The sequence below is a fragment of the Lontra canadensis genome, unplaced genomic scaffold (genome assembly GCF_010015895.1).
Source record: "Lontra canadensis isolate GAN:19392208 unplaced genomic scaffold, GSC_riverotter_1.0 scaffold186, whole genome shotgun sequence".
Taxonomy (NCBI): domain Eukaryota; kingdom Metazoa; phylum Chordata; class Mammalia; order Carnivora; family Mustelidae; genus Lontra; species Lontra canadensis.
The window spans coordinates 772,114-916,292 of NW_022631180.1; the positions used below are offsets into that span (position 1 = coordinate 772,114).

A 144,179-nucleotide genomic window follows, 5' to 3' on the forward strand; every position below is an offset into this window, starting at 1 on the left:
CGACTCAGGGACAGTGTGACAAAGAGAGCTCTGTGCCATATGTGACGCGTCGCGGCAAAGTCCCTGGACCCTGGGCCTGCCTCTTAGGCTCTCTGGCCCCAGGGCTGTGACTGGAGAAGAGAAGTCCTGTGTTGGGGAGTCCCCATTTTCCCAGGTTTCACTTCTCGCTCTCACACCTGTGTCAGGTCCTCCTGCCTGGATACTCATGACGCAGCCCTAGCTCGCCCTCCCCTTGGGTGTCAGGTTTCTGGAGTGACCAATCAGCGGCACTTCAGTTCCCGGTTATAAAGTCTCCGCATCCGCCACCTAACCCAGCTGCGACTCAGCCGTTTGACCAGACCCCGGAAATGCACGTCGTGATGCCCCAAACCGTCCTTCTGCTGCTGTCAGGGGTCCTGGCCGTGACCGAGACCTGGGCGGGTGAGTGCGGGGCGGGAGGAAAGGGCCTCTGCGGAGCGGGAGCGAGGGGACCGCCGGGAGGGGACGCGGGACCCCCGGGGAAGGCGCCTCTCCTCCGCCCCCGCCCCAGACCCCAGCCGCCCCGGCCCCACCCCAGCCTGTGCTCCCCCGTTCCTCCACGCCTGTGCCCTGCTTTTTCCCACTCGGTGCCCCCTTCCCCTGCCCTCCCTGCCGCCTCCACCTGGTCCTCAACCCCGCGCCGGGAGGAGGGTCGGGCGGGGTCTCAGCCCCTCCGCACCCGCAGGCTCCCACTCCCTGAGGTATTTCTACACCTTCGTGTCGCGACCCCGACGCTTCATCGCCCTCGGCTACGTGGACGACACGCAGTTCGTGCGGTTTGACAGCCGCGCTGGGAGTGGGAGGATGGAGCCAAGGGCACCGTGGGTGGAGCAGGAGGGGCCGGAGTATTGGGACGAGGAGACCCGAATCGCCAAGCACAATGCATGGTATTACCGAGTGAGCCTGAACAACCTGCGGGACCACTACAACCAGAGCGATGCCGGTGAGTGACAGGGCCCGGGTCCAGGTCACGAACCCCATCCCCACCGACCGGCCAGGATCTCCCCGAGTGTCCTGATGAGAGCATCACCCGAGTTTGAGGAAACTCCCGTCCCCAGATCCCCAAACTGGGAGGAACCCGAGGGAACTTTTGGGGGGTTTTACTTTCCATTTGGACTCAACCCCCTGCCTGTCCGGCGGGACCAGAGTCTCACACCATCCAGCGCATGTACGGCTGTGACGTGGGGTCCTACGGGCGCCTCCTCCGCGGGTACAGTCAGTTCGCCTACGACGGCGCGGATTACATCGCCCTGAACGAGGACCTGCGCTCCTGGACCGCGGCGGACACGGCGGCGCAGATCTCCCGGCGCAAGTCGGAGGTCGAAGGTTACACTGAGCATGACCGGAACTACCAGGAGGTCACGTGCGTGGAGTGGCCCCGCAGGTACCTGGAGAACGGGAAGGAGATGCTGCTCCACGCAGGTACGAGGGCCGCGGGGCCTCCCTGATCTCCCCTCCCCGGGGCTGGCTTCCCACCAGGAAGGGAAAATGGACTCAAGCCAGAACACCGCCCTCGCACAGGTGGGGAGAGGGAGGTCCGCCTGGGTGTCCAGGTTCCTACTAGAGAGTGACTCAGCCAGAGGGCCGCTTTTCTCTAAGGACAACTGAGGAATCCAGTCTCTCCCGGGAGGCAGGTGGGGACCATCCCTGCAATAACCCATCACTGGTTGGTTCCCTTTGACCCTGGCAGCCACCTTGGGAACCATGATTTTCCCTCTCAAGGGCTTTTTTTTAAAGCCCTTTGTAGGTCTGAATCCTGGTTTTCTGATTCAGTCACCCTCCACCTCAGTCAGGACCATTTAGTGTGCTCTCCCCCTAAGACCTGCAACCTCCTATCCTGGGTTTTCCTACCGAAGAACTTCCCAGGATTAGAAGATCCCAAAGGCTGGGTTGGTAACTGGGTTTTATTCTTCCATCAGAACCAATGCCCAGTCCCCCTCAGAATGGTCACATGAATTCCCTTTCAGTGGCCTATAAAGGTAAACCCAAGTGTGGATTTTCTGATTCTCTTCCTCAGAACCTCCCGACACACGTGTGACACACCACCCTATCTCTAACCGTGATGTCACCCTGAGGTGCTGGGCTCTGGGCTTCTACCCTGCGGAGATCACCCTGACCTGGCAGCGGGATGGGGAAGACCTGACTCAGGACACAGAGCTTGTGGAGACCAGACCTGCAGGAGATGGAACCTTCCAGAAGTGGGCGGCTGTGGTGGTGCCTTCTGGAGAGGAGCAGACATACACATGCCATGTGCAGCATGAGGGACTGCCCAAACCCATCACCGAGAGATGGGGTAAGGAGGGTTTGGGGTTGAGCCTCTTCTCAGGGAAAGCAAAAGGCCTTCTGGAGAAGTTCAGCAGGGTCAGGACACTTACCAGAGCTCTGGACCCCTCTCTTTCCCTCCATTTCCAGAGCCACCTCCTCCTACCAACCCCATCACATGGATCAGTGGTGGTCTGATTCTCCTGGTCATTGCAGTGATTGCAGTGATTGGAGTTGGAGCTGTGATCTGCTGGAAGATGTGCTCAGGTAGGGAATGGAGTGAGGGGATCTCGGATTTCTTGTCCCTCGGTGTGGGGGGGTTCCTAGGTAGGAGACTGTCCTGCCTTGTTACTGGGAAGTACCATCCTCACACATGGACTTGCCCACTCTGGAGCTGATCACTATACTCAGTGTGTAGCAAACACTTTGTAAAATGAAGGACACATTTTTATCTTGTTAATTCTGGTGATGGAGACCTGATGCCCAGCAGTCACAGGACAGAAAGGAAGGTCTCTGTGACCCCAGACCCAGTGACCCCACATGTTGTTCTTCATGTTTAATGATCATGTCCTGGGTGTTCAGCCAGAATTCTGCAAACTTCATTTAGAACCAGGGCCAGAAGCTTCCTCTAGGATCTCATGGCCTGGGCCTGTTCCAGGCCTCTGACATGATTATTTTCTTTCCACAGGAAGAAGAAGACTAGGCTACTCTCATGCTGCAGGTAAATATGGAGGGGGTGATGCCTGAGACCCTGGGATAGCGTAGACAGGACCCCATGGGGAGCCCACTCACCCCATAGCTCCTCCTTCAGTCTCTTGACCTATGGTTTCTGACTATATCCTGTTTGTTCTCTCCTAGGCGATGAAAGTGCCCAGGGCTCTAATGTGTCTCTCACGGCTCCTAAAGGTGAGACCCTGGAGACCCTGAAGTGGGTGATAAGACAGGGAGAAATACTGTTCTGATCCTTAGGACATTTTTCAAATCTGGAAAATCTCAGCTTGGTTTCTCAGTTTCACGACCTTAATAGACAGGAAATGATGCCCAGAGCTTATTCATGCAAGGAGCCTGAGAAACACTGCCTCTCTGAAAATATGGGAAACTAAGTTCATATCCCCAGAAAAGGGTGAAACATATTAAAATCTTCTCTATTTTCAAGTACAAGAGTATTCTAAGGAAATTTGCCTTTGAGACAGCAGAAAGTGAGCAAACAATTATTGCAAAAAAATTGCAATCACAGACTAACCCTTTTGTGATTTGTAGTCAAAATTTTATTTTTTTTTTTTACCATTTTGGGGCAAAATAACTTCAAGTCATTAGTTTAGTTTATAACTGTCCTGGATTGGTGATGATCCAAAAATTGTAAGAAAGAAACAAATTCAGGACAGCCGACTGGCTCAGTTGGTAGAGCAGGTGACTCTTGAATATGAGGTCCTGAGTTCAAGCCCCATGTTGGACATATAGCTTACTAAAAATAAACAAAAAAAAATGAGTAAGTTTTTTAAAAAGAAATCCTTTAAAAGAGAAAGAAGCAGGAGCACCTGGGGGCCTCAGTCATTTAAGTGTCCAACTCTTGGATTTGACTCAGGTCATGATCTCATGGGTCCTGAGATGGAGCCCATTGTAGGGCTCTGCTCAGCAGGAAGTTAGCTTGAGATTCTCTCCCATTGTCCCTCTTTCCCTCTCTCTCTCTCAAATAAATAAATAAATCTTTAAAAAAGGGAAAGAAACAAATTCTCTACAGAAATCTGTATTTAACCTGTGTATCAAAAATTTACACAAATAATTACAGAAAGAAAAAGATAAAAATTAAATGGAAAAAATACGTGAGTGAATCATTTTAGAAAGAATAGGTAGTATAAAGAAGCTCATAAAATTCAGTATTGGAATCATAAGACATAAACTATAACATAACCAGGATATCACATAAATATAGAAATATATATTATTGAATATACATTTTGGATGTGATATAAAGAAAAAAATCACAAAATTGAAAATGTAGAAAAATGGTGAAAGCAAAAGCATCTCTTAAAAAAAAAACTACAAAGGGATGACTGGGTGTCTTAGTCAGTTAAGTGTCTGCCTTTGGCTCATTTCATGGTCCCAGAGTCTGGGATCCTCTTCTAGTAGGAAGAGGCAGACTATCCACCATAGGCAGAAAATGAGGGAGGAGTTAGGTCAGAAAGTCCTAAATGCTATGAGAAAATGCAGAAGGTAGGTGATCCAGAGTTGTGGTGTGGGGACAGGAAAGATGGCTTTTGTTTTTTAAAATATATATGGGAACGTAATACATGAACAAAGAAACTTTTAAAATTTAAAAAAAAATTTTTAAACTTTTATGCTTTTATTTAAAGTATAATTTTATATAGACTGTTATATTAATATCAGGTAAACAATATAGTGATTTAGCAATGCTATACATTTCTCAGTGCTCACTATAACAAGTGTCCTCTTAATCCCCTTCATACCTTTCACCCCTCTCCCCAGCCACCTCCCCTCAACCACCAGTTCTCTGTATTTAAGAGTCTGTTCTTTTGGATGTCTCTTTTTCTTTTGTTCATCTGTTTCGCTTCTTAAGTTTCAGATATGAATGAAATCGTATGATATTTGTCTTTCTCTGACTTATTTTAATTAGCATAACACTGTCCAGCTCCATTTGTGTTATTGCAAATGGCCAAATTTCGTTCTTTTTGATGGCTGAATAATATTCCACTGTGTATATATGCCACCACATCTTCTTTATGCATTCAACTATTGGTGGACACTTGGGTTGCTTTTTTATTGTTGTAAATAATGCTGCAGTAAACATAGGGGTGCAGGTATCTTTTCAAGTTAGTGTTTTCATTTTCTTTGAGTAAATACCCAATAATAGGATTACTAGGTCGTATGATAATTTTAGTTTTAACTCCTTGAGGAACCTCCACACTGTTTTCCATAGCGCCTGCACCAATTTACATTCCCACCAACTGTGCATGAGAGTTCCTTTTCTCCATATCACCTCCACACTTGTTATTTCTTGCATTGTTGGTTTTAGCCATTCTGACAGGTGTAAGTAATAGCTCATTGTGGTTTTGATTTGTATTTCCCTGATGATGAGTGATATTGAGCATCTTTTCATGTGTCTGTTGACTGTCTTTATTTTTTAGAACAATATCTTCTATCAAAAGATGGCTGTTTTCACTTGGGGGCTCACTGTAGGTGTCCTTGAAAAGGTGAGCTTTGAGAAAAGATTTGATGGACCCAGGAATTATCCATGAGATTGTCTGGGACAAGATTTTCCAGACAGGGGATATTCCAGTGTGAATGCATGAGGGCAGGTGTGTCTGGGTGTTCTGGGAAGAGAAGGGAGGCCAGTATGGCTGGAGTAGAGAGTAACCAAGATGAGATACAGGCATGGCCAGACACTGTAAGTTTAGAGGATGTCAAGCTTTGCTTGAGTGTGCTTTGCTCTGATGGGAATTACAATACGGTTTGAGCAAAAGAGGGACATGGTACAACTTGTCCTTTGAAAGGATCACTTTGTCTGCAGTGTTAGGAACAGAATGGGAGGAAGGGGGCAGCTGAGGCACTGGGGAGAGCAGTAGGAAACTGGTACAATGTTCCAGGCTGGAGATATCTGTTCTTTCCACTGGGGTGTGAGCAGTGGAAAGAGTGGGAGGTTATGGGATTCTGGATACAATCTGTAGATGGGCTTTTCAGCACAATCTTGGGTATGAGAAAGAGGAGTCAAGGAGGACCCCCCAAATTCTGGACTATGCAAGTGGAAAGATGGAGCTGCTGTCAGCAGAGATGAGGAAGACTCTGGAAGGAGCATTTTTGAGGAGGGGGCGTTACAAGCATTCCATGAAGATATGAAGAGCTGAGATATCTGTTAGAAATGTCAGTGAAGGAGTTGGCTTGGCCATCAGAGAAATGTGGATGAGGGTGGAATTTAGGAGAAAGGTCTGAGCTGGAGAAATAGATTTTGGAGTGACACCATGTAAATGATGTTTAGTCTTTAGCATAGATGAAGTCACCAAGGGGGCAAGGGCCGTAGAAGAGAAAGGGACAAGGACCAAACCCTGGACCCCCCCGGTGCTAAGAGATCTGATCAGACCATACACTCAGAGCAGTCTGCACAGTCCTGGCTCCACGCATAGACCAGGGAGTCCCAAACCTCCCTGTTCAGAGAATTCCCAGACATCCTATTAAGGCTCACAAAGTGTGGAGTAGAGTATGAGATTCTGTATTTTCCAAAGGTGTGGCTGCTGCTAGTCTTCCCGTCGCACTTTTAGCAGCAGGAATGTAGATTGGGATTCCCTGTGGTTGCGCCTCAACCTTGCTCGTAGGGCTTGTTAAATAGGTGATTCCCTAACCTTGTGCCAAATACTCAGTCTATGGGTCTGGGGAGAGGCCCGTGTGTTCTGAGAATCCCCGCGAGCGAGTCTGGTGCTCAGCCGGATCTGGAGCTGCTGAGGTTGGAGAGGAGAGAAGGCAGGGTGGGGTTTTAAATCACATTTAAATGGGGGTTTTTCCCTGCCTTGGAGAGAAAAGGGAGGATTTTTTTTTGTCAATATGACATGTGATGTGAGATACATGTCATTTTCTTACCTTGAGGTGTATATAGTCAGGTGGGAGGAGTGGAAGTGGTTCTTAGTTTAGTGTAAGAAACATCTCTGAATGCTTACTCCCTGGAACTATTCCCCTAATCAACTTTTTGGAGCAAACAATGGAATCTAACTTTTTTCTGTTTTGATATTATGTTGGGGATGGCCACAGAATAGGCTTGAGGCTACAGAGGCAGGAATGGGATATACCGTCCTACTGTAGGTTGAAGCCACACAGGAACTGCTACAACCAGAGTGAGGCCAATCCAGTGAGGCTGGCTAGACCGCAGGTCACAAGTCTCCCCATTTCCCACCGGCCGGCCGGGTCTCCCTGGCTCTGGTTTGGAGCTTCATCTGGAGGCCTCAGAACCCATCGGGAGTCTCCACCCAGGGAATTCGCTCTGTTGTACCTTTGGAAACTGGCTGTGACCAGTCACCACCCAGCAGTGTGGAGCGGAGGGGAGTGGGGAGGCTGTGTGGTTGGGGCTGCCTCTGGGGCAAGGCCAGGGTCTCACTTTCCGGTTGACCTACAGTTGAACTGTGGGGTCGCAAGGGCCTCTCCTTGGTGGACACAGGCAGTTGGTCGATGACAGCGCAGATTATCTCTCCCTGAAGAAGACCTGTGCTCTTGGACTGTGGTGGACACAGTGGCTCAGATCACCGGGCAGGTGCAACAGAGCGTGAGAGGAACTACGTGGAGGGCAGGTGCGTGGAGTGGCCCCGCAGGTGCCTGGAGAACCAGAAGGAGACACTGCAGTGCACAGTTAGGAGACACCTGAGCACTTCCCAGATCTCTGCACAGCCTGGGGCTGCGCTCCCATAAGGAGGGGGGGGGAATGGAATAGATTCCCGAATACCTGCTGCCTCTCCCAGGGCTCAGGAGACAGGGGATTAATTCAATCTTGGCTCTTCAGATCCTCTACAGGAAGAGTGACTGGTCTAGGGGACCAGCCCTTCTCTCAGAAACTATTAAGGGATCCAGTCTGCCAGGGATGGAAGGGGGGAACCATCCATGCAATAACCAACTAGCAGTACCTTCTGATTCACTGTCAGTGGCTTTGAGAACTGTGAGGGACTTTCTCACTCAGTCCTTGAGAGGAAGGAGCATATGTGAGAAGGGGCACCACAGACTTTCGGTTTAAGAGATGTTTAAGCTGAGGGGTGCCTGGGTGACTTATTAAGCCTGGATCTCTTGATTTCAACTCAGGTCATGATCTCAGGTTTGTGAGATTGAGCCCCTCATCCAACACCTCACTGAGCATGGAGTGTGCTTAAGATTCTCTGTCCCTTGGGTCTCCTGGGACAGAGACCATTTGGTCTGGTCCATTCAGGTCTGCCTGGCTCAGGTCATGATCCCGGGGTCCTGGGATCCAGCCCCACCTCAGGCTCCTTGCTCAGTGGGGAGCCTGCTTGTGCTCTCTCTCCCTCTGTCAAATAAATAAATAAAATCTTTAAAAAGAAAAGATTCTCTCTCCCTCTCCCTCTCTGCTCCTCCCCGCAGCTTGCACACACACATGCTCTTTATCTCAAAAAAGAAAAAAAGAGAGAGACATGCTTAATCTGAGATGTCATTTAGAAATGTGGTTGAGGGGTGCCTGGGTGGCTCAGATGGTTAAGCATCTGCCTTCCGCTCAGGTCATGATCCTAGGGTCCTGGGATCGAGTCCCACATCAGACTCCCTGCCCACATCAGACTCCCTGCTTTTCCCTCTGCCTCTGCCTCTCTCTCTCTCTGTCTCTCATGAATAAATAAATAAAAATCTTAAAAAAAAAAAAAAGAAATGCAGTTGAGGTTGTCAGGTTGACAGTTGTGTTACCCACAACTGGGTTCACCTCCTGTTGGGTTCAAAGCAAAAACTCAATGAAGCCAAAGAATAGGAAAATGAAGGGTTCTACCGACAAGTAAAGGAAAACACCAGGGTATTTCCCAAAACACTGTCTCCCTGAACAGCAAACTGGGGAAGTTTTCAGTTGAGGGTGCTAATGTCATGACTCCTCTGATGCAGGACACCTGAGCCTTGGTCGGAACTGTTGTCTCTGCTGCTCCTGACACCTGGGTGACACTCATGCCACTCAAGCCGAAATGTCTCTGCACAGATTTAGCACCAGATTTGGGAGCCCATGGCTGCCACATCCCATCAGTCCTGCCTCCAAGCAAGTGAAGATATTAAAAATACTTTTGCCAGAGGAGAAATGAAAAATATTGAGTTCTAAAAATATCTGTTGAAAATGAGACACTTGTGATTGCATCATGTAGTCTGCCTTCCAGTTCCTGGGGTAAGGATTATGATTCCTTTGTTTTACCCCTCCTGGAGGACAAACAGCCGTGCTACATAGTGTTCAGTTTAAACTCTCAGAATGCCCAAGGATATGAGTGGATATTCACTGCCTGGTCTCCAGAACATTCTCGTGATCATCAAAATATGTTGTATGTAGGAACTAGTGCAACTCTGAAAAAGGAGTTTGGAGGGGGCCACGTTACAGATGAAGTGTTTGGAACAGTAAAGGAAGATGCATCATTACACAGATATAAAAAACACAATCTTCTGTCACAATCTTCTCCTGCCCCATTGACTGCAGCTGAGGAAGAATCACGACAGATTAAAATTAATGAGGCACAAACTGACATGGGTGTGGACACGAAGCATCAAACACTACAAGGAGTAACATTTCCTATTTCTTGAGAAGCTTTTCAAGCTTTGGAAACATTAAGTAACAGCTCAACTATGTGCAATTGGAAATAGATATGAAAGATGAAATTATAATTTTGGTCAACACAACAAAGACAGAACTGAAAGACTTGCCAAGGAGGAGTCCCAAGGATTCAGCACGCTACCATTTCTTCCTGTGGGAAGATTCTCATGAAGGAGACGATTTGAAGTCTGTAGTTTTTATTTATTCAATGCTGGGATACACATGCAGTAAAGAGAATGGAAGCTGTATTCTAGCTGCGAGAGCTCTCTGCTTGAAACTGTTGAAAGACAACTACAAATGGATGTAATTAGAAAAATTGAGATAGGGTGCTTGGGTGGCTCAGTCCAGAGAGCATTTGAGTCTTGATTTCAGCTCAGGTCATGATCTCAGGGTCCTGAGATTGAGCCCTGCATCAGGCTCCCCACTCAGCATGGAGTGTGCTGGAGAATCTGTCTCCCACTCACTCTGCCTTATCCATGCTTGTGCTCACTCTTTAAATAAATAAATAAAGTCTTAAAAAGAAAAAGGAAAGAAATTCAAACAAGGTGGCAGTTGGATAGTGCAGGGGAGGAGAAATATCTGGGTTGGAGAAATAGATTTGGGAAGTGACAGCATATACATATGATTAGAGCCTTCAGCAGAGATTAGGTCACCAAGAGGGTGAGAACCATAGAAGAGAAATGAATAGGACCAATCCCCGGACTGCTCAGGGCTAAGCAGGCTGACCAGAGCACACACCCAGAGTGCACTGCACAGTCTGGCTCTGCATCTAGAAGGCACAGAGACCGGGGATACCTGCCTTCATTGTGCATGGGAATTTCCTGGACTATGAAGATCTAGACAGGGATAGAGCATGAGATGCTAGGTTGATAACAGGGTTGATGCTGCTGCTGCTGGTTTTCAGATCCCATACTGGTAGTGAGCACAGGAAGCAGGATCCCTACATGGCCCGGCATCAGCCTCTCCTGTAGGGCTTATCACATCAGTGATTCCTGGGCCCATGCCCAACATTCTAAGGTGGTGGATCTGTGGAGAGACCTGAGTATTTGGTAAGAAAGTCACAAGTCATCCCGTGGTTCCACAGATAGGGAAGCGCTGAAGTCCTTGAGGAGAGCACTCGTTGTGGGAAGACGTCTTACAGACACATTTATTGTTTTTTTTTTTGGAGGAAGAAAAATGCAAGGTAAGCTGGGAGATACATATTTTCTCCTCTGTGGGGCACAGCCAGGTGGTAGATGAAGTCATCATCAGCTGAACATAAAGAAAAAGTCTGATTGCTAAAAAGAAGTCCTTAAAGTTCCCACCACACACACACACACACACACACACACACACACACACACACACACACGTAAATGACACGATGCAGGTCTTAGCTGTTATAGTGGTAATCAGTTTGCAGTATATAAATATATCAAATCAAAAGGTTGTGCCCTTAACTTTATAAAATGTTATTTCAACTATATCTCAATAAAACTGGAAAACAATTCTGAATCCATGTTCTTCAAAAGTATTCCTTCATGGATTTATCACTCCTTGTTTTCAACAACAGAATCCAAGTTGTTTTAATTGAAACTATATATATTTATATGGAAATATATATGTACATATGTATAGTCAAGGAGAATCATATATATAAATTTTAATATATAATACAAAATATAAATTACATATAATAAAATAAATAATATATTTTAAGATTAAAGTAATATTAAATATTAAATATAAATTATATTTTTATATTATGAACATATATATTTATAGGGAAACATATACATATATAATGTTAGAGAGTATTGGGCCTCATTTTATAACAGGTAGATAGTTAACAAATCATTCTGAACATTTGTGGAATCCACTGGATATCCGAGAAAGAATTACTACAAGTCTACACATAGAAAAATTATCACTTTTTGAGGCAATACATGGGAAGGTAAACCACTGGGGGAGCGAGCCTCCATCAGCTGGCTAATGGAAAGTGATATATCAGTAGATCGAAAATCAGAACTTTCAGAAAAGTCTGCTCTGATGAGGGACATCCCTGCTTGAAAGGTACTCAGGGAGCAAAGATGGGTGGAATCCCAGGTGGGACAATGTGGCCTCAGGATCTCAGGGACACAGAAAGAATGGGGGTGCCTGAGTGGAGCAGAGTTCCCAGATATTGAACTGGGAAGCCCACTGCACTCAGCAAGCCCAGGAATGTTGTCATAAAACACCCACCTGGGCACAGTCAGGTGATCGCTGTCTGAGCAGGGGTCCAGCAAGCAGCAGGACCAATGAGACCAGCCTCCCTTCCCTGGGAGGAGCAGCGCCGGTGTGCTCTATAAGGATCTGTAAAGTTTGGAGGCACAAAACAAGGTCATATGCCTGATGTAGAAATGACTAGTCACAGGCTGGGTGAACACAGAGTTCCGATGGAAACCAGGGAGATAAGAATGACAGACTGCTTTTCTGTGAGAACTCACTGAAGAGTAGGGGACAGGAAATTTCAGCTCCAGATCTAGGCATTGCAGGGCCTCCACTTATACCCCCACATCGGCTCCAGAACTGCTTATACTGAGCCCTGGCCCCCTGGCAAAGGGGGGATGCAATTTTGTCTGGGGAAAGACACCTGAGAATCAGTGCAATAGACCCCTCCCCTAGAACACCAGCAGGAACTTCTGGTGAATACCGGGTTTATTGATCATACAGAACTGCAAAACTCCAGCTCTTGGGGAAAGAAATCTATACCATCTGTGGTTTTTTCCCTTATTCTTTAGTCCTTCAGTTTTATATTTTATTTCCCTTTCAGCTATTTTCTTACCAATTGTATTTTTAAGTCTTTTTAAAATTTTCATTTTTACATTTATGTTTATATATTTTTTCATTTTTTGGCTTTCTTTCATTGCATTCAACTTATTTTTGTATATACATGTAACTTTTTCTTTCTTTCCTATTTTGGGATCTAGTTTTTTTCTAACAAACAGATGAATGTACACCCAGGATCTAGTTTATTCTGTTCTGTTCAACTTCTTGTTTGATTTTATTCTCACTTTTTCCCCCCTTGTGGTTTCTGTTCTTTTCTGATTTGTTTAATGTATATTTTTCTGGTGGTGTTGTTGGTATTTTTGTATTTTCTCTATCTTTCATCTATTCTTTTCTAGAATAATGAGAAGATGGATGAACTCACTTCAAAAAAGAGAACAAGAGGCAGTGTTCACTGCCAGAGATTTAATCAATATGGATATAAGTAAGGTGTCTGAACTAGAATTCAAAACAATAACTATAAAAACAATAGCTGGGTTTGAAAAGTCATAGAAGACACTAGAGAATCTCTACCAGAGAAATAAAAGAACTACAATTGAATCAGGGCAAAATAAAAAAGGCTATCAATGAGACACAATAATAATAATAATAATGGAAAGTGATATATCAGTAGATCGAGACACATAATAATATTGTTGTCAATGAGACAACAATAAAAATGCAGTCTCTAACTGCTAGAATAAATGAGGCAGAAGAGAGAGAGTCAGTGATATAGAAGACAAGTGATGGAGAATAAGAAAGCTGAGAAAAAGAGAGATAAACAACTAGTGGATCACTAGGGTAGGATTTGAGAAATCATGTAACATGATTTCTCATGTTACATACCATAAGAATACCATAAAGTGAAAAAATATTAGAATAATGGGGATCCCAGAGGAAGAGGAAAGAGAAAGGGGTAGAAGGTTTATTTGAACAAATTATAGCTGAGAATATGCCTAATCTGGGGAAGGAAATAGGCTTTCAAGTCCAGGAGGCATGGAGAACCCCCTGAAAATCCGTAAAAATAGGTCAACAGCCTGACATATAATAGTGAAGCTTGCAAATTTCAGAGATAAAGGAAAATCCTGAAAGCAGCTCAGAACATGAGGTCCTTAAACTAAATAGGTAGAAACACAAGGTTGGCAGCTGACCTGTCCACAGGCACCTGGCACCCAGAAAGGACTGACATGATATATTACACATGCGAAATGGGACAGATATGCAGCTAACAGTGCTTTATCAAGCCAGGCTGTCATTCAGAATAAGAGAGATAAAGAGCTTCCAGGACAAAGAGAAAATAAAAGAATTTGTGATAGCCAAACCAGCCATGGAAGAAATATTAAAGGAGATCCTTTGAGTGAAGAGATAGCCCAAAAGTAAAAAAGACAAAGAAGGAACAGAGACAATATACAGAAACTGAATTTAAAAGTAATACAATGGTATTCATAAATATCAATAATAACTCTGAATATAAATGGGTTAAATGCCCCAATCAAAAGACACAGGGAATCAGATTGGGTCAACAGTAAGACCCATTTATATGCTGTCTACAAGAGAGTCATTTTAGACCCAAAGACACCACAGATTGAAAGTGAGGGGCGTAGAATCATTTATCATGCTAATGAATATCATGAGAAAGCTGGGGTAGCAATTCTTCTATCAGACAAATTAGACCTTAAGCCAAAGACTGTAATAAGAGACAAGGAAGGATACTATACCATAATAAAGGGGTCTATTCAACAAAACCCCTAACAATTATAAATATTTATACCCCTAATGTAGAAGGAGACAATTATGTAAAGCAATTAATAACCAAAGTAAAGAAACAAATTGATAATAATACAGTCATAGCAGGGGACTTTAACATCTCCCTCACACTAAGGGACAGATCATCTAAGCAGAAAGTCAACAAGACAACAATGACTTTCCTTGACACATGGCACCAGAAGGACTAAACAGTTATATTCAGAACATTTCATCCCAAAGCAGCAGAATACACATTCTTTTCAGATGTCCATGATATGTTATCCAGAATAGATATAAATTAGGTCTTAACCAGTAGCAAAAGATTGAGATTATTCCCTGCATATCTTCAGACCACACTGCTTTAAGCCTGGAACTGAATCACAAAAGATAATCTGGAAGGAACACAAATACATGGAGGTGAAAGAGCATCCTACTAAGAATGAATGGGACAACGAGGAAAGTTAAAAGAATTTTAAAATTTCGTGGAAACAAATGAAAATGGAAACAGTTTAAAACTTTTGTGATAAAGCGAAGGCAATCCTAAGAGGAAATATATGTCAATACAAACCTTTCTCAAGAAACAAGAAAGGTGGCAGCACCAACTTGCATTCCCACCAACAGTGTAAGAGGGCTCCCCTTTCTCCACATCCTCTCCAACACTTGTTTACTGTCTTGTTAATTTTGGTCATTCCAACTGGTATAAGGTGGTATCTCAACGTGTGGAGATTCCTTAAGAAATTAAAAATATAGCTACCCTATGACCCTGCAATTGCACTACTGTGTATTTACCCTAAAGATACAGATGTAGAGAAAAGAAGGGCCATCTGTACCCCAATGTTCATAGCAGCAATGGGCACAATTGTCAAACTGTGGAAAGAGCCAAGATGCCCTTCTACAGACAAATGGATAAAGAAGATATGGTCCATATATACAATGGAATATTATGCCTCCATCAGAATGAATGAATACTGAACTTTTGTGTCAACATGGACGGGATTAGGGGAGATTATGCGGAGTGAAATAAGTCAAGAAGAGAGAGTCAATTATCATATGGTTTCACTTACTTATGGAGCATAAGGAATAACATGGAGGACATGGGGAGATGGAGAGAAGTGAGTTGGGGGAAATCGGAGGGGGAGAGGACCCATGAGAGACTGTGGACTCTGAGAAACAAACTGAGGGTTTTGGAGGGGAGGAGGTGGGGGGTTAGGTGAGCCTGGTGGTGGGTATTGAGGAGGGCACGTGTTGCATGGAGTACTGGGTGTGGTGCATAAACCATGAATCTTGGAACACTGAAAAAATGAAATAAAATTAAACAAAAGAAAACAAAAAAAGCAAAATCACACACACACACAAATTTAAAAAGAAACAAGAATGGTCTCAAATACACAACCTCACATTAAACCTAAAGGAGCTGGAAAAAGAAGAGCAAATAAAGCCTAATTCCAGTAGGGGAAGAGAAATAATAAAGATTAGAGCAGACAACAATGACATAGAAACCAAAAGAATAGTAGAACAGATCAATGAAACTAGGAGCTGGTTCTTTGAAAGAATTAATAATAGTCAAGAAGCCCTTACCCAGACTTATCAAGAAGAATAGGAAATGGACCCAAATAAATAAAACCATGAATAAAAGAGGAGAGATCACAACCAACACCAAGGAAATACAAACAATTATAAGAACATATTATGAACAACTATATGCCAGCAAGTTGGACAATCTGGAAGAAATGGATGCATTCCTAGAAATATGCAAACTACCAAAACTGAAACAAGAAGAAATTGAATACCTGAACAGACCAGACCTATAGCCAGGAAATAAATTGAAGCAGTAATCAACAATCTCCTGACAAACAAGAGATGGCCTCCCAGGGCAATTCTACAAAACATTAAAAGGAGAATTAATACAGATTCTTCTGAAACTGTTCCAAAAAATAGAAATGGGAGGAAAACTTCCAAACTCATTCTATGAGGCCAGCATTATCTTGATCCCAAAACCAGATAAAGACCTCACCAAAAAGGAGAATTACTGACCAATGTCCCTGAAGAACATGGATGCCAAAATTCTCACCAAACCAATAGGGTCCACTGGAACATTAAAAGGATTATTCACCAAAACCAAGTGGGATTTATTCCTAGGCTGCAAGGACAGTTCAACATCTGCAAACCAATCAATGTGATACACCACATTAATAAAAGAAAGGATGGGAGCCATATAATCCTCACAATAGATGCAGAAAAAGCATGTGACAAAGTATAGCATCCTTTGTTGATTAAAATTCTCTGCACTGTAGGGATAGAGGGAACATACCTCAATATGATAAAAGCCATCCATGAAAAGCCCACAGTGAATGCCATTCTCAATAGGAAAAACTGAGAACTTTTCCCCTAAGGTCAGCAACATGACAGGGATGTTCCCTCTCATAACTGTAGTAATAGAAGCCCTAACCTCAACAATCAGACAACAAAAAGATATAAAAAAAAATCCAAATCAGCAACGACAAAGTCAAATTCTCACTCTTCACAGATGACATGGTACTCTATGTTGAAAACCCAAAGTACTCCACCCCAACATTGCTAGAACTGATACAGGAATTCAGTAAGGTGGCGAGATATAAAATCAATGCACAGAAATCAGTTACATTTCTATACACTAACAATGAGACAGAAGAAAGAGAAATTAAGGAACCAATACCATTTACAATTGTCTCCCAAACCATAAGATACCTAGGAATAAACCTAACCAAAGAGGTAATGTATCTGTACTCTGAAAACTAGAACACTCATTATTGAAATTGAGGAGGACCCAAAGAAATGGAAAAAAGTTCCATGCTCAAGGATTGGAAAAACAAATATTGTTAAAATGTTTATGCTACCTAGAGCAATCTACACATTCAATGCAATTCCTATCAAAATACCATCCACTTTTTTCACAGAAATTGAACAAATAATCCTAAAATTTGTATGGAACCAGAAAAGACTCCAAATAGCCAAAGGAATGTTAGAAAGAAAACCAAAGCTGGTGAGGTCTCAATTCCAGACTGCAAGCTCTATGTCAAAGCTGTCATCATCAAGGCAGTGTGGTACTGGCACAAAAACAGACACATAGATCAGTGGAACAGAATAGAGAGCCCAGAAATGGACCTTCAACTCTATGGTCAACGGACAGCCACATGCAGAAGAATGAAACTGGACCATTTCCATACAGCACACACAAAAATACTCAAAGTGCATGGAAATCATCAATGTGAGACAAGACCCATCCAAGTCCTAGAGGAGAACACAGTGAGCAACCCCTTTGACCTAGGCCAGAGCAACTTCTTGCTAAACACATCTTCAAAGGCAAGGGAAACAAAAGCAAACATGAATTATTGGGTCTTCATCAAGATAAAAATACTTTTGCACAGCAAAGAAAACAGTTGACAAAACCAAGAGACAATGGACAGAATGGGAGAAGATATTTGCAAACATCTTATCAGATAAAGGACTAGTATCCAAGTATATGAAGAACTCATCTAACTCAACACCCTAAACTCAAATAATCCAGTTATGACATGGGCAGAAGACATGGACAGACATTTCTCCAAAGAAGACAAAGAAATGGCCAACAGACACATGAACAAATATTCAACATCACTTGGCATCAGGGAAATACAAAACAAAACCACAATGAGATACCACCTCATACTGGTTAGAATGGTTAAAATGAACAACTCAGGAGTCAATAGATGTTGGTGAGGATGCAAAGAAAGGAGAACCCTGTTACACTGTTGGTGGAAATGTAAACTGGTGCAGCTACTCTAGAAAACAGTAATGAAGTTCCTCAAAAAGTTAAAAAGAGATCTATCCTATGGCCCAGCAATTGCACTATAAGGTATTTATCCAAAGTATACAAACATAGTAATTTGAGGGGGCGGGGTCCAGTGTTTATAGCAGTACTCTCCATGGTAGCTAAAATATGGAAAAAGCCCTGTTGTCCACCAACAGATGAATGAATAAGGAAAAGTGGGATATACACAGGAATATTACTCAGCCACAAAAAAGAATGAAATATTGCCATTTGCAGCAACATGGGTGCAACACAAGGGTGTCATGCTAAGTGAAATAAGTTAATCAGTGAAAAGTGAGGTCTCTTCTAGATGCACTCAGGGCTAAAGTCAGAGCTGGGTTTTCAGAGGCAGGAAATGCAGCTCAGGAAAAGAGATTCTGCTGAGTGAAGAGGAGGCCAGACCAGGACCAGTGGAGACTCTCCCTGGGTTATTCAGAGTAGCCATTCTCAAAGTGTGGTCTATGGAACAGCTGACGTCACTGAGGCCCTTGCACAGAATCTATGAGGTTAACACTATTTTTATAACATTACGTAGACATTATTTGCCTTTTCACCATGTTGATATTCACACTGAGGTAAAACTTAGCAAGAATGGAGGTGATGGGTGCAAACAGCAATAGTTGTTATTCTTCACCACACTTACTCCCATAGAAAACAAAAACACTGTTTCTGCCATCTTTCAGTGCCATGATAGTGGTTGCATGAATGTTCTGCAGATGCTCTCAAGAACATTAACAGTGGCTAAGAAAGAGGAAAAAGTCAGGTCTTATTAGGGTATGCTCCAAAGTCATCATCCTGTTTCTAACTGTGATGAGGAAGCTTGGTTACATTGGTGAATCTGAAGTCACTGATGAACACAGAGCTGGGAATACTGCTGTGAACCTCAGGGGCAGTTTAAAGACCTGTGGAGTGATCAGCCCCAGATTTGATGTACAAATCAAGAATCTACCAAAATAGTAGAAGAATCTGCTCCCATCTCTCCATTTTGGTTTCATTGTCCTGACAACCTCAGCTGGCACCATGGACCATGAAGAAGCAAGATGAAAACACACACCAGGGAAAATCCAGAGATTCTTTTTCTACAGATGTAATACACCTGTAGTATTATGTGCAAATAAAATGTCTCAAAAACAGCAAAACAAAACTAGTATCATATTAAAGCTTCCTGGTTAAGGCATTAAAAATTATTATCTTATAATTATTCTTAAATCCCAATTTTAAACATATCTTACATGATGACATGGGATGTACAGCACTTCTGCTACTTCCCAAGGAAAATAATTTATGTGAAATTAACTGACCTCTTCCTTCCTCCTCCTACTCCTCTTCCTCCTCCCCCTCCTTCTCCTCCTCCTACTCCTCCTGTTCTTCTTCTTCTTCTTCTTCTTCTTCTTCTTCTTCTTCTTCTTCTCCTCCTCCTCCTCTTCCTTCTTCTTTTTTTTAACAGAATACCATTTAAAAAAAAAAGGTTTTTATTTATTTATTTATTTGACAGAGAAAGAGATAGTGAAATATGGAACACAAGCAGGGGGAGTGGGATAGGGAGAAGCAGGCTTCCCGCTAAGCAGGGAGCCTGATGCAAGGCTCTATCCCAGGACCCTGGGATCATGACCTGAGCTGAAGGCAGATGCTTAATGACTGAGCCATCCAGGTGTCCCATACAGAATACCATTTTTACCTGAAAGAATTAATGACACAGAAACTTGGAATATTTAAAGACTTTTATTTATTTTCTTGACAGACAGAGATCACAAGTACGTAGAGAGGCAGGCAGAGAGAGAGGAGGAAGCAGGCTCCCTGCTGAGCAGAGATCCCGATGTGGGGCTCGATCCCAGGACCCTGAGATCATGACCTGAGCCGAAGGCAGAGGCTTAACCCACTGAGCCACCCAGGCGCACGAAACTTGGAATATTTAGACTGGGTGATTTGATAGACAGTTTCTGGAAAATGAACAGGAACCTATCCTTTCATGAAAATAAACTCACATGAAAATTGAGAGCACTTGTTGCCTTGATCAAAAGTAAGCTCTCAAGAGAAAAATCAGAATTTTGGAAAACACCAATAAACTTGATAGCTTCTCATGACAAACCTTTTTGTTGGGATCTGTGGTAATATTAAAACAAATATGACTTTTTGATAATTCTATTGCAGTCTAATCAACACTGGAACACCTATATAACTTCCAGAAACACAGTACTTAAAAAAAAAAAGTCATGCAATAGTACAAGATCCATTCCATGTGCAGGATGGGCCAAGGATATTAATGTAACAGAGAAGAACATAGTCAATGATACTGTTTCAATTTCCACTTTGCCAATAACCTTAGAGAAAGTACAACCTGTGTATTTGTAATATAGTGTCTAACTAAGATGATTATGATATCTAAGATGATATCTAAGATTATGATAACTAAGATGATATCTATAATTATCTGAGAAAGTTATGAAACATGCCATTCTCCCCTATCTGTGCAAGGCTGTAAATTCTTATCTTTGTAAATGGCAAGATTTTATTTTTTGATGGCTGCTTAATATTCCATTATATATACACCACATATTCTTTACCCATTCATCTGTTGATGGACTTCTGGACTCTTTCAATAGTTTGACTATTGAGGACATTGCTACCATAAACATTGGGGTGCGGTGCCCCTTCGGATTACTACATTTGCATTTTTGGGGTAAATACATGGTAGTGCAATTACTCGGTCATAGAGGAGCTCTATTTTCAACTTTTGAGGATCCTTCATACTGTTTTACAGAGTGGCTGCACCAGCTTGCATTCCCAGCAACAGTGTAGGAGAGTTCCCCTTTCTACACACCCTGCCAACATCTGTCATTTCCTGACATGTTAATTTTAGCCATTGTGACTGGTGTGAGGTGGTACCTTATTAAGGTTTTGATTTGTATCTCCCTGATGCTGAGTAATGTTGAGAACTTTTTAATGTGTCTGTTGGCCATTTTGATGTCTTTTTTGGAGAAATGACTGCTCATGTTTTCTTCCCATTTCATGATTGGATTATTTGTTCCTTGGGTGTTGGGTTTATAAGTTCCTTATAAGTTTTGGATACTAGCCCTTTATCTGATATGTCATTTGCAAATATCTTCTCCCATTCTGTCTGTTGTCTTTTGGCTTTGTTGACTGTTTCCTTTGTTGGGCAAAAGAGTTTTCTCTTGACGAAGTCCCAATAGTTCATTTTTGCCCTTGCTACCCTTGCCTTGGTAATGTTTCTAGGAAGAAGTTGCTGCGGCTGAGGTCGAAGAGGTTGCTTCCTGTGCTTTGTGGATTTCTGTCTCACATTGAAGACTTCCATGCATTTTGAGTATTTTTGTGTGTGGTGTAAGGAAATGATCCAGTTTCATTCTTCTGCATGTGGCTGTCCAGTTTTCCCAACACCATTTGTTGAAGAGACTGTCTTTTCTTCACTGGACATTCTTTCCTGCTTTGTTGAAGATTAGTTGACCATAGAGTTGATGGTCCATTTCTGGGCTCTCTATTCTGTTCCACTGATCTTTGTGTCTGTTTTTGTGCCAGTACCACACTGCCTTGATGATGACAGCTTTGACATAGAGCTTGCAGTCCGGAATTGAGACCTCACCAGCTTTGGTTTTCTTTTTAACATTCCTTTGGCTATTTGGAGTCTTTTCTGGTTCCATACAAATTTTAGGATTATTTGTTCCATTTCTGTGAAAAAAGTGGATGGTATTTTGATAGGAATTGCACTGAATGTGTAGATTGCTCTAGGTAGCATAGACATTTTAACAATATTTGTTTTTCCAATCCTTGAGCATGGAACTTTTTTCCATTCTTTGGGTCTTCCTCAATTTCATTAATTAGTGTTCTATACTTTTCAGAGTATACAGCCTTTACCTCTTTGGCTGTGTTTATTCCTAGGTATCTCATGGTTTTCATTGTAATTGTAAATGGGATCAACCCCTTAATTTCTCTTTCTTCTGTCTCGTTATTGGTGTATAGAAATGTAACTGATTTCTGTGCATTGATTTTCTATCCTTTACTGAATTATCCTTTATGAATTATCCTTTACTGATTTACTGAATTCCTGTATGAGTTCTAGCAGTTTTGGGGCAGAGTCTTTTGGGTTTTCCACATAGAGTATCATGTCATCTGCAAAGAGCAAGAGTTTGACTTCTTTGCCATTTTGGATGACTTTTATTTCTTTTTGTTGTCTGGTGGCTGTGTTGAACAGCAGTGGTGATTTGGACATCCCTGCCATGTTCCTGACCTTAGGGGAAAAAGCTCTCAGTTTTTCCCCATTAAGAATGATATTCACTGTGGGTTTTTCATAGATGTCTTTAATGATATTGTGAATTGATTATGGTATTGAGGTATGTACCCTTTATCCCTACACTGTGAATTGTTTTAACCAACAAAGGATGCTGTATTTTGTCACATGGTTTTTCTGCATCTATTGACAGGATCATATGGTTCTTGTCCTTTCTTTTATTAATGTAGTGTATCACACTGATTGCTTTTCAGATGTTGAACCCCTCTTGCATCACAGGAGTAAATCCTAATTGGTTGTGAATAATCCATGTACTGTACAGTTGGATTCTATTGGCTAGCATTTTGGTAAGAATTCTTGAATCCATGTTCATCAGGGATATTGGTCTATAATTCTCCTTTTGTTGGGGTCTTTGGAGATCAAGGTGATATTGGTCTCATAAAATGAGTTTGGAAGTTTTTCTTCCATTTCTAATTTTTGGAACAGTTTCAGAAGAATAGGTATTAATTCTTTCAATGTTTGGTAGAATTCTCCTGGGAAGCCACCTTACCCTGGGCTCTTGTTTATTGAGAGGTGTTTTATTACTGCTTCAATTTCTTTGCTGGTGATGGTCTGTTCAGTTTTTCTTTTCTAGTTGAGTTTTGGCAGTTTATATGTCTCTAGGAATGCATCCATTTCTTCTAGAGAGTCTAATTTTTTGACATGTATTTGATTATAATATGTTCATATAACTCTTTGTATTTCTTCAGTATTGGTTGTGATCTCTCCTCTTTAATTCATGATTTTATTAATTTGGGTCCTTTCACTTTTTTAAATAGATCTGGCTGGGGGTTATCAATCTGATTAATTCTTTCAAAGAACCAGCTCCAAGTTTTGTTGATCTATTCTACTGGTTTCTATTTCATTGATTTCTCCTCTGGTCTTTATTATTTCTCTTCTCCTGCTGGGTTTAAGCTTTATTTGCTGTTATTCCAGCTCCTCCTAGGTGTAGGGTTGGGTTGTGTATTTGAGATCTTTCTTGTTTCTTGAGAAAAGATTGCATTACTGTATATTTCCCTCTTAGGACTGCCTTTGCTGCATCCCAAAGATTTTGAACATTTGTATTTTCATTTTCACTTGTTTCCATGAATTTTTAAAATTCTTCTTTAATTATATGGTTGACTGATTCATTCTTTAGCAGGATGCTCTTTAGCCTGTATGTATTTGAGTTCTTTCCAAATTTCCTCTTGTGATTGGGTTAAAGTATCAAAGCATTGTGGTCTGAAAATATGCAGGGAATGATCCCAATCTTTTGGTAACAGGTGAGACCTCATTTGTGACCCAGGACATGATCTATTCTGGAGAATGTTCCATGTGCACTAGAGAAGGATGTGTATTCTGTTGCTCTGTCTTGGAATGTTCTGAATACATCTTTGAAGTCCATCTGCTCCAGTTCATCATTTAAAGCCCTTAATTTCTTATTGATCTTTTGCTTAGATGATCTGTCCATTTCAGTGAAGGGGTGTTAAATCCCCTATTATAGTTGTATTACTGCCAATGTGTTTCTTTGATTTTGTTATTAATTGGTTTATATAATTGGTTGCTCCTATGTTAAGGGCACAGATATTTACAACTGTTAGATTTTCTTGTTGGATAGACCCTTTAAGTATGATATAGTGTCAGGGTGCCTGGGTGGCTCAGTGGGTTGGGCCTCTGCCTTCGGCTTGGGTCATGATCTCAGGGTCCTGGGATCAAGTCCCACAATGGGCTCTCTGCTCAGCGGGGAGCCTGCTGCCCCATCTCTCTGTGCCTGTTTCTCTGCCTACTTGTGATCTCTGTCTGTCAAATAAATAAATAAAATCTTTTTAAAAAAAAATATGATACAGTGTCATTTCTCATCTCTTTTTACAGGTTTTGGTTTAAATCTAATTTTTATGACATAAGGATTGCCACCCCAGCTTTATTTTGATGTCCATTAACATGGTAAATGGTTTTCCATCCCCTCACTTAAAATCTGAAGGTGTCTTTGGGTCTAAAATGAGTCTCTTGCAGACAACATATCAATGGGTCTTGCTTTTTTTAATTCAGTCTGATACCCTGTGTCTTTTGATTAGGGCATTTACATTCAAGGTAACTACTGAAAGATATGAATTTAGTGCCATTGCATTGCCTGTAAGGTGACTTACTGTATATTGTCTCTGTTCCTTTCTGGTCTGTGTTAGTTTTGGGCTCTCTCTTTGCTTGGAGGACCGTTTCAATATTTCTTGTAGTGCTGGTTTGGTGATTGCAAATTCTTTTATTTATTTATTTTTCTTTTCTTTTTCTCCTATTTCCTTTTCTTTTCTTTCTTTTTTGATTTACTTTTTTACAATGTTATGTTAGTCACCATATGGTACATCATTATTTTTCAATGTAGTGTTTCATGATTCACTGTTTGCATATTACACCCAGTGCTTCATGCAATATGTGTACCCTTCACCAGCCCAAGTCATCCTCCCATGCTTCTCCCCTCTAAAACCCTCAGTTTGTTTCCTGGAGTCCATAGTCTCATGGTTCATCTCCCCCTCTGATTTCCCCTTTTGTTTTTCCCTTCCTTCTCTTAATGTCCTCCATGTTATTCCTCACGTTTCACAAGTAAGTGAAGCCATATGAAAATTTACTTTCTCTGCTTGACTTATTTCACTTAGCATAATCTTCTCCAGTCCCATCCACGTTGATGATGCAAAAGTTGTGTATTCATCCTTTCTGATGGCTGAGTAATATTCCATTGTGTATATGAACCACATCTTCTTCATCCATTCATCTGTTGAAGGGTATCTCAGCTCTTTCCACAGTTTAGCTATTGTGGACATTGCTTCTATGATCACTGGGGGGGGGGGGCATATGGCCCTTCTTTTCACTATATCTGTATCTTTGGGGGTAAATACCCAGTAGTGCAGTTGCTGGGTCATAGGGTAGCTCTATTTTTTTTTAAGATTTTATTTATTTATTTGACAGACAGTGATCACAAATAGGCAGAGAGGCAGGCAGAGGGGGAGGGGAAAGCAGACTCCCCACTGAGCAGAGAGCCTGATGCGGGGCTCCATCCCAGGACCCTGAGATCATGACCCAAGCTGAAGGCAGAGGCCTAACCCACTGAGCCACCCAGGTGCCCCTCTATTTTTTTTTTTAAAGGAATTTTTTTTCTTCTTTATTTGACAGAAAGAGAGATCCCAAGTAGGCAGAGAGGCAGGCAGAGAGAGGTGGGAAGCAGGCTCCCTGCTGAGCAGAGAGCCCAATGCGGGGCTTGATCCCAGGACCCTGAGATCATGACCTGAGCTGAAGGCAGAAGCTTTAACCCACTATGCCACCCAGGTACCCCTGGGTAGCTCTATTTTTTTTTTTTAAGATTTTATTTATTTATCTGACAGACAGAGATCACAAGTAGGCAGAGAGGCAGGCAGAGAGAGAGGAAGGGAAGCAAGCTCCCTCCTGAGCAGAGAGAGAGCCTGATGCGGGGCTCAGTCCCAGGACCCTGGGATCATGACCTGAGCCGAAGGCAGAGGCTTTACCACTTAGCCACCCAGGTGCCCTGTTAGCTCTATTTTTTTTTTTAATTTTGTTTATTTATTTGACAGACAGAGATCACAAGTAGGCAGAGAGAGGGCGGGGGAAACAGGCTCCCTGCTGAGCAGAGATACGGGGCTCTATCCCAGGACTCTGGGATCATGACCTGAGCCGAAGGCAGAAGCTTAACCCGCTGAGCCACCCAGGTGCCCCTGGTAGCTCGATTTTTAATGCAAATTCTTTTAGTTTCTGTTTGTCCTGGAAGCTTTTTATCTTTCCTTCTCTTTTCAATGACAGCCTACCTGGATATAGTATTCTTGGCTGCATATTTTTCTCATTTAGTACCCTTAATGTATCATGCCAGTCCTTTCTGGCCTTCCAGGTCTCTGTGGATTGGTCTGCTGCCAATAATGTTTCTATAGTTGTAGGTTACAGACCTCTTGTCCTGAGGTGCTCTCAGGGTTTTCTCTTTGTCTCTGAGATTTATAAGTTTTCCTATTAGATGTTGGGGTGTTGACCTATTTTTATTGATTTTGAGGGGTTCTCTGTGCCTTCTGGATTTTGATTTCTGTTTCCTTCCCCAAATTATGGAATTTCTCTGCTATAATTTGCTCCAATATACCTTCTGCCCACCCCTCTCCTTCTTCTTCTGGGGTCCCAATTATTTCTAATATTGTTTCACTCAATGGTATCACTTATCTCTCAAATTCTCTCCTTCATGATCCAATAGTTGTTTATCTCTCTTTTTCTCAGTTTCTTTATTTGGTCTTCTATATCACTAATTCTCTCTTTGGCCTCATTCATCCTAGCAGTTAGAGCCTCCATTTTTTATTACACCTCATTAATACCCTATTTGATTTTGACTTGGTTAGATTTTATTTCTCCAGAAAGAGATTCTCTAGTGTCTTCTATGCTTTTTTCAAGGCCAGCTGGTATCTTTATAATCATTGTTCTGAACTCTAATTTTGACGTCTTACTAATTTCCATGTTAATTACGTGCCTGGCAGTCACTACTGCCTCTTATTTTTTTTTTCTTTTTTTCCTGAGGTGAGTTTTTTCACCTTGTCATTTTGTCCAAAAAGAATGGATGAATGAAAGAACAAAATGCTAAAAGGATAGCAAAAACACCAGAGAAATATACAGTAAACAAATCAGAAGAGACCTGAAAATGGGAGGGGTAGGAGGGGGAAAAAAAAAAGAATGTGATCAGGCTCATGAATAGAACAGACCCATACACTAGATTTTGTGTATTTTGGTCTGTTAAAAGAAACTGCCTCCCAACATTTTAAAGAAAGAAAAACACATATGTACAAAGGTAAGTTTAAATACAATGAAGAGATAGAATATGAATGTAGAAATAAATATTAAGTTTTTAAAAGGAATTGGTAAAGGAGTTGGTTGAAAAAAGAAAGAAGAACAATTTAAAAAGAGAGAGAGAGAGAGAGAGAGAATGTGACAGGTGGGGGAATAGAACAGAGCCATACACTAGATTTAGAGTATATTTTGGTCTGTTAGAAGAAACTGTATCCCAAAATTATAAAGAAAGAAAAACTTTGTTTAGGTTAAATATAATGAAGGGATGTAGTATGACTGTAAAAAAGGAAATTAAAAAAGATTTTAAAAAGAAACTGATAAGAAGTTGGTTGAAAGGGGAAAGAAGAAAAATGGAAAAAATGAAAAAGAAAAAAATAAAGAAAATTTTAAAAATTAACTTTGAGAGGATAAAGAACCATGGGAAGAAAGCCATGAATTCTATGTGCTGTATTGCCCTATTGCTGGAGTTTGCAGTACTCATTAATCAGTAAACTTGGTCTTGGTTGAATGTTCTTGCTGATCTTCTGAGGGAGGGACCTGTTGCACTCAATCTCAAATGTCTTTATCTGAGGCTGAATTGCACCACCCTTGCTAGGGGGGCATGGCTAAGTAATTGGTTCCAGTTTGCTCGATGTGGCTTTTGTTCCTAGAAGACATTCTGTGCAGCTTTGGAGGATGAAAATCAAAAGGGCAGCCTCCTAATCTCTGGCCCCAGATGAGCCAAAATCTTGGGGCCCCACTCCTTAAGTGGATGCTCAGAGAAAAGTAGTCAATCACTCCTGCCTCCCTGGTCTCTGTCTGCGAACTGTCTGTATAAACTGGGGACAGTTTGTACCTGAAGGCACCAAACTGAGGCATAACTGACTTTGATTTTGGGAGCCGCCAGCTTCATTTGATTTGTGACCACCAGCTTCACATCCCAAACAGAAATCTAATGCTGTCTGTAACAGAAATCATATTGGTCATTTTATTTTACATGTGTCTAATGCATCTGACTCAAGGTCCACAAAGCATGAAGCACAGTACCATCCAAAGCAACACACTGTGTGGAAGTAAGTGTCCTATAGCCACTCTGTCCAGTATGGTGGCCACAAGATGTGTGTGGTTCCTGAGATACAGGTGGCACTTGAAATGGGGCTGGTGTGCTGAGCAGTTGCATTTCTTATTGTTTTAAATGAATAGGGATTTAAGTAGTATAAGTGGCTCAAAACTACTATTCAGACAGTACATATCTAGAATGTTTTCAGTGTTCAGGATCCTCCTCAAAGAAGATGCTGTGTGACTCATATTAAATTTATCTTCAAATGGAAGACATGGATTGTCTATGTAGGTCTGAGAAATATCCTTAAAATGAAACATGAAACTTTAATTACCATGCATTATAACAACTCAAGTATACAGACATGAACCAAAACATGATGTATCACATCTAGGTCATAAGCATGCAGAAATGCCCATCCCTGGACTCATTGTTGTCTCTATTACTTTGGATGTCTTGGTGTTGGTTATATTTACCTGGTAAACATAAGGAGGCTCATAAGTCTTCACTGAGCCCAGGTTAGAGGGTATATTGACTAAAACATGTACCTTGTAGGCTTTGTACATACTTGTAAACATCATAAAGAAGAAGATGGACATCTCGGAGTCCATTACTTTATATCTTTTATCTCTTGCTCCTCCCCATACTTTTGCCCAAGTTCAGACAATTCTCTGTGTTTCCCTTCACCCTTGAAACCCTCTGCTCCTCATTTCTACTAAGTTGAAAATATACATGAAATGTTTACAACTGTGGGATGAAGAAATTCTCTAAGCATGGCCCGGTGATGAAAACCCATAAAGAACAAGAAATTTCAGCATGTGATCCACACACTCATAAAGATACAAACACATGTCCATGATCAAAGTAAAAACAAATTTCACAGACAAAAGGGTAGCATGGTTCAATGTTCTTTAGTCCAAAATAGCCAGGAGCACCTGAGAGCTTTCAATTTGGATCTATTACCTGTTGCAGTGAGAGAGAACGCACCCCTATGGCGGCCATGGGCCATCTTAATATGAAGGTATTGGAACCTATAGCGATCTGGGATTTGGATGGGAGTTTTGGAGAGGATCCATGGGACCTGGGGCCTACTCCCAACTGCGTGTTGCCGGGATGTGTGGATGATTCTATGGTTGAGCATCTCAGTGAGTCCCCTCTCCAGGCAGGCCAGACCAGAGTGAGGAGAGAGCAGTCATGGTGAAGAAGCAGTTGATTCCTCACGTTGGCTGACACAGGGAGATGCGTGTTATTCTGTGGGTTGTTCAGTGCCTTGTTTTGTCTGTAATGACACAGAGTGATGTCGTGGTTTCAGAGTGTTCTTGTCTGATGTTGATGTTCTGTGAGGTGACTAACTCACATCCCACAGGAGAAGAATATGGTCAAGGGGTGAATATTTGCCAGCTTCTGACCACACTGAGTCCAGCTGTCAGTGTCAGACCACCTCCCGATGTTGGGGGAAACTGTCTTTTTCCCTCTTAAATTTTGTATTTTAAAATAACTGCACCCCATTCAAAATATAATCATAGAATTGGTGTTCCATATTTTTAGGGCAAATACCCAAGAGTGGAATTGTTGGATTACATGGGGATTCACTATGTTGTACACCTTAAGGGAGGGTGACATTGTGTATCAAATGCACTCAAATAATAAAAACAGAAAAAGAAAGAAAAAAATAATTTTAAATGCTAGAAAACAATTTGGAAAGGAGGAAATGAAATGTCAAATTTGTATAAACAAATTTGTAAACAAATTTATGAAAACAAGTTGTATTTGTGATAAATAAACATAAACAAATATAGGAGAATGTAGAAAAAGTAATGGGAATAAAACCTAGGATCTATGAACTTTGCAAAGATGAAAGTAAGGGATGAGAGTGTCCATCAGAGGGTAAGGAAAACACACCATCAGAAAAGTTGATGGGAGTGAACACTGGGAAACAATTTTTTAAGGGGCTTTGAAAACTGCCTCTACAAATGAAATGTGCTTATGTTGTGACACAGACATTTTCTTTGAGGAGTTTATTCTGAGGAGATAATCACATATATTATCAAAAGTATATTTTCAAAGATGTTTCTTGACTCGTGGTTTATAGAATAAAGAAGGGAAATTATGTAAGCTCTGTAAACAGTATGATGTTTGTAAGTATAAATAATAGAACACTAACATGTCTCAAGGATTATCACTATGAGATTTACACAGAGGGTCACAGTTCATCATGAAGGTAAACCCAGGAGGCATCCCATAAGGGATCCCTTTGTACATAGAGGGAAAGGGAGAAGGTTTGTTCTCAGAGGACTTGTTGTCTTGTCTGTCATTGTTCCCTGACTATCAGGAGGTGGTTGTGACTGTGCACTACAAGCAAGTGAGCTGTTATAATGTTCCAGAATGTTCTGAGATGGGAGGTTGCTGGGCTCAGAGCCTAGGAGGACATTAAGGAGCAATGTGACTCAGCTGCTCAAATCACACATCTTGAGGCCTCCAGGGACTCAGGATCAGCTGGCCTCTGGAGCTACAACAGAGAGCAAGGGTGACACGCTGGTGACAGGACACTAGCACTGCTATATGGGAGATGGGCATGGGACAGAAATGACAGAGGGAAACGTAAATCACTCTTGAGATGAGTGCTTGTGGAGAAAGGTCATGATATCACAGAAGCAGAAACCAGGAGACCTAGCAGGTCCCCTTATAGGTCCCCCAATAATGGGTCTGTGATCAAAGGAGAGAGATTGATACAAAGCGAAGGTCAAGCAAAACTTTATTTCACGCCAAGCATTGAGAATCAAACCGACCAGTTGGGGCCGTCTATTACAAAGAGGCGACCCCTCCCAGCCTCACAGACTAACTTTTATAGAGCAAAGGCCATGTGGTTGAGAGAAAACTGCACAGTCATGCTAGGTCACACATGGGTGGCCAATTGAATATCAATTTACCCTAGTAGATATTTGAACTAGCCTACACCTTGGTCAGAATTGGTGCCCAAAAGGTGGGGCCCACTCTCCTTGGTAGCTGATTGGATGTCTCCACCTGACCTGACCCGCCCTTGTATCTGGGCTTTGCTACCTGGGACTGGTTTCCTGGACTTGCTTTTAAATAAGTTCCTCTGGGAGGGGCAGGGTCAATCTAAGTTTACTGCATAAACAACAAAATGGCTCCCTCTGGCTAAGTAGGCCCTTACATCCCCTATCACTAGGATCAGTCACATCTACAGGATACAACAGGCCTATGGTTGTGAAGCAAAAACACAACTACACACAGTGTTGTACAATCATGGAACAGGAAAGATCTCTGGGGAAATTAACAATATGATGATAGAGATGAATAATTGAGTGGATACAGTAGATAATTATAGTTGTCCATCCCTGAAGTCATGCAATCAGGACGGTGATGGCAGCAGGAGAGAGAATTTGTTTCTTCCACTTGTTTGTTTCAGCCACATGGTGGGTGAGATGATGGGTCTGGAAGAGTTCTGCAGAGGCCATACAGATGGGGCAGGAGTTGGAGGAATCATGAGATCAAGTATTAGATTTATGGGATGATTTTGTTTTGGTTTATTTAGTTTTGCTTCTAGTTGTTGAATGGCAGTCATTCCTGTATGTTTGTAGGAGGAATGGCTGAACCAGGAGAGAAAGGGAAGTGTATGATACAGGTGAGTGAGGGGTCATGTGTGCCCACATGGAGGGGCAGCCTGAGACAGGAGGGCCCCTCCCCCATCATTGCTTAGAAGCTGAGGACACAGTTGTAGAGGTGAGGGGAGCAAATGGGGGAAGTGTGCAGTTCTCACCTGAGTCCTTTCCTGGGTGAATTAAAAATGAGCTTATCATCTCAGAGAGGGGAGCAAGGAGTGAGTGGAGGAGCCTGAGAAAGGAGAAGGAAGTGAGAGGCAGCCTTCTCAGGAGGATGACAGGGAGCTGAGTGGGGAAATGGCATCTGGAGAGAGCAGAGCTGAGGCCCCTGAGCTCTGTGTTCATCACCTTAGAGAGAGAGAGACTTCTAGCAGCAGGAGGATAGATAAGAGACTAGAAGCAAATGCAACAAAATAGCTCAGGGATGAGAATTACATCTTTTTACTTTGTCTTTTATTTTATGTTATTATTTTTAACATCTTTTACTTTGTCTTTTATTGTTTTCTCATTTTATAATTTTTCTGCAGTGAGCAGACATGACATCATATATATTATACATTATATATAAACATCACAATCAGAATGTAAACACTTTATTTATGCTTGAAAAGGGCAGGGGATGCTGGGAAAGTCAGCAGCTCAGGGCACAGAGCTGGAAGGGCTGGGCCTGCCTGTCTGTGCTCTGGGCAGGGAACACACAGAGCCTTTGCTCCATGTCTCAGGACCCTGCTCCCTGGGGGGCCAAGCAGAGTCTTTCCCTTCTTTTAAGCTGTGCTCATTGTTTCATTTATTACTAACCTGTCAATTTTAATGGTTTTAAGACATGGGTTTTCTATGTTACATGACATTTAAAGGTATTTTAGTGTGAGAATTCCTCCATACAATCTATGCTACCTGCTTCAGAAATTGAAATATAAAGGCAAAATAGTTCAGTGAAAAGATGATTGGTCGTAAAGTAGACGATCAGAACCTGAGTCATCATTCATGGTCTGAGGATGATCTATCAGGTATAGGGATATTAAAGCAATTTATTTTATTTTTATTTTTTTTAAAGGTTTTATTTATTTATTTGACAGAGAGAGATCACAAGTAGACAGAGAGGCAGGCAGAGAGAGAGAGAGAGAGAGAGAGGGAAGCAGGCCCCCTGCTGAGCAGAGAGCCCAATGCGGGACTCGATCCCAAGACCCTGAGATCATGACCTGAGCCGAAGGCAGCGGCTTAACCCACTGAGCCACTCAGGCACCCCAAAGCAATTTATTTTTGAAAACGTTATACATGCACTTATAAAATAATTCAATAGATACTCAAAAATGTTTAAAAATACTTGAATGGTAATAACCCCTCATACCCTAGTCACCCAAGTTCTCTACCCAAAATCCATCATAGTCAGTCATTTCTCGTGTCTTGAAAAATACACGTGTCCCCTAATGTCTACTGTTATATCAGGAAACAAGCTCTGACCACAGACTGGTAGAAAATATTTGCAAATCACATAAGTGATAAAAGACTTCTTTTAGAATAGTCATAAAATCCTTAAAAAGGAACAATAAGAAATTTTAAAAATGAGCAAAACTCTGAGCAGACACCTCACCAAGAAGTTATACTCACGGGTAATAAGCACATGAAAAGATATTCAGCAGCAGGTGTCATCAGGGAAATGCAAGTGACAACAGTGATCTGCCATCACACACTGTTAGATGGTGGGAATCCAAACATTGATAGTGTCACCTGCTGACCAGGACGGAGAGCCACAGAAAGCCTCAGTCACTAATGGCAGGAAGACAAAATAGCACAGCTGCTGTGGGAGACAGTCAGCAGGTTCTTATAAAGTCAGACGCAGACTAAGCACACAAGTTGCTGATCCCCCTGTAAGGTACTTACCCAAGTCATTTGAGAACTCATGCTTGCACGACAACCTGCATGCAAATTGTCCCAGTGGAACAGCCCTCACCTGTGAGCTGCACATCCTGACTTCCTTCCAAAGACTACTTTATGGAAAGGGCCAAAGCCAAAGAAGGAACTTCACAGGAAGCATCTGGGTTAGACAACCATAGCCAGTGGGTGAAGGTGAACTTCATCCGTGATGAGTGAGCGATCACGATATATTCTGGCTATGTTGTGTGGAGAATGGCCTGCCCAGGTGTGGTCATCCTAAACCTCACAGCCTCAGCCAGCCTGATTCACAATGAGAAACAGTCTACAAAGTACCCATACCATCTCCTCAAACATGTCAGGGTCATGAAAAACAGGGACAGTCTGAGACATGGTCACAGCCAGAGGATCCTGAAGGAGCTATGATGGGACTCAATGAGGCAACTTGAATGGGATCTTGGGAGAGAAAACAAAACTGTGAAAGCAAATCCTGTGTGGAGATCAGTAGTAATGTGTGAATATTGTGTTATCAGCTTGAAAAAATGCATGACAGTGAGATTGGGGTTAATGAGAGGACAAGTAAGTGTGAGGTGCACAGGGACTCTGTACTAACTTTGTCACTACTCTGTAAATCCCCAACTATTCTAAGATGAAAGAGTGTCTTTTGTAAAATAGTCCTCAGAGAGGGAATAGATCCAGGAGGAAAACAGGATCTACTTTTCATTTTTCCTGAGCTTGTCATCTAGGGACTGGAGAGAGGTTGTGGGGAGGACAGGTGGAAACTCAGACATGGGGCAGGGCTTCAGGGCTCTCCTCTCCTCGGATCCCAGCCCTGCCCCCGCACCTGGCCCCAGAACTGCTCAGAAGGCCCCTTCCTCTCCTCATTATGCCCAACCTGCAGGTCCTCCATTTGGGCCTGACTCAGCTCAGCCCTGTGCTCCCTGGTGGTTCAGGACCTGGGTGCAGCAGCGCCCCCTTGAGGCCGCAGGGTTGAAGGCAGGAAACTGGAGCACCCTTTGGGCATCTCCCCATGGACCTCCCCAGGGTCTCCTTTGGCTCCCAGCAGGGCACAGGGCTGTACACACAGGAGAAGCCCCCATCCAGTGTCAGGTCCCCCGTCTGAATTGTCTCCCCAAATACACACTGACACAGGTGCTTTCTCCCCGTTGAATGACCATGGACTCTGGCCTGAGGGAGAAACCAATCTTTAGGCCATAACAACCGCTTCCCAGGTCTGCAGTGGACCCCACACACATACTGGGTGCTCTCAGTCTCATCCTGGGACCTTGATCCCAGAGTCCCTGTCCCTTCTTCCTACTGCTGCTTCAGGGCTAACAGGCCTCCTCCAGGGAACCAAATCTGGAGTCTCAGTCGCTAAGAGCAGGAGAAGGAGGGGAGGAGGCAGGGGATGAGCTCCCTGGATGATGGCCTGGAACCTGGGGATGCTCCTGGAGGAGTGAGCACAGGGAGGAAGTAGTAACATTAGGGGGTGAGGGCCAACAAGAGTGCAGGAGGGGGAACCAGAGATGAGAAGGTCAGGGGAAGGGGTCATCATAGGGGACTTTTGTGCAGGAAGGATGGGTTCTGTCTGGAAGAGCACAGGGGCTTCTGGATGGGGCTCTGGGGGCATCAAGGAACTGAGAGGAGGTGGAGCCAGGCCTGTGTACCATGAAGGGCCAGCCCTGGTTTCTGATTCTGTAGTTTCCAGATTCCCACTCCCTATACTACTGTTTCAAAGCCGCCTTCTGTCCACTCCTCTTTCCCGGTCTCTGCCACCTGGAAACATTCTCTACTTCTGAAGACAGTGGAAGCCCTGCTCCAGGAAGAGCAGCCCCAGAGCCTTGGACAGGGAGGGGCCCAGCAGCTGGAACCAAGGCGATGCAATCCTGGAGCTTGGAGGCAGCAGGTGGGATGGAGGCTCGACATGGCCATTATATAAGGAGATCAGCCAGGACTCAGGGCCCAGGCTTCTATCTCACATTTCCCCCAGGAGCCAGATGTGTCTCCTGTCCTCTACCCAGGGCTGCAGGACTCAGGCGTCTGAACACCATGCCCAAGATGGCCAAGTGGGGAGGCTCTGGTGCAGGGTCAGACCCCACCTTTTGCAGCCTGGAGGGTGGCCCCCCCTCCCCTGCCTGGAGCACCCAGGACCCTGGCGTGCTGCCTCTTCTACTCCTTGCTGCCCCTTAGACACAGGGACCTGCTGTCTGCCTCCCTCAGGCCTGGCTTCCTGACCCTGCAAACTAGGAAATGACAATTTCTGCTCTTGTTGCATCTACAGATCCCACATTCTCATTTCTGTACGTGGTCATTCGGGTGAAGAGAATTCTGATGTCCCTCGTGATTACTTCTCTAAGTCATGATGACCCATGTGTTTGACATGTGTTACTAATTTCCAAATATTTGAGGATTTTCCAGAGATCTTCATGTTACAGATTTTTAATTGTGGTCACGGAGTATAGTCTATAATCTCACTGCCTTTACATTTATGAGACTGATTTTAGGGCTAGTCTGTGGTCCGTTTTGGCTCATGGTATTGTTAAAGTCCTCTAATCCTTATTTGTTCTATTAATGTGAAAGGAGGGTTGATCTCTAAGTATAATAGTTAATTTGTTATTTAGTTAATTTGTTATTTAATAGTTTATTGTTAATTTGTCTATTTCTTTACAGTTCTGCCCCTTTATGTGTCACCTATGCTAGAACTCCGTAATTAGGTTCTTCTCATTCAGTAATTTTGTCTTGCTGTGATCAGCATCAAGATCACATCTGTTACCCTCACAGAAAGTCCTTCTTTGTCTCTAGTGATGCTCCTGGTGTGAAAGCCTATTTTGCTTCAGAAAAATGCAACATTCCAGATTTCTTATACTTCTTATTCCCATGGGGTACTATTTAACCCTACAACTTTGGTCTATTTTTGTTTTTATATTTCAAGTTTTTATACTCTACATAGCATATGGTCTATCTTGATATTTATGCAGTCTGGTAATCTCCACCTTTTGATTGGAAATTTAGTTGGTTTACAGTTTATATGATTCCTGACATGGTGGGATTTGTTTCTATCATTTTACCATTTTGCTATTTGTTTCTGAATTGTCCCTTTTTTTCCACTCTTTTGCCTCCTTTCATACGTTCTTGGCTAGAAGCTTGTGTTCCCTCTCTCGCTGTCTCCCTCTCTGTCAAACAAATAAACTCTTAAAAAAAAAAAAATTAGTTCAGGGCAGGAGAGGTGTCAGTGAATTCTTTTAGTTTATATTTATCTATATTATATTTATTTTAAAATTTATCTTCTCATTTATATTTACCTGGTTTATATTTATCTTTACTTTGATATTTTCCCTAATTTTGTCTTGTTTCTATGGTGTTCATATGAAAAATATTCCCAACCATAGTTGTAGAGTTAGATGAATGTCAACCACTGATTAGACAGACTCATGGAACTAGTCCCATGAGGAGTATAAGGAGCGACTTTCTGGTCCTAGATTTTCCTGCTGACCCTTTGCATTGGGTCCTCTCCCCCTGGCCCCAGCACTTGTGACATGCTCATTCTGTTAGACTGATCACGAGGGGGCTCTCTTCATCTCCGCTATGCATCCTATTCTCAAATCTCTTTTCCTCCTGATGTTGATAGAGCCGCTCAGCTTCTTCATGTGACAGTTTGCCTGGCACCGCTTTTCCATCACGTCACGGTGCACCTGTGTCTCCTTATTGAAAGTGCACGTGGTGTACAGAGCACCTGGTCAGCGTATTTCTTGGCCTCTCTGCGCAGGCGCTGACGCATCTCTCTGGACACCGAACTGTGTTTGCTGTGACGTCACGTCTTCATCCACTTCTCCCCAGGAGAACTGTAGGGCTCTTCAGGCCTCTTTTCCTTTCATACTGTCTCTGCCCCTTTCCTGGAAAAAGTCCAGCAGTCCTGCTGATCTGTTTCTCCTAAAGCCTGACCTCAAAGTCCTTCCGACTGCACCCCTGCCCGGGCTCCAGAGCACCTGCCTCGTGCACTGTGCGTGTGCTGCCAGCACCCCGTGTCCGGGCTCCGGTGTCCGTGAGAGTTTCTGTTGCAGAGTAATCAAGTGTAACATGATTCAGCAGCTCCAAGTGACATCATCATGGCAATAAATTTCTGAGGCTCCGACGTGTGAGGACAGGGGAGCTGGGCAGCTCCAGCCGAGGCTGCTCATTAGGTCGCAGCCAGGATGGGACTAGAATCCGGGTGACGCGGAGATGTGACACGGGCTGGAGGGTCTGCGCTCCCACTCCCACGTGTGGCTGTGGCAGGAGCGTCAGTCCCTCGCTGGCTTTCGGGGTGGGGGAGCCTCAGCTCCTCCCTGCGTGGGGCTGTCCACAGTGAGGGTCTTTCTCACATGGCCCCCGGCTTCTCCCAAACCCATGATCTGAGGGAGGGAGAGAGAAGAGGAGAGAGCAGAGCACCTTCGAGACTTAATCTCTGATGTCACACAGCCTCACGTCCCCGTTACTCTGTCCATGAGAAGGGAGTCATTGAGTCCAGTCCACACACAAGAGGAGGAGAATTGGTTCTATCGTTTCATGGGAGGAGAGTCAGTGAATCCGTGAACTTTTTCAAACCACCACGCCCTGTGCGGAAGGTGTCGTGAACTCTTGTTGAAGATTGTCTTCCCCTTGATTCTCCTTGTGGGGACACAGATGAGCCTTACTCTGCTGTGCTCTTGCTGCTCTTCTGGGGTGAGTGACTCGGATCTGTATGCTCAAGGGTTTTGCACCAAATTGGAGGAATTTTGTCGGAAGATTTCTTCAAATTTTATCTGCTCTTTTTTTCTCCTTCTCATTTTTGGACTCTATTTGCCTTTTTTATTCTCCTGTGGATTCCTGAAGTTTTAGCTGTTTCCAATCTACTTTTTCTGTGATTTTTGGATTGGGCAGTTTCTATGGATTTATATTCAACCTCATTGATTCTTTATTCTGCTTTCCTAGCCTTCAGTGGAGTTTGCGCACTGAACTTTTATTACACTTAATTTCTTTTCAGTTCTAGAATTTCTATTCAGTTTTCTTTGTACATTCCACTTCTTCATTATGATTTCCTTTCTGTTCACCATTTAATGACAAGATTTTCTCACATTCATTCAGTCCATATTTATTCAGCCCTTTAAGCATATTTCCTGAAGCTGCGTGAGAGGCTTCAGTGCTGATTCCAACCTCTGGGCACGCTGGGAATAAGTTTCTGTTGACTTTCTCATTTGAGTCACACATTTGGTTTTTTTTGTATGTTTGACAATATGTTCCTTAAAAGTGGACTTGAGTTTTGTATTTTAGCGAATCTGGAATCTATTTTATTTTTTTGAATTTTGCTTGTATCCTAGAAGTGTGTCACCTGCGTGGACCCTACTATGATCTGACCCCCTGCAGAGCTGACAGCTATTGTCTGTGCCGGTCTCAGCTGCTTGAGTGAGCTGTCCTCCATCTGGGTGACTTGTGTGGTTTGTACTCAGACTTTGGCGCTCATCTTCTCTGTGCTTGCCTTGTTCCTGGGATTTCCCCTAAACTTCCAAATACCCTGTCTGCCACAATGTGGTCAGAACCTTTGATATGTTCATCCAGTATGATTTTATTTTTTTGAGTAAGCTCTACATGATCATGAGGCTCGAACTGATGACCCCAGAACAAGAGTTGCATGTTCTGCCAAATAAGCGAGGTGCCTCTTGGCCAGGACAAGTGTATCTTTAAAGCTAGACCTCCCTCTGTTTCTTTTTTGTTTGTTTGTTTGTTTTTTGTTTTGTTTTGTTTTGTTTTCCGGCAGCGTCTCCTGATTGTCCCCCAGGCCTGCAGAGTGTAGTGATCATGCGGGGATTTTGACTCAGCTTGTGTTCAGATTTCACATCTCAACCCTCTGCTGCTGCCTCACTTTCCACTTTAAGCCTTTAAATATCTAGCTCCTTGGCACTGTGACGGCTGTCATCTGCCCCCTTCAGCCATGGGGGCTGCAATTATGCTGGGGGACGGGGGAACATGCACAGGGAGGAAGGCTACAAACTTGCAGTTCATGCCCATCCTAGTGGTAGTTATTTAAGAATAAAGTTCTCTCATGTTTCTCATTTACTTCATTTACTTTTCAGTGACTTCAAATATTTATTTATTTATTTATTTATTTAGTTTTTAAGTAGGCATCATGCCCAGCGAGGACCCCAATGTGGGCTTTGAACTCACGACTCTAGATCAAGAAATGGACTGAGGTCAAGAGTCCGATATTTAGCTGACTGAGCCGCCCAGGCATTCCTCAAATATTTATTTTTTTTAATTTTTTTTTCTAGTTTTCATAATTGTTTTCTGGGGAAGAACTGAGTCAAGCCCTTCCTCCTGCCATTACCAGAAGTCTCACCTGAGAGAGGATTTGGGGTGAAGAGGTCACAGCCCATGATATGATCTTGTGAGACCAGTGAGGGTTCAGGCACTTGGGATTCTGTATTCAGGTTTCTCCAACTGAAATACATGGTGGCCTGGGATCTGGGCTCACAACTGACCTGACAGGACCCACAATGACAAAGAAGGACGCGCCACCCCACTCCTATCTGACTGCTTCTTTACTGTGGAAACAACACGTACCACACATGAGAATTTTCTTACATTATCTGCACCAAGTCCTCAGAGAAGTTAAATGTCATTATTACACTTTTTATTTATCAGTTTTCATACATAAGATTAGAGTTTGCTATGTATATTCACTTAATGTAAAATGTGAAAAGAAACCAGCTCAAATTGTAATAGGAGACTTTTAAAAAGTATTTAAATTTTGGGTATACTTGACACATAATGTTCCATTAGTCTTAGGCTTACAAAGTAATGATGTAACAAGTTGGCACGTCACACTCTATTCCTCACAAGTGTGGCTCCCATCTGCCTGATGCAGCCCTATGACAGTATCATCCACTGTCTTCCTCGTGCTGTGCCTTTTATTCTCATCACATCTTCATTCTGGAAATGGAAGCCTGTGTCCCCACTGCCGCTTCCCCATGTCCCTGGCCCCCACCCCTTCCCTTCTGGCGATGGTCTCAGATGATCATTTACTGGATGAGTAATACCTGTGAACAAGAGAATCCTGTGAATAGAAAATACACTGTGTAAATATTCAAAGTGACTTATTTGAGTTAACACTTTACTATATCATCCTGAAATCACAGACTATAGAGATTTCTGCAGGACCAAGTGAGAACATCCAGAAATCTCTCTAGAACTTTGTCTGAGGCCGGGAACTTCTGTCCCACCATGTAACGGTTTCCCAGCTTCTCAGAGCCCCAGTGACGACACCTGGTGTAGTGAACTCCTCACATCAACAAAACCCTCATTTTTACACATCTTAAATTGAGCCTCCAAGCAAGTGATTAGAACACATTTTTGTGACATACTTGAAACGACACGGGTAAGGATTTATTGCCAGACTGATAACTTTTCCCCACACAAGTCTCATTCTGGTAGACACAGGGTGGCAACCAGCAGAAGCAGTGACAGAGCCTGTGGGGACATGCGTGGCTCCTGGTCTGGTCACAGCCTCGGTCACCACGTATGATGCTCGGCTTCAAGGCTCAGAGGACAGCGCGAGCTTCCGATGACTCTGTTTCCATGTTTGCCGCTGTTATCACCCGGCAGTACTATTATAGAAAGTTCTACTGTTCCCAGGACGTTCCTGTGTGCAGCTCATTTATAATGTTCTTCAAACAGTTCATTTAAAAAAAAAAGATTTTATTTATTTGACAGAGAGAGAACCCAAGCAGGAGGAGCAGCAGGCAGAGGCAGAGGGAGAAGCAGACTCCCTGCTGAGCACAGAGCCTGAAGCGATGTGATGTGGGGATCCATCCCTGGACCCTGGGATCGTGACCTGAGCCAAAAGCAGACGCTTAAGGAACTGGGCCACCCAGGTGTCCCTCAACTGTTCTTTTTGACGATGGCCGTTGATTTCCGTTGCATCCTGAGCGCGGACAGCATGTGCTCACATGTTCAGCTCTCACACAGCTTTGGGGCGTGATCTGCATGTCATCTTTACACGGCTGGCAAGAGCAAGACACCAATGAGTTTCGACAAAGTGGCAGGGATTTTTTTTTTTGAATTTATTTTGACAGAGAGAGATCACAAGTAGGCAGAGAGGCAGGCAAAGAGAGAGAAGGGGATGCAGGCTTCCCGCTGAGCAGAGAGCCTGATGTGGGGCTCGATCCCAGCACCCTGAGACCATGACCTGAGCTGAAGGCAAAGGCTTTAACCCACTGAGCCACCCAGGTGTCCTGGGATTTTTTTTTTTTTAATTGTAAAAATACCAAATAGTGTCTCCTTTGCAGGCAATCATACACAATCTCTGCATTCTATGGGACCACCGTGAGTGTGGGATTGGAATATGACTGTCACAGGGGGCAGGGGACAGGGAGGGATGTTGTGTCGTTGTCTCCCACTGTGTTATGTTGTGTGCCTTGTCCCTCCTGTCATACAACACACGTTTGTACACACACACACACATACACACACACACACACACACACAACACACACACAGATATATATGCATTCCCCACATGTGTACTAGGTTCTCAGTCAGTGAAGCTGGAGCCTCCTCCAAACCGCAGCCCCCTTCTTCCCTCAGGACAGTGCTCTCTGCAGTATTCCCCCTCAGAGGGGTCAGGAGCCGCTCCAGGAGGTCCTGCATTTCCTGCCTTGGGCTCCACAGACAGGCCAACTTCCTCTGCCATGACCTGAGGAGAGGGAGACAGAGTCTGGAGTCCAGTGGTGCATGCAGGAGCCAAGTTCTTCAGAAGACAAGACCAAGATCTTCACGAGGCAGATGAAGAGTAACCCCCAAACCTGAGGAATGTGCAGCGATCCTACCGCCAAACCCCGGGGCTCAGTCTGGACAAAAAGCAGAAACGACAGGGGAACCTGGGTGGCTCAGTGGGTTAAGCCTCTGCCTCTCTGTCAAATAAATAAAATCTTTTTTTTTTTTAAATGAAGCCTCTGCCAGAGTCCAGCTCTCTGCTCAGCGGGGAGCCTACTTCCCCGCCCCACCCCCCCGCATACCTTTCTGCCTACTTGTGATCTCTGTCAAGTAAATACAATCTTAAAAAAAAAAAAAAAAGGCAATCTTTAAAAAAAAGAAATCTTAAATAGTCAGCAGCTCTGGGCCTGGGAGAAAGCAGAGGGAGCCATGCACACCCCTCACCCCAGGGGCATGAGACCCTCTTGTCAGGTGTTCCCCCCTCCCCCATATCAGGCTGGGGCAGGCAGGTGCGCACAAGCTGTCAAATGAGAGTGAAGGCGCGGACAGTCTGCTAAGGGGGTCCGGTTATTTGTGTCATTAAGTGGTTAACTAACCAGAATCAGTAGGTCATGGATTAGGTTTAGGTTTCTGTAGGGGAGGAACCAGAAGGTATAAGCTAGTGTTTGTCCTCACAGAACTTACAGTGAGGATGCGGGAGGCACCCACACTTTGGAGAGCACGTGACTGAGCATGTGAGGCAGACTGAGAGCTACTGAAGACAGACGCCTCTTTAGATGTCACATGAGAAGCAGAGACACAGTTTACAGGGATCATAGGCCAGAACCCCAGTGGTCGGGGGAAGTTTCCTGAATGAGCTGGAACTCTGTGTAGACCCTGATGTGTGTGTATGATCTGCGTTGATAGGGGGTGAGGTTCCAAGCAGTCAGTAGTCAGGCTGGGCAAGATGTGGATGACATTGGACACAGGGAGGTCAGGACATAGGTGTAGTTAATCATTTCTAGTTAAGATCTTGAGGGTTTAACACATGAAACAGTTGGTGGAGGACCTTATCTGTGGGATCCAGGCATAAACCTGTGAGAGACACAATTAGGGCTCAGACTTTCCAGTACAAAATAGTGAATTCCACAGTTTGCCAGATGGTTCTGTTTCAGGCCCCAACAGAGTCTTGCCTTCTCAGGGCTCACAGCATCAGAGGAGAGAGACGATATGCAGTGAGGTTTGATATAGTGTGTAAGGATGGGACCAGGATCTTTCCAGAACTTTTTTAGGATCTGGGAACAAAACCTAGGAAGAGGTGCTTCTATGACTCCCATTACTCAGGCCATTACAGAGGTGTTAAGAGCTGTGCAGGAGAAGGAAGACCAAGTACATCCTTCTTACTGTGTCACAATAGCACAGCTTAGACAGGTCATGTTCCCTATGGAGAAGCTGGTGGGGGTAGGGCACAGGGACAAATGCTGAGGGGCTCCAGAGGCGTGCTCTGCCCTGACTGACACTGCCTGGTCCTGGAGAGAAGGTGGGCAGGCCCCCCACCCTGCAGGTCACCATGGCTGGGAGCTCCAGGAGGACAACAGGACCCTGGGGGCAGTGACAGGATGACTAGGACAATGACAGACTGAGTTTGGACATAGAGCCTCTGCCATCCATGGTAGTCTCATCGTTGCCGCTACTCCAGCAGAGACGGGAGGCCAGTGGGCCCTTCATGGAGGGACCAGATGGACTTGAGAAGCTGCATTTCCTGTCACTGCAGAGACACTTGGGGTTTGGGACAAGAACATCAGCCGCACTGGTAAGGACTCCCCACAGCCCAGTCCTGCAGCTTTTCCAGCCCAGCCTGGGGTCACCCTCTCTCCAGAGCTACTCACACACAGGGGTGGAGGACATCTAGTGTGGGATGGGGGACCATGCGCTGAGGACAGTGGCCCATCCTGAGTCCCCTGGGTAGTGCCATGACACACACTCTTCTTAGGCCCATGCTGGGGAACATTCTCTCGGAAGAGCATAGGATTAGCTCTGAGGCTCATGGAGGTTTCTCCCTCTTCAGTCTCTTTCCCACCAGAGACACAGTAGCTGTGAGGACCTATCAATACTGAGCTAGAGATACAGAGTTAGAGGCTTCATAAACAAGTGGAGAGTCTCTGAAAAGGCTCTTCTCTTGAGGGAAAATGTCAGAAGCGGTTCCCACCCCCTTCTTTTGGGCCCAGGCCTGGCTAGTGCTGGTTCCTTGTGCCCCTGATAGGGAACACTCCCTGCCTCGCCCTGGCAGGCAGCCAGACCCTCAACAAGTATCACATCTTGGTCTGTGGAGTCGATGCTTTTCTAGAGGCCTTGCCTTAGCGCTCCCTCTTTGCTCTTCCACAGAGCCTCCCAGAACACACGTGACCCATCCCCACTCCCCTGACTGTAGGGTCACCCTGAGGGGCTGTGCACCCTGGGCTCCTACCCTGCAGAGATTACCCTGATCTGGCTGTGGGCTGGAGAGCACCAGACCTGGGACAAAGAGCTTGTGGAGAAAAGGCAGAAGAGGATGGAACCATCCAGAAGTGGGTGGCCATTGTGCTGCCTTCTGGAGATGAAGAGAGATACATGTGCTGTGTGCAACATGAGGGGCTGCCTAAGTCCCATGAGGGAGGTGAGATGAGCAGTGGAGCCCAATATTTGGGACCCAGGAGCCTTCTAGAGACTCTTAGCAGAGTCAGGGCACAGGGTCACCCCTCACTTTTCCTTTTCTCCTCAGATCTATTTGCCCAGCCCACCCATGCTCCTCAAGGTGCATTTGCTTGTTACATTTCTTTGACACTCTGGTCTTTGGGGTTGTTTAAGCAGGAATCTATTTTATTATTATTATTTTAAATTTTATTTATTTATATGAAAGAGACAGAGAGAGCAGGAGTAAGGGAGGGGGCAGATGGAGAGGGAGAAGCAGTCTCCCCGCCCCCGACCCCTCCCCCATTCCGGGCTTGATCTCAGGAGCCTGGGACCATGACCTAAGCCGAAGGCAGATGCTTGACTGAGGCACCCAGACACCCCTTAGCAGGAGTTTAGATTGTTGGAACTATAGTTGCTAGAGTTGTGCTCTAGAACAATAAGAACTCAGGTGGGGAGGAGATGATCTAGTTTCCTCATTTTGATCTATACCTGTCTCACACCAAGAGTTCAACTGAAGCTCCAGATCCTGTTAATTCTGAAGGAGACTTCCTGCTGTGCACCAGAGCCTGGGGAGGCACAGGGAGACCGCTGGCTGGTGGGAGACTAGGCTAAGAGAAGGTGAGAAGCTGGAGACCAGCTGGACCCCCAGAGCCTCAACGCCACCTGGGGCAATGCACGCAGCTGCCTCTGGAGTCCAGGATCTCGATCTAAGGTCACATCTCCTGCTCCTGTAGGTGGGTTCCAGAAGCAGGCATGCAGGAGATCCAGAGGGTGCCAGAGTTCCTAGGGAGGGGGGTCTCTTTCTGGTGGAACAGAAATTCTCAGGGCCTCCTCCTTCATAATCCTCCATTTTTTTAATGATGAAGTGGGATGAACTCAGACCCCAATTGAATTGGCAAATATGAAGGGAGTGTGTTATGTGGTTGTATGTCTGTCTGGAGGAGTTCACAGTCCTTTAGAAATGTGTATAGGTATTTGTGTGTGGAGATTTGTACATATGTGTGTGAGTGCATACAATTGTGTATAGGTGTTTGTTGTATATGTGTGCCTCTGGGTGCGTGTGTGTGTGCGCGCACTGGCATGTGCTGCTCTGAGAATTTGTCACCCTTGCATACAGCCTGGCCAGTTCATGGTTGCCCCACCCCCACCCCATGGGTTATAGCACAGAACAGCTCTCCGTCTGTGGCAGGTGAGAAAGTGAGAGGGGCTCGGGGGTGATGAGTGAGGGGGCGAACTGGTATATGTAAGGACCTATTTAGAAACTGTCCCTGCTCCCCTTCCCCCAGGGGATTTACTTGGAGACAAGTCCCAGAAACCAGCTTCAGGTAACAAAGTCCAGATACAAAGGTGGGTCAGGCCAGGTGGAGACATCCGATGAGTGGGGGGATGCATACTGTCTCCCTGGTTACCAAGGAGTATGGGCCCCGCCCTTTGGGAGCCTTTTGGGCGCCAATCCCAATCAAAGTGTAATAGGCTGGTTCAAATGTCTACTAGTGTAAATTGTAACTCAGTTGGTCACCTAGCATCACTGTGGAGTTCCCTGTGTGTGTTACGATCTCATTAGCCACCTGTGCGTGGCCAGGCCGGACCGCATGGCCTTTGCCCTTAAAAGCTAGTCTGTGAAACAGAGAAGGGTTGCCTTCTCTTGTAAGAGGTGCAGCCCCGAACGTTTGGTTAGATTCTTGATGCTTGGCGCGAAATAAAGCTTTGCTTGACCTTCGCTTTGTATCAGTCTCGCTCCTTTAATCACGGACCCATTATTGGGGCATAACATATGGGGGCCTGTCCGGGATTAAACGACGAGAACTGAGCCAGCATCAGAATTTCTGGGAAAAGCCTCTAGGTAAGATCTCACAGATTTTACTGTGTGGGATCCGCCAATCTCCAGGTGCTCTGTGAGATCAGTGGGTCTTGATGAAGTTCTAGAATCTAGGTGAGGTTCGGTGGGCTGAGGTCCGGAGCCGATGACCAAGAAAGAATTCTTGAGACATCTTTGGTGCGAATTGGTGGTTTATTGAAGCATGGGGACAGGACCCGTGGGCAGGAAGAGCTGCTGCCCCGGGTTGTGAGGGATGGCAGGTTTGTACCTTGCGGTTGGGGGAAGAGGAGGGGAAGGGAGGTTTCAATGGAACTTTCATATGCTAAAGAGGGCCTACAAGGTGCCAGGATATCGGGAGGCCTACCGGAGGCCTTGCCCTTGCAGCTTTAGGCCAGCCATTAACATCAAGATAGTTGGGAGATTTTTGGTGGGATGTCATAATCCTGCTATCAATCGTCTTTGTTAGTGAGATTTAGGTTTAGAAGGGATTTAACCGTATTTACATTTCCTTCTACCTCAGCCTCCTTCAGTTTTGTTTATGGTGGGGAGGGAGAACTTGGGGCTTGAGGAACTGAGTTATTTGCCTCTGGCTATTGATTTGTAAACTAAGGGAGACTCCTGTCTTGCAGGATTGTGATCTCTGCAAGTTAATTTTTTGTTTATCGTTTATGGCAGTCAGGGGTGCCTGAGGAATGCTACACACTTTACCGAGGGGGAGCTGGTGGAGAGGGGGGTGCAAGGTGCCATCTTTTGCTTTGTCCTCAGCCAGCCTCCTGCTCCCTCATCAGTCTGTCTGGGTGGAGCTCCGGGTATAGCCCACTGGGGTGCAGCCGGATGGGGCCATGCTCCCCAGGGCTGGGGAGGATGCGGGGACACCCCTTCCCTCCACTGGTAGATCGCCAGGGGGTTCGAGTCCACCTAGAGAGTCAGGGGGTTCGAGTCCCCCTAGGCGGTCACCTAGGCAGCCAGGGGGTTCGAGTGCCCCCAGGTGGTCACCGGGGGTTCGAGTGCCCCTAGGCGGCCTGGGGGTTCGAGTCCCCCTGGACGGCCAGAAGATCAAAAGTCCCCACCGGTGGCAGGTTCTGGGTAAGAACTGCTGGGCCTGTGGTTGTCTTTGTCTTGTCTTTTTGTTGTCTGCTGTGCTGTTTGTTGTGTTTGAAGGAATAGGGCAAACATAGAGTAAGGGAACTCTGACTCTTAATGGCTATAACTGGAGCCAAGTGGGGTTAGTCTAACTCGAGACGGAGACTTTAAGGGATATTCCCAAGCAGCTGCCCAAACAAACTTTGTTTCGGGGACATTCCTTGCCCTCTCTGGCCTGATAGAGACTGCCTAGCCCCTCCCCCTTGCTGGCGGGAAAGCATGGTGTGTGCTCCTCTCTTGGAGCTGATGAGCCCTAGAACTGGGAACCCTTTCTCTACCTTCTGGTGGCACCGTGTTCTGTTCTTCGCTGTCGGGAAACAAGAAGAGCGCCCCCTGGACCTAACACCCCCCACTCCGGATCTTCCCACCTGGGTCTCAGGTAAACATTTGAAGCAGAGTGGGCCCCGGTGGAACGTAAATCAGTATTTGAGCTAAGTTAACTTTGTTGGGTTGATTAGGATAAACATGTCTTTTGAGTTAACAGTAGTAAATGTGAAACTTCAGAGTTTTTACTTAAGGTCAAAAAAAATCTTAAAATTGTTAAAAATGTTAAAAACTGTTGAAATCTGTTAGCAAAGAGATGACTAGAACTGATGGCTAATTGTCTCAAAGTTTTAATGGGTAATTGTTAAGGTAGCTTTCAAAGTCTTTGCTAACCTGAAACTTCAACCAAATGGGATAAAATGCTAGAGCGCTGGTTGCTGGAACTAGGTTTTTGCTTTTGAAATCTGTTGGTAAACATGCTGTGTGCTTAACTGATAGATAAATTTGCCATCTAAAGAATTCTGTTGTAACAGTTCATAATTGGTTTATATTTAATCTTCAGTAGAGGTTAAGGTATTTCTAAGAGTACAAAATTCTGCTAAATGTAATTAAGACTGATGGAAATAAGGGAAACTGTTGGGCTGGCAGAAAGGGCTACTTAAGATGGCGAAAGTTCCCACCACAAGACCTGAGCTCAGACAGGAGAACAAAGGCCCAAGCAGGAATCTGAGAGCCCCGCTCCAGGCTCCAGTGGACCAATGGGACCCCGACGAGCAGGCGAAATATTCGAATAAGGGAAACTTGCCAAAAGACCCCTGAACTCCCCTCGAGACCCCTTAAAAGCCCCCTTCTCCCTGCCTTGGGCGTGACTTCCCCCATTCTGCTTTCCAGAGTTGCGGAACCTTGCCGAGAGTACCCTCCTCCCGTCTCAGTTTTCCTGGCTCCCCTTCTCCTGAGCCCTGAAACTGCGCCGGAGATGCCTTTAATAAATCTTGCCTTGCACCCACTTCGCTTGGTGTTGTGTTTATCTCGCCAGAAAAACTTAACATTTGGTGCCGAAACCCGGGAAGGAGATTGAGCCCCCATGCCAGTGGGGAGGCTCTCTCCTTTCCCTAGCCGGACCTGGACCCGCCTTTCCAAATGCCACTTCCGAAGCCATGGTGAGTTTCCCCCGATTCCGCGCCTCCCTCGGGAAAGCCCTGCCCTAATAGCCACGTCAGGATGGACCCCACCGGTCACCAGGTGACCTCCGTTACTCTGAGAGGCTGGGAGACATCCTAACCCCTATGGCAGTCGACAGTTTTTCCTGCAACCCAGTGGTGGACGAGGAGACGCTTTCCTCCAGCCCTCGGGTTGCCCGGGAACAAATCATGGGGACCTCCCAATCCAAATTCGACTCTAAAACACCCTTGGGATGCCTGCTGGCCAAACTTAAAACCCTGGAACTGGACCAGGACCTGCGAAGGCGACATCTCATACATTATTGTACCGTCGCTTGGCCATAATACCGATTAGACAACCAGTCCCAGTGGCCTCCGGAAGGCACATTTGACTATCAGATTCTCATGGACTTAGGCAATCTCTGCAAACGCCAAGGCAAATGGGTCGAGGTCCCTTATGTCCAAGCTTTCTGGACTCTGCGCTCTTGTCCCTCCCTCTGCTCTCACTGCTCCACTTCACAGGTCCTCTTGGCCTGCTCCCCTCCCCCTACCCTGCCACCCACTGCTCCCAAGGACCCAGACCTCTCCTCCCTGTCTCCACTCTCTGAGCCTCCAGAGAGCTTCACCCACCCACTGACAAGAGGGCCCCCAGCTCCTCCTCCTCCTCCTTACTGCGATCCCCTTCCCCAAGGTCCCTCTCTCCCTATGCCCCCTAACCCCCTTGCTCCAGCCACCCCCCTTTTGGTCCTTCGACCCCTTCCACCCCGACCCCCACCTCATCCCCTCAACCCCCAAAACCTGAGTTTGCTCCTGATGCGCCCCCCCGCCCCGAACCTGCCCTCACGTCCCCTCCAGCCTCCCCTCCTATCTCCACCCGCACTAGGGCTCAGAAACCCTCCCCTGATTTAGTCTGCCCCCTAAGGGAGGTTGCTGGAGTTGAGGGAGTTGTTCGAGTCCCTGCGCCCTTCTCTCTACAAGACCTTTCCCAAACTGAGAAACATTTGGGCTCCTTTTCGGTCAATCCTGATAACTATATCAAAGAATTCCAATATCTGGCCCAAGCCTATGACCTCACCTGGCATGATTTACATGTGGTCCAGACCACCACCCTCACCACAGAGGAGAGGGAACGCATCCAGGCCGGGAGCACGCAGATCAGATCCATCTCACTGATGTTGCCATGCCAGTTGGAGCCCAGGCGGTCCCAGCTGTAGAACCAGGTTGGGATTATCAGGATGGCCAAGATGGCCACCAGCGCCACGACCGCATGGTCCAATGTCTCATAGCCGGCATGCGGGCAGCCTCCAATAAGGCCGTTAATTACGACAAGATTAGGGAGACTGTCCAGGCCCCTGACGAAAACCCTGCCATGTTTCTTAACCGATTGACCGAGGCTTTAACCCAGTACACTCGCTTGGACCCCGCCGCTCCTGCAGAGGCCACGGTACTGGCTACTCATTTTATCTCTCAATCGGCGCCGGATATACGGAGAAAGTTAAAAAAGGCTGAGGAGGGCCCTCAGACCCCCATTTCTGACTTGGTGAAAATGGCATTTAAGGTCTTTAATTCCCGTGAGGAGGCAGCTGAGCTTAAACGACAAGCCAGACTCCAGCAAAAGGTTCAGTTGCAGACTCAAGCCTTGGTAGCAGCCCTGTGGCTGGCTGGCTCCGGGAGCCAGCAGAGAGGGGCAACCAATTGCACCCCCCCGGGGGCCTGTTTCAAATGCGGGGCCGAGGGACATTGGGCTCACCAGTGCCCCAATCCAAAGCCGCCAACTCAGCCTTGCCCTCAATGCCATTTGATGGGCCACTGGAAATCCGACTGCCCTAACCTCGGGGTATCTTCGGCGCCTCAACGTGGGGGACCCCCCTGTAAGGGCCTACTTAGCCAGAGTGAGCCATTTTGTTGTTTATGCAGTAAACTTAGATTGAACCTGCCCCTTCCCCCAAGAGGAAAGTGCTTAGAAACAGAATTGGTGAAATACGGCCAAATAGCCCCCGATAACGGAGTCCAGATTCAAGGACGTATCCGGCCAGATGGCAATGTCCAATCAAGGGAAAGCGCACGTATTACCTCCCTACCCACCAAGGACGTGTTCGGCCAGATGGAGACGTCCAATCAAGTAAAAGCGCAGGTATTACCCGCCAGGGAGCGTGAGCCCCCCATTTTGGGCGCCAGACAAAGGCGCCAATTCTAGCCAAGGTCATAGGCTGAATTAGATGACTATCATGGGGTAGAATGTAATTCAATTGGCCACCTGTGTGTGGCGAGGCTCAACCACATGGCCTTTACTCTATAAAAGTTAGTCTGTGAGACTGGGAGTCGTCGCCTCTTTGCAAGAGACGGCCCTGGCTGGTCAGTTTGATTCTCGATGCTTGGCGCAAAATAAAGCTTTGTTTGACCTTCGCTTTGTATCAGTCTCGTCCTTTAGTCTACGGACCCTTTCACCCCTGAGACAGTAAGTCTGGCCTTTCAACTGCTTGGAGGACGACTGATCAGCCACCCCTCTCACCCAGGCCGAGCCCAGGGTTACGTTCCAGGTAGCAGGTAAGTCCATCTCCTTTCTGCTGGACACGGGGGCTACCTACTCTGTTCTGCCTTCCTATTTGGGACTTACTCGAACCTTACCAATTACTGTTATGGGGATCGATGGGACCTCCTCCAATCCTAGGGTGACCCTTCCCCTTACCTGTAGCCTGGATGGGTTCCCCTTCTCCTACTCATTCCTAGAGATTCCTTCGGTCCCTCTACTGGGAGGGACATTCTCCAGAAACTGAGGGCAACTATCTGCCTCTCCCCTTCCTCCCCTCCCTCCACCTCAACCCGTCTCATCCTACACCTCTCCACTCCCTCGACCCCCGCTCCAGATGACCTACCTATTGTAGATCCTCAGGTGTGGGACACCTCGGAGCCCATCATCGTTACCCACCTTACCCCGGTTAAAGTACAGCTTAAGGATAACTCCAGGTTTCCCTCTCGAGCTCAGTTTCCTATTTCCTTTGCCCACAGCAGGGGCCTGAAACCTATCATAGAACGGCTTAAACATCAGGGACTCCTGATCCCCATCAGTTCCCCCTGTAACACCCCTATCCTCCCAGTACGCAAGCCCTCAGGGGCTTATCAACTGGTACAAGACCTTAGGCTTATCAACGAGGCCGTGGTCCCCCTCCACCCAGTCGTTCCTAACCCTACACCCTATTGTCTCGCGTTCCCCCAAACACCTTTCACTTTACAGTACTGGACCTAAAGGACGCCTTTTTCACCATCCCCTTGCACCCTGATTCCTATTTTCTTTTTGCCTTCACCTGGGAGGATCCCGACACGCACGCTTCTGGAAAACTGACTTGGACTGTCCTACCCCAGGGGTTCAGGGACAGCCCCCACATTTTCGGCCAGGCCTTGACTACAGACTTACAGCAGTGCATCCTTAAAGCCAGTACTCTACTACAATATGTGGATGACCTCCTCCTCTGTAGCCCCTCCCTCTCGGTCTCCCAAGATGACACCTCCGCCCTACTTAACTTCCTGGGGGCCAAGGGATATCGAGTCACCCCCCTCTAAGGCCCAATTGTGTGCCCCTTCGGTTACCTATCTGGGCATACTTCTGACTCTAACTTCTAAGTCTCTTACAGGGGACCGCATACGACTCCTCCAAGAACTCCAACCTCCCCAAACGGCGGATGAAATACTCTCTTTTCTTGGATTGGTTGGGTTCTTCAGACATTAGATTCCATATTTCTCTATCCTGGCCCGTCCTCTGTACCAGGCGGCTAAAGAGACCCCCCAGGGTCCCCTAACTGATCCCACTTCGATCCGCCACTCATTCTCTAAACTAAGGGACCGCCTTACCACCGGGCCAGTCTTAGCCCTACCCGATCTCTCTGAACCATTCCATCTCTACACTGATGAGCGCTCCGGCTCCGCCACCGACCTCCTAACACAACTGGTAGGGCCTACGCATAAGGCTATAGCCTACCTGTCCAAGCAACTGGATGTCACCGCCCAGGGATGGCAGCCCTGCCTCAGGGCCCTAGCAGCAGCCGCTTCTCTTACAAAGGAGGCCCTCAAACTTACCTTAGGGCAGCCCATCATGGTCTACTCTCCCCACCGACTCATGGACCTCCTTAGCCACCGATCTCTGGCCCATCTGACTCCTTCTTGTCTCCAGCTATTCCATCTGCTATTCCTAGAAAACCCGCATATCTCTCTCTCTACCTCCCCCCACTTAAACCCCGCAACTTTACTGCCTATACCCTCACCCACCCTGGAACCCGTTCATTCCTGCCTACAACTTATAGAGGACCTCACTCCTCTCCATCCTGGTCTCTCTGATCAACCACTATCCAACCCTGACCGCGTACTCTTCGTGGACGGCAGTTCCCTCCTGGCCTCAGATGGCAAAGACACGCTGCTTACACTGTGGTCACCATGGATGTGGTATTATAGACGGCTCCCCTCCCAATTGGAACCACCTCCCAGAAGGCTGAACTCGTAGCTCTCACCAGGGCATTACACTTGTCGAAGGGACAACGAGTCACTATTTACACGGACTCAAAATATGCCTACCTCGTAACTCACACACACTCTACTCTTTGGCAAGAATGGGGTTCCTAACAACCAAGGGCACCCCTATAGCTAATGGACCCCTCATCACCAAGTTGCTTGAGGCCCTTAGTCTGCCCTCTGAGGTAGCAGTTGTTCACTGTCGAGGCCACCAAACGGCCAAGGATCTGGTCTCCCTAGGTAACAACAGGGCAGACTCAGTGGCCAGACAAACGGCCCTAAATACCCCTGCGTCTCCTATCCTCTTTCTTAACACCCCTCACCAGCCTTCCTACTCTACAAAGGAAACACAAGCCCTCCAGGCACAGGGAGGAAAGATTGGAGATAAGGGGTGGATCTACATTCAGGACAGGATTGCCCTGCCAGGCAATCTAGTGCACACCTTAATTACTGACATCCACCGATCCCTCCATATTGGCCCAAAGGCTCTTCACCAATTTCTTCAGCCATTGTTCTATCTTCCTTCCTTATCTAAGGTAATCAAAGTTGTCCACAGGGCTTGTAAAACCTGTTCCGCCGTGAATCCACAAGGAGGAATCCGCAGACCAGGGCCCAACCATCAGCTCCGAGGTCATCAGCCGGGGGAAGATTGGCAACTGGACTTCACTCACATGCCTCGCCATAAAACCTTTCGCTACCTATTAACCCTGGTTGACACATTCACAGGCTGGATCGAGGCATACCCCACGGCCCGGAAAACAGCGGACATGGTGGCTATAATACTCATCGAGCACATCATTCCGAGGTTCGGATTGCCCCGGACCCTCCAGTCAGACAACGGATCCGCCTTCATCTCCAGTGTAACCCAACAGGTAGCTGAGAGCCTCAACATAACCTGGAAACTTCACATCCCATACCACCCACAGTCATCGGGTAAGGTAGAAAAGGCCAACGGGCTGCTCAAAGCCCAACTCACCAAACTTACCATAGAGACCCGCCTTTCCAGGCCCACACTTCTGCCCCTGGCTCTCACCAGACTCCGGGATATGCCCCGCAGGCCTTCGGGCTTAAGCCCATTCGAATAACTATACAGCCAGCCCTTTCTTATAAATCATAGCCTTCCGGCCATTTCCCCGCCTCTTTTATCCTATCTACCTTACCTCACTCTCCTCCGAGCTCTCTTAAGAGCCAACGCCCACGCCGGCTGACACTGTCATCCCAGCCCCAAGCGACCATGCTTCCGGAGGGGGTATATGAGATCTATCTCCTGGGGACCAGGTCCTCCTCAAAAGCTTGCGGCCAGGCTCCTTACAAACTCGGTGGACCGGGCCTCATACGGTCGTCCTTACCACCCCAACTGCTGCGAAACTGTTGGGGCACTCTGCATGGGTACATAACAATCTCAAATGGGCACCCACAGATACTGATTGGACTTCCCAGATGGCAGGCCCCACCAAACTCCGCTTGGTTAGGGCCTCTTCTCATATTCCTTCTAATCCAGACAAACCAGGCGGAACCATGTGAGTCTAGTTGCATGAGGGGTTCAGGTACCTCTCGCTATTTTTCAGCCTTTACTTACATGCCTGAAACCTGCTACCGGGGAAAGAAACCAACAACCTGTACGTATGACCAGAAAACCTATTGGGTCTCTGACCTCGTGACTGCCAAATGTGGTATTGCCCCCTGCAACATCTACCTCAGGTCTCGAAAAGTTTGCTGGACCTATCTGGGTCATGTCGGTGTCTCTGACAGGGTGTGTGTGTGTGTGTGTGTCCAGGACCAGGCTAGCTGCGAATGCATTAAAACAGCGGTCACGGACCTGACTAAACGACTCCAAACCCCCAGTGACCCGGTCTATAAGGGCATCAATCTTGGTAGCATATAAAAATTCCCTACCACCGAACAACTGACAGTGGCCCTCCTGAACTCTAGTTACAACCTATGGCGAAATGTGTTGAAGAACGGTGACAGTGACTGCTGGATCTGTTTCCCTTTTTCAACACATTCCAACATTGTAGGGGTACCCCTCCCTATTGACTGGCCACTCCCCAACTCTACGACCACAAATAATACGGTCCATATCGGCCCCATTTGGGGAAACATACCTATTATTAATGTGTCCTCCCCCTTACCACCGTAGCTGCCAACATCACTAACTCCTCCCTCCTGTACTGTATCCCCTCAGGAATATTTCTCTCGTGTCCTCAGGGAACCTATCGCTGCCTGACTACTAATGACTCCCTAGACTGCATATTCATTCTACTATCTCCTTCTACCACCATCTACTCTGAATCCCAGCTGCAATCCATCCTATTCCCCCAACACTGTGGAGGAAGGGCTGCCTTCCTCCCATTCATAATAGGGGCAGGAGTAGCCACAGGGGTGGCAACCGGAACAGCGGGGATAGGAACTTCCATAGACTTTTATTACAAACTCTCCCAAGCCCTGAATGATGACATGGAACGGATTTTTGACTCCCTCACAACCCTACAGATGCAAGTTACCAGCCTGGCGGCCTTAGCTCTACAGAATCGACGGGCCTTAGACCTTCTGACCGCCGGAAAAGGGGGGAGCTGCCTATACTTAAATGCAGAATGTTGTTACCTTGTTAACCAATCAGGTATAGTTACCTCCAGGATCAAAGAACTCAGGGATCGGATCCAAGCATGGCGGCGAGACACGTCCTCCTGGGGCCTGGACGCCTACACCTGGGTAACCTGGCTGCTTCCTTTGGTGGGACCCGTATGCATAATCCTCCTTCTAGTCTCAGTTGCTCCCTGTCTTTTCCGATGCTTGCAGGATCGCCTACAAGAACTTGCCCAAGTGTCCGTCAATCAACTCTTCCTCCAGCCCTACTCTCGCCTGCCCACTTCCGACTACCCCTATGATGACGCCCCCCCCCCCCCCCCCCCCCCCCCCCCCCCCCCCCCCCCCCCCCCCACCCCCCCCCCCCCGTCAGCAGGAAGTAGCCAGAACTGAGTCAACGCCCCTGGCACCATTATATAAAGCAAAAGGTTGGAATGTTGGGCTGGCAGAAAGGGCTACTTAAGATGGCGAAAGTTCTTGCCACAAGACCTGAGCTCGGACAGGAGAACAAAGGCCCAAGCAGGAATCTGAGAGCCCCGCTCCAGGCTCCAGTGGACCAATGGGACCCCGATGAGCAGGCGAAATACTCGAGTAAAGGAAACTTGCCAAAAGACCCCTGAACTCCCCTCGAGACCCCTTAAAAGCCCCCTTCTCCCTGCCTTGGGCGCGACTTCCCCCATTCTGCTTTCCAGAGTTGCGGAACCTTGCCGAGAGTACCCTCCTCCCGTCTCAGTTTTCCTGGCTCCCCTTCTCCTGAGCCCTGAAACCGCGCGGGGGTTGCCTTTAATAAATCCTTGCCTTGCACCCACTTCGCTTGGTGTTGTGTTTATCTCGCCGGAAAAACTTTACAGAAACAACTCTGTAGAAAAGTAGGAAATATGTAAAAAGGAGAGAAAAATACCAGATGCCCGATTCTGTTTGAATAAGAACGAAAAACAGGCCCGGGGCCACTGTCTGAGCTAGATCCATTCCTAAAGAACAGAAGGGGAGACCCCGTGGGGGGAGGTGTCCAACCTGTTTGAATCTGAAGAGTGCCTGACTGTGTGAATGTGTCTGTGTGGCTCCACCGCTTTGGCTATGGCGTCTGAGTGGGCTGCACCCTGAGTCTCGCAGGGCGTCATATGGCATAACGGTCATTTACTCCACGGAGTAGTCTGGTTGGGGTTTATGCGGACAGACCTTAGCTAAGACGCTCCTAAGTTCCCGCGAGGGATGCGAGCAGGACAGCATCTGAAAGATCCCCCTCCCTTTGTCTGCGACATCATTCATGATGGGAGGGAAACCCAGAAAACTCATTTCTTAAGACTGCACGCTTAAAAATAAAAAAATAAAAAAATAAAAAGAAAAGACACTGGTATAGAAAAGCTGGTTTTCTCTGTTTAAAAGGGCAAAGTTTTCTTCGGTTAATTGAAATGTAAATGATTTTCTCTTTGCCTGCCCAGAGTTGTAAATGAGATCTCTTTGGCTCCTAAATCTTTCTTGATATGCTAAATTACTGATAAACCTTGGGTTGCATTTGGGTAAATGCTGTAATTCTAGAGGTTCGGTACATTTCCTAAAATTGTAATGTTTTGATAAGGGTCATAACGTGATATTTAACTATACCTGTTCTGAGTTTTTGTCAGTTGTAATTGTTTTAGTTCTCTTGTAAGATGAATTCCACCTTAAAGGAAATTCATATGGGCAGACTTTGATATGTTAAAATCCTGGGAACTGAAATGGGTAAAGATTTACAGAAGTAAGGGCTACATTCAGACTAAACCAGAATTAGTAACATGGGACTAGATGAACTGAAGGGTTGTAATGTTGTGTCTCAATGTTTTAAACATGACTGGTTCTGTAATGTTTGCTCCTCTAGACTAGGGAAACTTTCTCTTAAGTTACCTGTAACTTATAGAGATGTAAAGGTGTTCATTTGTAAATGAATCAAGGCATTCAACTTTTCTCTCTATCTGAACCCTCTGAAACCAAAAGGGCTCAATAAGTATTCTTTCTTCCTTGGCAATCAGTCATTTGCATAAATTCAATAAGAATCTATTCTCCTTGTAACAGGACAGCATTGGACACTGGTTATTTTACCAAGGCTTTTACTGGAACGTCATATTTGAAAAGACTCAGATATGACCAGACAGCTTAAAGGAACTAAGGTTGACTTTACAAAACCTGGAGCCATAAAGCCCCTTGGAACTGTTGGCCTGATACCTTGCTTACAGAGTTCCCAGCAGCCTCACCAAGTGAGTAAAGAATGTCACTCCCTGGTAGGAGGAGGAGCCTCAGATTACTTTGGGCACCTCAGGATTTCGCCCAAATCTGACAAGTATTACAGGTATGTCTGATGGCAAGTACGTGGCTTGGCTTCTGGCCCAGAGAGGCTACTAAAAGTTCAACCTAGAGATTCCTTATAAGAAGTTCCAGCAAAGCAGATTCTAAAAGATCTATATGATTACTCACTGTTCTTGCTGAGCTTATGTAAATAATTAGGCCAAGTTTGTTAAAACTGGACTTGTTTTTCAAACGAGTTAGTCCTGATTTGGCTATCTCTGGAAATGAGGGTTATTTTAGAAAAATTATGTTTTAATAACATGGCTTTATGGGTGTTAAATTCTAGATTAGATTGTTATTAAATGTTTGTTTACCTAAGCTAGACAACTTAAGGTAAACTTCAGAGAAGTTGCACGATAACTCATGTAAACGATCTTGCTTTTGCCAGTCAGTCAGCCCCAGATATAAGGAGGAAACTTCAGAAAATTGAAGGATTTGAAAGGAAGAATCTGACTGAGTTAGTGGGAATAGTAAAAATAGCCGCTGAGGACTATGGGTCTTGCTTGCGGGGGACAAGAGCTCTCTTACAGACTGCAGGAAAAAGGGTATCAGGTGTCAGCAATGAAAACACAGCTTTGTAAGAGCCACGCTGAGGAAGTTCTTGAACCTAGATGAGGTTCAGTGGGGTGAGGTTCGGAGCCGACGGCTAAGAAAGAATTCTTAAGACGTCTTTGGTGCAAAATGATGGTTTATTAAAGCACGGGGACAGGACCCGTGGGCAGGAAGAGCTGCTGCCCCGGGGATGTGAGGAGTGGCTGGTTATATACACAGGAGTTGGGTAGATGAGGACAAAGGGGTGTTCAGAAGGGCTATTGGGGTAAAGAAGATTGTCAGGATATTGAAGTCCTGGTTACTATCAAGCCAAGACCGCTTTCCCTCTAATGAGGCACTAACATAAAGACAATTGGGAGTCTCCTGGTGGAATGTCACATTCCTGTTATCAAACATCCTTGTTAGTGAGATTTAGGTTTAGAAGAAATCTAACTTTATTTACTTTTCCTTCTACCTCAGCCTCCTTCAGTTTTGTTTATGGAGGGGAAGGTGACATTAGGGCTTGAGGAACTGAGTTATGTGCCTCTGGAAATTGGGCTATTGATAAGGTAACTTCTTTGTTGTAAATCTCAAAGACATTTGTAAACCAAGGGAGACTCCTGCCTTGCAGTATTGTGATCTCTGCAAGTTAACTATTTGTTTTTCTTTTAGGGCAGTCAGGGGTGCCTGAGGAATGTGATACATATTACTGAGGGGAGCGGGTGGAGAGGGGCTGCAAGGTGCCAGCTTTTGCTTTGTCCTCAGCCAACCTCCTGCTCCCTCATCAATGCCACTTACTTAGGCTTTGGTCTCCATGAGGGAGTTTCTTGGGACGTTGGGCTACTGCAGGCTGTGGATACCGCAGTTCGCGGAGATGGCGCGACCTCTCTAAGAACTGGCTAAGGGAGGACTCACTATGGTAGAGTGGACAGCTGAGGCAGAAGGAGCATTTCGGGAATTGCAAACAGCCTTACTGAGTGCCCCAGCATTGGCCATCCCAGACGTTATCAAGCCCTCCCACTTGTATGTGGATGGAAAGACAGGGGTGACTGAAGGAGTTTTGACTCAGACTCTGGGGCCTTGGCAAAGGCCAATAGCCTATCTTAGCAAAAAACTAGATCCAGTAGCTGCTGGGCTCCCCCCTTGCCTCCGCAGAATTGCTGCCACGGCCCTCCTGGTCAAGGATGCAGGTATATTTACAGAAGTGGACTAAATTAGACTATAAAGGAGATTGGGCTAAGACTAGAAGAAAATTAGTAAGCCAAATACATCAGGGCACACATCTGGGGACACACAAGCTTAAGGAGCTTATGGGCAAGCAGTTCTAGGTTTCTAAATTAGGGCGTATGGCTCAGGATGTGGTTGATAGGTGTGCTCAATGTCAGGTGGTAAATGCGTAAAGAACTAGAATGGGAAGAGGGAAAAGAGAAAGAGGTTGCTATAGCAGAATAACTGCTCAGTCTGTACTCCAGTCACTGCAGGCATTACAGTCTGTCTCAAAAGAGCCCATACAGGGATCCGGACTGCCCACACTGGGACCGAATCAGAGGTGGAGCCTTGTCCTCACCAACCCAGGGACTTAGTTTGGATGCGCTGCTGCCAAGTGGGAGGCTTGGAGCCTTGCTGGAAGGGACTGTTTACTGTCATCCTGACCACCCCCACGGCAATAAAAGTAGAAGGCATCAGGGCCTGGATTCACGCAGGTCATGTCAAACGAGCCGAGGACGAGAATGCCCCCCAGAGGTGGATGCCGCTGCCAATGGACCCCACCGATCATGGACTAAAACTAAGACTCAAAAAACAATGAGTTCATTAAATTCATTGTTGGCCCTGTTGTTAAGATATAGGCGGGAGGTATAAGCAATTGCGAATAAAAAAGGGGGTGCTTAACATACTGTTTCTGATAAAAGGAGGAGGGGGGCTCTGCATAACCTTAGGAGAGAAATACTGTTTCTGGGTAAATCACACTGGAGTCATTAAAACAGTCTAGCAGCCGTTAAAAGGAGGGTATAGAACTGGCTAAAAAGTCAAAGATTTGACTAGTCTCCAAAGAAAAGGGGGGAATGTAAGGACCTATTTAGAAACTGTCCCTGCTCCCCTTCCCCCAGGGGATTTACTTGGAGACAAGTCCCAGAAACCAGCTTCACGTAACAAAGTCCAGATACAAAGGTGGGTCAGGCCAGGTGGAGACATCCGATCAGTGGGGGGATGCATACTGTCTCCCTGGTTACCAAGGAGTATGGGCCCCGCCCTTTGGGAGCCTTTTGGGCGCCAATCCCAATCAAGGTGTAATAGGCTGGTTCAAATGTCTACTAGGGTAAATTGTAACTCAGTTGGTCACCTAGCATCACTGTGGAGTTCCCTGTGTGTGTTACGATCTCATTAGCCACCTGTGCGTGGCCAGGCCGGACCGCATGGCCTTTGCCCTTAAAAGCTAGTCTGTGAAACAGAGAAGGGTTGCCTTCTCTTGTAAGAGGTGCGGCCCCGAACGTTTGGTTAGATTCTTGATGCTTGGGCGCCTGGGTGGCTCAGTGGGTTAAGCCGCTGCCTTCGGCTCAGGTCATGATCTCGGGGTCCTGGGATCGAGTCCCGCATCGGGCTCTCTGCTCAGCAGGGAGCCTGCTTCCCTCTCTCTCTCTCTGCCTGCCTCTCTGTCTACTGTGATCTCTCTCTGTCAAAAAAAAAAAAAAAAAAAAGATTCTTGATGCTTGGCGCGAAATAAAGCTTTGCTTGACCTTCGCTTTGTATCAGTCTCGCTCCTTTAATCATGGACCCATTATTGGGGCATAACAGTACATGTCATGGTAGGAAGAAGAGAACAGGAGCTACATTGGTGGGACTCTCTTCCTCCCCAGGGTTCTGCTTGATAAAAGCATCAGACACTGTGTTAAGGATGTACATGAATTGAATTGTTTAAAGTTTCATAATAATGTTGTGAGAAGGGGAAAGCTATCATCTCCATTTTAGGCAAGGAAACCAAGGTCACTTAGAGGTTAAGTGACTCAATTGGCTGAGCCATGATTCTAATAGAACAGTCAGGAGCTGAGCCCAAGTGCCCACTGTTTTGTTTCATTTTGTGTTTGGCCTCTGACACTGTTTACCCGCTCATTAATGGTCACCACCTTCTCTGGCTTTGACAGCTTCTCCTTCTCCAGAACTGAGTCTTGTCAGGCATATGCATTTTTCACTGTACCTGAAGGCGAGACCATGGGGTTTGAGGGGACAGGAGAGCTGGTAGTACGTTGGCTGATGCAGTGTGTTTGCTGGAGGCGGAGGGGAGGGAGGGCACATCTGGGCTGTAGGGAATCAGTGGAGTCGGCATCTGGGGTGTGAGGTGGCTATCTGGCATGGAGAAGTGGGGAGACCAGCCGTGGGTGGGCAGAGTTCACTTACTGTTTTGTTCACAGCCTGAAAGCACAGCCTGAGTGAGCCCTAGAGACACTGGGGTGAGCACCCATGACCTTGCAATTCTGCTGCCACTGAGTCCTCTTCTTCCAACTGACTTCCTGGTGATACCTGCTCTCCAAGGTGAGAGGTGAGGGCAAATCTAGCCTTATCCCTGCTCATGGCACTTTCTCCCACCCTGCCTACAGCTCCCTCCTGGGGTTTGACATGAACTGGACATTCATCTTGTGAAGAGAAAGCAGGATGTGTTTCACAATTTCATGGGAGCACATGGTCCCTCAGATTAAAAACAGCCTCATTCACCAGCCTCCCAGGAGGCTACTTTCATCTGTGTGGCTACATTCCAGCCATTATGGTGACACAGAATGAGGTAGTAGGTGTTACTGTAAAAGGAAGGAAACTTCCTCCTTTTCTGCTTTCCCTGCCCTGCTCATGGACCATGGACATGGTGTTAGGTGCCCTGGTCATGCTAATAAGGAAAACTTCAAAGGTCATCGTCACCAGTGTGTCTGGACAGCCCCGTGGTGCAGAGCAACCCTACAGCCCTAGACGATTCACCTCACATGCAACATACACAAGCTGCTGTCCCGTCGACACCACTGTTAGCTGGGTTTCTGTTGCACACAACTGAACTAATGCATGTGGAGAGGGGAGGGCTTCCTGGAGGGGGTGGCTGTGGTGGTCTGATCTGGAGATGAGCAGAGACAGATACACAGGGGGCAGCACTGGGGGCTCCCTGGGACATTGCTTGTGTTGGAGGAAGGGAGAGCTGGGCCCCAGAGTCAGCACAGGGAGACTGGAGACTGTTCTCCTCTCACCTTTGTAGCCACGGGGCTGCCCTCAGGGCGTGCATGGACTCACCAGCTGTTACATTTGGGGGCCTGTGTTTCTTCTCTTCCCTTCCTGTACTTTTTACAGAATTCCCCTGTTGACTGCAGCCAGGTTGAGAATTCCTGCTGGTGATCCTTCCTCCTCCTCCTGTCTGAGGGCACTGGCTGTGGGGGCTGAGATCTGGAGAAGAAACCCCTCAGAGGGAAAAGAAACACAGGGTGATTTGTCATGAGGTTCCATCAGAAATCTGCACTTAACCAGGCTGGCTTGGACGGCCCACCTTGAGACTGTGGACTCCTCATATCTTGTGTCCTGGTGATTCCAGATACTCACTACATGACTTCACTCTATTCTGTGTGTCACCAGCAAGTCACTATGTCCAGCTTATGTTCCCAAGATGGGTATTATTACACAAGGGCATGATACCGGAGGATGGGAACACTGGGGCCATCGTGGTATCTCCCTACAGCAGGGGTGACTTTGGGAACCACCTGAATGTGTGGTCTCTCACGGGCCTGTGGCTAGGAATGCAGAGACCAGACTAAATGGAGAGTTCAAGTCCGAGGATGTTGGTGATCACTCCCCAGGAATCCAGATCAGAGTCGGGATGTCACACATAGCTTCAGGGGGACAGGGCCTGAGGCTCCACCAGTCAGGTGACCACATGCCAGACTCTGACTCAGGATGTGTGTGACAGAGAAGCTGGGACGGTGCTGCATGCATTTGGCACAGGTGGTGTGAGTGTCCGTTGTGTCATCCAGCTGCCAGGAGCAGCAGTGACAACAGTCCAGGCCCCAGGTTGCAGTGGTGTGAACAGTGGGACCTGTGCCCAGCACCGGGGGCGGTGGTTCCTTTTTGGGCCTTGAACTGGGGTGCGATGGTGGATTCTGTTCCTGCCTGTGCAGCCTTGGGCCTGTGGCCTGTGGCTTTCCCTGAAATGAAATGAGGCCAAATATTCTCCCTAACTAACTAACTAACTATATATACGTACATAATACATTTATTCTCCCATAAATATATTTATTTATAATATATAAATATAACTTGTATTTCACATTTCATATTCCTTTAATCCTAAAATATATTTTATTTTATTATATATTATATAACATTTATTTTATTACATATAATTTACATTTTATTTATGTATTATATTTTATATATATATATAATTCTCCCTGACTATGCACATACACATATATATTTCCATATAAGTATTTAGTTTCAATTAAAACAACTTCTACTCTGTTGTTGAAAACAAGGAGTGAGAAATCCATGAAGGAATACTTTCAGAGAGCAGGGATTCAGAATTGTTTTCCAGTTTTACTGAGAAATAACTGAGATAACATTTTATAAATTTAAGGTTACAACCTTTTGATTTGATATATTTATATGCTGCAAACTGATTACCACTATAGCATTAGCTAAGACCTGCATCCTGTCACAGTTGCTGGGGTGAGTGTGTGTGTGTGTGTGTTGGTAGGACCATTTGAGACCTATTCTTTTAGAAATCAGATGCTTTATTTATGTTGAGCTAATGACCACTTCCTCCATCTGCTGCCTGGCTATGCCCCACAGAAAATATGTATCTCCCAACATGCCTTGCATTTTTCTTTGTATAAAAAACCCAATAAATGTGTCTGTAAGACCCCTCCCCACAGTGAGGGTTCTCATCAATGACTTCAGTGCTTCCCTATCTGATAGTCACAGGATTGCTTGTGGCTTTGGTACCAAATACTCGAGACTCTCCTCAGACCCACCATCTTAGAATGTTGGGCGTGGGCCCAGGAATCACTGACATGATAAGCCCTACAGGAGAGGCTGATGCACGGCCATGAGGGGGATCCTGCTTCCTGTGCTCGCTACTCCATGTGGGATCTGAAGACCAGCAGCAGCAGCACCAACCTTGTTACCAACCCCGCATCTCATGCTCTACCCCAGACTGTCTAGATCTTCATAGTCCAGGAAATTCCTGTGCACACTGAGGACTGGGCCTCCCTGGTCTCTGTGCCTTCTAGACGCAGAACCAGACTGTGCAGTGCACTCTGGGTGTGCGCTCTGATCAGCCTGCTTAGCCCTGAGGACTCCAGGGTTTGGTCCAGTTCCTTTCACTGCTGTGGGCCTCGACCCCTGGTGGCCTCATCTCTGCTGAAGGCTTTAAACATCATTCACATGGTGTCACCTCCCAAATCTATTTCTCCAACTTTGATTTGTCTCTAACCCTGCACTCTGTATCCATGTTTGCATTTCTTTCCTTTTTAATTTTTTCTAAAGATGTTATTTCTTTGTCAGAGAGAGAGAGTGCACAAGCAGGGGAAGAGGCAGGCAGAGGGAGAAGGAGTCTTGCCACTGACCAAGGAGCCTGATGTGGGACTCAATCTCAGGACCCTGGAATCATGCATGAGTTGAGCAAAAAGCAGGGGCTTAACCGACTGAGCCACCTAGGTGTCCCCCTTTCCTTAAAAAAAAAAAAAAAAGAAGTTTGTTTATTTAAGGAGAGAGCATGAGCAGGGAAAGGACAGAGGGAGAGGGAAAGAATCTCCAGCACACTCTATGCTGAGTGAGTAGTCTGTCACAAGGCTTGATCTCAGGACCGGGAGATCATGACCTGAGCTGAAACCAAGACTCACATGCTCTGTGTACTGAGCCTCCCATGAGCCCCCTCACTTGCATTTCTAGTAGATGTCTCGGATTTAATATTCCTAAATTGGATGCTTGTGTTGCTGTTTCCCCAAATGTCCTGCTTCCAGAACCTTCCCCATATCTAAGGAAGGCACTCCACATTTCTACCTGCAGTCTGAAATACTGGATGCCCTCCCTGATTCCTCCTTCTCACCACCCAGAATGAATCCATTAGTAAATCCTGCAAAGTCCATCTTTAAATATCTCTAGCACCCAATCACTTCCTATTATCTTCCCTCCTCATACCCACTTCCCACACCCCCCTCCTGGGACACTGCACTGGTTGCTTTCCTTCTTCTTCTTCTTTCTTCTTGTTCTTGTTCTTCTTCTTCTTTTTTAAAGAATTTATTTATTTATTTGAAAGAGAGAGCACAGAGCAAGTGAGCATGAGCAGGGGTGGGGGAGGGGCAGAGAGAGAAGGAGAAGCAGGCTCCCTTCTGAGCAGGGAGCCAGATCTAGGGTTAGATCCCAGCACCTTGAGATCATGACCTGAGCTGAAGGAAATGCTTAGCAAACTGAACCACCCAGGCCCCTGACACCGCACTGGTTTCCTACAGTTTCTGTACTGGTCGCTCTCCCTGCATCTCTCAATTCTGCACAGCAGCAAACAGGTGCTTCTAAAGCAAGTCCTACAGGTGGATCATCTGTTCAAAACCATCTTGTAACTCCACACCTCACTCAGAGAAAACTCAAAACCCTCTCATATCCTCAGACCTCCGTGATGAGACTGACCTCTGACCTCATGTCACCTGCTCTCTGCTCCAGCTGCAGTGACTTCCTCAGCCTTCCTTGAACACAGGACACGCTCCTGCCCTAGTGCATGTGCACTGGGTGTTCCCTGCCTGTAAAGAACTTACCCCAGACCTCCTCTTGCACAATTCCTTCATGTCCTTCAAGTCTCTCAGAGGTCACCTTCTCAGTGAGGCTCACACTTACCACCCCAGTAAAGTAGCCATCTTCCCTGTCCCCACACAGTCTGCCCCTCTCTACCAGCACATATGCCCCACCAGGCAGGCCCATTTTGTCTGTTTTCACTTCAGTGAGGTGTCCTAGATGCTACAATAGTATTCCTGTGTCTGATGCTCAATTTTCACTTGGAGAAATGATCCACAAAGAGTACCTCTCTCTTCTAGATGAGCCTTAGACTATCTAGTGGCAGCTGCCACTTTTATCACCAGCGGTGGTCTCCTCCACGTCCCCACATACTCCTTCACACACCACCCTTCCTAGGCTTATGGGTCATGTATTCCAGACAAATGTGGATTCAAATTAGACACTGCTTTATCATTCTATCAATTAAGAGTAGAACCAGAACAAGTATCACTAAAGCCAAGAGCAGGAGTTGGGGGGAGGAGACAGGTGAGCAGAGAAGAAAGAAACTAAGCAAAATTTAGTAAGGATGAGAAACTATCAGATCTTGTCTCTAACTCCAGGATCTGCTTTCTAGAAGAGATGGGGGGGATGGAAAGAATAATCCAGAACAGTCCTAGAAGGAGAAGCGATAGATGGGTCTGAAAACTCACCATTCACTTTCACAGAGACTTCTGTGTGCAGGGGCTCACTGGGCCTTGTGGGGACAATGAGAAGCCAAAGGACATTTGCAGCTGTCCCAGACTGGGGACACCAGAGGAACATGAGACCAGAACTCGTACAGGAGAAGAAGAACTGGCCTAAGTCTCCAAAGAAAAAAGAAAAGGAGGAGGAGGAGGAGGAGGAGAAGAAGAGGGAGAAGAAGAGGGAGAAGAAGAAGAAGAAAAAGAAGAGGAGGAGGAAGAGGAAGAGGAAGAAGAAGAAGAAGAAGAAGAAGAAGAAGAAGAAGAAGGAGAAGAAGAAGAAGAAGAGGAGGAGGCAGGAGGAGGGGGAAGGGAGGGGAGGAGAAGAGAAGGGGGAAGGGGGGAGGAGGAGGAGGAGGAGAAAAAGACATGCAAAGCTTGGGGGCTGAGTCCTGACCCAGTTCTTGTCTAGGCTGTCCTGCTCACAGGAAGCTCTTGTTGTATAAGGTCCTGGAAACAGGAGAGATCTGAGTCCCCGTGATCCCAGGGCCCGGTGGGACAAGGTTCCACCGAAAGGACAGGGATCAGGGAGGAGTGATGGTGATCCAGCAGAGGCGTGACCATGTCAAAGCCCAGGATGCAGTGAGCACAGGCTGGGCACAGTCCCCTCCATGCAGGTTCCTCACAGCCTCTCCTGTCCATAGCCCCAGAGGAAGCCCAGCAAACATGAAAATCCTGGAAGGTTCTCAGTGCTTTTGTTGATTTCCTCTCTCACACTTTAGGAATCCTTTTTTTCAGTAACCCATCAACCCCTCCTGGCAGCCACGGAAGAAAACAAATTCACATACAAAGCTTTAATTTCAATGAGAGGGTAAGAGCTGCAGCTCCATGGGACACGAAGCACAGACAGGAATGGAGAGGGCCCAGGTCCCCCCTGCTAGAACCAGAGAGCAGATGCGGGAGGGAGGGAAAGTGAGAGCAGAGCAGTGGTGGGGGAGAGGGGGAAGGGAGGGAGGGTAACCGGGGCGACGGAGTGGGGCTCCCTGCTGTCTGGGCCGGGACACCGCGGTGTAGAAATACCTCAGGGAGTGGGAGCCTGCGGGCGTGGAGGGGCTGAGACATCGCCCAACTCTCCTCCCTGCACGGTTCGGGGCCCAGGTGGAGGCGGGCAGGGGGGTTGGGGAGAGCAGGGCGGAGGTGGGGAGGGACCGGGGAGCACAGGCCCTGGCCGGGCCGGGGCGGCTGGGGGTCTGGGGCGGGGGCGGTGGAGAGGCGCCTTTCCCGGGGGTCCCACGTCCGTGCCCGGGGTCCCCTAGCTTAGGCACTGCAGAGCCCTTTCTTCCCGGCCCCCCACTCACCCGCACAGGTCTATGTCACGGCCAGGGCCCCCGACGCGCAGCAGGGCCCCTTGACCCACTCCCTCAGGGTCTGAGATGTAGCTGAGTCCCTGTGGGTCTGCTAAAGACTTAAGAGACCAGAACTCCTGTGCCGCGGATTGCCTTCTCCAGAAACACGAAACCCAATGGGAGTGCAAAATGGGGCTGCGTCATGAGTATCCAGGCAGAAGAAAGGGACACAGGCTATGAGAGGCAATGGAAGCCAGGGAAGAATGGGACTTCCCAGCCCCGGAGCTTCCCCACACCACCCCTGCTCTTGCTCCTGGGACCGCGATGACCAGTCCCTCCAGGGAATCTGAGACTTTGCCCTGACCGCTCTCCTCCTGCAAGGTAATCAGGTGATAACTTTGCAACTCTGTCTTCCTGAGTCCTGGCGCAGGGCCTCTGAGGAAACCTGGCAGAGACCCTCAGGCTGGACTCAGCCTCTTTTCTCAGCTCTCCGCTGTCCTTTTCGGAATATTCACTGAACTGTACTTTTACCTCCCACCCCTTACCTCTCTACCCCTGGACTATTCTAGAAGAAAACTCATCCCAGGGCACCTCTGCTACCAGAGACTGAGCTGTCCTGGGAAGAGAGATGGAGGGACAGGGCTTTCTCTTTACACTTAGAGAAACTGTGTCTGGTACACCAGCTGGAGATTCCCACTGAACCCAGTTTCCTTTTTGTGGATCCACAGTAGTGGTAGCACAGTCTTGATAACCCCTGGACATCAGCAGTCTAGTCTGTGAAAGTGATTTTGGTCCCTTCCCACAGAAATGTGACCATACAGCACAGCAGTCAGACTCAAAAAGTTCTTCAGTTTCCCCAAACAATAGATCAGTGACTGCTGTGTTCTGAAATAATCTTCATTCCCTGGCCCCGAGATTGTCTGTGCGTGTCCTGGACTTACCCTCAGTGCAGGGACGCACAATTGTTATTGTATATTTCAGCTGGAAGCCTGTCCATGCTTGGATCACCTGGAAGTCGCAAGTGTTCAGTGCAGTAGAAATGCCCTTCTCCCGTGTCCATGCATTGCCTGTTTGTGAGTGCAGACCTAAGGTATGGGCACTTTTATTGGGGCTCTTGGCATTATCTGATTATCACAAGGAGACAATTGGTTGTCAGTCCCACAGAATGTACAATACCAGATGCACAGAATATCTCACCAAGTCCTTTACAAATATATGTATTAAAAATCTATATAAACAACATATTTAAATCTGAGAATTCTGCTGTTTTAGAATTAGTTACTTCTGCTTCTCTCCCTCAGCCTACGTCTGCAGCTCTTCTCTGTCTTTCATCCCTCAGACCCTCTCCTCCCCTTAGTCTCCACCACTTCTCACTCCTGAACTGGGACTGGGGTGCCTCCCCATTGTCTGCTGCCCAGGGCCCTTGTCCCCACAGGGGTCAGCGATCCTGCTGATGCGAGTCAGCTCAGGTCAGGTCTTCACTGAAAATGTTTCAGTGGCTCTGTCTCACTCCTGGGAAACTTCTAGAATATAAGGCACATGAGCACAGGCTTTGGGCTATTTCAGTGAAATCTGTATCCACAGGATAGAAGACCATTCCTGATACATAGTAGGCACTAAATTAGTTGTTGTTGAGTGAATGAATGAAATACTACTCTATCAGAACTTAATTCATTCCATAAAAATCACAACGGGGAATATACCAAAAAATCAGAAAAGGTTTTCATTCATCCAACTAGTGTGCATAGTAGTTCATAAATTTATGTCATGGGAAGAAGCGCTATGTGTTTATTTGTTGCACAGTGAGCCTGGGTATTTATTTTCTATTACTGCATAGCTAATTACTACAAACCTCATGGCTCAAAAGAACATCAGTTTATTTGCTTACTGTTTTTTTAGACATAAATCCAGGCATGGTGGGCTTCTGACTGTCTTAGTTGGTAGAGTGTGTGACTCTTGATCCCAGGGTCATGAGTTTGAGTCCCAAGTTCATGTAGATCTTACTTAAAAAAAAAAAAAAAAGGAAAAAGAAATTCAGGCATGGTGTAGATGGGTTCTCTGTTCAGGATTTCACAAAGTTGTGCTCTCATCTTGAGGTGGGCTGCTCCTTCAAGTTCATACAGAGGTGTTGGCAGAATTCTGTTTCCTACAGTTATAAGACTGAGGTCCCCATTTCCTTGCCAGCTGGAATGGTCCCCATGCCCACAAGGATTTTAGCCATTTTTCCCTCCATTTTCAAAGCCAATAATAGAGAAACCCTTCACATTGAACCCTATCACACTTTGAATTTTTTCCTTAGGAAGAATCCAGTCCTTGTAAAGACTCACTTGAGGGAGGAAGGCAAGATGGCAGAGGAGCAGGGGACCTCATTTAAACTGGTCCCTGAATTTAGCTGGCTATCTATCAAGCCATTTTGAACATCCATGAAATTAACCTGAGACGTTAGAATAAATATCTGGATTTCTATAAGCAGAAAAGCGCTTGCTTTTGGCAAGTTAGGAAGGGCAGAGTCATGAATCTGTGGGGTGATAATGGAAGGTAAACAGAAGGGGGAGGGAGCCATCATAAGCTGGTGCCTGTAAAGTGATATAACACCTGAGGGCAAAATCCGAGTCCTTGGAAATCTGTTCTAGGAAGAGATGCCCCCCACCCCCCACCCCGGGGAGGTTTTGGAAATGAAAAGGCAGAATTCTAGGTAGAACACTGTGGTCTTAGGATACAGGGGCCACAGAGCAAAAGGGGATTTCTGAAATGGTGGAGAGCCTGAGCACTGGGGCCAGGAAGTGGCCAGCAAGAGCCGGAAGGCATTCACAAATAGGATCCCCAGAAACCCATGAACCTAGAACCTAACTGGGTGGGTTGATAGCTGCTCTTTCCTTAAACATTCTGAAAAAATCTGGAAACAGTGCCTGTGAAAGGGCAAAAACTTGCAGAACAGTAGTGGCTGGGAAGAGGCTCCAGGGCAGAACCGGAACAGACTCTGCAGTCAACAACGACAGCCCCCCACCCCCCGCCAAACCCTGTGCCAGTGCGAGCCCACAGTTGCTGGTGGTTTGAAAGCACAAAGGACAGAGATATAACTGGGGCCTGAAAACACTTCTGAGAGAGTAGCTGTGGGTGCGCACTGTGGGAGGGTACAGTTTTCAGTGGCACAAGCAGAAGTGGAGACTGTTTGCCCTTGAGAGTTTATTAGAGAGGGCAGACTGAGATTTTTCTGCTCTGCACCAGAGGCTTGGCTGCAGCCATTTTTGCTCTGATCCCCTGAAGAAGTGCAGAAAACCCCCAGGGAAAAAAAGAGACCCAGAAAACCCGTTTCCACTGAGCCCATCCCCCAGACAGAGGGTGGGACAACTCTGCCCAGGCTGGGTTACCCAAGAAATTGCAGGGCAGACCTGTCCCCCAGAAGACAGACTGGAAGAACAGGTGGATGACTGTAAAATCCCCACAAAAGGGGAAAATTATATATTGAGCTCCACATGTGGCCTCACAACATGTTTACTTTTCAGATATAATTTTCCTCTTCTTTTCTTTCTTTTTTACCCTCTCTATCTCATGCTGTTTTCCCCTGCTGTTTTTTTCCTTGTAACTTCTCATTTCAACTAGATATCTATTACACCAACTCATCTTTTCATAGATGCTTTTAAACTTGTATTTCTACACACCTATATTTTTTATAGATATATGTTTCTAGCCTGTTTTTCACTCTACTCAGTTTCACCTTTTTATATATACAATTTTATTTTCCTGTTTATTTGGGGATGTAGTGTCCTCTAACACAGAGACCAAATACACCCAGGAACAACTGAAACTCCTTGTTTTGTCCACACTGAGAGATAATAATCCCTCTTTCCCCCTCCTTTTTTCTTTATTTTCTAATATTTACATATTTTGATAATATATATATTTATACTTGTTTAGAATTTTTTTTAATTTCTTAATTTTATTCTTTTGTTTCTTTTTGGCTTTGATTTTCAATGGTAACATCTGACCACCCTGGATTTTGCTAGGATGCAGCTGCTTTGGGTTGTGGTTGGTATTTTGTACTCTGTCCATTTGTTCAATCATCCATTAACAGAATGACTAGGAGGAACTCTCAATAAAGAAAAGAACCAGAGACAATGTCCTCTGCCACAGAACTAATAGATATAGATATAAGCAAGATATCAAAGGCAGACTTCAGGATAGCAATCATGAAACCAATAGCTAGGCTTGAAAAAGGCATTATTGACAATAGAGAATCTCTAAGGGCAGAAATGAGATCTAATCAGGCTGAACTCAAAAATGCTTTGAATGAAATGCAATCTAAATGGAATATTCTAATAGCCAGGGTAAATGAGACAGAAGAATGAATTAGTGAGCTAGAAAATAAGCTGATAGAAAGGAGGAAAGTGAAGAAGAGAGGGATAGGCAGCTAGTGGCACATGAGATTAGACTTACAGAGATCAACAATGCCATGAAACACTCCAATGTCAGAATTATTGGGATCCCTGAGGGGGTGGAGGGAAAGAGAGGATTAGAAGGTATATTTGAGCAACTCTATAGCTGAGAACTTCCCTAATTTGGGGAAAGAAACAAAATTTCAAGTCCAAGAAGCAGAGAGGACCCTTCCCAAAATGAATAAAAATAGATCGACACATATACTAGTGAAGTATCTACTAGTATATATATACAACATATACTAGTGAAGCTTGCAAATCTTAGAACCAAGAAAGCTATCCTTAGAGCAGCTAGGGGAAAGAGACTCCTTGTGTACAGAGAGAGGTACATCAGGATAAGATCAGACCTGTCCACAGAGACCTGGCAAACCAGAAAGGGCTATCAGGACATAGAGTATTAAATGAAAAGAACATGCAGCCAATAATACTTTACTGACAGCAAGACTGTCATTCAGAGCAGATGGAGAGATAAAGAGCTTCCAGAACAGGCAGAAACAGAAAGAATAGTGACTACCAAGCCAGCCCCACAAGAAATATTGAAGGAGATTTTGTAAACCGAGAGAAACCCCAAGAGTCACAAAGCCCAGAAAAACAAAAACAAAACAAAACAAAAAACAGAAAACCTACAGAAACTGTGACCCTATAGGCAATAAAATGACACTAAATTCATATCTTTCAATAGTTACTCTCAATGTGAGTGGACTGAATGCTCACATCAAGGGACACAGAGTGTCTGGTTGGATAAAAAATATGACCTATCCGTATGCTGTCTATAAGAGACTCATTTTGAACTGAAAGACACATCCAGATTGAAGGTAAAGGGATGGAAAACCATGTACCATGCCAATGGACCTCAAAAGAAAGCTGGGGTAAAAATTCTTGTATCAGACAAATTAGAGTTTAAACCAAAGACTATAGTAAGAGGTGAGGAGGGCCATCGTATCATACCTAAAGGGTCTATCAAACAAGAAGAGATAACAATTGTAAATATCTACACCCCCAACATGGGAGCAGCCAATTATATAATCCAGTTAATAAACAAAATAAACATATAGATAGAAATACATTAATAGTAGTAGACCTCAAACTCCACCAACAGCAATGGACAGATCATCTAATCAGAAGGTCAACAAAGAAACAAGAGCTTTGGACCAGATGGACTTTGTAGATATACACATAACATTCCATCCTAAAACAACAGAATATTCATTCTTCTTGAATGCACATGGAACTTTCTTCAGAATAGACCACATAGTGGGTTACAAATGAGGTCTTAATGGATACCAAAAGATTGAGATTATCCCCTGCATATTTTCAGAGCACAATGCTGTGAAACTGGAACTCAACCACAAGAAGAAATTTGGAAGAACTCAAATACTTGGAAGTTAAAGAGCATCTTGCTAAAGAATGATTAGCTTAACCAGGAAATTAAAGGAGAATTTAAATAATTCATGGAAACTGGGACACCTGGGTAGCTCAGTTGGTTAACGTCTGCCTTTGGCTCAGGTCATGATCCCAGGGTCCTGGGATCAAGCCCCACATTGGGCTCCCTGCTTGGCGGGGAGCCTACTTCTCCCTCTCCCTCTGATACTCCCTCTGCTTGTGCACGTGCTCTCTTTCTCTCTCTGTCACATAAATAAATAAAATATTTTTAAAAATTAAAAAAAAATTCATGGAAACTAATGAGAATGAAAACACATTAATCCAAAACCTATGGGATACTGCAAAGGCAGTCGTAACAGAGAAATACATAGCCATCCAAGCCTTTCTCAAAAAATTAGAAAAATCCCAAATGAACAAGCTAACCTTACACCTAAAAGATCTGGAGAAAGAACAGCAAATAAAGCCTAAACCAAGTAGGAGAAGAGAAATAATAAAAATTAGACAGGAATCAATGAAATAGAAGCCAGAAAACAGTAGAACAGATCAGCAAAACTAGAAGTTCATTCTTTGAAAGAATTAATAAGATCAATAAACTGCTGGCCAGAGTTGTTGAAAAGAAAATGGAAAGGACTCAAATTAATAAAATCATGAATGAAAGGCCAGAGGTCATGACTAACACCAAGGAAATAGAAACAAGTATTAGAAATTATTACCGGCATTTATATGCTAACAAATTAAGCAATCTAGAAGAAATGGATGCATTCCTGGAAACTTATAAACTACCAAGACTGAAACAGGCAGAAATAGACAATCTGAATAGACCTATAACCAGCAAGGAAATTGAAACAATAAACAAGAGTCCAGAATTCCCCTGGTTTTCCAGGGGAATTCTACCTAACATTTAAAGAAGAAATAATACCTATTCTATTGAAACTGTTCCAAAAAATAGAAATGGGAGGAAAACTTCCAAACTCATTCTATGAGGCCAGCATTACCTTGACCCCCAAGCCAGATAAAGACCTCATCAAAAAGGAGAATTACAGACCAATATCCCTGATGAATACCAGTGCCAAAATACTCAATAAGACCCTAGCCAATAAGATCCAACAGCACATTAAAGGATTAGTCACCATGACCAGGAGGGATTTATTCTTGGGTTTAACATCTGGAAATCAACCAATGTGATAGACCACATTAATAAAAGAAAAGACAAGAATCATATGATCCTCTCAATCAACACAGAGAAAGCATTTGACAAAATATAGCATCCCTTCCTGATTAAAACTCTTCAAAGTACAGGATTAGAGGGACCATACCTAATATCATAAAAGCCATCTGTGAAACACCCATCGTGAATATAATTCTCAATGGGGAAAAACTGAAAACTTTTCCCTTAAGGTCAGGAACATGACAGGGATTCCCACTCTCACCATTATTGTTCAAAATAATACTAGAAGTCCTAGCATCGGCAATCAGACAACAAAAAGAAATAAAAGGTATTCAAATTGGCAAAGAAGTCAAACTCTCTCTTTGCCAATGACCTTCTTGATGTGGAAAACCCAAAAGACTCTACTCCCAAATTATTAGAACTCATACAGCAATTCAGCAATGTGGCAGGATACAAAATCAATGCACAGAAATCAGTTGCATTTCTATACACTAACCATGTGACTGAAGAAAGAGAAATTAAGGAATGGATTCCATTTGCAATAGTACCAAAAACCATCAAATACCTTGGAATAAACCTAACCAAAGAGGTAAAGGATTTATACTCTAGAAACTACAGAACACTTACAAAGAAATTGAGGAAGGGGGCACCTGGGTGGCTCAGTGGGTTAAGCCTCTGTCTACAGCTCAGGTCATGACCTCAGGGTCCTGGGATCTAGTCCCGCATCGGGCTCTCTGCTCAGCAGGGAGCCTGCTTCCTCCTCTCTCTCTCTCTCTCTGCCTGCCTCTCTGCCTACTTGTGATCTCTCTCTGTCAAATAAATAAATAAAATCTTTAAAAAAAAAAGAAATTGAGGAAGACACAAAGAGATGGAAAAACATTCTATGCTCATGGATTGGAAGAATAAACATTATGAATATGTCTATGCTGCCCAGAGCAATCCACACTTTCAATGCAATCCCTTTCAATTGCCATTGACATTCTTCACAGAGGTGGAACAAATAATCCTAAAATTTGTATGGAATCAGAAAAGACCACAAATCACCAGGGGAATGCTGATAAAGAAAACTGAAGCTGGGGGCATCACAATGCTTGACTTCAAGCTATATTACAAAACAGTGACTATCAAGACAGCATGGTATTGGCACAAAATCAGACATACAAATCAATGGAACAGAATAGAGAGTCCAGAAATGGACCCTCAACTCTATGGCCAACTAATAATCTTCAACAAATCAGGAAAGAATAGCCAATGGAAAAAAGACAGTCTCTTCAATAAATAATCCTGGAGAAACTGGACAGCCACATTCAGAAGAATGAAATATTCTCTTACACCATACACAAAAATAAACTCAAAATGGATGAAAGACCTAAATGTAAGACAGGAATCCATCAAAATCCCAGAGGAGAACATAGTCAGGAACCTTTTTGACATCGGCCACAACAACTTCTTTTAAGTCACGTCTCTAAAGGCAAGGGAAACAAAAGCAAAAATGAACTTTTGGGACTTTATCAAGATAAAAAGCTTTTGCACAGCAAAGGAAACAGTCAACAAAACAAAGGCAATCCCCAGAATGGGAGAAGATATTTGCAAATGACATTTCAGATAAAGGGCTGATATCCAAGATCTATAAAGATCTTGGATATATTGATATCCAAGATCTTTATATCAAGATATAAAGAACTTATCAAACTCAATAACCCAAAAAGCAAATAATCCAGTCATGAAATGGGCAGAAAACATGAGCAAACACTTCTCCAAAGAAAACATTCAAATAGCTAACAGACACATGAAAAAATGTTCAACATCTCTAACCATCAGGGAAATACAAATCAAAACCACAATGAGATAAATGAGATACCACCTTATACCAGCTAGAATGGCCAAAATTAACAAGACAGGAAAAAGAAATTGTTGGCAGGGTTGTGGAGAAAGGGGACCCACTTTCATTGTTGATGGGACTACAACCTGGTACAACCATTCTAAAAAACAGTATGGAGCTTCCTCAAGACATTAAAAATAGAGCTACCCTATGATTCAGGAATTATACTACTAGACATTTACCCCCAAAATACAGATGTAGTAAAAAGAAGGGGCACATGCACCCCAATGTTCATAGGAGCAATGTCCACAACAGCCAAACTATGGAAGGAACCAAGATGTCCTTCAACAGAGGAATGGATAAAAAAGATGTGGTACATAAATAGAATGGAGTATTAGTCATCAGAAAGGATGAATACCCACCATTTGCTTCAACATGGATGGAATTGGAGGGGATTATTCTAAGAGAAATAAGTTAAGCAGAGAAAGATGATTATCATATGGTTTCTCTCATATGTAGAACATAAGGAATAGCATGCAGAACCACAGGGGAAGGGAGGGGAAACTGAATGGGAAGAAATCAGAGAAGGAGACAAACTATGAGGGATTGTGGATTCCAGGAAACAGAGGTTTACAGAAGGGAGGTGGGTGGGAGTCTGGGGTGACTAGATGATGGGTATTAAGGAGGGCGCATGTTGGGATGAGCATGGGGTTTTATACACAACTATTGAATCATTGGACACTACAACAAAAACTTATGATGTACCACATGCTGGCTAACCGAACATAATTAAAAAAACTAAAGGCAAAATTAATTAATTAATTAATTAAATACTTACCTGATCAGGAGAATCCAAGACAGGGGAATCTCTCTGTCATAAAGTCAGCTGATTTGAGACCTCACTTATATCTGCAAGGTCCCTGGCCAACAACATCTACATCAGTGTTTGAATACCTGGGGGAAGAGGTCCTTCATCCAATCTACCTTTCATGGAGCTCCCACCTGTCTCTTCAGGGCCCGTTCATCCCCACTGATATTAATGAGCCAACTCTAGGACATCTGTCCTGCCTGATCTCTGCCCTGTAGAGGAAAGTACCCTCAAATTTCTAGTGATGCCCTAACACTTTGCTGATGACTTTCAGGAATGGTGAGTCTTCGGGATCCTCTTGTGGAATGTAATCATCTGGTGGGTCTTCTTTCTACACATAATACCTGCATTCTGCATGTCTACTTCCTTCAGCTTCTTTATCCCAAGTTTTACTGTCTCTTTATTAGGGCAACTAAGTCATGTCTACCTTGTGGAGAGTTGGACACCACTTTCCCCGTCTACATAGAGCCACCCCAATGGTGATATTGCCCCATGTCCTGGGCTCCTGGATAAACCCACATCCTGAAAAGTGCTCCTAGTCAATGCATTTTCCCTTCTCCATCCTGATATTCTGGCCCCTTGATCAAACACCCTCAGAATCCAATCCCAGAGCTACTGTTCATGCTCCTTCACATGATGCTAGGTAGTTCTCACAAAGCTACTGAGTAGATACCACTTGCATCTGCACCATCTTCCAGCACAGGAAATGTTAACCATTACTAGAGAAGGGCGAGACTCCTTCATGTGTCCAGAGTGTGCTGAAGGGCATCCACTGGGAGGAACTTGATCATGTCTGCAGGATCTTGGGTTTTCCCCACAGGGGCACTGACTGTGAGGAATGTGTTAGGAGAAACCCTTGTGAGAAGACATGGCAAAGGAGCCAGAAAGGCTGGAAGAACAGCAAATCTTGATGCAAGTCTGAATCCGAGGGAAGGAGAGAGAAGGAAGTTTGGCTGGAAGCATCCTAGACCCAGTGCAGTCAGGCAAGTTCATCAGGGTATCAGGAAGCCCTGGAGCCTCAGTCAGCCTGCAGAGAAGAAAGAGTTCTGCCTCAGTTTCTGTGCTGTTCTCAAGGACAGGCTGGAGGAATTTTAGAGGAAGTGCATTCTAAGAGCGCACATGGCATCAGATTTGAGAGCACACAGCCAGGGCCAGGGATCAGTTACATACCCTCAAGCCAAGGGTCAGGGATGTGTCTTCTCACAGCCACCACTATAATCCACTTGAGAACAAACATTGGTGAAGAAAAAGAGAACGGGGTGGGGGGCACTTGGGTGGCTCAGTGGGTTAAAGCCCCTGCCTTCGGCTCAGGTCATGATCTCAGGGTCCTGGGATCAAGCCCCGCATCAGGCTCTCTGCTCAGCGGGGAGCCTGCTTCCTACTCTCTCTCTCTGTCTGCCTCTCTGGCTATTTGTAATCTCTGTCTGTCAAATAAATAAATAAAGTCTTAAAAAAAAAAAGAAAAAGAGAACAGGGGAAGAATTGCTGGATAAGTACTTGTAATCAGACAAAAAGGGATGTAGTCTAGGGCAGCACCAGAGGGAGTGGCTCTGGCTGGCAACAGTATGGATGGCACCTGTGCTAAAGGACTGCAAGGCCCATCACATGGGGACAGATGCCAGGACCTGAGTAGATGGTAGAAGAAATCTGTACAATTGTCCTCTAATATGTTCAGTACACAAGCAGATGGCAAACCTGCTAGACAAGGACGTTAAGGCAACAGTCTTACTGATGTTCCAGCTGAAGTCAGATGATGGTTGACTAGGAGCCTCCCAATACTGTTCTCTCTAGAAAAACAATAAACACACACACACAAAAAAACAAAAGATAAAAATATCAATCTATCAATTAATCAGGTACAATCCTTGTTTCTGTAAAAACATCAATAAAAACAATAAACTGCATAATTGATGACAATGTCTCTGGGAAAGCTCTGGACTACCCTGAGGAAACAGCAGAATGCTTTAGAGTACAAAACCCAAGGATGGCTACATAGAAAAGTGCAGGAAACATTTTACTCATGTCACCCCATCCTTCAGTCTGGAGCAGATCAGCACAAGGAAGATGCCCTCAGAGGGATGATTTCACCTGCAGGAAAAAGAGAACAGGAGGACTCCTGCCATCTTGCTCACCTGTGGAATCTGCATCCTTTGCCACCAAGGATCCCCACAGACAGTCTCCACTAATGCTGAGCCCCCTGATGGAGCTGTCCAGAGTCCTGCCACTTCATCTCCTTCCCAGCACTGGAGCTCTCACTGTGGTGAGACCTGCCCCCAGTGGCCCAAGTCCCTGCTGTGCTCCACTCTCCAGGATTAGGATCCCACAGAACCTCACCATCTACAAAGGGCTGGAGATGCAGCTGCACTGTGCTCCACCCCTTGTTTCACATTTGGAGATTTGAGCAAATGATACTAGGGCCATGCAACTACTGTTCTACACCCCTCTCACTGAGTCCTGATGGGGGCTTTGATCCACCATCATATAGGCAGTTTTGTCACTCTGTGCACCACCTCAGGAATCCTAAATTGAGGCTTTGACCCACCATCCCTGGGGTCATGTTGCTGAGTTTGTGTAAAGAACTTAATGGACTGAGGAATGAGGGGTTACTACATAACTTCCTTATTTTTGTATATTTTTGAATATCTATTGAATTATCTTGTATGTGCATGAATAATGTTTCTAAAAATAAAGTACTTTAAAATAGCAAATAACTGACATATCATCCTCAGAATGATCAGGTTCTGATCTTCTCTTTTAGGACCAATCATCTTTTCACTGAACTATTTTACCTTCAAATTTCCATTTCCGAAGCATGTGGGCTGGATTGTATGGACAAATTCTCCCACTGAAATAGCTTGAAATGTCATGTAACTTGGAAAAACCATAATCTAGAAAGCACTAAAGCTCACAAGACAGTAATAAATGAGTTAATGAGCACACCGCAGAAAGAAGGGGAAGACCCTACTTGGCCCCCCAGAGAGCAGGGTCCTGAAACATGGAGCAAAGGCTCTGTGAGTCCCCTGCACAGAGTGCAGACAGGCAGGCCCAGACCTTTTAGCTCTGTGCCCTGAGCTGATCTTTCTTACCATCTCTTTCCCTTTTAAAGTGTAAATAAAACATTTACATTCTGATTCTGATGTGTATGTATGATGAACAATACAAAGGGTCATATATATTCACTGTAGAAAAATGATAAAATGATAAGATGATAAATTATAAGATAAAAAGGATGGTAGTCTTCACACCTGAGCTATTTGTTGCATTTGGTTCTAGTCTCTTATATGTCCTCCTGATGCTGGAAGTCTGTCTCTATAAAGTGAAGAGCACAGAGCTCAAGGGGTTCTAGGCCTGCTCTACCTGGATGCCATTTCCCTAGTCATTTCATTCTCACTCAGAAAAGAAAGACTCAGGTGAGAACTGCACACTCTCCCCACCCCTCACCCCACCTCTGCACCTGTGTCCTCACCTTCTAAGCAGTGATGGGGGAAAGGTCTTCCTGTCTTAGGCTCCCCCTCCATGTGGGCACACATGGCCCCTCACTCACCTGTATCATGCACTTCCCCCTCTTTTCTGGCTCAGCCATTCCTCCTAGAAACATGTGGGGATGACTCCCATTCAGCAACAGGAAACAAAATTAAATAAATCAAAACAAAATCATCCTATAAAAAACCAGCATTTGCTCCCATGGGTCCTCCAACTCCTGCCCCATCTCTATGGCTTCTGTGCAGAACTCGTCCTGACCCATCATCTCACCCACCATGTTGTCTTTGTAGCAAATGGATAGAGGCACAGAGTTTTACAGTCCTTGATATTAAGACAGATGTCCCCAAGCTTCCATGTCCCTATTTCCTGAATCTCAGAGACCATCTGCATTAGTTCTTCTAGCTGATTCTCTGATTACTGCTTCTATGCCTCTAAATAGCCTGCTTCTCAAACTCCTTCTCTGGTCTTCAGGTTTATGTGTCATCTTGACTGAATTGGCGCCTCTTTCACACTCTCTCATCTGCCCCATATAATTATTTGATAATTTTGATGAGCTCAATGTGCAGTGTTTGCATGATTATGATCATGAAATGCTAGTCACAACTGAGCCTTTCATAGACTATGATTATGATTTCTTTCCTGAATCAACTTTATATTTTCCCTGGAGTAAATAACTATCTTCTACCATCATTTGCTCAGTTTCTACTGTGCTCCTTTAAATCCTTCCCCCACCCCATCCTATTGGGTAAATCCTCATGGACATATTTGAGCCAATCCAATCTTCTCCCATCTTCGTGTCTGTGCAGCCGCCTGGCCTGCAGTCTTCAGTCCTGCCCCATAGGGAGGGGATGCCTAAACCCCTGGCATAGGGTTGACACCCAGACCCCCTGAAGCACCTACCAGGGGCACTTGGCCTCTCTCCCGCTGGCTCCCTGTTGCTGGGATCCCACATGCTCCCCTTGTTTAGTTTTCTCCATCTTTTGTCCCTTGTTCCCTACTGGTGTCCCATTGAAGGAAACATGGAAAGTAGAACAGAAACTCTCACATCTGAGGAGACTTTAGGCTGCCCTCACCCTGAGTCACATGGTGACGTGACAGAGACTTTGTGCTGGACAGAGTTGTCCTCAGGATTTGGGGGCCTTGTCTCGTGTCTTCCAGCCCATAGGCCTGTGTTGTCTCTTGGAGTCTTCAGGGTGTTTGCCCTTCCATCCTCATTGTGACATTTCACTGTGATGTGTCCTGGTGTGGGTCTCCTCTCCTCTAGGTAAGAATTTGGGTAGGTCTTTCCCTGTGAAATTGAAGAAATATTCCTGAAATTGTTTTTCATCATTTCATATCTCCATTCTTTATAAAACAATTATTATTAACTTGTTGGAATCACTTGATTAAGAAACAAAGAGGTCTTCTCTCCTGCTGCCATCACCCTCCTGATTGTATGACTTTGGGGAAGGACAACTCTAATCATCCAGTGTATCCATTCAATTATTCATTTCTATGGTCATATTATTATTTCCCCACAGCTCTCTCCTGCTCTATGATCGTACAGCACTGTGTGGAGTTGTGTTTTTGCTTCATATCCATATGCCTGGTGCATCCTGTAGATGAGACTGCAGCTAGTGGTAGGGGACCTGCTAGGTATCCTGGATTCTGCTTTCATGATATCATGACTTTTCTCCACACAGCACTCATCTCAGGAGCGATTTACATTGCCTTCTGTCATTTTTGCTCCATGCTCATCTCCCACATGACTCTGCCAGTGTCCTGTGACCAGGGTGTCACTCTTGCTCTGTGCTGTAGCTCCAGAGGCCAGCTGATCCTAAGCTCCTGGAGGCCTTGAGATGACGGACTTTAGTGTGATTTGAACAGCTGAGTCATATTGCTTGTTAATGTCCTCCTAGGCTCTGAGTCCAGCATCCTCCCATCGCAGAACATTCTGGAACATTGGAACAGCTTGCTCGCATGGAGTGCACATCAAACCCCTTCCTGAAGGACAGCTAACAATAAAAGACAAGTCAACAAGGCCTCTGAGAGCAAACTTTCTGGGCTGAACCCTGGCTCTACCACTTCCTTCTCTCCAAGTCTTACCTTGCCTGTCTGTACAAAGGGATCCCCTATGGGGTGCCTCATGAGTTTTATTTCATGATGAAGTTTGACACTCTGTGTAAAACACATGATGATAATCCCCAAGACATGTTAAGTGTTCCACTATTTATACTCACAATTTATCATATTGATTATAATACTTACATAACTTTTATTCTTTGTTTTCATAAACCACAATTCAAGAAACATTCCTGAAAATATGCTTTCAAAAACATGTGTGATTAACTCCTTAGGATAATCTCCTAAAAGAATATGTATGTGTCACAATATAAGCACATTAAAATTATGGAGATATTTTTCAAAAACACCCATTAAAAACTATATACCAGTGTTCATTCCCATCAACATTTACTTATTTTTTATTAAGATTTATTTATTTATTTGAGAGAGAGTATGAGTGGGTGGAGGGGCAGACAGAGAGAATCTCAAACAGACTCCCTGCTGAGTGCAGAGCCCTACTCAGGGCTGGATCTCATGACCCAAATGATCATGACCTAAGTCAGAATCACACGTGAGTCTGTTAACTGGCTGAGCCATCTAGGCGACCCTCCCATCAACTTTAGGATGGTGTGTTCTCCTGACCCTTCTATGGGGCACTCTCATCAGTTACTTTCATCTGTGTCAAGTTCATATATTCTAAGTTCTATTCCCATTTCTTAGTGCACATTCTCATTTTTGTTTTTGTTTACTTATTACAATATACTTGTTTGATATTTCGTTTCTTCCTTTCCAAATTGTTTTGTAATTATTTAATTCCTTTTTCTTTCATTTTCTCTCTTATAACGTGAGCACAGTTGACCCATAATGTTCCATTCCTTTCAGGTGTACAACCTAGTGATCTGCCATATAATCCAACAATTCCATTCTTGGGTATTTACCCAAAGTTACTGAAAACACCAATTCTATAATTATGTTTTGAATAGGTTGTACCTATTTTAAAATATGGAATTGAAGAGAGAAGAGCCAGCAGCCCCCAATATCAGAAGCTGGTCTGACACTGACAGTTGGACTCAGTGGTCAGAAGCTGGCAAATGTCCACCACTTGGCCATATTCCTCTCCTGTGGGACATGAGTCAGTCACCTCACAAAACATCAGCATCAGAACAAGGACACTCTGAAACCACAACTTCACTTTGTGTCATTACAGACAAAACAAGGCACTAAACAACCCACAGAATAACACACAACTCCCTGTGTCAGCCAATGTGAGCAATCGCTGCTTCTTTACCATGACTGCTCTCTCCTGACTCTGGTCTGGCCTGCCTGGAGAGGGGACTCACCAAGATGCTCAGCCATAGGATTTGCGTACATGTCCTGACAACATGCAGTTGGGAGTGGACCCCACATCCATGGATCCTCTCCAAAACTCCCATCCAAAGCCCATGTCCCATAGGTTCTAACACCTTCATATTAAGATGTCCCACGGCCCCCAAAAGGGTGTGTTTTCTCTCACTGCAATAGGTAATAGATCCAACTTGAATGCTCACAGGTCCTCCTGGTGGTCTTGGGCCCAACAATATTGAACCTTGTTACCCTTTTGTCTGTGAATATTGTTTTTCTGTTTTTTACTTTGATCATGCACATGTGTTTGTATCTTTGTGAGTGTGTGGATCACATGCTGAAATTTCATGTACTTCTTTATGGGTTTTCATCATTAGACCATGTTTAGAGAATTCTTCATCCCAGACTTGTAAACATTTCATGTATATTTTCCCCTCAGTGGAAATGAAGAGCAGAGGGTTTTGAAGGAGAAGGGAAATGTAGAGAATTGTCTGAATTTGGGTAAAAGTATGGGGAGGAGAACACATAAAGTTTCTAAGGTGGTGGAATCTAAGATGTCCATCTTCTGCTTTGTGACTTTTATAAGTACGTACAGAGCCTACGAGGTATCTGTTATATGTGTGTTCAGTAAATCCTCTCACTTGGGCCCAGTGAAGACTTATGTGCCTGCTTAGGTTTACCAGCTAAATGCAAACAACACCAAGAAGACAGCCAAAGTAATAGAGACATCAGTTAGCTCCAGTAATGGGCTTTTTTCAACACTTATATGACCTTATGTTTTGGTTAATGTCTGTACACTTTAGCTGTTATAATGCAAGTTAATTAAACTTTCATGCTGTATCTTAAGGATATGTCTCAGACCAACATAGACAACTTCATAACTTCCATTTAAAGGCAAATTTAATACACATACACCTATGAGTCACGTAGTATCTTCTTTGAGGAGGATCCTGACAATTAAGAGTGTTCTAGGTACATCCTGTCTGAATAGTAGCTATGAGCCACCTATGGCTACTTAAATTCCTACTAATTTAAAACAATTAAAAATGCAACTGCTCAGCACACCAGCCCCATTTCAAGTTTCACCTGCATCTCAGGAACCACATGCATCTAATGGCCACCATACTGTACAGCGCGGATACAGAATAATTGCTTCCGCACAGACTGTAGTATTGGGTGGTACTACTCTCCATACTTTGTGAGTTTCAAGTCAGATGCATGAGACACATGTAAAGTGAAAAGACCAACATGATTTCTTTTACAGATGACATCAGATTTCTGTCTGGGATTTGAATACATATGAAGCTGATATGTCACAAAATCAAAGACGGTTATGCCTGGGTCTGGGGCCTTCAGGGGAAAACTGTTTCCAGTTACAAAAGGGAAATCCCTGTCCCTCCACCTCCCTTCCCAGACTGGGGACCCTCTCTGCCAGCACATTTCCAGGAGGTGAGGTCTCTTCTAGATGCACTCAGGGGCTAAAGTCAGAGCTGAGTTTTCAGAGGCAGGAAGTGCATCTCAGGGAAAAGGATTCTGCTGAGTGAGGAGGAGGCCAGGGCAGGACCAGAGGGAGACTCTCCCAGGGTTATTCAGAGCAGCCGTTCTCAAAGTGTGGTCTGGGGAACACCTGAGGTCACTGAGGCCCTTGCACAGAATCCACAAGGTTAAAACTGTTATAACATCACTTAGACATTTTCACCATGTTGACACTCACACTGAGGTAAAACTTAACAAGAATGGAGGTGATGAGTCCACAAGGCAATTGTTATTCTTCACCATTAGTTGCTTTCATAAAAAAACAAAAACACTCTTTCGGCCATCTTTCTGTTCCACCTTAACAGTCACATGAATATCTTGGCGGATGCTCTCAAGAGCAGTCACTATGCCTAGAAGAGAGGCAAAAGTCAAGTCTTATTAGTCCATGCTCCAAAGTCATTGCCCAGTTTCTAACTGTGATGACAAAGCATGGTTTTGTTTTTTGTTTCTTTTTTTTTTTTTTTTTCTGGTGCTTCCAACCATTTACTCATTTCTGTACCCAATACATACAGTGCACTGACCTATGTGGGACCTCCTAGGATCCCCTGCAAAGCCATGGAAAGCACAAGACACACAGAAGGGAGATCCCTGAGCCCCAAAGAAAGGCATGAAACCCCACAGAGCTCTTCCCAGAAAATCTTCAACCTGACTGTGCCTTTCCAGAACAGTTTAGAGGGATACTGTAATTGGGCTGATGGCACCATAAATCTCAACTTCTCTCTATGTAACATATTTCACTTTTCCAGGTTAAAAGACAGTTAAGTGATGAGGAACTAGAAACACCAAGGTCTCAAAGTCTCCATTAGGGGTGAAGACATGGGGCAGCAGGTAGCTGTGAGGACAGATCCACAGCCCATTGGGAGGAGGTTGCTGGGCCGTAGCTTAAAGCCTGGGGGAGGCACCTGGTGCTCACCAACCCAAAAGATGAAGCACGGTTACATTGGGAATTTGAAATCACTAATGATCACCGAGACGGAAACCCTGTTGGGAACCTCAAGGCCAAGTTAAACACGTGTGGAGCAGTCAGCCCCAGATTTGATGTACAGCTGAAAGATCTACCAAAATGGCAGAAAAATCTGTTCCCTTCCCTCCAGTTTGGTTTCATTGTCCTGACAACCTCAGCTGGCATCATGGACCATGAAGAAGCAAGATGAAAACACACACAAGTGAAAATCCAGAGACTCTTTTTCTAGGGATGTAATACATACATGCAAATAAAATGACTCAGTGGAAAACAAAAAGAAGCTAACATCACATTAAACATCCCAGTTGAATCATCAAAAATTATTATCTTTACTAAATTATTCTCAAATCCATTTTTAAACATGTCTTACATGATATGTGAGATGGACAGTAGCACTTCTGCCACATCCCTAAGCTCCAAGGTAAATAATTCGTATGAAATTTGTATGAACTTAACTGATTAAGTGGTTTCATTTTTTTTTTCTCTACACAATGTCATTTTTACCTGAAGGAATGGATGACATAGAAACTTGTATTATTTAGACTGGGCAATTTGACAGGCAGTTTCTGGAAAATGAACAGGAATGTATCCATTCATGAATCAACTCACACACGACAGCTGAGAATACTTGTTGCCTTGATCAAATGTAAGCTCTCAATTTTGGAAAACCTGTGATCCACCAACAAACCTAACAGGTTCTCACTACTGACAAATTTTTCTGTTGGGATTTGTGGTAATATTAAAACAAATGTGACTTTCCAATAATTCTTTTCAGTTTCAACACTGAAACACCTTTAAGATTTTAGTGAAACAACACATTACTTAAAAAAAAATTCATGCATTAGTACAAGATCCATTCAGTGCACAAGATGGACCTGTGGAGTTTAATGTAAAAGAAAAGGAAATAGCCAATGATACTGTTTAGGTGCCACTTCACCAATAACCTTAGAGAAAGTACAACTTGTGTAGTGTGAATATAGTATCAAAGCTGAATATCTGAAAAGGTTATGAGACCTACTGTCTTCCATATCTGTGCAAGGCTGTAAATGTTTTTCATATACTTCACCCAAAACAATGCAATAAATGCAGAAGCAAATCTGAACATCTAGTGGTTCAGGTAGTTAAGAAAAAGATTTGCAAAAATGCAAAGTATAACAAATCCAACTCTTCTCACTACTCTGTTGATTTTGGGGAACTAATTTTTCATAAAAACAGCGATGCTGTTTTCATACCATGGGTTATTAATATGATTCTAAACGAATTATTATTATTTTTTTTTTTTTTCACTTTCTTAGAGATACAGAGTGAGCAGAGAGGGGCTGAGGGAGGAGAGAGAGAATCTTAAGCGGGCTCCAAGTTCAGCCCTGAGACGGAGGTGCGGCTTGATCTCACCACCTGAAATCAGGAGTTGCTGGCTTAGCTGACTGAACCACCCATGCACCCTGATAAATTTTTTAAAACAGCCTTTTCCCTACTATGATCAATATTGATAGCTATAACCTACATTCACAAAATTATCGTTGGGGTCCTCAGTAATCTGTGAGACTGTAAAGATAACCTCCTAACAAAATGTTTCAGAATCACTGACACAGCTCCTGGGCCATGATTCAAGGAGACAATGTGACAGAGAGCACCCCGAGCAGTAGGTGAGGGGTCGATGTAAAGGCCGAGGTCACTGTACCTGCCTCTCAAGGTCTCAGGCCCTAGCACCCTGTGTGGGGCCTGGAAGCCCAATGCTGGGGAGTCCCCTTCTCCGCGGGTTTCACTTCTCCCTCTCACAACCTGTGTCACCTCCTCCTGCCTGGATACTCGTGATGCGGTCCCAGTTCTCACTCCCATTGGGTGTCGGGTTTCCGTTGAAGCCAGTCAGCGGAACACGGGTTCCGGGTTCTGAAGTCCTCCCCAGACCCGCGGGGACCCAGTTGCTCCTCAGACCCTGAGGGTCTGGACCATGGGGTCCCCAGTCCTCCTCCTGCTCCTGTCGGGGGCGCTGGCCGTGACCGAGACCTGGGCGGGTGAGTGCGGGGCGGGAAGAAAGGGCTCTGCGGGACCCGAGCGAGGGGACGCCCGGGCGGGGACGCAGAACCCTTGAGGAAGGCGCCTCTCCGCCGCCGCCGTCCCCGCCCCAGACCCCAGACGCCCCCGGGCCCCACCCCTGCCTGTCCTCCCCCGTCCCTCCCCGCCTCCGCCCTGCTCTCCCCGACTCGGTGCCCCCTTCCCCTACCCTCCCGGCCGCCTCCTCCTGGGCCCCGGGCCCCGCACCGGGAGGAGTGTCCGACGGGGTCTCAGCCCCTCCGCGCCCGCAGGCTCCCACTCCCTGAGGTATTTCGACACCGCGGTGTCCCGGCCCGGCCGCGGGGAGCCCCGCTTCATCTCCGTGGGCTACGTGGACGACACGCAGTTCGTGCGGTTCGACAGCGACTCTGCCAGTCGGAGGATGGAGCCGCGGGCGCCGTGGATGGAGCAGGAGGGGCCGGAGTATTGGGACCGGCAGACCCGGAACCTCAAGGACACCGCACAGAGTTTCCGAGTGAACCTGAACACCCTGCGGGGCTACTACAACCAGAGCGAGGCCGGTGAGCGACAGGGCCGGGTCCAGGACACGACCCCCATCCCCACGTTCCTCCCAGGGCCTATCCAGGTGTCGGCGTCCGAGCGCCACCCTGAGGCTGCGGGACCCACCAGTACCCCTAACCGGGAACAACCGCGGGAACTTTCAGGCTGTTTTATTTTCTCTTTCGACTTAACCCCCTGCCTGTCGGGGCGGGGCCAGGGTCTCACACCATCCAGAGCATGTACGGCTGTGACGTGGGGCCCGACGGGCGCCTCCTCCGCGGGTACAGTCAGTTCGCCTACGACGGCGCGGATTACCTCGCCCTGAACGAGGACCTGCGCTCCTGGACCGTGGCGGACACGGCCGCGCAGATCTCCCGGCGCAAGTGGGAGGCGGCCGGTGAGGCGGAGCATGAGAAGGACTACCTGGAGGTCACGTGCGTGGAGTGGCTCCGCAGATACCTGGAGAACGGGAAGGAGACGCTGCTGCGCGTAGGTACTAGGGGCCACGGGGCCTCCCTGATCTCCCCTCCCCTGGGGCTGGCTTCCTACCAGGAAGGGAAAATGGACTCAGTGGCCGAACACCGACCTCCCACGGGTGGAGAGAGGGAGATCCGCCTGGGTGTTCATGTTCCTACTAGAGAGTGACTCAGCCAGAGGGCCGCTTTTCTCTAAAGGACAATGGAGGAATCCAGTCTCTCCAGGGAGACAGGTAGAGACCATCCCTGCAATAACCCATCAGCGGTTCTCTTTGATCCTGGCAGCCACCCTGGGAACCATGGCTTAACATCTTAAGGCCTTTTTCTCCAGGGAGAACATCTTTGGAGGTCTGACTGTGTGTTTTGAGTCATTCACCCCCCGCCACATTCAGGACCATTAGTGTGCTCTCCCCCTTAAACCCACACCCTCCTATCCTGGACTCTCTCCCTGATTCTAGAACTTCCCAGGATTAGAAGATCCCGAGGGCTGGGTTAGTGACTGGATTTTGTGCTGCTTCCATCCGAACCAAAACCCAGTCTATCTCAAGATGGTCACGTGAATGCCGTTTCAGTGGCCTATAAAGGTAAACCCAAGTGTGGATTCTCTGATTCTCTTCCTCAGAACCGCCCAGCACACAGGTGACCCACCACCCCATCTCTGACCGTGCTGTCATGCTGAGGTGCTGGGCCCTGGACTTCTACCCTGCGGAGATCACCCTGACCTGGCAGCGAGATGGAGAGGACCTAACCCAGGACACAGAGCTTGTGGAGACCAGGCCTGCAGGAGATGGAACCTTCCAGAAGTGGGCAGCTGTGGTGGTGCCTTCTGGAGAGGAGCAGACATACACATGCCGTGTGCAGCATGAGGGGCTACCCAAGCCTGTCACCTTGAGATGGAGTAAGGAGGGTTTTGGGTAGAGCCTCTTCTCAGGGAAAGCAGAAGGCCTTCTGGAGAACTTCAGCAGGGCCAGGACACTTAACTGAACTCTGGACCCCTCACCTTTCCTCCATTTCCAGAGCCACCTCCTCCTACCAACCCCATCACGTGGATCATTGCTGGTCTGGGTCTCCTGGGTCTCCTCATGGTCACTGCAGTGATTGGAGCTGTGATCTGGTGGAAAAAGTGCTCAGGTAAGGAATGGAGTGGGAGGATCTCAGGTTTTTTGTCCTGCTGGGGGATTTCCTAGGTAGCAGACTGTCCTGCCTTGTTACTGGGAAGTACCACCCTCACAGATGAACTTGTCTGCTCTGGAACTGATCACGAACACTCACCCTGTAGTAAACACTTGGTGAAAATGAAGGACACATTTTCATCTTGTTAATTCTGGTGATGGGGACCTCATGCCCATCAGTCACAGGACAGAGAGGGAAGTCCCTGCTGAGGACAGAATGCCAGCAAGTCAGGTGACCCAGTGATTCCTCACCTCATTTTTCATCTTTTCTGTCATGTCCTGGGTGTTCAGTTATAATTCTGGAAGTTCATTTAGAACCGGGTCTAGGAGCTTCCTCTAGGATCTCATGGCCCAGCCCTGTCCCAGACCTCTGACATGATATTTTTTCCTCACAGGAGAAAAAGGACCAGGCTACTCTCATGCTGCACGTAAGTATGGAGGGGTGATCCCTGAGACCCTGGGATAGTGTAGCCAGGACCCCATGGGGAGCTCACACACCCCATAGCTCCTCCTTTAGTCTCCTCTCCTGTGGGCTCTGACCACGTCCTGTTTGTTCTCTTTTAGGTGATGATAGTGCCCTGGGCTCTGATGTGTCTCTCATGGCTGCTAAAGGTGAGACCCTGGAGACCCTGACATGGGAAAGGGTTGGAGCACCAGGGACACTTTGTGCATGAGGGGGGCTGCTGAGATGTCCCCACTTATAGGACTGACCTCAATTTGTACATTTTTTTTTTTTCATAGTGTGAGACCAGCTGCCTTGTGGGGACTAAGAGATGGAAGATTTCTTCACACCCCCACTTGGTGACATCAGCAACCCCTGACTTCTCTTTGTCCAGAAGATGTCAGAATGTGTCTGTGTTCCTTTGAGCATATGTGAGGACATGAGGAGATTTGCCCACCCTGCCCACCAGACCCCTCCCTATTCTGATTTTATTCTCCTTTCTGATGTGCTTTCCTGTTCGAGCAGAGGCAGGCTGGACCATCTCCATCCTTGTCTTTATTTCATGTTGGACTGAGTACAAATGACTTATTTCTGTATTGAAAATGAAAATCCAGACATGAGTTGTGTTTCCTAATTCTTCCATATGGGGTTGATTAGGTAATAAAAGAGGAGATTTGTAAAATTGAGACAGCAAATAAATGGAAGCACTGAAAACCTTCTAGAATCCATGCATTTACTGTGCTAAGTCTGTTGCGGGTGGGGTCAGAAGGCTGTGAGGACACGAGTGGGGTTGGGGCCTGTGCCCAGTGTGAGCTCAGTGACGTGCTCACTCCTCAGCTCAGTCATCTCTCTGCTCTGTGTTCTTTGCCCTTGTGTGGAAACTTGTATCACTAGGAGCTGTGATCACAGGGACTTGGATATCACCTGTCACTGGGACCTTGTGCAAGAGCTTTCTGTGACTGGGTCAGCCTCCCCTTGGCCCTGGGTTAGGTCATAGCCTCCATTCTGGAGTGGGCCTTTCTCATTGTTTCTCTTGAGCATCAGGCCGGCTCTTGCTCTTGTGTACAACTTCTTGCCCCATTCTCCCTGGGTGACCCTGTCAGTTATAGCAGCAGGTGTCTTTTGGGCTGTGTTCCCACAGGCCTAGGTTGTCCCCGGCACACAGGAGTCTCTGTAGTATGGAGAGATCAACTTTCAGATTCATCCATCTCTTCCCCACAATCTAGACCAGTTTTCTAGATTATTCTTAGGATTCTGGAGATAGAGGAGGAATCTGAATGTTTCTCAGCCTTAATAAACATCAGTTAGTTTCTCTCTTGAGCTGCTCTGCCCTCTCTCCCCTACCCTTAGTTCAGTGATCCTAGTGCTGGCTTGGAGCCAAGTTCATGGATTTATAAAGCAGAGTCTAATGTAGATCTCTTTGTTGTTGGAGAAAAGTACCCAAAAAGCCTGAGTACAGTGTTTCTGGAGAGAGAACTCTGTGTGCTGTGCTGTGCTGTGCAGGAGAGATGGTGTGGGGGGAGGGGCTGAGCAGAGGGAGGGAGGGAAGGACAGCCCTGTGAGGGGAGAGAGACAGCACTGATGGTGAGGTGGGTGCACGTGGGGTGGGAGCTGCCTCAGAACAGCTATGCCTGAGATTCATCTAGAAGATGGAGTCCTCTATCTGCTCATTCATTCACCTGATAATTGTGTGCCACATATAGGACATGCTACATTTACATCTGGGCAGCTGAGTGAGACTAAGAAGAAAGAAAATGTGCTGGTCTTATGGACAGTATGTTCTAGTGTAAGGGGCAGATTGTACACGACCATCGAACAATGTGGGGACTGGGACAGTGACCCCCCCCATGAAGTCAGGAATGCAAATATAGCTTTTGACTCCCTCAAAGCATAACTAATAGCCTACTGTTGCTAGAAGCCTCATTGATAATGTGAAGAGCCACTTAACACATGTTTATGTTACATGCAGAAAACAGTCTTCTAACAATGAATGAAGCTGCAAAAATTAGAAATCACAAAGAAGAGAAAATGCATGGATAGTACCTACTGTAAAAAAGTCTGCACACAGGTTAACATGCACCGTGCAACCAGTGTCATTCGGAGGTGAACTGTGTATTATGCAAGCGCAGTAATAAGGGAAGTGTTTAGGTTGGAAGTTGGCAGGCGCTGTGAGGAAGAAGACCCAGTTAGCACCTGTGCTGGGATGGGGACGATGGCTTTTTAACTCCAGGGATCAGGAGAGCCTCACTGAGAAGGTGACCTCATCATGGAAGTCTGAGGATATTAGAAGGCTTTTGAGTTTTCTTTGAGTGAGGAGTGGAGTTACCAGAATGAACAGATGAATGGGATTGACTTTCTAAGCAGCACCTGATTGCTGCTGTGAGAATCGAGAGGTGCAGGGTGAGTAACCAGTGGGAACAATGTAGGAAACCAGTGCTGTGACCCAGGAGGGGGATGTGGGATGTACATCTGGGGTGTGAGGAGGGAAGATATAGGAAATGGTTGGGTGTCGGATATTTACAGATGGACTTTGCAGCATTTCCTAACCACCAAATCTGGGTGGTGAGGAGGAGGAATCAAGGAGGGCATCCAGTATTTCAGACTGCAAGTAGAAATGGGGAGTGCTTTCCTTGGATATGGGGAAGATTCTGGAAGCAGGACATTGGGGGAAGCAGCATCACAGAAACCAGTTTGGGCATGTGGAATCTGAGATGTCCACTAGAAATGCACTGTGGTTGGCAGTTGGATACAGAGTGCAGGGGAGGAGAAATATCCGGATTAGAGAAATAGATTTGGGAGGAGACAGCCTATACATGATGATTAGAGCCTTTAGCAGAGATAAGGTCACCAGTGGGGCGAGGGCCATAGAAGAGAAAGAACAGGACCAAACCCTGGACTCCTCAGGGCTAAGCAGGCTGATCAGAGCACACACCCAGAGCGCACTGCACAGTCTAGTTCTGCGTCTAGAAGGCACAGAGACCAGGGAGGCTGAGGCTTCAGTGTGCACAGGAATTTCCTGGACTGCAAAGATCTAGACAGTCTGGAGTAGAGCACGAGATGCTGGGTTGATAACAAGGTCGGTGCTGCTGCTGCTGGTCTTCAGATCCCACACGGAGTAGTGAGCACAGGAAGCAGGATCCCCACATGGCCCTGCATCAGCCTCTCCTGTAGGGCTTATCATGTCAGTGATTCTTGGACCCACAACCAACATTCTAAGCTGAGGGGGTCTGGGAAGAGGCCTGATTATTTGGTAACAAAGCCACAGGCAATCCTGTGACTCCACCAGATAGAGAAACACTGAAGTCATTGATGAGAGCCCTCATTGTGGGAAGGGGTCTTACAGACACATTTAAATGTTTCTTTGTGGATGTCTGGGTGTCCCACTCATAGTTTCAGCTCAGGTCATGACCTCGGGGTCATGAGAACTGGCCCACGTTGGGCGCTGCACCCAGTACAGAGTCTGCTTGAAACATCTTCCCTCTCCCTCTACCCCTCCCTGTCTCTCTCGCGCATGCTCTCTCTCTCTCTCTCTGTCTCAAATAAATAAATAAAATCTTCAGATGTCTTTTTGTAGGAAGAAAAATGCAAGACATGCTGGGAGATGCATTTTTTTCTCTCCTGTAGGGCACAGCCAGGTGGCAGACTGAGGAAGTTTTCATCTCAACATAAAAGGTCTGAGTTACCGAGAGTGTAGATCTTAAATGTCTGCATCACACAAAAGGAAATGGTAACTACATGACATGATGCACGTGTTAGCTAATGTTATGGTTGTAATCACTGTGCAGTACAGAAATGTATCAATCAGCAGGTTGTACCCATAAACTCACACAATGGTGTATGTCAATCATATCTCTATAAAGTTGGTAAAAGATGTCTGAAATCTTGCTCTTGGAAACTCTTCCCTATGTGGGTTTCTGACTCCTTGTGATACATACATACAGTTACAGAGAGATTAGGGAAGAGAGAGAATATATAGGACCTTTTTTATTTCCAGGAAAGCCACAATACAGGCTTGAGACTACACAGCCAGAAGCTGAATCCACACTGGACCCTGGATGGAGACCCACAGACAACCAGCTCCTGCTACTGGGTATCGACACCACTGACTCTCCTGAGAGAGGCCACTGGACCCTGGGGCTGGGACTGCTATTGCTGCTGCCCCTGACAGCTGCATGACATGACTGTGACACTCCTCAAACCCCCTGTGCCTAATGCATGGATACTTGCCCAGTGTTCCTGTCACATGTCCGGAGTCAGAATCTGGCACGTGACTGTTGAAGCTTCATATCATGTCCAAGTGCTGGACTGTTTGGCAATATGGGTTCTCCTCTCTGTGGATGGAAGTGTCTGTGCCCCCAATAAGATTATTGATGTGTGGCATTCCTGCACATGGCAAGAGAGGTACCAGTTTTGGGAATAGACATTGGGAGCCAGGAATGGAAAAGAATGACAAATTTCCACATTTGGAGCCATGATCTGAGACTAAGTCTTGATCTGAACACTGTAGGCACTCAAGTCTGCTTGGATGAGGAGTGACTCATAAATAAACTCATCTTTCAACTTATTGATGGTTGTTATGGGCCCAGGTTTGTCCACTCCAGTCCCTACTCACAGATGAGTGGAGCAGCATTGTTGGGTCATGAAGTGATTGCTCAACATGTCTTCTTCATCCTTTGTCTCTTCCTGAGATTAAAAACTCAGATCTGTGTCACTTCAGATGATCCTCATATACACACTGATATTTGATGTTTCTTTCTATATATATATATATTTCTGGGGAGAGTATCCATAATTTCATCAGGTTTATGTGACCTCCACAAAAGTCTGAAAACCATTCCCATGTAGACACTGCCTATTTCACCTCTGGTCCACGAACAGCTAATGATTACAGTGTTTCAGCAGATCCAATGACGTGATATTCATCCTCATTTTTGTTTGGAAATAACCAGTCTCAGACAGGAGAAGGGAAAGCTTTCTGGCTTATACTCACTTCCAACTTCTGCGTGTACTTTCTGTGGGCTGAGTAACACTTCCCTGACCAGGGCTGGCTCACAGGAGACACAGATCACCATTGGTTTAGGTGACTTACACTTTAGCACCAACTTGGGTGCCTAAAAAAGAGAAGAAATGAAAAACACTTACTGAGGATTCCATTTCCACCTATGCAGTAGACCAAGGTTTAAGGCTGCCCCTCTCCATGTGAGGTGATGAGCACTGGTGTTATATGCAACTGATGAGTTATTGAACTCTACATGTGAAACTAATGATGTACTCTGTTGGCTAATTGAATTTAAATAAAAAAATTTTTTAAGAAATAAAGCTGCCTCTTTTCCCAAAAATGAAAATGATAGAAAAAACATAAAATCACCCCAAAGTGTAGAACAATCAAGAGAAATATCAATTAGCCCAAAATTTAAATATGGGCTGTAAGCCCCAGAGAATAGTTGTTCTGATCCATAGAGTATTTTTCAAATCTAGAAACTCTTAGCTTGGCTTCTCAAGCTCAGGAGCTTCACAGATAGGAGACAATGCCCAGAGCTGCTCCATGTGAGGAGCAGAAAAAACATCCTCTCCCTGAAAATCTGGGAACCTAAGATTCACGTCCTCAGAACAGGGTGACACAAATCAAATCTGTTCTATCTTCAAGTGCAAGAGCATTCTGAGGAAATTTGCCTTTGAGTCAGGAAAACGTGAGCAAACAGCTATTTCAAAAATTTGCAGACACGGACTAACTCGTCTGTGATTTGTAGTCCAAATTTGCTTTCCAATTGGCCATTGGGCCAAAATAACTTCACGTCATCAGCTTAGTTCATAATTGTCCTGGATTGGTGATGCCCCCAAATTTTAAGAAACAAATTTCTCTAGAGAAATCTCTATTTAACTTACGTGTCAAAAAACTTACACAGAAAATTGCACAGAGAAAAAAAAGCAACTCATAGAAAGAAATTAAAGTTAAAATGAAAAAAAAAAACTGTGATTAAGTAACTTTAGAATAATTGAGTAGCAAAAAGCTCATGAAACTTCAATATTGGAACTATAAGATGCAATAGAAGAGGACCAAGATATGATACAAATATATAAACATACATTATTTGAATATATATTATGGGTATGATATAAAGAAAAAAATCACAAAATTTAATATGTAGAAAACATGGCAAAAGCAAAAGCATGTCTTAAGAAAATAATTACAAAATAAAGTGATTAATGATTAAAAAATGAAAATATTACAGTTTATTCACTGAATAAGAAGTTATCAGTAAAAGAAGAATGAGTGGAGGGGCACCTGGGTGACTCAGCTGGTTAAGTATCAGCCTTCTGCTCAGGTCATGACCCCAGGGTCCTGGGTCAAGCCCAGCTTCTGGCTCCCTGTTCAGCGGAAAGCCTTGTTTCTCTTTCCCCCATCCCTCTGCTGCTCCCCTGCTTCTGTGCTCTCTCTCTCTCTCCTCTCCCTTAAAGAGATAAAATCTTTTTAAAAAGAGAGAGAGAAAAATGAGTGAGTCATGGAAAACTAAAAGCAAAAAAGTAAGACAGCGACATAAATCAACAGTGTCAATATTAACATTGCAAGTGAATGGCTTAAATAAGTCAAACAAAGTGCAGATTGTTAGACTGAACACAAAACAGGGTCCACCTATGCTGTCTACAGTAGACGCACTTGATCTCAGTTACAAACAGATTAAACTCAAAGGGATGGAAAAAGTTACCTCAGGCAAACAACCATAAGAAACCTGGAGTGGATACACTCATTAGCCAAAAGGGACTTTATAGTAAGGGGGAGCCTGGGTGACTCAGTTGTTAAGAGTCTACCTTTGGCTCAGGTCATGGTCCACTGAGCCCTCACACTGGGCTCCCTTCTCAGTGGGAAGCCTGCTTCTCCTCCTTCCTCTCCCCCTGCTTGTGTTCCCTCTCTCACTGTGTCTCTAACAAATAAATAAGATCTTTTTTAATAAAATAAAAAATAAAAATGCTAGTAAGATAAACAGGATCATTTTGTAATGATAAAATGGTCAAGTCATCAGAAAGATGAAAAAACTCTAAACATATATTCACCTAATAATTCAACACCCAACTTCTTGTAGCAAAACTGACAGAAACTGAGAAACAGACAGTATGACAATAATAGTTAAACTCAATATATCACTTTCAATAATGGATAGGACAACTATGCAGAGATCAATGAAGATAAAGAAGACTTGAACCATATTATAAAACAACAGTATAAGTCTGACATGTATAGAACATTCTAGCCATGAACAGAATATACATTCATTTCAAATGCACATGGAGCTTTCTAGAAGATAAGCCATATGCTAGGCCATAAAAAAACTCATTGAATTTGGGCGCCTGGGTGGCTCAGTGGGTTAAGCCACTGCCTTCGGCTCAGGTCATGATCTCAGAGTCCTGGGATCGAGTCCCGCATCGGGCTCTCTGCTCAGCAGGGAGCCTGCTTCCTCCTCTCTCTCTCTCTGCCTGACTCTCTGTCTACTTGTGATCTCTCTGTCAAATAAATAAATAAAATCTTAAAAAAAAAACAACTCATTGAATTTAAAGGGGTAAAAATAATGCAAATATCACAGTGGCATGACACCAGAAATAAATAACTGGAATGAATTTGGGAAACTCACAATATGCAGAATTAACACACTTCTACATAATCAAAGGGTCAAAGATATCAAAATGGAAATCAGAAAATACTTTCAGATTAATAGAAATGAAGACAGAGCATACCAAACCCGAGGCGGTCTGACTAAAGCAGTGCTGAGGAAATATATAGTTGGAACTGCCTGTATGAAAAAGAAACATCTCCAATCAATTACCTGAACTTCCACATTAAGTCAAAAGAGGAAGAGGAGCAAACTAAAGCAAAAGGAGGCAAAGGGAAAGAAAAAAAAATAAAGATTAGAGCAGAAGTTAATGAAATAGAGAAAAGAGAATAAAATAACAGTATAGGAAACTAACTGAATCAAATGTGATCCTTTGAAAGATCAACCAAACTGACAAATCTTTAACTAGACTCACTAAAAAAGAGAGAGAGAGAGAGAGAGAGAGAGAAATGACCCACATTGCTGGGATCAGCAATGAAAGAAGTGATATTAGTACTGACCACACAGAAATAAAGAGAATTAGGAGATTATGATGCACAATTATATGCTAAAATATTAACTTGCCTTTATAAAATAGACAAAAACACAGAAAGACACAAATGACTAAAGCTGACTGACTGAAGAAGAAACAGACCATCTGAATGTACCTATAATGAGGTAGAACATAGAGTCAATTGTCAAATCTATTCCACATAAAAGCCCAGTTCCAAATGGCTTCACTTGCAAATTATACCATATGCTGAAAGAATAAATAACAATTCTTTACAAACCCTGCCCCCCAAAAAAGAGGAGGGAACCCAACTCATTCTATGGGGCTAGGATTATTCAGACACCAAAACAGACAAAGATTATCACAAGACAAGAAAACTACAGACCAATATCTCTTATGAATGTACACACACATACATACACACAAAGATCTCAACAAAATGTAGCAAATCAAATCTGGCAACATATAGAGTTAAACAAACCTAATGAAATTTATTCCGGGAATGCAAGATTGGTTTAAAATCCTTACCAATCAAAGTAAAACATATATATGGTATATATTATATATTAATATACTGGAAATATACTAGGAGAAAAACATGCTTATCTTAACAGATAGACAAGAAGCATTTGACAAAATCGGACACCTTCTCATGATTAAAATCTCAACTACTAATAGAGGGAATTTCTTCAATCTGATGAAAGGCATTTATGAAAACCCTTACATCTTACCTAATGGTGAAAGACTGGTTGTTTTTTCCTAAGATCAGCAACACAAAAATAATGTTCACTCACGGCTTCTATTACACATTGTGCTGGAGGGGCGCCTGGGCGGTTCAGTCAGTTAATAATCAGCCTTTGGCTCAGGCCATGACCCCAGGATCATGGTCCCAGGGTCCTGGGATCGAGCCTGCACAGGCTCCCTGCTCCGCAGGGACCTGCTTCTCCCTCTCCTTCTGCCTGCGCTCCCCCTGCTTGTGCTCCCTTGTTCTCAAATAAATAAATAAAGTTAAATTAAATTTAAAAAGGGAAATGCCAAGTGAGGCTGTCAGGTTGGCAGTTGTGTTTCTGAAAACTGGGCACACCTCTTGAGGGGTTCAAGGCAAAAGACTCAATGAAGCCAAAGAATAGGGAAAGGAAGGGTTTTACTGACACGTAAAGGAGAACACCGGGGATACTTCCCAAAGCAGCGTCTCCCTGCACAACACACTGGAGAAGTTTCAAGCTAAAGGTACAGACGTCATGACTCCTCTGACACAGGACACCTGACCCTCGGTAGGAACTGCTGTCTCTGCTGCTTCTGGCACCTGGGTGACACTCGTGCCACTCAAGCTGAAATGTCTCTGCACAGACTTGGCACCAGACCTGGGAGCCCACGGCTGCCACGTCCATGAGACCTGCCTCCAAGAAAGTGGAAGATGTTAAAGATACCTTTGCCAGAGGAGAAATGGAAAGTACAGACTTCTAATAATATCTACTGAAAATGAGATACTTGTGATTGGATCCTGTAGTCTGCCTTCCATTCCTGGGGTAAGGATTATGATTCCTTTGTTTACTCCTCCTGGAGGACAGACAGCCGTGCTATATAGCGTTCTGGTTAGATTCTCAGAATGCCCAGGGATTTGACTGGATATCCACTGCCTGATCTCCAGACCATTCTAGTAATCATCAAAATTTGCTGTATGCAGGAGCAAGTGCAACTCTGAAAAGGGGGTTCGGAGGGGGCCGCATTACAGAGGAAGTGTTTGGAACAGTAAAGGAAGATGTATCATTACACAGATATAAAAAACACAATCTTCTGTCACAATCTTCTCCTGCCCCGTTGACTGCAGCTGAGGAAGAATCACAACAAATTAAAATTAATGAGGCACAAACTGACATGGGTGGAGACACGCAGTGTCAGACACTACAAGGAGTAACATTTCTTATTTCTTGAGAAGCTTTTCAAACTTTGGGAACATTAAGTAACAGCTCGACTATGTGCAATTGGGAAATAGATATGAAGGATGAAATTATAATTTTGGCCAATACAACAAAGACAGAACAGAAACACTTGCCAAGGATTCAGCACGCTACCATTTCTTCCTGTGGAAACATGCCTATGAAGGAGACGGTTTGAAGTCCATAGTTTTTATTTATTCAATGCCGGGATACACATGCAATAAAGAGAACGGATACTGTATTCTAGCTGTGAGAGCCCTCTGCCAGAAACTGTTGAAAGACAACTACAAATGGATGTCATTAAAAAGATCGAGATAGGGTGCTTGGCTGGCTCAGTCAGGCAAGTGTCTGCCTTCAGCTCCAGGGTCATGGGATCAAGCCCCACATCTTGAGCCCTGTTTGGTAGGGAGCCTGTTTCTCCCTCTCCCTCTGCCCTCCCCTCTGCTTGTGCATGGTCTCTCTCTCTCTCAAATAAATAAAATTTTTAAAAAATATTTTATTTATTTATTTGACAGACAGAGATCACAAGTAGACAGAGACGCAGGCAGCAGGGGGGAGGAGGGGAAGCAGGCTCCCTGCTGAGCAGAGAGCCCGATGTGGAGCTCAATCCCAAGACCCTGAGATCATCACCTGAGCCAAAGGCAGAGGCTTAACCCACTGAGCAACCCAGGCTCCCATCAAATAAATAAAATCTTAAAAAAAAAAAAAAAGAAAGAAAGAAAAAGAAAGATCAAGAGAAAAAATGGGGATGAGTTGACAGCAGACTTCCTTTATGAAGAAGGACACCCAAAGCATTAGGCACGTAGCAAAGTTTTGCAAAACTGAAAGGTCCTGCAGCAAAACGAGGAATTAAAAAACTTACTAGGGGTCCAGCTGAAAGTGAAGCCACTGATGATTAAAATCATTGTATTTAGGATTCCAATCCTAGTTTTTTAAAAAGTCCAGCTTTACTACAGAACTGTTCGATCACTGCCCACAGGTCACCTGACCAAGCTCTTCATTTCTGTGTTTTTAAAGTCAAGGTTACAGAAGACTATATAGGATGTGCTTTAATTTTGTCTTACTGTTTTCTAAGTTGTGTGTAAAAGTATTTTTTAACTATTACCACTTTTTAATGGAATTCTTCTGGGCACTGTCCTCTCCATTAGAGTGTTTTTCCAACATTACCCAAGACCCCATGGCTGTATCAGGCTCAGGATTATTTTGTCTTTTGCTCATAGGGTAGTTCTAATGTTTATGTTGATGCATAGCAGTGAAAAAAAATGGAACAATGGGAAAGACCCTTGTTTTGGAATTACCAATTCATGGCCAATGGCCAACAGCCAGGCCACATGGTCAGGCAGAAGGACAATGGAAACATGGTCTACTAAAGGAATAGCCACAGGGGGGCTGGGCCCTTGCTCATTATGGGAATTTGTGGCGTATCAAAGGAGGACATGATGATGCCCATCACAAGAACCACAATTCTGAGTTTGGAAGTGGATTGGAATGGATGAGTGTGTTTCCTGGTGTCCTCTCTTGGGGTAGCCACCTAGGGCAGGGAAATAAGGGGATAGAGGGGGCTGTGGCAATGCAGGGAAAGGCTGAAATTCTACAGTCCACTTGCATCCTCTGTGGCACAAAATACCAAACAGAACTGTTCTGGCTGCCAACCAAACACCACAGAGAGCTAGGAGGCTGACCCCCCAGTAGGAAAGCCTTGAACATAGCTGGCAAGTCAAAGCCATAATGATAACCCTGAGGGGCAACAAAAGGGCCTTGACAGGAATGCATATTCTGGATTGAACTTTGCTCATTCAGCGGTAGATGCAAATGGTCAGAGTGCTATTAAAACAAACAAGCAAAAAACAGAGCATAGCTATGTTTCAATTAAAAGTCTAAAAAAAATAAAATGCACAGAGAGGACTGGTCCTGTGAGGACAGCTCAGGGAATGTGTGCACACCTCCACGCACTACCCGCAGAGCAAGATGCAGAACACGCTGAGCGTCGCAGAGATTCCCAGTCAATATGTCACCACAAAAGGTAACCACTCTCCGACTTCTGACATTATAAATTAGTTCTGGTCTTCAACTTCACATACAAAGGGTCATAATCCTGTGTGCGGCTTCTTTCACTCGGCGTCATGTCCGTGAGATTCCCCCATGCTGTAGGGTGTCGCCATGGTCCAGTCTTCCTCGGGGCTGCACGGTATCCCACTGTACGGATAAGCTACAACTTATGTATGTATTTTCCTGTCATACACATCTATATTGTTTCCCATTTGGGGCGATCATACACAGTACTGCTGAGAACATTCTCGTACACGGCTCTTGGTGCACGTGTGGAAAAAAAAGTACTGAACCAGCGAAGAATGCTCAGTCACAGTTCTTCACATCACAAACACACGACAAACCATTATGTCACACAATGGGAATACAGACATGCTGACAGAGTAACAGCTTCATGGAGAATGGGAACAGGCAGCAGAAACATTGTGGAAAAGGGGTGTTGGGGCCATGGAGGCATGAAGTGCTGGTTTACACCCCTTCACAGTGTGTGCTCCCACCCAGCGTGAGTGGGGCTACACGATGGTCCCAAGCACACACTTTTTCCTGGGGGATCTGAGGAGGAGGGGGAGGGGACAGGTGCCAGTGTGACTCTACACTCCTTCTGAAGGGAAAGGACCTCGGTATGACTGTGGTTCACCTCAACATTCTCTCATCTTACCTGATGCAGTCTCAGGACAGGGATGCAAGTGTGAGTGCCAGAAACGGGAAGGATCCTAAGACACTGTATGTACTTCATTAAACCCCAATGTGGTAATTCCTAAGGGCCTGAAGGGGAGGGCTGTGCCTTCACCTCATCCAGCAAAGTTGGGACTGTCGGTGAGCACAGCTACATCCCCTGGTTGTCCCTTACCCGCCAGTTCTGTCCCTGTGTTTCCCTCCCCTCGATGACCGAGAGTGGACTTGGGGGGAGGGGGCTTCTCAGACTCATGTTGCTGCCACAGTCTAGACCAGCACATCAGCCACACATAATGTCCCTTCCAATGGCAAAAAGTGCAGTATAAATGCAGAGAAGTAGAAATAGTAACTGAGGGTAAAGGAGGAGATACATTCACTATGTCATGAGGGAAATCCATAGTACATTAGTGCCCTGGAAGAAGTATGAGCAAGAGATGACACTGTCTCTTAGCTCTGTCATCCCAGACCCTGAGAGAGAAAGCCGTGTACTCTGAGAACATTCCTGCTTCTGGAACCTGGCAACACTGAATGGACCCGCAGACCTGAGTGGCCCTGGGAGACACTGTCCTCCAGCAGGAAGATGGGCTGACTGTTAATGACCGGATGGGACACGAGTACTGGGCCAGCATCTCCGTAGTTCTGGTCCCACTGCTGCAAGGGATCTGTGCTCAAAGACCACAGCATGGCTGCGGGATAAGTAAAATATGTGGTGTTTGTCCCCAGTTCCTGGCACCCAGCTCCCCAGCCCTTGGGATCTCCTGGGTGATAAGACTGTCACTGGTACCCTAATGAGATGACTTGGCCGAGGGTCTTAGACAGTTCAGGTTGGGGCTGGTGACCAGGAGGACCACGCCATGACTAGAGTTGGAGCCATAAGCCTCCCTCCCCAACCTCTGTGGAGAGGCTCTGGAGGCTGCTCTCTGTCCCCAACAGCCAGTGACTGAATCAAGCGTGCCTATGTCATGAAGCTTCCCCGAAGACTGCTCTACAGTGGGGTTCACAGAGCTTCTGAAATGGCGAACGCATCCACGTGCTCCGAGGGGGGTACTGAAAGGGTTCATAGACAAAAGGACGAGAGTGATACAACACGAAGGTCAAGCAAAGCTTTATTTCGCGCCAAGCATCAAGAATCAAACTGACCGGCCAGGGCCGTCTGTTGCAAAGAGGCGACCCCCCCCACCCCCAGCCTCACAGACTAACTCTTATAGAATAAAGGCCATGTGGTTGAGCCTGGCCACACACAGGTGGCCAATTGAATTACATTTTATCCCATAATAGTCATCTAATTCAGCCTATGACCTTGGCTAGAATTGGCGCCTTTGTCTGGCGCCCAAAATGGGGGGCTCACGCTCCCTGGCGGGTAATACCTGCGCTTTTACTTGATTGGACGTCTCCACCTGGCCGAACATGTCCTTGGCGGGTAGGGAGGTAATACGTGCTCTTTCCCTTGATTGGACGTTTCCATCTGGCCGGACACGTCCTTGAATCTGGACTCCGTTATCGGGGGCTATTTGGCCGTATTTCACCAATTCTGTTTCTAAGCACTTTCCTCTTGGGAGAAGGGGCAGGTTCAATCTAAGTTTACTGCGTAAACAACAAAATGGCTTGCTCTGGCTAAGTAGGCCCTTATAGGCACATTCCAAGTCCACGGGGGACAGAGGCTCCCGCACCGGAAACTGCGCGCTCCCACTGTCCCAAGTCTCTTCATCTGGCTGCTCGTGTGTTTCCTTATAATAAACCATAACAGTCAGCATGGAGTTTCCTGAGACCTAGGAGTCCTTCTAGCAAACTACTGAACATCCAGGGTACCCCCAACTTTGTAGCCAACTTGAACAACAGTGCCAGGCATTTGGGAACCTGAGAGTTGAGACTTGCCCGTGAGTTGAGGGCAACTTGCAGGATGAGTCCTCCCGCCTGTGTGTCCCATGCTCACCCCAGGTCGGCAGGGTCAAGAGTGAAATGAACGAATCAGAGGACACTCAGGTGGTGACAGGGAATCAAAGAGCTGGTCAGTTGGGGAAAGAAACCCTCTCCACCCCACAAAGAGAAATTGAGAGAGCAAGCAAGTAACCTGCGCCTCATCTTGTCTGGGAGCAAAGGATAAGCAGAACGGAGGACTGTCTATCATGTCCATCTGCCTGTGACCAGCTGCTCAGGGTCCTGTTGAGAAATGAGACAGCGGGCCCAGCATGGAGTCACGGATGCCACACACCACTGAGAATGTCAAACTTAATCTATCTCGACTTTAGCTCTCAGGTTCCCATGACCCTGGCACTGTTGTTCAAGTTGGGCAGCGGTCACGTAAACGCTGACAGATGCTAGAGAGTCTCTCCCCAGAACATCGTCACACACGGGGAAATAGACAGAGTCACACGACACGTCGGTGCACACAGAGAACTCACGTCTTGCAGACCCGGGACTTGTGGTCCTTGCAAGAACAAAAGAGGGCAAATCTGCCCTGAGCTATCAGGCCACCAGCCCACCTCACCACTGCCCATGTTTGTGAGCGAAAACTGCAGTGGATGACAGCTGGGTCTGATCATGTAGTGTCAGGGGAATGAGAGGACAGCTGTCATTTGTTACCTACTTGTTCCCTTGGCCAAACCTGAGCGCCTAAAAAGCACCAGGTTGAGATGCAGCCTCAGTCTGTGCTCCGAGAATGACAGTTAGTTGTTCTCTCTCCATCCCTTGCCCCCAGTACCCCAGCAGCCTTCTGATGTGAGGAGAATTTCGTGGTCAAGGCTTTGGAAGAGACCGCTTCCCTCCATAGATGAGGAAGACGTGTTTCCCCCACATCCTTCCAGTGGGACCCAGCTCCAGGGGAGCATACGCGGGACACGACTCACAACGGGGGGATAGAGAGAGGCTGCCACTGTGCACATTGCATGTGACAAGGGGCATGAGTGGCAGTGTGTCGCCCAGGCCCACGAGCGGCTGCAGTGGCCCATGTCCCGACCCAACCAAGTCAGCAGTGCTAGTGGTGACCACTGTGCCCGCGGCAGAGGCTGGGGTTCCTGTGTGAGAGGCAGCCAGACGGCCACTGCGGGTGTGCTTCTGGCTGCGCAGCCTAACCTGTTCCCTGACCATCCCCAGGAACACGTTACATCCACAGAAGATGCACGTGCGTACGCGTGTGTGTGCACTACCTTCTGTCCGAGTTCGAGCAGGGCTGGGTTCCAGGGTTTGCTCAGAGGAACAGCTGCAGAGAGCAAGTGTTCAGAGATGCTCGTCATCCTGCTGTGAACCGCTCCCTAATCCTCCCCCTGATGACACCCCATAAAGAAACAATGCCGTAAATCTCACACATCACACCTCATGACAACAAATGTCCTCCCTCAATTTACGAGGGAAAAAAACATAGTAACTGAGATTTTAATGTCCCTTCCACCCTGGCCTGCTCACCTCTCTGACCTCACTGGCTCCAGATCCAGCTGAGCACCAGGCTCGCTTGTGGTGCTTCTCAGAACACACGGGCCTCTCCCCAGACCCACAGACTCTGAATCTCCCTAGACTGACAGACTCCAACTATTTGGGACATGTCCAATGGATCACCCCCACCACATTTACATTCAGTCTGAGCGTAACTCCTTCCTTTTCCACCTGCTGAAAGAAAACATCCCATGAGATGACATGCAGGAGGCAGGGCCCGAGATCCTAGTTGAAATAGATAGCTTGGACCACAGGGAAGTTTCCAGAACGGTCACTACAGACCTAGGGCAGGATCAGGATCATGAAGGAAAGAGACGGCAGGGCGAGACTAACCCTCTTCCTGAAGTCTGTCCTCAGCAAGGACCTGGCTCTCTGACCTGTGACTTCTGGGAACTGGGTCCGTTACCACATCCATCAGGGTGATTAATATATCCCTTACTCACACCTGTGCTTTACTACAGTGAATGTAGCAATGAGCCCCACAGTGGACAGGCACATGTGTGCAGATGACACTGCCCAAAAACAAGGCAGGACAGACTTCTACCTGAGCTTAAGACACTGCAGAAGGACAAGAAAACTCAGAGCACCTCCCTTCCCTACCTGAGCTCTCCTTCCTCCACATGACAGCTCCAACCACCACAGTACCAGGGACCACAACAAGAATCAGGCCAGCCACAAAGCCCATGATGGGAATGGGGGGCTGGGGAGGGGACTCTGGGAAGAGAGGATAAGGTGAGAGCCTTGACCCCCAGGTCTTAGCCCAGACCCTACTGAAGATCTCCAAAATAGCTCCCGATGTTCCTGACAGGAGACTCTGTGCCCAGGTGTCCCTCCTTACCACATCTGAAGGTAATGTGCTCTGGCAGCCCCTCATGCTGCGCATGGCATGTGTATCTCTGCTTCTGTCCAGAAGGCTCCACCACAGCCACAACTTCTGAAAGTTTCCATCTCCTGCAGGCCTGGTCTCCACAAGCTCTGTGTCCTGCTTCAGGTCCTCCTCATCACGCTGCCAGGTCAGGGTGATCTCCACAGGGTAGAAGCCCAGGGTCCAACACCTCAACACGACCTCATGGTCAGAGGCGGGATGGTAGGTGACATGTGTCTTCGGGGCATCTGAAGAGAAGGGTCAGAAAATTCAGGAATTTAGGGAGGAGTTAAGATGATAGAGGAGTAGGGGTCCCGAAGTTCATCTGGTCCCTGGAATCAGCTAGATAGTTATCAAACTGTTCTGAACACATAGGAATCAATGGGAGCTGTGAAGAAAGAAATGCCGCAAGGCTACAAGTAGGAAAGTGACTTGCTTCAGGAGGCAGCTGCCAAGTATTATAAACAGCAGAGCACAAAATCGGGACTTTTAGAAATCTGCTCCAGTGCAGGAGGTCTCTGGCTTAAAGGTACTCAGGTGTCGGAGTGGGGTGGAATCCGAGGTGGGACAGCACGGTCTCAGGATCCCCAGGGTCACTGAAAGAACAGGGGTGCCTGAGTGCACAAAGATCCCAGGCATCGGAGCAGGGAAGCCGGCTGCATGCTGTGAGTCTGGGTGCTGGCTTTCTGCTCCGTGTTGCCATAAAGCGGGAACCGCTGCACAATTCAGTGAACCGCTCTCTGAGCAGGGGCCCAGTAAGCAGCAGAATCCCAGGAAGACCCCCACCTCCCTTGGGTGGAACTGCGCTGGTCCCTGCTGCAGGAGTCTATCAAGTTTGGAGTTTTGAGACTCAGTCATGTTCCTGACGTAAGAACGCGTGGTCACAGGCTGGGTGAACACAGAGTTCATAGGGAAACCAGGGGGCCAGACTGATTGATTGCTTTTCTGTGCAGCTCACTAAAGAGTGGGCAATGTGAATTTTCAGATCCAGGGCTAGAGAGCAAGGTGCAGCCATATTCACCCCACTGATCAGAGCTGAAAGCCTCAGGGACCAAAACAGCGTCACCTAGTGGAATCCAGAGATTGAAGCAGTGATCAAAAACCTCCCAAAAAACAAGAGTCTGGGGCCTGATGGATTCTCTGGGAAATTCTACCAAACATTCAAAGAAGAAATAATACCTATTCTTCTGAAACTGTTCCAAAAATAGAAACAGACAGAAAACTTTCAGACTCTTTCTATGAGGCCAGCTTTTCCTTGAGCCCCAAACCAGGCAACAACCCCATCAAAAAGGAGAATTTCAGGCCAATATCCTTGATGAATTGGATGTCAAAATTCTCAACAAGATCCTGGCTAATACAATCCAACAGTACATTAAAAGGATTAGCCATCACCACCAGATGGGATTTATCCCTGGGATTTAAGAGTGGTCCAACATTCCTAATCAATCAATGCAATAGAACACATAAATAAAAGAAGAGAAAAGAACCATATGGTCCTCTCAATTGATGCACATAAAGCATTTGACAAAATACAGCATCCTTTCCGGATTCAAACTCTTCAGAGTATAGGGATAGAGGGAACATTCCTCAAGTTCATAAAATCCACCTATGAAGAACCCACAGTGAATATCGTTCTCAATAGGGGAAAGCTGACAGCCTTCCCATGGAGATCAGGAACATGACAAGGATGCCCACTCTCCACTGTTGTTCAACATAGTACCAGAAGTCCTAGCAACAGCAATCAGACCACAAAAAGAACTAACAGATACTCAAATTGGAAAAGAAGAAGTCAAACTCTCTGTCTTTGCAAATGACATGTACACTATGTAGAAAACCCAGAAGTCTCTACCTTCAAATTACTAGAACACATACAGCAATTCAGTAATGTAGCCGAGTACAAAATCAATGCACAGACACCAGTTGCTTTCTTAAACACTAACAATGAAAGTGTAGAAAGAGAGATTAGAGAATCGATTCCATTTACAATAGTACCAAAAACCATAAGATATCTTGGAATACCAAGGAGGTAAAGGATCTATATTCTAGGAACTACAAAACACCCATGAAAGAAATCGAAGAAGACACTAAAAGATGGGAAAACATTCCATGCTCATGGATTGGAAGAATAAGTATTGTTAAAATGACTAAGCTGCCCAGAGCAATCTATACTTTCAATGCCATCCCTATCAAAATACCAATGGCATTTTTCAAAGTGCTGGAACAAACAATCCTAAAATTTGTATGGAACCAGTCACCAAAAAAATGTTGAAAAATAAAAACAAAGCTGGGAGCATCACGTTGCCTGTTTTCAAGCTATATTACAAAGCTGTGATCACCAAGACAGCATGGTACTGGCACAAAAACAGACACATAGACCAATGGGACAGAATAGAGAGCCTATATATGGACTCTCAGCTTTATGGTCAACTAATCTTCAGCAAGGCAGGAAAAAAATATCCAATGGAAAAAAGACAGTCTCTTCAATAAATGGTGCTGGGAAAATTGGACCGCTCTATACAGAAGAATGAAACTGGACCATTCTCTTACACCATACACAAAGATAAACTCGAAATGGATGAAAAACCTCAATGTGAGACAGGAATCCTCAAAATTCTAGAGGAGAACATAGGCAGCAACCTCTTCAACATCGGCCACAGCAACTTTTAAGAAACGTCTCCAAAGGCAAGGGAAACAAAAGTGAAAATGAACTTTTGGGACTTTGTCAAGATAAAAAGCAAAGAGGCAACCCACAAATGGGAGAAGATTTTTGCCAATGGCACTACAAAGGGTTGATATCAAAGATCTATAAAGAACTTCTCAAACTCAACACCCAATAAAACAGATAATCAAGTCCAAAAAATGGGCAGAAGACATGAGCAGACACTTCTCTGAGGAAGACATACCAATGTCTGACAGACACATGAAAAGTGTTCATCATCAGTAGCCATCAGGGAAATTAAAATCAAAGCCACATTGAGATACCACCTCTCACAAGTCAGAATGACTAAAATTAATAAGTCAGGAGACAACAAATGTTGGCAAGGATGTGGAGAAAGGAGAACCCTCCTACACTGTTGGTGGGAATGCAAGCTTCTGCAGCCACTCTGGGAAACAGTATGGATGTTACTCATAGAGTTGAAAATAGAGCTACCCTACAACCCAGCAATTGTACCACTGAGTATTTACCCTAAAGATACCAATGTAGTGATCCGAAGGAGCACGTGTATAGCAATGTTTATAGCAACAATGTCCACAATAGTGAAACTATGGAAAGAGCCCATATGTCCATCAGTGATAAATGGATAAAGATATGGTACGCGCGCGCACGCGCACACACACACACACACACACACACACGCAGGAATAATACTCAGCCATTTAAAAATGAGAATTTGCTATTTGCAATGATGTAAATGGAAATAGAAGGTATTATGCTAAGCAAAATAAGTCAACCAGAGAAAGATAATTATATGATCTCATTCACATGTGGAATTTGAGAAACGAAACAGAGAATCAGAGAGGAAGAGAGGAAAAAATAAAACAAGATGAAGCCAGTGAGAGAGACAAACCATAAGGGACTCTTAATCATAGGAAACAAACTGAGGGTTGCTGGAGGAGATGCGGGTAGAGGGATGGTGCCACTGGGTGATGGTCGTTAAGGAGGGTATATTTTGTAATGAGCACTGGGTGTTATATAAGACTGATGAACCACAGTCCTGTACTCTGAAACCAATAAAACATTGAATGTTAATTAATTGAATTTACATTTTAAAGTGTTGGAAAAAATTAGAAGATAAAAATAAAAAGCTAAAAAAAGGTTTCCTGAAGTTTGAGAGAGGAAATAAACAGAAGCACTGAGGGCCTTCCAGGTTCCACAAGTTAGTTGGGCTTCCTCTGGGTGTGGGGAGGCAAGAGTGTGTGAAGAGCCAGCATGGAGGGGACTGTGCCCAGCCCGTGCTCAGTGTCTCCTCAGCTTTGACATGGCCACAGCTCTGCTGGTCATCCTTGGTGCTCCTTTGTCCCTCATCCCATCAGTGTAAACTTGTCCCACCAGGTCCTGGGATCACAAGGACTCAATCTCTCTTGTCTCCAGGACCTTGGGCAGCAAGCGCTTCCTGTGAACAGGGTTGCCAAGGCTTAGGCCTGGATCAGGACTCATCCCCCAAGTTTTGCCTGTCTTTCCTCTTCCTCCTCCTCCTCCTCCTCCTCCTCGTCCCCCTCTTTGTTTCTATGGAGAATTAGGCCTGTTGTTGTTCTTGGGTACAAGTTCTGCTCTCATGTTCTCTGGTGTTCCCAGTCTGGGACAGCCCCAGGTGTCCTCTGGTCTCTCATTGTCCCCACAAGGCCCAGAGAGTCCCTGCACACAGGAGTATCTCTGGGTTTGAAAGGCGACTTTTTCAGACCCATCCATCTCTTCTCCTTCTAGGGCTGTTCTGGATCATTCTTTCCATCTTTCCCCCATCTTTTTTAAAAAGCAGATTATGGAGTTAGAGACAGCAACTGATAATTTCTCATCCTTATTAAATTTCCCTATTTAGTTTCTATTTTCTTGGCTCACCCACATGCCCGTCTGCTCTTCTAGTAATTCCAGTTCTGGCTCCACTCCTAATTCATAGAGTGATGAAACAGTGTCTAATTTGAATTCACATTTCTCTGGAATACATGACCCATAAGCCTAGATACGCCTTTCCTGAAGGGAAGACTCATTGTTTCCTGCACATGCAGGAGGGATGATGTGGGGAGGTGGACCTGGGGATGTGGAAGAGACCACCACTGGTGAGAAAAGTGATAGCTTCCATGAACAGCTGTGGCCTAAGGCTCATCTAGAAGAGAGAGGCTCTCTGTGCAGATCACTTCTCCAAGTGATAACTGAGCGTCAGCCCAGGAACACTATTGTAGCATCTAGGACACCTCAGTGAAGTAGAAACAGACCAAATGGGCCCGCCAGGTGGGTCGTATGTGCTGGTAGTGAGGGGCAGACTGCGCTAGTAACTAAGGGAAGTGTGTGTGTTAGAGGTTGGTAAATGCAGTGAGGAAGGGGACCCAGAGGACACCTGTGTGGGGACAGGGAAGATGGCCACTTTACAACAGTGATAAGTGTGTGCCTCCCTGAGAAAGTGACCTCTGAGAGATTTGAATGAAATAAGGAATTGTGTAAGAAGCGGTCTGGGGGAAGTTCTTTCCAGGCAGGGAGCCTCCAGTGCACACGCACTAGGGCAGGAGCATGTCCTGTGTTCAAGAAGGGGTGAGGAGGTCACTGCAGCTGCAGCAGAGAGCAGGTGACATGAGGTCAGATACTGACCACATCATGTAGGCCTGAGGATGTGAGAAGGGTTTTGAGTTTTCTCAGAGTGAAACGTGTAGTTACAAAAATAAACAGAACAGGGTAGGGGCAAGATGGCAGAGGCTAGGGGACCCTACTTCAACCAGTCCCCTGAATTGAGCTGGATAGCCATCAGAGCACTCTGAACACCCATGACATCAGCCTGAAATGTAAGATTATGCATCTGGATCTCTACGGGGGCAGAGGATCATCAGTCAAGAGGTACAAAACATGGAGTTGGGATTGTGCAGGCAGATATTGGAGGAGAAACAGAAGGGGGAGGGAGCCACCATTAGAAGGGGGAGGGTAGCCGCATACATTACTCACTGCTTGTCAAGGTAAGTGTACTCTTACTCTCCTCTTCCTGTTTCACCCAAACCCCGTGCCCCTATGCACCTCTGGTAACCATCCATTTGTTCTCTATAGTTATGTTTATTACTGTATATCTATGTGTTTATATGTGTTTATATTCCATTTTTTTATTTCTCTTGTTTTGTTTCTTAAATTCCACATATGAGTAAAATCATACGATCTTTGTCTTTCTCTGACTATTCTGCTTGCATGATACTCTCTTGATCCATCCATGTGGCTGCAAATGGCAAGATTTCATTCTTTTTTTATGGATGAATAACATTTCATTGAATAATTGTACCACATCTTCTTAATACATTCATCTATTGATAGATATGTGGGCTATTTTCATAATGGGACTATTGTAAATCATGCTGCAATTAACTAGGGATGCACAGAGATTTTTGAATTAATGTCTTCATATTCTTAGGGTAAATACCCAGTAGTGAAATTCTGGATCATATGGTAATTCTATTTTTAATTTTCTGAGGAACCTCTATACTGTTTTCCACAGTGACTATACCAGTTTACATGCCCATTAATAGTGCCGGGTTTCTTTGGCAGAAATGGTTCAGCCCTGGGGCAGAGATTTTCTCTGTTGGATCCTTTGAGCCTCCCACCCAACAACCCCGTCCAAGGAAGCCCTCTTTGTCTGATGGAATGCACATATGTTCCGCTGGTGCATTGTACTGTGATCCACCTGTCCTTAAGCCTCTTAATAAAGAATAGAGACACCAATCATGTGGAGACAGAAGTGAATCCTCCCAGGGGTGCCTGGGAGGCTCAGCTGGTTGAATCCAACTCTTCATTTCAGCTCACCCATGATCTCAAGGTTGTGAGATTGAGCCCAGTGTGGGGCTCCATGCTCAGTGCAGAGTCTGTGGGATTCTCTTTCTCCCTCTCTCTCTTCCCCTCTGTCTGCTCATGCAATCTCTTATTCTGTAAATCATCAATCAATCAATGAATAAATAAATATAAATAAAACAAAAAAGAAGAAGAGGGAGAATGAGAAGGAAGAGGAGGAGGAGGAGGAAGAGAGTAAGGAGGAGGAGGGGAAGAAATAGTGATTCCTCCTAGTGTGGACAGTCCACGGAGGCAGTGGTCAGAAAACTGAACCAAGGAACATAGGCGTCAGGCAGGAGAGGAAGCCCTAGCCTCGCTGTCACAAAGAGTTGTTCCCTTATAGTGCCCTCAGCCCAAGAACCCACCCTTCATGCCCTACCCGGAGCATCAACACATGGCTCCAACAGAGTGAGGCCTGGATCCTGGGTCCAACAACATGCCTGTCCAAAGGAACTGGGTCCTATGAAGCACAACAGACTTGGAGAACGAGAGCTTCAGCCAGAGGTGGAAAGGTGAGAGAAACAACCCTGATCTCTCTCTCTCTTTCCCTTAGAGGGGAGCAGGGCTAACCTTGTACCTCACTGGCTCTGTGCTTTCTTCTCCAGTGCTCCCATCCCTGAACATGACCTGCAGCCAGACCTTGGAGGTCAAGGCCAGCCTGACAGGATGGGTGTTCTGTTTCTCTCCCAGGAATATCTCCCTGACCAGTATGCCCAGCAGTTTATGGGAGTCCTGCCTAGTGAGAACGGGACCTACTGGATGTGTGTGGCCATAAGGATTCTTTAGAGAGAGGATCAGAGGTTCACTTGCTACATGGAAGCCACAGGGAATTGAAGTGAACAACCTGTGCCCTCACATTCTGGGCCTGGTCAGGACAGGAGGCAGGGTGCAGAGAAGATAGCAGGGCTGTGGTCCTGGGGTAGCCAGGTCAATATAAAACCCTTTTCCAGGAAAGGCCCTGGTGCATCAGAGTGCAAGAACAACCCTCTGTTTTTCTTATTGTTGCTGGTTTCCTTATTGTCATTCCTTTTTTTTTTTAAATTAATTAATTTATTTTTAAATTTATTGTCAGCATAACAGTATTCATTGTTTTTGCACCACACCCAGTGCTCCATGCAATCCGTGCCCTCTCTAATACCCACCACCTGGTTCCCACAACCTCCCACCCCCCGCCCCTTCAAACCCCTCAGATTGTTTTTCAGAGTCCATAGTCTCTCATGGTTCACCTCCCCTTTCAATTTCCCCCAACTCCCTTCTCCTCTCTAACTCCCCTTGTCCCCCATGCTATTTGTTATGCTCCACAAATAAGTGAACCATATGATAATTGACTCTCTCTGCTTGACTTATTTCACTCAGCATAATGTCATTCTTGCATGAGTCCTCTCTCTAAGAACAAAAAGTCAACAAGAGCTATGGGAGCCCAAGTGAGAAATCTGGGCAGTGGGTGGGATGGGAGAGGCTCTCGGGGCTATGGGGGTCCCTCATGTCTCCCTCTGCACAATATGGAGGGAAAAACAAGCCTCTGTAACAGGAGCTGAAGTCAGAGTGCTGAGAGAGTGGGAGCCACATGTGCATATACACCCTTAGCACTACACAAAGCCAAGGTCCCTGGGGCCCTTGAGTGGTGAGCATGACCTCTCCTTGCTCTGCATGAGGGTTGGGTAGTGGGGGCTGAGGAACCCTGCTCTGAGCTGGTCCCTACTTCTTTCTACCCTCAGGCTCAGCAAGGTTGGTCCAGGGGCATTTCCAGGTAAGAGATAGAGGAGAGGGGATGACAGTGGCAGTTTCAGGATGCAGAGGGTGGATAGATAGCCTCAGAGATGGGGGTCTCAAGAATCTCCTACACCTCACTTACAAAAAGGTTGTAAGAGGCACTGCCTGAATTGCCTGTGGAGTCCCTGCTAGGAAAGGGGCAGGAAGGCTCTGGCAGCCTCAGCCAGGAGCATTTGGGGAGGACCTGTGATTCCAGATGCGAGTGGACCAAGAAGGAGCAAGGAAGTCCTCGTGCACCTGAAAGCTGGGCCAGGGATGAGGGTGGAGGGCTGTGAGCATGGGATTTTCCTGTGTCAGGTCATGTACAGACCCCACTGCAGCCTCTTTTTCTAGAATGCCTGCCAGTCATCTGAGCTTTCTGATGTGCCTTCCAGTTAGGAGCTACTGGCTCAGGGGAGGGGAGGGGAGGGAGGAGACTGAGCTGCCAGTGGGGTCTGTGCCTGTGGTTGAGCATGGCCAACAAGCAGACAACAGCCCTGGTGCACAAGTGGTTATGCAAGTGGAGATCAAGACATCCAGGGAGAGAAGGTGCTGTGTTTGGGAACACTGCCTGGCCTCAAGGAAGAGGTAATAGGACTTGTCCTTCAGGGATGCCCTGTGCTCCTTGGGTGGAAGTGTTGGGGCTTGAGAGGAGGGAAGGCTTTGAGTTGCTGCTCCAGAGTGGTGTTCTTGGTCCCAGGGCCCTTTCCTGCTCCTGTCCTGTGGTCAGTGGAAGCAGGCCCAGGTGTCGATGCTGAGGGATCATGTGGGGCAGGGGAAGACCAGTAGAGGCTGAGAAAAGAAGTGAGAGAGAGAAAATAGTGAAGGTGTTATCCTCCTTCAGAAAAAGGCAAAGCTGAGTTTGGACAACTGAAGAAGTCCTGAGAGCACACAAAGCAATATTTGGCACCAGATGGCCTTCTATTGGTTTCTTTTTCCTCCCTGAGCTTGTTAGCTTTCAAGATCTAGATTAACACCAGATGGCACCAACGGGCCATAATGGCAGCAAGCAGCATTTAACAGCCTCAGTCCAATCCCCAGTGAGAGGCAACATATTCCAGAATATTCTAGACCATTCATATCTCTAGATGACTGTAGCCCCAACCCATGTCACACAGAGCAGAAGAGCTACTGCTAGTGGTTGTGGAGATTTTTGTTATCTAGCAATAGGTAACAGCAATGTATAATGTACTACTAATATTACATTTTATTTATTGTCTGTCTTTCCGGTGATATGGGAAACATTAGGACAATATGTGCTGTGACTCTGGCATTAAATGATTACCAGGCCTAACACAGAGATTGGCCCAGAGGCATTCATGGACTATACCTAGAGGAATGAATGAATGAATGAATGCTGTGATCAGAATTCCTCAGAGTTGGGCTTGGAGCTGGTAAGAGGAACGTTTATAGGCATTTCATATGGGGAGTTCTTTATGAAGTGCGTGTGCATCTGCACGAGTTCCTATGTGAGTTTAGTATGTATGTATTGGTCTTGGTTGCCTGAAAAAGGAACCAGAAATATGAAGAGTACCTCCTGCACTCATATTCCAAACACATGGGCAGTATCAACAGATAGCACCTAACCACGAGATGCCTCTGAGATGTCTTGGGCTTGGGAAGGGGCTTTAGTTATGTTGTAGATCATTGACTCAACTGCAGGGCTTAAGGCCCTTTGGAGCGCGTGGTGAGCCACCGTTAAATCCCCAGATCAGCCATCAGGCTAGAAATGAAATTTGAGGTTGAGTAGCAGAGCTCCTATCTAACTGTTAAGGGTAGCAGACAGTGGGACCTGAGGTGGTCAGGACTGAAGATTGGCATTGACATCATTTAACATAACTGAGGAAAGAGCCAGTATCCCAGCCTCTAGCTTTAGAGACAGTAGTAGGAACGAGTGACAGGAACTTGTCTCCAAAGTCATCTCCGTGGAAAGTGGCAGTGTGTTTATTGGAACATCTGGCATATTTGTGGGGCTGGCTACAGATCTGGGAATCAACAGTTCTGGCTTGGAGACCTCTCTGTTCCCTAAAGCCAGAGTCCCTGGGCACTCAGTGGGGAGGAAACATCAATATCAGTGTAGATTTTTGGGAAACACTTCACAAGCCAAACCTGACCAGACATGCATCACCCCTTTATGTAGGGCCCTGTGCTAGTGTCATAGGTCAGGGACACACTGGGGAGGTAATGAGTGAGCAGGAATAAAGGGGCTCAGGTCTTCTGTCCTCAGCCCTGTGACCACAAAGAGGTACTGCCACTCTGCTCTCAGATTCTCAACAAACAGCACTGAGGTGGGGATTGGGGGGAGGGGCTGGAAGAAATGGGGATGTAGAAAGTACACACATGTTCAGGAAAAAGTGTAGGCTCAAAATGACATGTGGAGAGCTGATGTGTATACCTAAGGATGATTTCTGGCACACAGCCTAGAACAATATGGAAATTAATACAAACAGCAAACATGTTGATGGGAGAATCTGATTTTCAGAGTTACCACATCATAAGATTGAGATGACACATTTTCAAAAATAACAAAACACAAAGTGTACAAAGAAACCGGACAACATGACCCGTTCCAAGTGAAAAAAAAAAAAAAAAGCAGAAAGTGCTCCTATGGAAGATCAGATGGTGGACTTACTAGACAAGGACTTTAAATCAATTGTCTGTATCATGCTCTGAACATTAAAGAAGTAAAAAAAATTAGATATGGATAAAATAAAATATTTACAAAGATATACAAAACACAAAAAGAAACTAAAAGGAAATTCCAGTGCTGATATGCACAATAACTCAAATGAAAGTTTTACTAGAGGTGTTCAAGAGCAGATTTCAGCAAGTAGAAGAAAGAATCACTCAACTTGAAGGGAGGACCATTGAAATGATCAAGTCTGAGGAACAAAATGAACACAACTGAAGAAAAGGGAAGAGAGCCTACTGGAGCACTGACATAACATAAAGGGAACCAACATAAGCATTTTGGGAGTTGCAGACAGAAGAGAAAGAAAAAGGTAAGAGAGATTGTTTGAAGAAATAATGACTGAAAACTCACCCAAATTCAAGAAAAACATAAACATACTCCAATCAAATCGTACAGCTTGTCAGAATAGTGAAAGAGAGATGATCCAACTATATGTTAGTTAAAAGAGACTCACTTTATCAAAAAACACTAATAGTTTGACAGTGAAAGGATGGGAAAAGGTATTCTGTGCACAAAATAACCCAAAGAGAACTGGAGTATTTCTACGAATATCAGTCAAAATAGACTTAAAAAAAATGTAGAAGAGACAAAAAGAACAGTATCTGTGAACACAAGTTTCAATAGCACATGAAAATGTAACAATTATAAATGAGTAGCATTTAATAACAGATCAACAAAATCTATGAAGCTAAGCTTCATAGAATGAAATGCAGAAGTAGAGAGACCCACAATAATAGTTGGAGAATTCAATATCCCATTCTCAAAATTAGATAGAGCAACTAAACAGAAGAAAATTAAGGAAACAGAGGGCTTGAGCAATATAAAAAACCAACTGGACCTGACACCCATATACAGAACAGTCTACCCACAAATAACAGAATATACATTCTTCTCCAGGGTACATGGGACCATTCCCAGGATGCATCACATGTCAGACCACAAATTAAGACTCAACAGAATCAAAAAGAGAGATATCACACAAACTATCCAACCACAAAGGGATGCAGTTAGAAATCAACAACAAAAGGAAAACTGGAAAATTCACAAATTGGTAGAAATTAAACACTCTTAACAAAGGGGCTGAAGGAAATCACAAGTAAAATACGTACAAAATATTTAAGTCAGTGACCATATCCTCCGTGAGAGTTCTGCTTGTCCCCTTCATACCCTGCCTGCCTTCCTCCCTCCAGAAGAGCTGGCTGCGTGGTGACAGGCTAAGGAGGAAGAGAGAGAGGAGGACCAAGAGAAGAAAGACCTGGCCACATCTGGGTGGTGTCTGCAGTGCCAGCAGGGGAGGTAGCGGCTGTGGTGACAGTGTGGGTTGCACTGTGGAGGACAGAGTGTTTGGGAGGGGGGCTGGGGTTGGGGGGCTCTCTCCTCGTACTATCATCCAGACACCTGGGCTGCAGCCCCTCAGGTGCAGAAGATGAATAATCTCTCCTATAGTGACCCACGTGCCCTCTTCTTCTGTCCACCTTGCCCTGGAAAACTGGCTTTGTAATTACCTTCTTTGCCACCTGATCCAACTTACATGCCAACGTGCGATGCACTTGAAAACCACTGGACTTCACACCAGTCAGAAGGAGCAGACTGACAGTACTCTTCTAGAGAAAAAGATGCTATTGAGAGTGTTCCATGACTAGAACCAGTCAAGGCAACAGAATTGCCTGTATTTTGTGTGTTGTTCACCCAATGCCTCGTATGCTTTACTCTTCTCACATGGAAATGCTGTTGATTTTGATCAGATGATCAGCTTTTACATACCATTGGGATCATGGATTAATTGTAGTATATTCTCGTATGCTTATTCTAGGTATGGATCAAGTCCTGGGAAACCAACAGAGAAGAATCTCTATGAAGGTAGAGGAGCTGCTTAGCTTGTTCTTAGGACAAGATGTGGCATTCACCCTGAAAATGTAATCATATATGGCCAAAGTAGATGTACAGCTCCATTTGTAGATCTTGCTTCTCGGTTTGAGAGTGCTGCTGTTACTCTTCATTCTCCTTTGACCTTGGGAATGCCAGTCACTCTTCCTGATACCAGAAGACCTATTCTTTTGATGCATTCCTAAACATTGACAAAATCTCTATGATAACTTCACCGGTGTTAGTAACTCATGAGACTGAATAAAGGACAGGCAAGACTAGGTAGGAAGATGACATAGGGGGCTATGTAACCAGGCTCACAGAAGACCCACATGTGGAGAGAACAATATGGCAGAAGGTGAGGGGCCAGAAAAGAAAAGAAGGAGAGTAGAGGAGCTACTGGCTGAGAAAATGGCTGTTGATGGTGGGTGTGGGGACACTAGAGACTGGGAAGGTTGCTGGAACCATGTAAAGAAGTTCCTCGAGTGATCTGAATCCTTCACACACACCCATTCCGAACCCAGCACTGAATATCTCCAGTTCTTGTTAGATACATGTAAAGTTCTAGTCATTGGAGCTGGTGGCTCAGGATGTGAGCTCCTGAAAAATCTGGCGTTGTCTAGTTTTAGACAGATTCATGTTATAGACATGGGCACTACAGATGTTTCCAATCTGTTTTGTTTCTTGAATTCCACATATGAGTGAGATCATATGATAATTGTCTTTCTCTGATTGAATTATTTCACTTAGCTTAATACTTTCTAGTTACATCCATGGTATATATCTATATATACCACATATTCTTTTCCATTCATCTGCTGATAGACATCTGAACACTTTCCATAGTTTGACTATTGTGGACATTGCTGCTATAAGCATTGGGGTGCACTTGCCCCTTCAGATCATTGTATTTGTATCTTTAGAGTAAATACCTAGCAGTGCAATTGCTGGATTGTAGGGCAGCTCTATTTTCAACTTTTTCAGGAACCTCCATACTGTTTTTCAGAGTGACCACACCAGCTTGCATTCCCACCAAAAGTGTAGGAGGGTTCCACTTTCTCAGCATCCTTGCCAACATCGCTTATTTCCAGACTTCTTCACTTTAGTCATTCTCACTGGTGTGGTATCTCATTGTGGTTTTGATTTGTATTTCCCTGATGCCAAGTGATATTGAGCTTTTTTTAAAATTTAATTTTATTTGTTCAGTGTTCCAAGATTCATTTTTTAGGCCTCACCACCCAGTGTTCCATGCAATATGTGTCCTTCTTAATACCCACCCCCTGTCCTCCAAAACCCTCAGTTTGTTTCTCAGTGTCCACAGGCTCTCATGGTTCATCTCCCCCTCTGATTTCCCCCAACTCACTTCTCTTCTCCTTCTCTCAATGTCCTCCATGTTTTTCCTAATGCTCCACAAGTAAGTGAAACCATATAATTGACTCTCTCTGCTTCACTTATTTCACTCAGCATAATCTCCCCCAGTCCCATCCATGTTGATACAAAAGTTGGGTGTTCATTCTTTCTGATGGAGCCGTAATACTCCATTGGAGATATATGGACCATATATTCTTTATCCATTCGTCTGTTGAAGGGCATCTTGGTTCTTTCCACAGTATGACGACAGTGGGCATTTCTGCTATGAACATTGGTGTATGATGGCACTTCTTTTCACTACATCTTTATGTTTGGGATAAATACCCAGTAGTGCAAATGCAGGTTCATAGGGTAGTTCTATTGTATTTTCTTAAGGAATCTCCATGCTGTTTTCCAAAGTAGCTGCACCAACTTGCATTCCCACCAACACTGTAAGAGGGTTCCTCTTTCTCCATACCCTCTCCAACACTTCTTGTTTCCTGTCTTGCTGATTTGGGCCATTCTAACTGGTGTAAGGTGATATCTCACTATGGTTTTGATTTGAATCTCCTTGATGGATAATGATGATGAACATTTTTTCATGTGCCTGTGAGCCATTTGTATGTCTTCTTTGGAGAAGTACCTGTACATGTCTTCTGCTCACTTTTTGACATGATTATCTGTTTTTTGAGTTTTGAGGAGTTCTTTATAGATCCTGGATATCAGCCCCTTTTCTGTAGTGTCATTTGCAAATATCTTCTCCCATTCTGTGGGTTACCTTTTAGTTTTATTGACTCTTTCTTTTGCCTTTAGAGATATGTCTTGAAAGAACTCTTCAAACTCAACACCCAAAACACAGATAATCATGTTAAAAAGTGGGCAGAAGACATGAACAGACACTTGCTGTATGCGTGTCTCTCTCTGTCACACAAATAAATAAAAAATCTTAAAAAGAAAGATACGGTTCATATATATAATGGAATATTGTGCCTCCATCAGAAAGGATGAATACCCACCTTTTGTATCAACATGGGTGGGACTGGAGGAGATTATGCTGAGTGAAATAAGTCAAGCAGAGAGAGTCAGTTATCATATGCTTTCACTTACTTGTGGAGCATAAGGAATAACACAGAGGACATTAGGAGAAGTAAAGGAGAAGTAATTGGGGGAAAATGGAGCGGGAGATGAACCATGAGAGACTGTAGACTCTGAGAAACAAGCTGAGTGTTTTGGAAGGAAGGGGGGGGTGGAGGGATGGGTAAGCCTGGTGGTAGGTATCAAAGAGGGCATGGAGCACTGGGTGTGGTGCATAAACAATGAATCTTGGAACACTGAAAAAATAAAAGAAAATAACTCAAAACTTATGTGGTGAATATATATAAAATGGACCATTACTCAGCCATCAAAAAAGATGAATACCCATCATTGCATCAACATGGATGGAACTGGAGGAGATTATGCTAAGTGAAATAAATCAGCAAAGAAAGACAGTTATATCACCCATATATGGAACATAAAGAATAGCATGGAGGACATTAAGAGAAGGAAGGGAAAAATGAAGGGGGACAGGAATCAGAGTGGGAGATGAACCATGAGAGACTATGGAGGGTTTTAGAGGGTGGGGTTAGTAGGATGTGTTGGCCCAGTGATGGGTATTAAGGAGGGCATGAATTGCATGGAGCCCTGGGTGTTATACACAAACAGTGAATCATGGAACACTACCTCAAAAACTAATCATGTACTGTATGCTGACTAACATAGCATAATAAAAAATTATTGTAGAAATCATTTTAAGAAAAAAGAAAACAATCTCTTCTTGGGAGGGGAGTCCCAGCTCTTACATCAAAATTCCCCTTCACATTCCTGCTACCACCTTATTGGCTGAAAGAAAGACAGAACAAAACAAAAAGATGTAGGGAACATTATTAGAAATTCTGTAACACCACCTGCTGCTTTCTCCCACTCTGCCTGCTGCTCTCCCTGCTTGTGCTCTCCCTCTCTGTTAAATGAATAAATAAAATCTTTAAAAAAGATTAAAAAAAAAAGAAATTCTGTAACACCAAATCTGAATAACACAAAGGAGAAAATACAGGTTATCTACCAAAGAATAAGAATAACTTCAAGTTTCTCTTGGTAACCTTGTATACTAGAGGACAGCAGACCAAAACCTTCAAAAATATGAGAGAAGATGATTGTCAGCAATTAAATCTCCACTCTGAAAAATTACCTGGCAAGTATGAGGTAAAATAAAGATATTTTTGTAAATGCATGAATTCAAATAAATTCTCCTCAGACCCATCTTTTCTAAGAATTCTACTTGACAATATATTCCAACAAAATAATAAGCTAACCATGAAAAACAAAGTTAATGTAACAGGATTTGGTAGATTTAACCTAAAAAAAAATGGTGAAGGAGTGTTCCAAAATGGCAGCTAAATAGTGAGGCCAGTAGTCAAGAGCAAAGGAATACAGGACCTTAAGTCAACTCCAAGGCCTTCAAGGAATAAAGAGGATGAAGACAAATAGAACACAAAATATGGTAGAATATTTAGAGGAACTAAAGTTATGTGGATGGAATTGGAGCAAAAGAAAAAGAGCACCTAGAAAAATGTTAAAGTATACAATAATGAGTGTATTCATATAAGTACTGGTTTCTGATCACTTAAATTAGCAATATATCTATATTGGGAAGAGTGGAGGAGAGGAGATGAGTGTTCCAAAATTGATAAATCACCACCAGTCAAAACAGGAAGTCAATAAGGATTCTCTCAACTTGATTAATAAGAATACAATAGTATAAACATATCATTGTAAGTAAGGACATAACCACTGAAAATAAAGCAAATAAAAGCATTAAAAATGATTCCTCCTTTAAAGTTCCTATTACGGTCTTGGTGTTATAGTAAATGGAATCAATTCTCTAATTTCCCTTTCTATATTTTCATTGCTAGTGTATAAGAAAGCAACTGATTTCTGTACATTGATTTTGTAACCTGCCACATTACAGAATTGCTCTATGAGTTCTAGTAGCTTGGGGGTGGAGTCTTCTGGGTTTTCCACTAAAGGATCTTGTCGTCTGCAAAGAGAGAGAGTTTGACTTCTTCTTGGCCAATTTGAATACATTTTATTTCTTTTTATTGTCTGATTGCTGTTGCTAGGACTTCTAGTACTATGTTGAACAACATAAGATACTTGGGAATAACCCTAACCAAAGAGGTAAAGGATCTGTACTCGAGGAAGTACAGAAAATTCATGAAAGAAATTGAAGAAGACACAAAAAGATGGAAAAGCATTCCATGCTCATGGATCAGAAAAATAAACATTGTTAAAATGTCTATACTGCCTGGAGCAATCTGTACTTTCATGCCATCCCGATCAAAATCCACCGGCATTTTTCAGAGTCCTAGAACAAACAATCCTAAAATTTATATGGAACCAGAGAGACCCTGAATTGCTAAGAAAATGTTGAAGAAGAAAAAACTGGGGGCATCATGTTGCCTGATTTCAAGCTTTACTACAAAGCTGTGATCACCAAGACAGTGTGGTACTGGCATAAAAACAGACACATAGACCAGTGGAACAGAGTGTAGAACCCAGATATGGACCTGCAAGGTTAACAAATCTTCAAAAAAGCAGGAAAAAATATCCAGTGGGAAAAAAAGTCTCTTCAGTAAATGGTGCTGGGAAAATTGGACAGCTATGTATAGAAGAATGAAACAGAACCATTTTCTTAAACAAAGATAAACTCGAAATGGATAAAAGACCTCAACATGAGACCAGAATCTATCGAAATCTAGGAGGAGAACATAGGTAGTAATCTCTTTGACATTGGCCACAGCAACTACTTTCAAGACATGTCTCCAAAGGCAAAGCAAACAAAAGCGAAAATGAACTTTTGGGACTTCATCAAGATCAAAAGCTTCTGCACAGCAAAGGAAACAGTCAACAAAATAAAGAGGCAATCCAGAATGGGAGAAGATACTCTCAAGTGACACTACAGACAAAGGGCTGATATCCAAGATCTATAAAGAACTCCTCAAACTCAACACCCCCAAACCATATAATCATGTCAAAAAATGGACAGAAGACATTAAAAAGATAATTCTCCAGAGAAGACATACAAATGGCTATCAGACACATGAAAAAATGTTCATCATCACTATCCATCAGGGAGATTCAAATCAAAACCACAGTGAGATATCACCTCACACCAGTTAGAATGGCCCAAATTAATAAGAAGAAACAAGAAATGTTGGAGAGGATGTGGAGAAAGGGGAACCCTCTTACATTGTTGGTGGGAATGCAAGTTGGTGCAGCCACTTTGGAAAACAATGTGGAGATTCCTTAGGAAATTAAAAGTAGAGCCACCCTATGTCCCTGCAATTGCACTACTGAGTATTTACCCCAAAGATACAGATGTAGTGAAAAGAAGGGCCATCCATACACCAATGTTCATAGCAGCAATGACCACAGTTGCCAAACTGTGGAAAGAACCAAGATGCCCTTCAACAGAAGAAGGATAAAGAAGATATGGTCTATATATACTATCTAGTATTATGGCTCCATCAGAAAGGATGAATACCCAACTTTTGTATCAACATAGACAGGAGTAGAGGAGATTATATTGAGTGAAATAAGTCAAGCAGAGAGAGTCAGTTATTATAGGTTTCACTTACTTTTGGAGCATAAAGAATAACACAAAGGACATGGGAGATGGAGAGAAGTGAGTTGGGGGAAACTGGAGGGGGAGATGAACCATGAGAGACTGTGGACTCTGAGAAACAAACTGAGGGTTTTGGAGGGGAGGGGCATGGAGGGTTGGCTTAGCCTGGCAGTGGGTATTAAGAAGGGCATGTATTGCATGGAGTACTGGGTGTGATGCATCAACAATGAATCTTGGAACACTGAAAAAATAAAATAACGTTTAAATTAAAAAAAGACTTATGATCAACATATGACTCACATTCCTTCTTGTTTACCTACAAGACCTTGACTAATATATAACTTTCTTGTTCTCCTTTGGTGGCTGTTATCTTGTATCTAATAAATACAGGACTGAGGAGTTGTTATGGGCCACAGTCCTTTCAGCTGTCATCCCCTGCTCCCTCTCTCTTACAACTGATGTGTTTGTTCCTCATTCTCCTCCAGTGCACCATTAGGAAGCGGCACATATGTTTCACATCATTAATTGGTGTCTTTTCATTTCCACTTGAAGAACTCCATTTAGCAATTTTTTAAAAGGCAGGTCTAGTGGAGATCAACTCCCTCAGATTTTGTTGGGAGAGTCTTTATCTCTCCTTCATTTCTTAAGGACAGCTTTGCTGGGTAAATATTCTTGGTTAGCAGGTTTTTCTCTGAACACTTCAAATATACCAACCCCATTCTTATGGCCTCTAAGGTATCTGTGTTAATCTTTTCAATCTTGCTAAGCCTCATTAAAATAATCCTTTTGAATTCCTTTTCAGGAAACATAGATCTCCATTTCCTTGTGGTCATTGCCAGACAATGTTTGTGTTCCCTTGGGAGTGTCGTACCTGCTTGGTGCTTAGTGTTTCCTGGCTTTGTGTTGATGTCTAGGCATTTCAGGGTTAGTCACCCCTCCCACCCTTTCAGACTGCCCTCTGAAAGGAATGTGAGGAAAGACTTTCATGTGAAGGTGGTACAAGAACATTGTCTGGGTGGGTGCAGCATTTCCAGTTCTGGGAAAGGAGCAATGGTTTTGTCTCTGTGCACCTCCATCAGCTGAGGTCAAGATCAGCAAAGACCTTGGGGGTGCCTTTGTTGCCAAGTTGTCACCTGTCTATGATGGCAGTGGAGGCTGGTGCTATTGGGAGTCCTCAATAGCAAAGGCTGCTAGGGTCCTCTTCCTGCTTGTGGGGAGAATCTGTAGCCAAGGGGATTCCTTTTAGTAGCAGGTCTGGTGTGCTGGACCTCACACTGGCAGTGGAGCTGGGATCTCAGTCTTAGAGGTGCACAGACCTAACTGAGCACTTGGGGCCTGGACACAGGAGCAATTTCTGTGGCAATGGCACCAGGGCCTGAGGTCTGGGTCTGTGCAGATCACTCAGAGAACCGGATTCTCTGTGGCTTACAGTAGTGACTCAAGCTGTGGCAGAAGCCCGGGGATGACAGGGCACAGCAGTGGCTGGGACCCAGGGGCACAGCACAGAAGCAGCATGCTTCAGTGATGGTGGAGCAAAGCCCCCACTTAGGTCCCTTAGGTGGGGCACAGGGCATTAGCAGTCTGGCCCTGTTGATGATGGGTCAAAGCTCTGACTCAAGACCCGGTGGGCAGGACACAGAGCAGCAGCAACATGGCCCCAGGATGACGGGTCAAAGCCCCAGTTTAGTACACATGAGGTGCGCACAGAGCAACAGGACTCTCTGTATGCTGTTGGGTCAAAGCCCCCATCAGGACTCAGGGAGAGGGGTGTAGAACAGCAGTTGCATGGCCCTGGTATCATTTGCTCTAACCTCCAAATGTGGAACAAGGGGTGGAGCACAGTGCAGCTGCATCTCCAGCCCTTGTAGGTGGTGAGTTTCTCTGAGATCCTAATCCTGGAGAGTGGAGCACAGCAGGGACTTGGACCGCTGGGTGCAGGTCTCACCACAGTGAGAGCTCCAGCACTGGGAAGGAGATGAAACGGCAGGACTCTGGGGGCTCAAGCCCCCCCAACTCCATCAGGGGGTTCAGCATTAGTGGAGACTGTGGGGGTCCTTGGTTGCACAGATGCAGATTGCACAGGTGAGCAAGATGGCTGGAGTCCTCCTGTTCTGTTTTCCCTGCAGGTGAAATCCCTCTGAGGTCATATTCCTTGCTCTGAGGTGCTCCAGACTGAAGGATGTATGACACAGGTAAAACGCTTCCTGTGCCTTCCTGTGCATCCATCCTTGGCTTTTGTGCTCCAGATGGTTCTGCTGTTTCCTCAGGATAGTCCAGAGTTTTCCCAAAGCCACTGTCATCAACTTGTGTTGTTTATTTATTGTTTTTGCTGATGTTTTCACAGAAGCAAGAGTGGTACCCTCTCATTTTATCTATCATTTATCTATCTATCATCTATCTATCTATCTACCTATCTATCATCATCTATCCTTACCTTTTAATTATTTGCATTTGTTGTTTATGGGGAGACACCAGATAGGGAGATCCTAATCACCTGGCTTCCACTGGAACATCTGTAAGACTGTTGTCATAATGTCTTTTTCTAGAAGATTTGCCTTCTCTTCTTTCTCATATGGTTCTACCATTGATTTTTTTTTCCCCTTCAATAGTCATACTTTCCTGATTCTTTATAGGCTTGTGAATTTTTCTGAAAACTGGGCATTTCAATATTGGTAACACTTGGTAATAATACTTGGTAATAATTGATAATCCTGAAAGTTAGGTCCTCCCCTTCCCTGGAGTCTGCAGAGCTTTGTTGGTTGTTATTTTTTGCTCTTGGTTTTTGGTCATTCTGTTGTGCACAGAGTCTCTGTCCCAGGAATCCAGCTAAGGTGCCAACTTAAGAACCTCTCAGGTCATTTAGGAGCCTGCACCTTTCCCTGGGCAAGGGTAGCTTTCTAAATGTCCCTGTATCTATGGTTGCTTTTCCATGTTCTATTGCTTATATGCTTGCCTCCCAAAATGGAAAAAAGGGGGAAATGAAGGGGAGTGAAGCCCCCAGGTGTTTTAAATACTCTCGAAGTTGCTTCAGCCATAGGAGTAAGGGCTTGTCCTATTGGCGGTGGGCTTGCAAGCGCACTTGCCTGCATCTTCGCTTCATCCCCTTGACCAAAAGCCGCAAGTGGCCATCAGAACACTCCTTCCTGATGTTAGGAAGACAGCATCCTAATTGCTCACCTTAACTTCCACAAGCTGTGTTCAAACTGCTGTAGGGACTTCTGCTGGCTCTCCACAACAGACCAGGAGTGGGGAGATGGTAGCCTCATGTCTGGGGCCGGGCTGAAAATGACTGAGATGAATGCCAGTTTACCCTCCAAGCCTTCCCCCTGCAAGCTGCAAGCCTTCAGTAGACTCCAGCTTTCCATGACAGTCACATCGGACAGATCCCCAGTGCACCTGCTGTCCAGGAGGAGACGGATAACAGATGCTTCCTGCCTCTCCATCTGCCCTGACAGCTCTTCTTCTAAGCCAGTCTGCGCAACTTAGAACTTCCAGTGGATTCAGCACACTCTCTCATTACAGGATTTTTATTACAGCTTTACCAAGATCTTATTCACATATCATTCACTGATTTAAGGGTACAGTTCAGTTGTTTTCTGTACATTCACAGAGTTGTGCAACTATCACTATAACAAACTTCAGAACATTTTCATCAGCCCTAAAAGAAACCTTGTGTCACTCCCCCTTTACTCCCATCACCTCTCCCCAGCCCTAGGCAACCACTCATCTACCTTCTGTCTCTGTAGATTTGCCTTTTACAGACATTTGTTAAAACTGGAATCATACAACACACGGTACTTTGTGACCGGCTCCTACACATGGTATGTTGTCAGGCGCATTCATGCTGTCATTAGGGTGTTAATTTGCATTTCCCTCAGTGAAGGAGAGAAAGCACATTTCCATATGCGTGTTTATCTTTAGATTTCTTCTTTGTCTCTTTCCCATTTATCCCCTTTCCCGGAGTTCACTATGCTCTGTCTCATGGGAGACCATCCTCCATGGACCACGTATGGACTGAGCTCTCCAAATGTTCCTGTGCCTTCTGGCTGCCACTGGAGGTTGGCAAATGGGAAGCTTTAGGGCATTTACTCTATAAGTAGTCTGTCTGATGGTCACTGACCCAAGCAGAGTTTATATATCCTGTTGACTGGTGTTTGGTTGCTAACATGTGTGGCAAAGAATTTCTCCTCATTTGTGCCTTGTCTTTTCACTTTCTTAATGATGTCTTTTGTGATCAGCAGTTTTCAGGGTTTTTTTTTATAATTTTATTTTTTATAAACATATATATATATTTTTTTCCCCCAGGGGTACAGGTCTGTGAATCTCCATGTTTACACACTTCACAGCACTCACCATAACACATACCCTACCCAATGTCCATAACCCCCCCCAACCCCCCTCTGCCCAGCAACCCTCAGTTTGTTTTGTGAGATTAAGAGTCACTTATGGTTTGTCTCCCTCCCAATCCCAACTTGTTTCATTTACTCTCCTCCTACCACATTAACCCCCCATGTTGCATCTCCTCTCCCTCATATCAGGGAGATCATATGATAGTTGTCTTTCTCTGATTGACTTATTTCGCTAAGCATGATACCCTCTAGTTCCATCCACGTTGTTGCAAATGGCAAGATTTCATTTCTTTTGATGGCTGCATAGTATTCCATTGCATATATATACCACATCTTCTTTATCCATTCGTCTGTTGATGGACATCTAGGTTCTTTCCATAGTTTGGCTATTGTAGACATTGCTGCTATAAACATTCGGGTGCACGTGCCCCTTCGGATCACTACGTTTGTATCTTTAGGGTAAATACCCAGCAGTGCAATTGCTGGGTCATAGGGTAGTTCTATTTTCAACATTTTGAGGAACCTCCATGCTGTTTTCCAGAGTGGTTGCACCAGCTTGCATTCCCACCAACAGTGTAGGAGGGTTCCCCTTTCTCCGCATCCTCGCCAGCATCTGTCATTTCCTGACTTGTTAATTTTAGCCATTCTGACTGGTGTGAGGTGGTATCTCATTGTGGTTTTGATTTGTATTTCCCTGATACCGAGTGATATGGAGCACTTTTTCATGTGTCTGTTGGCCATCTGGATGTCTTCTTTGTAGAAATGTCTGTTCATGTCTTCTGCCCATTTCTTGATTGGATTATTTGTTCTTTGGGTGTTGGGTTTGCTAAGTTCTTTATAGATTTTGGACACTAGCCCTTTATCTGATATGTCGTTTGCAAATATCTTCTCCCATTCTGTCAGTTGTCTTTTGGTTTTGTGAACTGTTTCCTTTGCTGTGCAAAAGCTTTTGATCTTGATAAAATCCCAATAGTTCATTTTTGCCCTTGCTTCCCTTGCCTTTGGCGATGTTCCTAGGAAGATGTTGCTGCGGCTGAGGTCAAAGAGGTTGCTGCCTGTGTTCACCTCAAGGATGTTGATGGATTCCTTTCTCACATTGAGGTCCTTCATCCATTTTGAGTCTATTTTCGTGTGTGGTGTAAGGAAATGATCCAATTTCATTTTTCTGCATGTGGCTGTCCAATTTTCCCAACACCATTTATTGAAGAGGCTGTCTTTTTTCCATTGGACATTCTTTCCTGCTTTGTCGAAGATTAGTTGACCATAGAGTTGAGGGTCTATTTCTGGGCTCTCTATTCTGTTCCATTGATCTATGTGTCTGTTTTTGTGCCAGTACCATGCTGTCTTGATGATGACAGCTTTGTAATAGAGCTTGAAGTCCAGAATTGTGATGCCACCAACTCTGGCTTTCTTTTTCAATATTCCTTTGGCTATTTGCGGTCTTTTCTGGTTCCATATAAATTTTAGGATTATTTGTTCCATTTCTTTGAAAAAAATGGATGGTACTTTGATAGGAATTGCATTAAATGTGTAGATTGTTTTAGGTAGCATAGACATTTTCACAATATTTATTCTTCCAATCCAGGAGCATGGAACATTTTTCCATTTCTTTGTGTCTTCCTCAATTTCTTTCATGAGTACTTTATAGTTTTCTGTGTATAGATTCTTAGTCTCTTTGGTTAGGTTTATTCCTAGGTATCTTATAGTTTTGGGTGCAATTGTAAATGGGATGGACTCCTTAATTTCTCTTTCTTCTGTCTTGTTGTTGGTGTAGAGAAATGCGACTGATTTCTGTGCATTGATTTTATATCCTGACACGTTACTGAATTCCTGTACAAGTTCTAGCAGTTTTGGAGTGGAGTCTTTTGGGTTTTCCACATATAGTATCATATCATCTGCGAAGAGTGATAGTTTGACTTCTTCTTTGCCGATTTGGATGCCTTCAATTTCTTTTTGTTGTCTGATTGCTGAGGCTAGGACTTCTAGTACTATGTTGAATAGCAGTGGTGATAACGGACATCCCCGCCGTGTTCCTGACCTTAGCGGAAAAGCTTTCAGTTTTTCTCCATTGAGAATGATATTTGCGATGGGTTTTTCATAGATGGCTTTGATAATATTGAGGTATATGCCCTCTATCCCTACACTTTGAAGAGTTTTGATCAGGAAGGGATGCTGTACATTGTCAAATGCTTTTTCAGCATCTATGGAGAGTATCATATGGTTCCTGTTTTTTCTTTTATTAACGTGTTGTATCACATTGATTGATTTGCGGATGTTGAACCAAACTTGCAGCCCTGGAATAAATCCCACTTGGTCGTGGTGAATAATCCTTTTAATGTACTGTTGAATCCTATTGGCTAGTATTTTGGTGAGAATTTTTACATCTGTGTTCATCAAGGATATTGGTCTGTAGTTCTCTTTTTTGATGGGATCCAAGGTGATGCTGGCCTCATAAAATGAGTTTGGAAGTTTTCCTTCCATTTCCATTTTTTGGAACAGTCTCAGGAGAATAGGAATTAGTTCTTCTTTAAATGTTTGGTAGAATTCCCCCGGGAAGCCATCTGGCCCTGGGCTTTTGTTTGTTTGGAGATTTTTGATGACTGTTTCAATCTCCTTACTGGTTATGGGTCTGTTCAGGCTTTCTATTTCTTCCTGGTTCAGTTGTGGTAGTTTATATATCTCTAGGAATGCATCCATTTCTTCCAGATTGTCAAATTTGTTGGCATAGAGTTGCTCATAATATGTTCTTATAATTGTCTGTATTTCTTTGGTGTTAGTTGTGATCTCTCCTCTTTCATTCATGATTTTATTTATTTGGGTCCTTTCTCTTTTCTTTTTGATAAGTCTGGCCAGGGGCTTATCAATCTTATTAATTCTTTCAAAGAACCAGCTCCTAGTTTCGTTGATTTGTTCTATTGTTTTTTTGGTTTCTATTTCATTGATTTCTGCTCTGATCTTTATGATTTCTCTTCTCCTTCTGGGTTTAGGGTTTCTTTCTTGTTCTTTCTCCAGCTCCTTTAGGTGTAGGGTTAGGTTGTGTACCTGAGACCTTTCTTGTTTCCTGAGAAAGGCTTGTACCGCTATATATTTTCCTCTCAGGACTGCCTTTGTTGTGTCCCACAGATTTTGAACCGTTGTGTTTTCATTATCATTTGTTTCCATGAATTTTTTCAATTCTTCTTTAATTTCCTGGTTGACCCATTCATTCTTTAGAAGGATGCTGTTTAGTCGCCATGTATTTGGGTTCTTTCCAAATTTCCTCTTGCGATTGAGTTCTAGCTTCAGAGCATTGTGGTCTGAAAATATGCAGGGAATGATCCCAATTTTTTGATAACAGTTAAGACCTGATTTAGAACCAAGGATGTGATCTATTCTGGAGAATGTTCCATGTGCACTAGAGAAGAATGTGTATTCTGTTGCTTTGGGATGAAATGTTCTGAATATATCTGTGATGTCCATCTGGTCCAGTGTGTCATTTAAGGCCTTTATTTCCTTGTTGATCTTTTGCTTGGATGATCTGTCCATTTCAGTGAGGGGAGTGTTAACGTCCCCTACTATTATTGTATGATTGTCGATGTGTTTCTTTGATTTTGTTATTAATTGGTTTATATAGTTGGCTGCTCCCACGTTAGGGGCATAGATATTTACAATTGTTAGATCTTCTTGTTGGACAGATCCTTTGAGTATGATATAGTGTCCATCTTCATCTCTTATTATAGTCTTTGGTTTAAAATCTAAGTGATCTGATATAAGGATTGCCACTCCTGCTTTCTTCTGATGTCCATTAGCATGGTAAATTCTTTTCCACCCCCTCACTTTAAATCTGAAAGTGTCTTCGGGTTTAAAATGAGTTTCTTGTAGGCAACATATAGATGGGTTTTGTTTTTTTATCCATTCTGATACCCTGTGTCTTTTGATTGGGGCATTTAGCCCATTAACATTCAGGGTAACTATTGAGAGATATGAATTTAGTGCCATTGTATTGCCTGTAAGGTGACTGTTATTGTATATTGTTTCTGTTCCTTTCTGATCTACTACTTTTAGGGTCTCTCTTTGCTTAGAGGACCCCTTTCAATATTTCCTGTAGAGCTGGCTTGGTGTTTGCAAATTCTTTCAGTTTTTGTTTGTCCTGGAAGCTTTTAATCTCTCCTTCTATTTTCAATGATAGCCTAGCTGGATATAGTATTCTTGGCTGCATGTTTTTCTCGTTTAGTACTCTGAATATATCATGCCAGCTCTTTCTGGCCTGCCAGGTCTCTGTGGATAAGTCTGCTGCCAATCTAATATTTTTACCATTGTATGTTACAGACTTCTTGTCCCGGGCTGCTTTCAGGATTTTCTCTTTGTCACTAAGACTTGTAAATTTGACTATTAGGTGACGGGGTGTGGACCTATTCTTATTGATTTTGAGGGGGGTTCTCTGAACCTCCTGGATTTTGATGCTTATTCCCTTTGCCATATTGGGGAAATTCTCTCCAATAATTCTCTCCAATATACCTTCTGCTCCCCTCTCTCTTTCTTCTTCTTCTGGAATCCCAATTATTCTAATGTTGTTTCATCTTATGGTGTCACTTATCTCTCGAATTCTGCCCTCGTGGTCCAGTAGTTGTTTGTCCCTCTTTTGTTCAGCTTCTTTATTCTCTGTCATTTGGTCTTCTATATCGCTAATTCTTTCTTCTGCCTCATTTATCCTAGCAGTGAGAGCCTCCATTTTTGATTGCACCTCATTAATAGCTTTTTTTATTTCAACTTGATTAGATTTTAGTTCTTTTATTTCTCCAGAAAGGGCTTTTATATCTCCCGAGAGGGTTTCTCTAATATCTTCCATGCCTTTTTCGAGCCCAGCTAGAACCTTGAGAATCGTCATTCTGAACTCTAGATCTGACATATTACCAATGTCTGTATTGATTAGGTCCTTAGCCTTTGGTACTGCCTCTTGTTCTTTTTTTTGTGGTGAATTTTTCCGCCTTGTCATTTTGTCCAGATAAGAGTATATGAAGGAGTAAGTAAAATACTAAAAGGGTGGCAACAACCCCAGGAAAATATGCTTTAGCCAAATCAGAAGAGATCCCAAATCGTGAGGTGGGGGGGGGGGAAGGGGATAAAAAGAGGTTCAGAAAGAAAAAGAAAAAAGAAAAAAGAAAAAAGAAACAAATAAAAAAGGAAAACCAATAATGAAAAAAATATAAAAAGGAAAATATATATATATATTAGATAAACTAGTTAAAAAACGTTAAAAAAGAAAAGGGTAAAAGTTTAAAAAAATTTAGCAGAAGAAGAGAAAAAAAATTGAAAAAGAAAAAAAAATTAAATTAACTGGAAGGCTAAAGAATCATGGGGAGAAAGCCATGAGTTCCGTGCTTTGCTTTCTCCTCCTCTGGAATTCCGCTGCTCTCCTTGGTATTGAAACTGCACTCCTCGTAAGTGACCTTGGTCCTGGCTAGGTTTCTTGTTGATCTTCTGCGGGAGGGGCCTGTTGTAGTGATTCTCAAGTGTCTTTGCCCCAGGCAGAGTTGCACCGCCCTTGCCAGGGGCCCGGCTGAGTAATCCGCTCGGGTTTGCTTTCGGGAGCTTTTGTTCCCTGAGCACTTTCCGTAGAGTCCGGAGGACGGGAATTAAGATGGTGGCCTCCAGTCTCCGGCCCGGAGGAGCCGAGAGCTCGGGGTCCCACTCCTCAGTGCGCCCTCAGAGAACAGCGCCCAATTACTCCCGTCTGCCTGGCCTCCAGCCGCGCTCCGAGCTCACCGAGCCTGCGACCGGTTCAAGGTAAGCCCGAGCTGTGAGCTCACTCCTCGGCTCCGTCTCTGTAGCCGGCTTCCCCGTTCTAATACCTGCAAGCTCTGCGACACTCAGACACCCCGATCCTTCTGTGACCCTGCGGGACCTGAGGCCACACTGGCCCCGCGTGGGCTTCACCCCAGTTAAGCCTCTGGAGCGATGTCCCTCAGCGGAACAGACTTTTAAAAGTCCTGATTTTGTGCTCCGTTGCTCCGCCGCTTGCCGGGAGCCGGCCCCTCCCCCCGGGGTCTATCTTCCCGTCGCTTTGGATTCACTTCTCCGCCAGTCCTACCTTTCAGAAAGTGGTTGATTTTCTGTTTCTAGAATTGCTGTTCTTCTTCTCTTCGATCTCCCGTTGGATTTGTAGGTGTTTGCAATCTTTAGATAAGCTATCTAGCTGATCTCCCGCAACCTGAAGTAGTCTCAGCTGCTACTTCTCCGCCATCTTGGTCCCCCAGCAGTTTTCAGTTTTAAGCTAATAACATACATGGATTTTTTCTCTATTGCAAATATCTTCTATGTTCTGCATAACAAGTTCTTTCTTAAATCAGAATCTTTCTTAAATCAGAATCATAAAGTTTTTTTTATAAACTTTCCTGAAATTTTATGGATTTTAATTGGTTTGCTTTTGCATGTATGTGGTGTGAAGAAAAGGTCCAAATCTAGGGTTTTCCTTCATGAATAGATAGTAGTCAATTCACTTTTTATTGAAAACTCCATCCTTTCTCCTTTCTCCTAGAGTCCTATTTGTGTCAACAACCCAGGATCCACATATAGTTGGGATTATTTGTAAACTCCTCATTTTGTACACTGGTCTCCTTTTTCATCTCTTTGACAATTTTCTATGAATTATCCTAGCTTTATACTTTGTGTTGCATTAGATAAAGTAAGACTGTAAAGACACCAGTGTGTCCTTGCAACTTTTTAAGTTTGAGAAGCACATTTCCAAGTTCTACAAAAATGTTTTACCTCAGCTGGGAACATGCATGTCAGGTGACTAAATGTGTTTGGTGTTCTGTGCGTGTTCCCGAATGACAGTGAAAGTCCCATTAGTATTGATTGTGGGATTAAACAATAAGAGAGGCTTAGAGGGATTCATGGAGAGGAGTGTACTTACTGAACCCTCCCGCTCTAGTGCATATTCTCTCTCCCCTACACACATGGACCCACATCCCCCTTCTCGCCACACACAGGCAGAGACCTCTGTGAAGTCTGGGCAGCATTGCATTGTGGTGGCCCAGCTCCTGGTGGAGAACTCCCCAGCCCTTAACCACCGAGGGATGCCCCAGGAGGAGTGATGAGTCAGAGATGAAGGATGTTTTCTGTCCTTGGGAGGAAATCAGACTGTTGGGAGAAGGGACTGTCAACATTTTTTCTAATTTCCTTTCTCATAAGGACTTTCTTGGTATTAGCCATTTAAAGATCTTCAACAAGGAATTCTTGCAGCTACCAATCTATTTCACCGAGGCATGGGCACTGAGCGGGTGAACATTGTCACCAACTACCACGTGCCTGAGGCTTCCCACACCTACATGCATGGGGTCAGCTCCACACCCATGGAGCATCCTAGTGCCCCTCCCACCCCCTGATTTTCTATGTCTTCTCACCTTACATCCTCATCCCTCCTTTTAGGTGTCTTCCTACCATGTGCTCTTCCCAGGGCTAACCTCTGCCTCCTTCCAGGTGGCCTGAGCAGGCCAGCTTGCCCCAGGGGCATGGCCATCACATTTGTGCCAGATGAAAATGATGCCATGATCCTCACTGATGTGCAGGGTCGCTTTGAGGTCAGTAGCAGTGAGCTGCCCAATGAGATGGACATCTCCTACAGCGAGTCTGGATCTCAGGAAACGGCTTCTCCAACCCTTCAGTCTCCTTGTTCCTTAGTGTATGTGTCCTGAACCATAGAGTGCATGAAGTGGGTGCCCAGTGCATGATGGCTGCATGACACCTTTATGCCCCCGACCTTGATTCCATGTTGGGATATTTGTTTATTTCTGTGTGGGGTCCCTCTCCCCTCTCATCCAATTATTTCTCTTTATGCACCCCAAGTCTACCCTCTGACCCCACACCCCACACAAATACTCCCATGTATAGGTGTCTGAGTTTCTGTCAACCCCACATGGCCACTCCACAACTTATTGTAACTGCTATATCTTCTCAGCACGTGCATGGCCATGGGAGAGGACTCACCCATCCCTTCTGGAATGTGACACTCTGTTCAGGAGATGACAGCAGGCATGAGGGTGGGGGGACACTACTCCCATCTGCACCCCCATGCTACCCCATGACTTCCCCCTTCTCATCACCACCCGTCCTGAGCCCCCCATTCCCTCATTTGTCAGAATTTTTCAAACAACATTATAATGAAATGTACACATATCTGTGGTATCTATAAGTATCAGAGTCTCAGCTGAGGGTCTTTTAGGGCAGGATTCATGGAGGATGTCTGTGAGGGCTTGGGACTCATGTACCATGCTGCAGAGCCCAGGCGAGAGGCAGGCCACTTGTTTTCCTTTTCTTGTAGTGCCTCTGCCTGCTTTGGGATGTTGGATCCGCTGGCACCATGGACGAGTCAGGAAGAGTTCTCTCCTTTTCATTGTTGGAAGACTTTGAGAGGGACTGGTGTTGATTCTTCCTCCAATGTTTGGTAGACTTCACAGTGAAGCCACCTGATCCAGGACGTCTCTGTGATTTGATTACTGATTCGATCTTCTTATTAGTTATGGGTCTTGTCAGGTTGGCTGTTTTTCATGATTAGTCTTCATCGGTTGTCTGTTGCTATGAATTTGTCCATTTCATCTAGAGTTTCCAATGTTTTCATGTATTCTTGTTATTTCACTATGGCTTTTCCCTATTCATTAACTGCTGGTTTTTGATTGTTAAACTCCTTTACTTCACAAAATATAGAGTACTTAGAAGTTGTGAAATTAGGAGAAGTTTTTCAAAGAATGTAGGTTAACTCAAACATCCATGACCCATACATAAAAATTGATATGTTTTATAGTTTATTCTAACTAATTTCTTTAAATTTTTTTATTTGAACATAGTGAACACACAAGGTTAAGGAGGTTGAGGACAGGTGACCCAACTGTGCTGGTGCCAGCAAAGCTGCTCCCTCTGCTGATGCCTTAGCTTCAAGTATAAAACACACTGATCAGGGGCGCCTGGGTGGCTCAGTGGGTTAAGCCGCTGCCTTCGGCTCAGGTCATGATCTCAGAGTCCTGGGATCGAGCCCCGCATCGGGCTCTCTGCTCAGCAGGGAGCCTGCTTCCTCCTCTCTCTCTGCCTGCCTCTCTGCCTGCTTGTGATCTCTGTCTGTCAAATAAGTAAATAAAATCTTTAAAAAAAATTAAAAAAAATTAAAAAAAAATAAAATAAAACACACTGATCACTTCTGATCACGCTATGCTCACCACAGTGTATCTGCTGTCTGTCACCACACATGATGTGACAGTGATTCCCTGTGCTGTGCTTTTCATTCCTATCACTCCTCATTCCAGAACTGGAGCCTGTGTCTCCCACTCCCCTTCTCCCATTGTGCCCATCCCCCACCCCCTTGCCTCTGACAACCATCAGTTGCTTCCCTAGATTTACAGGTCTGATTCTGCTTTTTGTGTGTTTCTTTATCCATTTGCTTTGTTGCTTAGATTCCACCTGTGAGTGAAATTGTATAATATTTGTCTTTCTGAGTCTGGCTTCCTTAATTTAGCAGACATAACACCCTGTAGTTCCATCCATTATCAAAATAACAAGATCTCATCCTCAATTATGGCTGCATAATATTCTATAGTTTGGGTGGGGGTGTATGGGTGTGTGGGTGTGCGTGTGTGTACCACATCCTCCTTGTTTATGTGACTCTGAGTGGACACAGGGTGCATCAGTGTGGTTTTTGAAAAAAACTTCACATCCTGAACCTCATCTGGGATGAGGTCACCCCCTGGTGTCTGGGGCCCTTACCAGGTGCCCAGAGCTGAGGGAGACCCTGGGGAGGGCCTGGCTGAACAGGAGAGAGGACCCCTGGGTCTTCTTCCTTGGTCTAGAGGCCCCACACAGGGAGAAGAGTAAGGGAGTCCCCACCACAGCTCTGCTCTCAAATGGATTCTGACAGAGAAGCCTGAATGGGGTCTGCACTGAATGTCAGGTAGAGATGTCTGAGCAGAGGCCTGGGCATCAGCGGGACAATGAACAACCTTCCGGACAGCCCTGGACTCCACAGGGGTCAGGCTCAGGGCTGTGGCAGTGGAGGAAAGCTCAGGAGCCCTGGTGCCCTTTCTGAGGGTTCTGCATCCCTCTGCAACTCCTCTCTCCAGCCCATAGATGATAGCTGAGGGAAAACCACAAAGTAGAAACTCTGTTTTTGACTCCTTCTTTCTTTCTTTTTTTTTTTTTGTTTTTTGTTTTTAAAGATCTTATTTATTTATTTGACAGACAGAGATCACAAGTAGGCATAGAGGCAGGCAGACAGAGAGAGAGAGAGAGAGAGGAAGAAGTAGGCTCCCTGCGGAGCAGAGAGCCCGATGCGAGGCTCCATCCTAGGACCCTGGGATCATGACCTGAGCCAAAGGCAGAGGCTTTAACCCACTGAGCCACCCAGGCACCCCTTGACTCCTTCTTTCTAAATTTTTAAAAACTCAGTTAAACAAAAATCATTTCTTCTTTGGGAACAGCATCTCAATATCTACATCCTACTCTACAGTGTGGATGTGTGCATTATAGGGTTATAGGACTAAGATCCCAGCTTCCCTAGGCCTCCTGCTCCCTGGGGAAGATATAAGAGGGTACCCTGTGCTGGGCTCACATTGGTGCCCCAGAAGTCTCTCTCCGAGTATAGCTGTCAGGCAGAGCTGACATCCTGTGTGAGTGCACTCCCATCCCACAGGGGTCAAGATTGAACCCATGGACTTATTTAACAACTCTCTTAACCCAGGGATTGTCTCCCATAATTGGGGGTTGAGAAAAGGCCCATATGTATAACTAAGACCCAGTCACCCCAAACCTCCTTGTCCCAATGACAGAGCCCAAGTGAAAGCCCCAACACCTGTTCCTCCCCATCACCTCTCACACGCTCACCACCACCCTCTGCCTGAAGTCCACCAGGACTAATGTCATTATGTCCCTTTCTTCACCTCTGTTGGTCACCCCCAGTCCCCCAGGCATCCTGCGCTCTCACTCCATGAGGCTCTGCACACCTCTATCCTGCCTCTTTCCATGCCCCCTCCCTGCTCCTGAACATATCCACTGTGCCCCGTGGAATTCTCAGCCCATGATCGGCAAATGTCCACATCCTTTCAGGATGTACTCTTCACCTCGCAGCTCCGACAGAAACCAGGTCCCCCTGAGTACCTGACTCCCTGCACAGTCCTCTCCCATGGGGTGTCTCCTCTCTCATGGACCTGGCACCCCTGCCCTGGAGGTGTGTGGGCTCTTAGTTCATCCAACCTCCCTTCCCTGTTCTTCATTTCTTCATTG

The 144,179-nt window shown here is 45.1% G+C and overlaps 2 protein-coding genes, 1 long non-coding RNA gene and 3 pseudogenes across 11 annotated transcripts; 4 read left to right on the forward strand and 2 right to left on the reverse strand.

Annotated features, from left to right (window-relative positions):
- The first annotated feature begins 325 nt into the window (after positions 1 to 325).
- LOC116860956 (DLA class I histocompatibility antigen, A9/A9 alpha chain-like) lies at positions 326 to 93,412 on the forward strand. 9 transcript variants are annotated; one of them, XM_032847325.1, is made up of 9 exons: positions 326 to 420; positions 704 to 961; positions 1,165 to 1,440; positions 2,036 to 2,311; positions 2,431 to 2,547; positions 2,969 to 3,001; positions 3,139 to 3,186; positions 5,427 to 5,492; positions 8,872 to 10,085. In XM_032847325.1, exons 1-8 carry the CDS (start codon positions 348 to 350, stop codon positions 5,486 to 5,488), a joined length of 1,143 nt encoding a protein of 380 aa, XP_032703216.1. In that variant the 5' UTR covers positions 326 to 347; the 3' UTR covers positions 5,489 to 5,492; positions 8,872 to 10,085. The 9 variants fall into 9 exon arrangements, with proteins under 9 accessions (XP_032703216.1, XP_032703215.1, XP_032703214.1 ...); XM_032847324.1 differs by lacking the exon at positions 8,872 to 10,085 and adding an exon at positions 7,400 to 7,786; XM_032847323.1 differs by lacking the exon at positions 8,872 to 10,085 and adding an exon at positions 5,980 to 7,385.
- On the forward strand, positions 8,949 to 10,085 carry LOC116860958 (annotated as a pseudogene).
- LOC116860962 lies at positions 81,486 to 83,320 on the reverse strand. Its single transcript, XR_004381370.1, has 3 exons — positions 83,232 to 83,320; positions 82,142 to 82,263; positions 81,486 to 81,573 (listed from the first exon to the last, which is right to left on the reverse strand). It is a non-coding gene; the product is annotated as an uncharacterized LOC116860962 (long non-coding RNA).
- Positions 93,413 to 101,816: 8,404 nt separating the features above from the next.
- On the forward strand, positions 101,817 to 103,624 carry LOC116860918 (annotated as a pseudogene).
- A 2,822-nt stretch (positions 103,625 to 106,446) lies between these two features.
- On the reverse strand, positions 106,447 to 116,632 carry LOC116860919 (putative HLA class I histocompatibility antigen, alpha chain H). Its single transcript, XM_032847262.1, is given in 7 exon segments — positions 106,447 to 106,496; positions 108,296 to 108,463; positions 109,008 to 109,049; positions 109,479 to 109,592; positions 109,717 to 109,809; positions 109,812 to 109,991; positions 116,626 to 116,632. Coding segments are annotated over 7 exon segments (654 nt in total).
- Positions 116,633 to 122,130: 5,498 nt separating this feature from the next.
- LOC116860920 lies at positions 122,131 to 122,835 on the forward strand (annotated as a pseudogene).
- The last annotated feature ends 21,344 nt before the right edge of the window (positions 122,836 to 144,179 follow it).

What these genes read in the sequence shown, in the direction of transcription:
- LOC116860956 (XM_032847325.1), top strand. Translation starts at nt 348, where the DNA reads ATGCACGTCGTGATGCCCCAAACCGTCCTTCTGCTGCTGTCAGGGGTC. An exon ending in GGAGATGCTGCTCCACGCAG is followed by an intron (nt 1,441 to 2,035) that starts GTACGAGGGCCG and finishes TCTCTTCCTCAG; the next exon opens with AACCTCCCGACACACGTGTG. An exon ending in GTCTCTCACGGCTCCTAAAG is followed by an intron (nt 3,187 to 5,426) that starts GTGAGACCCTGG and finishes TTTATTTTTTAG; the next exon opens with AACAATATCTTCTATCAAAA.